We start from the raw sequence: 138,981 nt of genomic DNA on the forward strand, positions 1-138,981 counted from the left end.
GCTATTGGAGCTGAGTGGTATGCTGTGCGAATATAAGGTAACAGGTTCTATGCATAGATGAGGTAACAGGTTTGATTCCCAGTTCGGTGGTATTGCCTTTTGTCTTTTGCACTATGCAAGGTGTGGCAGAATTTACCATGTGATTTGACAGGGTTGTTACTTATTGCATTATAGATTTTACTGGACTTGTATTGAATAGATAGCATACCACATCAATGAAAATGAGCCCTATGAAGACAACCATTTTCACACTGGGTTTTATTTAGCACTGCATTGACTGCACTGCATTGACTTTGGAAATTTTTAAGAATTCAGTATGAATTTGTGTTTGCTTAAAAATGGAAGGAGCAATTATTTGTGGTCTATGAAGATCTAGCTGTGAACTTTCAGAGGATATGATATTGTTGTTTAGTTGATGAATTTTGCACAATCCTAATCAACCCAACGTACACTATGTATTTAAGGTGAACAAATGTTTCACAGTTGTCACCACCCCAATACCAGTATCAATGTTTGTGGTATAATATACACATTTTCTGAAACATGATGCACTGCAGTGTAGTGGCTAGCGCCGCTAGCTCCAGCACCAAAATAATTTCCACTTTTTGGCAACCCAGGGTACAACCTTTTTAAAAAAAAAATTATAATTCAACAAAATGGCAGATTTTCATTTGGTACCCCGGGATACCATTTACATGTATGTCATCATATGGAGGGGTGCCAGTATATCCGATTCTGAAAATTGATTGTTTGGTGTAGGCTACATTGTACCATAAGGTGATCATGATTTTGCTTTCTCTCTCTCCCCCCCCCCCCCCCCCTTCTCTTTCTCTCTCTTCTTTATAAAAATCAGTCACTGTGCATGGTAATTACAACAGAATAGGGCACCAAAATATTGACCATGCACTAGAGAGTTTGATTAAATGGACTTGGGGAGATAGCAGATTTTTGGCATGTTGGTGGGAGCAGTGCACCTTAAAGGGCCCCTGAAATCCAAATGTATGTTGATTTGTGTTGATTTATGATAACCTCAACATCATTTTTGCGATGAAACAAATATCTAGAAACATTCCATATATTTTTAACGATTTTTTCTTCTATTTTTCTTCAGATTACTTGGGAACGCCCACAAAAAATCCTTCCAAACCAATATTCCTCAGATGACCTCATCTGTCAATCATTGCTAAAGTACTGAAATGTGTAACAAAAGACATTGGAATGCACCTTCCCTCAATTCAGCATAACTTGCATGTTTCTGTGATATTAATGTGACTAACAAAAGACATGGCGAGGGAACATGCAAGTTATGCTGAGTGGAGGGGTAGGTGCATTCCAATGTCTTTTGTTAAACATTGAACAGTACTTTGCCAATGATTGATTTGGGCGTTTCCAAGTACAGGCGCGGTGGAGCACCCCAATTATCTCGCAGAAATCCATCGGCAGCCGAGCCTCATTTGCATAAAGTAAACAACATGTACTCGCGTAGTTGAGAAAAAGTAAACAACTTCTCAAGCTAATAACAATTTAAGGAAACCTATTTTCGGATTAAAATTGAGTTAGTTTGAATTTGAAAACATGTCCGAATATGCACATATAACATATTAAAGGATTTGACAATGATAAAATGTTAAATTTCAGCGAAAACCTGGCGAGCAAAATTACAAAAAATATGCCTCGAAAATCATCCTAAAATTCACGAAGTGTGATTGCGGAACCAAAGCGCCATTCGAACAAAGTACACCGAAATTTATTTATCTGCTTGCATTTTAAATGTCATACCGTAATATTCCCGGCCATGGTTGTGTCGGAAAAAAACAGAAGGTGATGTCAAAAATGACACGAACGCAAAGCGTACAGGTCGGTCCCATGTACATACATTTTGTATCAGATTATAATCGCGTGACTGTAGCGTTGCATGTCACAGCACACACAACGCTTTGCTGCATGCAGCGTGCGCAGCAACAGCTCAGCAGTCACCGCCGTACGTGCGACACTCAGCAAAATTAACTGCGTCACATGCAAACCAACAATGAGCACGAAATACTGAATCTCACGTACCACGCATGCCCAATATTACGGGAAAAGAAATGACGTCATTTTCAATTGTTCATTTTTCTATTTCAAACCCTGTAGAAACAAGTTGATTTCTCAAAAACTACAGGTGGAACCAAGCGAAAACTTTCACCATATATGGATTGAGGCCTGATAAACTTATGTTGCCAATTTCGGACACATTGGAGCCCGGCCATAGTCCAGTCGGAGAAAAACAGAGAGCATGTTTTGCGAGAGGTGATTTTCAAAACGCTTTAATATCTCAAGTTCTAGTGCAGCAAATTTCATAATTTTTTCATCAAAAGGAAGGTTTTTAAAAACTTAGATAGTGTGGGAAGTTTGAGTTTACTAGCGGCACGCATAGCGGCACAAGGAGAAGGTAAAGATTTGACTTTTTCATGCACACAGTTTCAGGCAGCCGTGGATGCCCGTTGGAAATTCAAATAGAACGGGGCGATAATGAGATGCAAATTGGGGTGCTCCACCGCGCCTGAGTAATCTGAAGAAAAATAGAAGAAAAAATCATTTAAAATATATGGAATGTTTCTAGATAATCGTTTTACCGCAAAAGGGATGTTGAGGGTATCATAAATCAACACGAATCAACATGCATTTGGATTTCAGGGGTCCTTTAATCAATGGATCATGCTGAACCATAGTGAACATGCACCTTCTACCAGTGTGCATGTGCACACTTATGTGTGGTTGTCAAAGTCAAGGTGACTGTAGAAGAGCTAGTGTTCATCTGATGTACAAGACATGTATGATGCCCTGATAATGCATGCTGATTGTTAATGGGGATGGTTGATTACAACTTCGCCGGTAGTATGGAATTTTTTGGGAAGCCCAATGCAACAGTTGTTGAGCTCACACAGGGAGCTGCTGTGATGGTGCTCTGCATTTGATATTCACCGATGGTGTGCTCTTGCCTGTGTGTTGTATTGCTAACACTGAGATTTAAATGCCTGTTGGTAATGTGAAGGGGTGTGCCATTTGTATGTCGTGGTGTGTGTGACACATGCATAGTGTAGCTGATCATCATTTTAAAGGAAGATGTGCGTAGAAAATTTGCTAGTCTTTCTTGAGTTGTGTAGTACTGCTGTACGTATGTCTTTTAATTCACTCTGAGTAAAGATAACAATACAACTGTCATTAACAGAGGCACGTGGTAACCAAGTAAAAGAAGCCCTTTATCCTTTAAATGATATAACAGAAAAGCAGGGCTGAACATTAGCGGTGGCCCAGGGCCACTAAAAATTTGTGTTTTGCCGCCAAATTTATACCTTTTAGTGGCCCAATCAGGCAACTGAGAACCAAATCAGATTGGTATATTAGCTTTTATTTTGTGCTCAGTACTGCATATGTTTTTCAGGCGTCTGACATTTCATATTTAAAGATTGTAGTGAAGTTAGTGTCGAGACCTGCAATAGGTGATTCTTCAAATTAGTGTCCTCTCGGTCCCCCATGGATATGTACAAGCTGTAAATTTAAACACTTGCATTTTGTTTGAAATGATCAGGCATTATATAAGAAAAGGCTATCCATTGCATTTTAGTTGCAAGTTGTCATCAATAATAATCTTATAGAACTTTTTTTTCACTTCCCCCAGTTTACGTGTCCAGGGGGAAATCTCAACTGTGTGTACAGACATTGTGTGATTGAAAATCACTTTCAGAAAGAATTCAGGATATGAAATTGCTTTCCATCTAATTTCCATGCAATATGAGCCAAATGGAAGCTATCTCTCAGGCAAATTTGCTATGAGCTCATGATGATTAAGCCTACTTTCTAAGGGCAACAAATATTTTGTAGACGAGTGTATGGACAAATAAATATTTTGTGCCTGCGCCTCCAATGTATTATAGACTCATGTAGTGATTGTCTACCTTTAGAAGCAAGTGAGGAGAACATGACTTGTCAAATGCTCCACCACCTGGTTGTAATCCATCAAAACATCCCCTATGATGGAGCAATGCACATTTTATGCCATCTGATAGCAAGCAGCTTGTAGTCAGTGCTGTGACAATATGAGTTGATAACCTGATACGTCAAAGATATTCCCTTCAGTGAGTGCTTTGTCCACACGTATATGAACCCTAATTCCCTCTGATTAGAGGAGCATTCCCCACAGGTACAGATAAAGGTTGCTCAATATCTCGGTGATCATATCTGACAGCTTCACGTACTGTCAAGCAAGGCCAGTGCTGCTGGCCCAAAGTTCACACAAAACGTCACATGCTAGCGCTGGGGTAGAAATCAGTTGAAGTTGTGAATAGTGCCAGTATACATGGTACTAGTATGTATATGGTAGATGAGACAATTGGTTCAGGTTATATATGGATTCATGTGTGATTATCTTTGCAGATGTTTGTTTTATAAAGCTCATTAAGCTTGCATTGATGTTTTCATGGCATACTAGATACAGTATGAGCTGTGTCAGCTGGTGAAAGAGTTAGAATGGTGTTGACCCAAGATGGCTTCCTTATATATCAGGCCCATCTTTGCCTAACACTGTTTCTAAAAAGATATTGTGGATGATATCAACATTATCATGTGTTTAAAAAGCATAGAGCAATAAGGTGCATAGAATCTTTTCAAAGAAAATGAGAACAGTTGTAGCAAATGTTTTCATCCATTTATGCCCGAATACCTTTCTTTCCTATTTCTTTGTGAAGATTTTTTTTTTTTTTTTTTGCCTGTGTATAAACTTCTCAATTTTAAATCAAATATGAAATAGGAAAATTATGGTATTTTAAGTTGCTACTGTTTTCATAAATCTGATGTTGTCTGCAATATGACTTAGTGTATTTACGTGTACTTTGTGCATGAAAGTGTGTGCTGTACAAATTGTATACACTGTTATTTTCATGAATTTTGCGAATCACTGTTGGACTATGAATTTAACAACACACAATAATATCTCAAACTGACAGCCTGTATTAGTGCACACTAATGATAGCCTTGGTGTCAAAATCGCAAAAACGTCATCTCGCGAAAATATCTGTGACCTCATTTGTGAAAAATTTTCTTGCGTGAAAACAATAGCTTATACTATAGTAGTAGGGCCTACTACACTTGTATATTATGTTTTGGTCAATTATCAAGCGAGTTCAACCCCCTTTCGTGTAAAATTCATCATTGCTGCGGTAGGTTCATAAAGCAATACATTTATGCCCAATAATTTGTTGTAAACAAAACACTTTCTTCATTGGTGTAAATTTCATTAAAAAAACAGAGTGAAGACTTTGCACAGGTCTGTGAAGACTTGTGAGGTGATAAAAGGTAACTGAATTTTCAACTAATATCACTGCTTCACAGAAGCATGTGACTTTCTAATTCCATAACTCCACATTTCATATCTGAATGAAAGGATGGTTGATTATCTTTAGTCAGTCATCATCTTTGCCCTGATGAGCAAGAATAAATTAATGCAATATGACGTTAGAATGAATGCATGAAGCACTGATGTGGCATTGGCGTGACCTTGTGATATTGGAGTACAATGGTCCCATGTGAGAGCGAGTGGTTTATCAGAGAGTCTCATGAAATGGATTGATTGATGAATTGAAGTAGGGAGTGAGCTGGTAAAGGTCCATCAAGGATTGTTGCTAAGGGTCAAAGTTTGGTACATGTAATGCTATTGCAATATCTTTAGCATATGATGGGTTCATTGCTGTGGCAGAAGGTGCTGTGATAAGATATAATACTGTTTTTATTCTATTCGTCTTCCATTCATCAAAGAAGTCAATCTTCAATTCATGGTTTGCGTTTGACTAAACCATGCAGTTTAATTCTCCTTGAAGTTCAGAGCCACTATGATCATTTGCAGTGTCTTCTAACTTACCATTGGCCTCATATTTGTAGGATAGATATGATTTTACTTTGCATGCAATCATACATTGCTCAGGCACGGAAAAATTACACAAAACTTAATAACCAGAGTACGTACTATCATGTAGGATGTTGTCACTATCATTATGACAAAAGTGTTCTTTGAACTTGTTTTCAGTCGCACTGCTCTTTGTTTATTTGGGTCTTGTTGATTTAATACTAGTATTTCGATCGGCATGAATGTGAACAAGACATCATTATATTCCAAGGAAACATACAGTATGATGCACAGAGACGAGAGTACAAGAATCTGAAGCAAACTAATCATGTTAATTCCTATTCAAAAACAAGAAGAAGTTCTAAGATCCTGGCATGTGACAATGTTGACTGCTAAAAAGCCTTGCACAGTATTTCTCTCGCTTGTACGATATGCCTTCTCATTGCCAACTGTCTCTCTCTTTCTTTCATTGTGATTGCAGACATCATGCCCCCTATACCAGAGGCTCTCCAGTTTGGGGAGCCAGTGCAGATCATCACAACCACTGATGACCATTCCTTTGAGCTGAACCAAGAGGCACTGGAGGCTCTCTTACTGGATGAGAGCGTGAGGGACAAGAAGGTCTGTGTGGTCTCAGTGGCCGGGGCCTTTCGCAAGGGAAAGTCCTTTCTCCTGGATTTCCTGCTGAGATACCTCAGGAAACAGGTAGGAAGATTCTACATTCAGTGCTATCCACATGGTTCTTTGGGGCAGAGATAAAGCTGTTTCCTGTCTCATTTCAAGTCACTTGAGTCAAAGACTCCATGAGCTATAGTGATCATTCATCAGCTGGCATCTTGGCTTGCTTAAATTAGACTGTTTACATTAACACATTGGTTTTTACCGTGTGAAAACACATGGTCAAATGTTCTACAGCTTGGCAGGTATTATCACTAGCGTGATATACAAATGGAATCCCTGTTCTTTTTAGGTTATAGTCTGCAAGAACGCTTTGAAATTGTGGTACTCAGGTGAGCACTAGACCCACTGAGCAATCTTAGGATTGTATGTTTTTGTGCATGATGTTCTCTATCAATCGCAGAGATGATATGTTTTACACAGTTTATTATGCTATCAAACACAGACACTTGTGTTCTCTGTGGGTAAATCGGGGATGGTGTTTAAACTGTACTCTATCCTCATTATGCGTATCACTCTTAAGAATAAATCTTACGGTGTACCTTTTAAAACCGTGCAAACAAGATCACTAAAGCTATGGACTCTTGTGCCCCTGTCTGGTTGGTGGCAATCTGCCTTTCCACACTGTTGCCCTTTTTAAACTTCTTAGTTAAAAAAAAAAAAAAAAAATCCTTCCAGAAAAACGGCCATACATTATTGAACAATTTGTAATTTCAAGCTTGTGCAAGCCTGATCTACCCCCCCCCCCCCATAAGAAGAAGAAGAAAGAAGAATGTTGAAGCTAATTATGCAAATATCTATAGAGCCTGGAATGGATACATAAAGTACTTTTGGATTGTGTCGCTTTTTGTATGTGGTCATGTGTAAGATTTAAACTGAGCAGCTGTAAAATATATCATGGTCATGGTCACATGAAAATTTAATTCATGTGATTTCTCATTATGGTCTATGATGATGATATAAATTTGGGTACACCTGCCTGTATATATTATTATTTCAACCATACACTGTTTAATTTTTGCAAATATACAGCTATAACCCATTTGGCTGCTTGCTTCTTGAGAGAATGACCTAAATTCTTTTTGTATGAATGTGATATTCTGTTATATGTCAAACCTTTTTAGGGTGCCACTGATTGGTTGGGTCAAGATGACCAGCCTCTGACAGGCTTCAGCTGGCGAGGCGGGTCAGAGAGGGAGACTACCGGCATCTGGGCATGGAGTAAGGTCTTCCTCTGCCCAGGCCCCAATGGGGAGGAGGTGAGATCCTAGCATGCTTGTTTTTCTGTCTTTTAGACCCCGTTTACAGTGCGGGGCCGGGCTCGGCCGAGCCTCGCAATTTTGTCCGTTTACACTGCTGGGCTCGGCCGCGCTTTTGATTCAAACCTTTCAATATTTTGTCGTAGTGGCGCTCTGCTTGTAAACAAACGCAATTTGGTATTGTCTGGTTTTCAGACCCTTTGCCAAATGAATTCCGTGGCGACAAAGTCGCCGTTCGGGCAAAGGCCTTTGCCGAAGGAAAAAATCCTTTGCAGGACAAAACCACCTTAAACTATACTAGTTTTCCACGTTGAGGGGGTTAATATCCTGAATAGCGAAAGATACAGGCAGAGGGTTTGGAAGCCAGACTAAAATTGTCCGCGCAATTGGCCGCGCATTTGGCCCAGTTTGCGTTTACACCAAGAAGAGGCCGGGCTCGGCCGCGGCCGAGCCGCGGGAGCCGCGGCCGAGACCACCTCCAGAGCGAGGCCAAATGCGAGGCCAATTTTGGCCTCGCATTTGGCCTTTTGCGCGTTTACACTGAAGTGGGGCCGAGCCTCGCACTGTAAACGGGGTCTTAGCTGTCAAACACTTGTCAGTGATGAATTATAATGACATTGAATCGTTCAAAGCACCATTGTGATGGTCGAGTGTGTTCATTTTTGACAAGTTACAAAGCACCGAGTGACATTTTGTTGAATATCAAAGGCAACATCAGTGAAACTAAAGCTCAATTTATGAACAAATTAAACAACACTTCTTTAGTAGTTGGAGAAAATGAGAATGAGACGATATAAGAATCATTAAAATGTCATTAAGAGGAAAAAAAGGTACCAGCAGTGAATATCAGTGCTTCAAAGTGAATGATGTTGCCATACCATCTCCATTCACAAGTGGGGAAATCTGAGATAAACTAAAGATTAGAGATCAATTTGTTGTCATTTTTATGCATGAACATTAAAGCTGTTTTGATCTTATTCAGCACAGTGTAGTACAATGCCATTCTGCAGTTGATACTTTGTAGAAATTGTGAGGCATGCCCCCCCCCCAAAAAAAAAAAGAAAAAGAAAAGAAGACTACCTCATCATATGTCCATCTCACCTTGACCTTCAGGTGGCAGTGGTCCTAATGGACACACAAGGTGCCTTTGACTCAGAGTCCACTGTCAGGGACTGTGCCACTGTATTTGCACTCAGCACGATGACTAGCTCTGTACAGGTATGTCCTAAACTTCTGCATAAAATTTGTGAATCTGTGCTGTCTCCAAGAGTCCATTTTATATATAAGTGTGAATGCTTCGCATAATGACCTGATAAGGGAATAGCAAAATTTCTGTAGGTTCTAATGAAAATGAAGATGTGTTTTACTGTATCCTCATACTCTTGGTTTAACAATGTAATGTTATTGATATAAAAACAAGTGTACAATGTGTACAATGCAACTGTTGACAAAATTGTAGCTGTAAATTAGTCAAGAACACACCTGGTCTAGATTGATGATTAAAAGATATAATTCTCTGTCTATTCTATTCCGTATCATTTTTCTCTGATCTCATCTGTGTGCCTTCTTGCTATGATCTCCACCAGACCTATAACTTAAGTCAGAACATTCAGGAGGATGACCTTCAGCACTTACAGCTCTTCACAGAGTATGGCAGACTAGCTATGGAGTCGGGCAATGGGGCTACACCATTCCAGGTAAAGATAAACTGAACAATACATTTTCTTATGGCCCAAATGATGACTACATTTTTCACACTGTATCAATTTTTTATTTTTTTTTTCCTGGTTAATTAAGGTAGCATATTCCTTTTTCAGTTGCATTATAACTTGCAATGTTATATTCCATCTACGAAGTCCTTAAAACTACAGAATTTTTTTCTACAGTCCATCAGGTAGAAAAATGTATGTCATTTGCATCATTTTCTCAAATTTTGCAGTTTATGACAGGATAATACTGCAGCAAAGGAACTTCCTGTGTCATTGTTTGAAAATTTTGAGAAAAGTAAACCTGAGTTAGGTTTGATGTGCACAATTGAAATGAACTGCATTCTGAATACTTGCAATGACAATTGTATGCCCATGTAGGTTCCATGAATTTTCAAAATTTTCAGGAGTAAGAGCTATTTAAAATATTTTGTGCTCTTAGTTTCACTTACAGTGTATGTATGGTAACAGGACCAAAAAAGAAAAAAAAAAGGGGGAGGGCACTGCCAATAAAATGCATTTTGGTTTTTTACACAGCTATCTCTTAGCTTGACTTCACAAGAAGGTAATGATAAAAATGTGCAAACTTTCCTGTGGGGCTATTACTATGGCAGTCTGATTTCATTCTTGGTATGGTGTTGTTCTCTGAAACTCCAGTAGTCTCCCTGTAATGGTACTCTCATGTTAACTGTAGAGAAGTCTATAAATATAATGACTTCTTAATTACAAACTCTGGTTGAGTAAAATGTGTTCTCCATAACCCTGTGCAGTTGATGTGAGAGTACTGTATACATGTGTTAATGTTTCCATGTTTCCAACCAATATACCAGTGCATGTACCCCACTTTACTTACCTTTGTCATCTATCCATATCTAAAAACTATAACCTTTCTTCTCTTGACCAACCTAAACTTTAGTCCTTGATGTTCCTGGTCAGAGACTGGAGCTACCCTTATGAATATGGCTTTGGGGAAGATGGAGGTTCAAAACTCCTGGACAAAAAACTACATGTGAGTAAAGTTGGTGTCAACAAAGTTACCTACACCTGATCCAGGTTAAAAGAGATAATTGAATACACTGAGTCTTTTAGACATTGGATGCAGGTGAACAGTCTGTACTGTCAGGATAAATTCCAGTGATCTTAGGAGTTTAAGGTTTGTGTGAAATGAAGACATTTGTGTCTTGGCATTGATTCCCTGTTACACTGTAACTTTAAAGTCATTCATTTATTTATGTGACTGTTTTTTTTTTTTTTTTAAGGCAGCATATTATATGTCAATATCAGTGAAATTACAAATTTGGTGATTTGTTCTGAAGCAAAATATTGTATTGTTGATTAAAGTTTTTAACCCTTTTTTTATTGATTTGCTAACAAAATCTTTGGAAGAAAGGTATTGTAGCTTATGTGTATTAGAGAATATCTAAACCGTTCAAAGTGAGGTGTTTAACCATGTAATTGTCCCCGCCGAACGAGTTCGAGCAGGGGACTATGAAACGGGCTCCGTACGTGTGTGTGTCCGTGTGTCCGTCCGTCCGTCCGTGTGTCCGTCCGTGTGTCCGTGTGTGCGTCCGTGTGTGATCAAAATCTTCAATTTGCTACTTCTCTGTCATTTATGAGCCAATTTTGATTCTGTTTGCTTTATATGATAGCACTACATGGGAGCTTTGAAACTTGTACACAGAATTTCAGTCGTGACCTTTGACCTTGACCTTTGACCTATATTGTACATTTTGCTACAAAATGCTACTCCTTCGCCATTTCTAACCCGATTTCGATTCCGTTTGCTTTATGTGATGGCACTAGGTGAGGGCTTCAAAACTTCTACACAGAATTTTGACCTTTGACTTCTTTGACCTTTGACCTTTGACCTTGATTTTTTTGACCTATATTGTACATTTTGCTACAAAATGCTACTCCTTCGCCATTTCTAACCCGATTTCGATTCCGTTTGCTTTATGTGATAGCACTAGGTGAGGACTTCAAAACTTCTACACAGAATTTTGACCTTTGACTTCTTTGACCTTTGACCTTGATTTTTGACCTATATTGTACATGTTGCTACGAAATGCTACTCCTTCGCCATTTTTAACCCGATTTCGATTCCGTTTGCTTTATATGATGGCACTAGTTGAGGGCTTCAAAACTTCTACACAGAATTTTGACCTTTGACTTCTTTGACCTTTGACCTTGATTTTTGACCTATATTGTGCATTTTGCTACAGAATGCTACTCCTTCGCCATTTCTAACCCGATTTCGATTCCGTTTGCTTTATGTGATAGCACTAGGTGAGGGCTTCAAAACTTCTACACAGAATTTTGACCTTTGTCTTCTTTGACCTTTGACCTTGATTTTTGACCTATTTTGTACATTGGCTACAAAATGCTACTCCTTCGCCATTTCTAACCCAATTTCGATTCCGTTTGCTTTATGTGATAGCACTAGGTGAGGGCTTCAAAACTTCTACACAGAATTTTGACCTTTGACTTCTTTGACCTTTGACCTTGATTTTTTACCTATATTGCACATTTTGTTACAAAATGCTACTTCCGGCGGGGACATATGTTACGCACCGCGTAATTTCTACTTTTCCTTGTTTTAACTAAGAAATGAGCCAGATGATCGATATGCATTGTTTGTTATTTTGTCACCCCAACGGCTTTCAGCAATCGGGCAACAGGCACAAGGAGCTGCAAGACGTGAGGCGACACATCTCCAGCTGTTTCAAGAGGCTGGGCTGCTTCCTCATGCCCCACCCTGGTCTGGCTGTAGCCACCAACCCCAAGTTTGATGGCCGATTAGCAGGTACACCTTTCTTCTCTTTTAGTCATGTTACTTACTTCAACCTTTGTGTGTATTGTGATTTGCAACTTGCTGTCATAATCAAAATTGGGTATTTGGGGTTTGGTTTATTTGGGTTTTTTTTTATCATTTCAGGATTGACTTTTCTTATTTTGTAAGTCATGTCTGTAATTTCAATTTCTTGTTTTGTTTTGTTGTTGTTTGTTTTTTTGTTTTTTAATTCAGTAATGATTCTGGGTATACATTTTTGTAACGGTCATTGCAAGCTAGGGGTTTTTTCCCCCTGCACTTGAAGGGGAAAATCTGATTAGTGAAATAGTTCATAAACTTTATACACAGATTCAGGGAAGAATAGTGAATGAAATAAGCTATTCCATATTCTTTCAACAACTTGTTTAAGACATTGAAGGCTACATGCCATTGTGAACAATCATTCTTCAGAAGCAATGAGCTGTCAGCCAAATTACCATGTCTCCTTTCATTGACCTTCGTGAAACGATGTGTGCTTATTCTTTGCCCTGAGTCTGTGTGGGTAATGCACAGAGGTCTTTTCCTGAGATTAGATATCAACTTTTTGGGCTCAGTGAGAATATGATGTACAGTCAACCTTGCTTAAGTTGACCTGGCATAAGTCGAGTAATCGCCTTAGTCGAAGGTCTGTTCAAGTCCTCTTCTCTTTATACTTATTGATTTTAATCCCTCATAAGTCAGATTTTCTCTGAAGTCCAAGCTATTTCTTCAGTCCAAATAGATTCGACTTTAGGCAAGGTTGACTGTATGTCTACTGCCTTCACATTACCACTTATACAATATATTGATTGGCAAAAGTACCATGAAAACAGAAAGGCCCTGAAGGAAAGATATCTTAATGTGATTTTTGTTTTAATTGCTTCATAATATCAAATGTATTCCTTCCTCTTTCAGATATCAGTCCAGAATTCAAGGAACAACTGCATGGACTTGCTCCCCTCCTTCTCTCCCCTGAAAATCTCATCGTCAAGGAGATTAATGGTACTAAGGTAACCTGCCGGGCACTTGTAGAATACTTCAAGGTGAGACACTACTCTTTCATCATAAAATGATATGATGTACAATGTTGTACAGACAAAGCCATCTTTACCAACAACAAAAAAGTCCCCCAAAAAACAGAACAAAACAAAGGGAAGAAAAAACATCAAACATAGAATGTAGCTTTTATATTCCCCCAGCTCTTTTGGGAGCACTTTGGTGAAGTGTATGAGGCTGTGGAATTGTAGCTAGGTGGTCTAGGGTTCAAATCTAGCCAGATGTGTTTGTCTTTGGACAAAGTGTTCGGCCCAAACTGTCCCTTTTCATCCAGATGTGTAAAGGGGTTCATGGTAATGCAGGGGTACCGTGGTAATGATAATAGAAGTGCCACACTGATGAGACTCCATGGGTATATAAGACAATATCGCTATTTGATGAACAGCCTAGCATTACTGTCTTCATTACTTTGCATGAAGGAACAAGAATACAAAAAGAGATAGTAGAAAGACCAAGAGAAATGTCTTGCATTGTTTAGAGAAAGCGGTCATTTAGCGTTGAGAAATAACAAAACAAAACAAATATTGTAATTCAGTGGCAGAAGCAGTGTGGAATGGTCGCTGAATCAATATGCAGATCAATAAGCTGTATTTTACTTTTCTAAAGTTATGTATATTAAGCTTAAATGATTGAATTTTGTTGCAGTGATCCATGATGACAGTTGAATTCTACGCCTCTTTGCCATTCTTTGGAGGTTAATGAGTTAGGTCATGTAATGTGTTTCATTTAAAGTATGGTGAACGAGAAGAAAGGGACGATGTTCATAAACAAGATAATTTATACATTTCTGGAAAGCTTAAGTCTCTAGGAATATGAATAATTAACTTTCAGCAGGTAAAAATGTCTCTGGAACGATGGAGAGAATGGTGTTTTGAGCTTTTTAGAACATCTGAACCCGATCTGACGGCGAAATTTTGGTGACCAAAATTATGACATCACAAAATTAATGAATCAGCCCTGCGCTGATGCACTGTGCTACGCACCCCATCTACAGAGTGGGTTCAGTATATGGAAGGCCGTTGCGGACATAAGTCATTTGGGGCATACGTATGGAAACGGGCATACGTGTGCAACTGCTATTAGCAAACGTTTGCTAATTGACCAATCAGCGAGTGTTTTTTTGCAAACGCTTGCACGGTGCGATAACATACGTTTGCAAGTTTTTTTGTTAGCAAACGTATGCCGTTTTTATACGTATGCGCAGAATGCCAGTGAATTGATTTTCAAGGCAACCAATGAAGTTAGCTGTAAGAACCAGCTGATCAGCTCAATACGGCTCAGTATGGCCAATAAAACTCAAGTGGAAAAGAATTGCGGTAAGTGCAAAAGTTTCCCCAAAAAATATCTTCAGCTCATTTAAGAAGGCAGATTTAACCATGTTCCAGCTGAGGAACTAACAAGGTACGTTGTGAGATTTCTACGATACGTACACTTAGTACCTCCTTGCTCAGATCGGGCGTGTGTACCTACCGTGCACACTATATACACACACGCAACATATACAAATGCACACGCAACATGCACACGTATACAAATGGATATTAAGCAAAGTACCTGATTGGTCGATCAATTGCATACATATGCGCAGTAAATTAACATATGTATGGAATTAGGCATACATATAATAGATAACATGCAAACATTTGCTATACGCCGTAGAAATTTTGCCAAACAACACTCGCTGATTGGTCACTTAGCAAGCGTTTGCTAAAGGCAGTTGCATACATATGCCCGTTTCCGTACGTATGCCCCAAACGAATCATATCTGCCATGGCCTTCCATATCCATTACCTCTCCCTCACTTCTTCTACCTCCCCGACTTTGCCACTGTCACTATCAGTGTCATTGTCACTGTCATCACTCAATTCACTCTCGATGTCAAACTCAAAGTCTTTCCATACAATATAAGGTAAAAATTGGAAGTTTTAATGTCTCAGCCGAGAAAGCAGATGCGACTAGAGACAGGCCAAATATTGCATCCGCTCACCAAGAAATATGTGCTTTATGAATGGCGGCCTCCATGTCCCGCTGCACTCGTAAAGGGTGTTGTTCATTTCATGATGTCATATTTTAGGGCTCGAAAAAGATGGCTGTTCTGGAGCAAAAATCTGTGAAATCGATTGATATTAATGTCTCATTCACCATACTTTAAATGGCACTGCGTGTGTAACATTTTTCTTGTTTTTGATGGGATGACATGTAGGAGATATCTTACAATGTATTACTTATCTTCTTGATCCTTCAAGTCTTACATCAACATCTACAAAGGTGATGAACTTCCCGAGCCAAAAACCATGCTGCAGGTAACTCAAGGTTCTCTAGTGGATGATTGGCAAAATGAATGAATTAATGTTTTAGTAATTTGACCTCCATTTTGTGGGGATTCAGATGTTTGTGTTAAAGAGCTTAGCAAATTACTTTAAGAATTAATGGCATCAAGGGCAATGTGATTAGGAATATTTTAGAAATTATCCAAGCAGAATGTCCAATATAATTACCAATATTGTTATGCATTTTTTAACATGTTTATATAGAGTAAAATGGTAAAATTCTTTGATGATAAGTGTGAAAGCTAAAACTGGTGAAATATCAGTAGTCTGTTGTAGTGACATTATAGATCTATAATATGATTTTTTTTTTAAACAGCTTATTACCTTCTACAACCTTATGTCAGATATGCAGAATAATTGAATTGAATTGAATTGAATTGCTTTATTGTCCATTAAGGAAATTCTCTTTTCACTGGTTTTTTTTTTGCATGTAGTCCACATAGTGAACAAGACAAAAAATTACAATTACATATTATTACAAATTGACAAATTCATCATAGTTCAAAGGTACATATTGCATAACATATAATTCTGCTTGCCCAATGTATACATAAGGATAGCATATGAAATAGACCAAGTATGGATAATATACAACTGTCTTGTAAATCAATTTTGGCCAAAAAGTTCTGTATCATATAAGTCATAAAAAGAAAACTTTCAATAATTGCTCATATAATGTTTTCGTTTAAAGAAAAAAGAAAAAATATGTGATGTGATGATGATTCACATGCAAGTGATGATGCACATGTGATGATTCACATGCAAGTGTGCTATAAGCACAATGTACACCCTTTTTAAACAACCTGCCATGAAACTAGGACTGGACCATAAGACTTATGCTTTTCTTCATGTCTTATCTCACTGTTCAGAGAGTCCCCCTATGTATGAAGCAGGTTAACACCATGTGTGTGATGATATCCCAGCAAGTATTGTGTCTGTCTGTCTGTCTGTCTGTCTGTCTGTCTGTCTGTCTGTCTGTCTGTCTGTCTGTCTGTCTGTCTGTCTGTGAGTGACAGAAATAGGTGTCAAGTCAAAAGTCTCCAATGTTTGTATCATCTCAATCCATGTTTCTCTCCCAGGCAACAGCAGAAGCCAACAATCTGGCTGCTGTGGCAAGTGCCAAGGACAAATATATCAAGGACATGGAACAGGTGAGTGCCATATAGAGCCTGAGTGATTGCTGTCTCTCATTCTTGTCAGCTGTTGTTTGCTGCTAACTTCAAGAGTTGGCCACCAGTGCAGTAAATAACTCTCTTTGACATGTCTTCTGTCGTTAGAAGACTCTTGATGATCTGAGAGGTGTGCGCATGTGTTAAAAGTTAAAAAAGAAAGAAAGAAATGTAATCATACATTAGTGCCTCTACAACATCAAAGTATTGAAGCTTGAATAATGCATTGCAGAACATCATCTATATTTGATATGTAAACATTTGTTTTCTTTTAATTAGGGCCATGCTTAAGTTTATCTCTGCTAGGAAGGTATGTAAGGAGCTCAGTTTGAAGTAGTAACTGTATACCTTGTGTTTGTATAACCTTTTTGTTGGATAAAAATGAAAGCATGTTTGAATTGAATTGAACTGAATTGAAAGTTGTGTGTATCTCTAATTGTCTCTTTTTTTTTTTCCAGGAGGGGGAGAGGATTTGGTCTCAGATGACTTAACAAAGCAAAATCCAAGAAGAAAGTTATGAGATGGGGTTAGTTTCAGTAGAAAGAGATGATATATGAAATGTGTGTTAAAGTATGTAAATGTTTCATGATATGGCTGCTTTGCTCACTGGATCCCTTCATCCGATTTGCTTTCTCCTTCCTATGCAGGTATGTGGGGGCGACAAGCCGTATGTAGGCCCAGACGAGCTTGAGAAGCGACACATGCAGATCCGGGAGGCAGCCATCTCCCAATTCAAGGAGGTGCGCAAGATGGGTGGCAGCGAGTACAGCCAGAGCTATGAGGACCAGCTGCTGGCCGAGCTGGAGGAGTCCTATGAGCAGTACATCAAACACAATGACAGTAAGAACCTCTTCAACGTTGCCCGCACCCCCATCACCCTGGTAACCACCATACTCACCATGTACATCCTCTCCGGTATCTTCGGTCTGGTCGGCATCTACTCCCTCTCCAACTTTGCCAACATGATGCTGGGACTGGCCATTGTGCTCCTCTGTGTCTGGAGCTACGTGCGCTACAGCGGCAAGTGGGTGGAGGTGGGCACGTGGATAGACACCGGTACAGAGTTCATCTGGATTCATGTGAGTGTCTCATGTTTGACAGTCAGTACGAGTACATCTTTGTTCTGAATAGTTTTGTCTTTTTGTACTGAAATCAATAGAGTGTATGTTTGAAACTCCCATGTGCAATAAATCCCACCTTCAAATATAAAGGAAGGGGGATTAAGGGTTAGTACCGTACTATCCATCCCTCACGACATGACACTGGGTCCCTTGATTCCCAATGCAAGTGTTTTAGTGATGTCCACTATCTGTATTGAAGATTTTTCTCTGAAAGGATATTGCAGATGTGTGTTTTTATAGTCATCACTTTGTTAATGAAAGCAACATATCACAAGCATCAGTGGAATTATCTGCATCTTACGCTAAAAGGAGCACTTGCATCAGTTTGTGAGTAGTGATTTTATCTGTATGGTCTGCAGCCTCAATTCACATTTTCTCGAGTGAGATGATAATTTTGTGTACTACCAATACTCGGTATCGCAATGCGCAAGAAATCTTCTGTGCACACTAAAAAGCCCTGTCACAGATGCACTGTAAGATTCCTTGGTGCCATTGTCACTTCCAGTTATCTCGCACATGTCTTAGTTTCCATGCAATTCAATGCAATTTTCGTCTGCTTTTCTTTCGTTGCTGCTTTTTTCTTTGCTAAGAATTCAACTAAAAAGAGTTTAAAATGTCAAAACTTTACTGATTTGTGGTCACTGGAGTCATGGCTCACTTTTGCAAGGCTTTAGTGTGGTGGTCACATGATGGAAAGCGAAGAAGTCTTCGACATAAAATACCTCAGGATAAAAACGAAACGTGACCTGAGTGCATATGCAGCCAAAACCGGGGCAAGTTTGTTCCCCGAGTTATCCCATAATGCATCTAAAATGCCGCTCTGTGCATTGCACCTAGGTATTGGCGATACCGAGAATTGTTTGTCCGTCAACTATGTAATGCTTCACAGAGAGGTGACGTTTTCTTCCCTTTCTTCTTGTTTCCCCCAGGTGTATGGACCCATGTACAAATCCATCACCAAGGGTCCATCGGAAAGGAGACAGGATGGCAAGAAAGAGAAATAACTGTACAGGGATGTACACAGTTTGTGCTTAGGACAATGATTAAGAGACACGCTTTTCATCTTGGGATACTGTTGATGACGGTGGAATGAATGACCCTGAACCCCAGTTGAGTGAGACCATCAAAATAATGACTGGATTCAGAATTAAGCTCGCATTTGAAGAAATGGACTTGCTGTTTTCTAATCACTGAAAAATTTGATGGCCTGTCCTTGTGGTTGGTATAGAGTCAATAAAATCAGAAGAAATGATTTATTTGACTCTTGATGGGCAATGAAAATATGTATTTAGTACCAAGACTTGGCATGTATAAAAAGTATGTGTGCAAGAACATTTTATCAGCCAATAAGACTTGTTTTGTGTTGCCAGTTATGATCACAGGAACTTTCTGGTGTACCCAGGGGGTTATGAATGCGTTTGTCTTTTCTTTGTTAATGTGTATTTTGTGTTTTGTAATGTTCATTTTTTTCTGAATTGCAATATACATTATTGTCTGTGTGAGGGGAAAGGAAGAGTAGAAGCACAATGTTATCAGCACTGCAAACACTGAAATCGGCAATGTGGCTGTCTGTTGCTTTGTATGTGAAGTACTGCAGTGTATTTTCATTGGTTTGTGACCCTTTTTCTGCTCCATTCGTTCAGTTGATTTTATTCAGTGGTTGATTCACATAGGTTATATTCTTTGCTTCTTTTTGTTTTCGTTTTGTTTTTCAATATGCAAAGTACAGGTAGTATGTGCCTTCCCTGTCTGTTATTTTTCTGGTCCTAGACACTTCCTGTAAATGCAGAGTATTTTGAATGTTATGCCCTATAAACTTTACAGCACCTAGATATTTCTCTGTGATCTTATATGTCATGTCATACAGTAATCAAGCTTTGGTGAAAAGGTTCATATATGTTTTCTAGGAAAATATCTCTTCACAATAGAGATACTGTGGGATGTAGCATTTAAGTGTCATTGAGCAAATCCTCATGCATGTACATCATATTGCTTTTTGTTAGAGTGCTGACAAATTCTTGTTCATGCATGCAGAGTATGTTTAGCCACAAATGTATAATCATGTTGTACTAATTTGGGATCTCTTGTTAGTGGTGATTGAAGTACTGTGGGGAAGTCGTAACTCTAGAACAGTTCTAACTGCACACACAGCCTCCTGGTCATAAAGATAAACAGTTATCATTGAATAGACTAATAGAGAGTCAATTGCTTTATTCAGCCTTGATGTCATGTACAGTGAATTGTATGTAACGTTCAATGATTTGAGAAAAATGAATAGTCAAGTTCGGTTTCCCTGTTTGTGTCAGGGTAAAATGGAATGAAAATCCTAACTGCTTGTCCAGTGATAAACACAATCTTTCATCCATTTTCATGTTTTCTCTCTTTCTTGCTCCTCTTAACAAAATGTGCAATAATTTTATGAGGGCATGAAGTAACCAGCATGTGGCTGTGTGACATGTGCATTTTTAAGGTCTACTCTCTTTAATATCACTCTCCTATCATCTCAGTATCCACCAAATTAATTTGCAGATAATCATGGGGGGGGGGGGGGGTAATGGTGGTGAGATGTCCACTCAAACTGCCCTCACAATTGACTCAGAGAAAGTTGGATTCTTTTGTTTTTAAATCATCTCTTGATTGCAAATCAATCTGTCATCATCTCGGAGCTTAAGATGATTAGATCCACCATATTAGGAAAGTGGCAAGTCTTGACCATGCTGTGCATGTAGTAATATGCTTTGCACTGATAATGACCAGTGTAATATGTTTTTTGTTTTGTTTTGTTTTTTCAATTATTATCTCTTGAGAACTTCCATGGGTTTTGCAGTAGAGGCTGCTGTCTGTTATGATATGAACACTTTGCATCAAGTGCTGGTAGGAATATGAGAATATTGCATTTTCTTTGTTGTAGACTAAAGTGTGAATGTGACATGGCATCACACAAGGTAATTTTCACAGTAGCACTAGCAGTGGAAGTGTTACTATCTCTGAACACATTTTGTATGAAAATATGTCATGGGGAGTTAGTCGTATGTGCAAATTTCATTCCGATAACATTGTGTAAAATTTTTTGTCTTCGACTTGCTAATAGTCTTTGAAGGACTGGTGAGCTTCACACACGTTGAATTATGGCTGGTAAGGTTGTGTGTTTGAAAGAGTACCTGTGGTTACACTTGTTCACTGCAGGTCTTGAAATCGAGTTTTAGAAACAACGGCCAATCTTGGGCTGTAGAGACGAATGTCACAGTCGCTCGTGTTTGCTCTGCCTCCAGAACTGGAACTTACAGCAAGATGAAGTCATTCAGATATTTTACTGCCTGTTGGATTAGTACATGTTCCATTCACCCTTTGTAGTCACACTTCTGACAAGAATCTTTGGCTTGTGTCAAACAACTTTATAGACTCATTGAAAGATTCTACCTGGAATCCATAATTTGCTTGTGAATCATAATACTTATGTTCGTTGCATATCCAATTAGGCCACATATTACTCAAGAGACAACCCATTATTCATGTACTGATTTTACTGTATATCATTTTGTATAGGTGAAAGCTTGGAGCCATCCTCTTGTGGGGCTTAGGCTGTTGCTGCGCCATGGAAAATGAAAGCTTTATGCTACTATTTATGTACATACGTGCAAATGTATGCCACAGTGTGAATATTGGTATGTCATTGTTTGATATTCTGAATATGCTGCATGTATTCAGTGTGTGTAAAGTGTTGAATGCTCTCGTAATATATGGATTAGACAACTCCACTCAGGTCACTTGATAGGTTGCGTCATCATCATGAAAAAAAAAAAGAGAAAATAATCTCTTAATTCTTGTAGTTTAGTCTGCTGATTGAATGGTGAGGTTCTCACTTTCCATTTTATGGACACACCATAAATGTTACTGATTTTGTAGTCTTACCCTTCCAGACCTCTAGCTAGTATTTATCACGGCAATGAATCGTCTTGAGTTAAGGATTCCGTGTGCAGACTATCTAAACTCAACCCAGTTTTCAGGTGGCAGTCATAAAGGTGTGATATAAAGTTTGCTGCTGTGATGCCCCTATGTTCAGACTATTATCCTTATGTTCATTATGAAAGTTGAATTTTTTTGCTGAATTTATTTGTCACTGTTGGTTGAGTAAGATTCATCTTGCATATACATGTATTTCATTTCACAACTGTCCACATGGAACTAGTGATGGTACCAATGCACATGGTCAGAATTAAGCGAAGAAAACATTTGAGCATGTCCATGTGGCATCATAAGCAAAGGGGATGAAAATTTCAACACCACAAAATGATGGTATGTTATGTTTTACTATGTTATCATGTGTATGGTAATAGCAGACTATTGGGAGGTGTAGGAAAATGTGCTATATTACAGTTGCACCCAATACCTCAGCCAAATCATGGGTGTAGTCTCCATCTGAGGGTTGGTGTTGTTGTTTTTTAAACAGTAGACAGTTGATCCAAGCATTATGTCCCATATGTCAGCCTAGCAAATGCTTTAAAGGAATACAGTACTGTTTTCAAATTACAGTTAATTGTAATCACTAGCAGACAAAAGGGACTGTATTGCACACACACTGTACATACATTGCGTTAAGACCTGTAATGGTGTTTGTGTGTGTTTGTGTACATGTGCACCTGTATTCATAGCATCGATAGGCCACTTTCAATACCCAACTACTTGATTCGAATGTTCAAACCTAGATTGGGAATTATACAGTAGGTGTTGCAAAGTAGTATTGTCACATGACATTGTATTAGTCTATGTGAGTTGTTTACAAATTGTTGTTTTGCAGCAGAAATCAGATTAACAAGCATTTTGACAGATAGGGATAGAGATTTCAGCAGCTTTCCTGGGCAGGCTTCAAGAGTTTGTATGTCTGTCTTACTGACTTAACTTGCCACTACTTCCTGCATGTTTGCTTGTTCATTTTTTTTTTAAAATCAGTGTTTTTGTTCTTGCCCTGTCTTCTGGTTGTGTGTGATCTTGCAGAGCTGTAAACCAGAAAGAGGATCATTTCATTGGTATTGAAATGGTATTATTTTGTAGATGATGACTAGCTTAGGATGTAACATACAGATTAGTCCATGTGGAGGGTTTGAAATGCTATCTTGGGAAGTTATCAGTACCGAGATGAAATCCAGGTACATATAAGTTCCCCCAAATAGCATTTAAAACCTTGAGGGTGGAACATTTCATGTGTGCCCAACAAGAGAAGTTACATGTGGTGGTATACTGTACAAGTGGATAGTAAGAAGAATTTCGCGTGTTTTTAATTCTGCGGAATCAAGACATCAACTACTGGAACATATGGCAAACAAAAATATTCGCGTGCTTTTATTTTCACGCTAGTTCTGGGTTGCGCGAAATGCGTGAACATTCAACACCGCGAAAATTTCCACTATTACAGTAGGGTTTTGCCAGAGTACTTTGAGAACACATTATTTCCAGCTTGAGTTTTCGGTGGTGGCTTGATTTGGGGTACAACAACAAAATCCCATAATACATTGACAGGGCAGCTTTTGTACCCCGTGTGAGATGCATATCAAGTTTAATGATGCATACATCGCATTTTTGTACAAAGTCAACTTTGTCAGTTTCTCAGTTTACTTTTAGAATAGAATGAAGAATTTATTCCTTTGATTGCAAAGAAAAGTACCCTGTTGTTTGGTATCATTTGCCATGACGGAATCTTACAGAAAGATTTGCCTTTGGAAGAACATAACACATGGCCCACTATTGTGAGGTCATGATCACCAATAACTGACCGATATTTGACAAACTCATATAACCATGTGATGATTCCCAAATACACAGATGTGTAGCATCCTATCCCTCAAACACCAGGAGACATCATTAATTCTTTGTATTGAAATCATCTGTGAAAGTTGATGTGTTTTTTATGGCAGAAATCTGCCTATGCATATTTGCAGCTCAAAAGAATGGGTTGAATGTCACATTACTGGTATATTTAATGTACAGTATCATTCTTTGTGTTTGAAGTGCACATGAACTTTATTTCACGCCGTCTAAACTTGATAGCTATCCGTATTCCCTTTTCACTTCTCCTGTCTTGTGTTCTTCAGAATTATTGAGCCCCAATACAGAGGATATATGAGGCATTGGTGTGGCTGACGTAAGATACTTATATGGTAATCATTATTCAGTGGAAGTTTGAGCATTTATACCAATTGATTTGAAGAAATGTGTATGCTCAGAGCTAAGTTCAAAGTGTGCAGGTGCATTTACACTTGTTGCTACTATTTAAAAAAAAAAGAGAAAAGCAAAATAGACACAAGCTTGCAAGTCCAAGTAAAATAGTGTGCTGATCGATTAGTGAGTGTGCATTGTCTTTTGACAGATACATTTGTAATGAATCAATATGTATCTGATTTCCTGTCATGCTTGTTTACTATTCCTTTGAATATTGACTTCGTAGAAGAATGTGGAATAAACCCTTGGTATGTTTCTTGCAAACAGAAATACTCATTGTTATAAAAACAACATTCCAAAGGGAACAGATTGTAGTATTTGTAAATATCCTGATATTAAATGTTTATGAAATTTCTAGTATGACTGTAGCATGGCATTTCATAGCCAACTTAAGGTTCCTGTATGATGGATTCTGACATAAAAGATGTCATTTTAGATAAAGAGCAGTGTCAGTTTTTTGCCAGTTCTCTGGCACTTTTTGGCAGAATACCATACATCGAGAAAATGTTGACAGTCATGACACCCAAGAAAGTTGAGTGTTTTCACAAGGAATGTTACGTCAATTTGAAAATGATGATCCTGCCATGAAAGATGAAACAATGTTGTTTCTATAGTATGTTGATCGTGTGACATGTTCTGTATATCCATGGTGTGGAGGTTCTTCAAAAGCTTCAATGTCATTGAGAAAAAAAAAATCATTCTTATAGTTTAGTTAATGGCGTATTCAGGTCCAGATGTTTGAGGTCTTCAAGGTTATGTGGGCTCTCACTCAAGGTGGTTCAAGATGATGACGCAAAACTTCAACCAGTGTAAGAATACAACTCTCCAGAGAGGACTTAGCAAGTGACAGCAAACTTCGAGTTTAAAACAAACTGTAGGAAACACTGAAAATCTCCAGAATCCAATGCTGTTTTGTTTTTCTCAGTCCCCCCCCCCCCCAATGCATTGTTGTGTCATGCATTGAAGAGAAACATGCTAAAAATACACTACATTCCCTTCACAAATTGAAAGTTAGGTATGGTGTTGATGGTGATCCCATCTTATTAATCGCTGCAGCAGTTTGATGTGTTGGTTGATGGTATCCTCCCCCCCCCCCATATCCTCTTTCTCCCCTCCTCAACCCCCTCCCCTCCCCTCCCCTCCCCCTCCCTAATCTGTTACTATACCATCATTACTTCGCTCTACCCTCAGCCATGTGCTATGTGGTGTATGTGAACATGTAAGTGCATTCAAAGATTGTTTTTGTTATGCTTTCAGTATCATTGACAGATGTATTAAGATTTAATACAATTAATAAATATGGAAATGATGACATACTGGTATGTTGTCTTGATTTGTTTACTTGTGTGTAGTATGCTAATGTATGTGTGAGCAACTTGTGGTGAACTGTTAATCTTTACTAGAAAGTGTAGTATGGTTTGTAATTCTGTGGCACTACTTTGTCCATGTTCGTAACTGAATTGTTGTTGCAAGAATTGTGTGCTTCTTGATTTAACATCATACATGACTACACTTTGGAGACATTTGCAAGGAGCTAGATGTAATGCCGGATTGCAATTAGCGTGGGTACAGGTAGAACTTGGTAACGATGCCAAGTATTAGCTTGCACTTTCTTAAGGTATCTTAGCATGTCGAAGTTGACATCTACAGGGATGTAAGAATTCCGAGTTAAATCTGATTTCTTTTTACTCTGCCCCAAATCCACTATTCAGACTTTGGGGCGATTTGAATGGATTAAAATGTTCATAGTTATTGTACTAAAGACTTTCATTTTGTGTAAGTTTCATATTTTTTAGTTTCTTTTTTTTTTTTTGTTGCAAGAACTGTCTCACCCCTGTATCTACTATGATGTTGATTCATTGTACACTCAGCAAAAAAGGAAGTGAATACTTTTTCAAGTTTATATTTCTCACAGAATATTCAGCTAAAGTTAATGTATTATATATATATGTATATATATATATATATATATATATATATATATATATATATATATATATATATAAAAAGAGGAAATTTTACACTTGAGTGAACACCTTTTTCTTTCTCTTCCAAGGCACGACAGTAACAATTGCAAAAATGAACAAGTTGTCATTCATGCGTACGTACTCTTCCATATAAGACTAAGAACAAAAGACAAATTTAGCACAATTAGAAACGTGAATTAAGTTACAAAAATAAACCTATGATCTTTATAAAATCTTTGAAGCCTAAAATGTCAATGAAGGCTAAAATAATGGAGAAAATGAAGAACTTGTGTCAAATCCAAATTCAAATAAAGAGAAGAAGCAATATGAATAAAAATGGTAGAAATTTATTTTTTTTTTTCAAGTTTTTCAAATTAGGAATATTCTAAATAATATTTGGTTCTCAGATTTATCTCACGAATTCTTAAATTACTAAAAAAGAATGAAATAAAGAAATTTTGTTTCTTTACTCATCTTTGTGCCATTAATCCCTATGTCGTTTGAAGTTTGAGTTGACAGAATATTCTTATGTTCCCCTTTAATTTTGCACTTTGTTTTTGTTTGAGGTTATAAAGAGACAGAAAACTTGTGTTTGCTATTTCATTCATGTCCCTCATTGTGTTAAACTGTTTTTGTTGTCATTTTTATCTTGAATGACATTGGCAAATGAAAGACAACATGCCAAATTTCGCAATTTTTACTTTTGTGCCTAGGAGGGCAAAAACAAATGTGTTCACTCACGCGTAAAGTTTCCATTTGTGTTACCCTACTAGCTTGATAGCCAATTAAATTGCCTTTAATACGGTATAAAATACAGCGATTTTCATCAAAATCTTCTATGAAAAATAGGAACTCTGATTTTTTTTTTCTGAGTGTAATTTCATGCATGGTTATATATATGGTTTTGAGGTTTCTTGCATATTTGTAAGTGATTGCACTTGTTCCAGTTACGGAGAAATAGTGTTCTTAGAATACAAAAGCAGTAATATTTGATCTCTTGACACAAATGTCGAGTTTGATCTTTCCAATGCAGTTAGGTAACTAAGATTTGTTTTTCTTTTGTTTTTCTTTTTTAAGGGAGGGGTTCAGAATTGGAGTAGCCAGTCTTTCTACGAACCCCGCCAAGGGTAGGCCTACGCTCTGGGAGGAGTATATTTTAAAACGTAAAAATCAATCAATATGTCACCTTTCATAATTTGTTTTGACGTATATATTAACCATGAATAAACGTTTCTTATCTTCTTCTTGCCTATTACTAACCTATTATCTATACCACGTTCAACATCGCCCTTAGTGTTTCAGAGATGTAACCACCTCTCTCAGGTTAATCACTTTCTGGTACTCAGTGAATGAATGTGAAAGAGTGCAAGAGACCTCAGTCGAATTCATGGCCGTATACGCAGAAATATCATTCTTCACGTGAGGGTGCAAGAATGTGTTCAATATAAAGGGGGTACATGCAAGCGAAGAGAGTATGTATTAATGGCGTATTTTCTTTACCACACAAGGGATCTTTTGCATTAAAATAGAAGTGAAATTCAACGATCCGGTGCAAACTTTGAATTTGGTGGAATATTAGGGAAATCTTCAATCAAAAATACATGTACTGTAGTAAGACAAACAGACAAAATGTTGTCATTTTGCGGTGTGATTTTCTTATTCATACTTCCAAACTTATTTGAAAATGTGAGCACATCGACCTGACGGGGATGAGTGGAGGTTGGAAAGGGGGTTACCCTCTCCTAGTGTATTCTTATGGCAGAGTACATTGGACAATTTTCAATCAAAAAAGTAAGACAATGTTACCCAAAACGTAAATTCTGTAATTATTGCGTGATTTTATCATTTACTATACTGAGTAATCGAATTATTGATAAACAGTTCGTTATTCATTTAAAGGGCAGGAGTCCCAAACAACCCGAATTCTATAATTGTTGCGTGATTTTGTCATTTACTGATCAAATTATTTGAAAATTTCAAATTCAAACGCAGCGACAGAGCATATGGGCAGGATATGGGAGGGTTCTACCCCTCCCACATGAGAGGGGGGGGGGGGGGCTTTACTTTGGAACCAATTATGATAATTTCCCCATCTTATTCTCCCAATTCTCCAAGAAAACAAAACCAACGAAGTACAGGACACAATCTGGCATTAAAGGCCTACTTGCATCCGTTGAGAACTATGTCCCCCATCCCTCAATTGCTGCAAATCTTGATTTCAGTATGATCACTCGGGTAGGCCTTTTAATTTACAAGATGAATACATACAACGGTGAAACACTTGACCCCTTAGCTTACATGGGCTCATCCGAGATAATGATTGGCTAGGGAGCGGCATGTTCACCCTCATGTGCTCTATAGAAAAGCAATCCAGGGCCCCGTTTTATCAAAAGATAAAATCGATTGTAAATTTCCTTACCACACAGGCTGCCATAGACTTATGATTGAAATCAACTATATAATCAATTATAACTCTTCATAAAGCACGAGACCCAGGTGTCTATCTGGAAAGGGCCGATGCTTTAATATATTATGCATGCTTCCAAGAAAACAAAACAAAACACAACAAAACAAAGCAAAACAAAAATAAAAACAAACAAACAAACAAACAAACAAACAAAAAACAAAACAGAGCGTATCGATTGCCTCGGAAAGGCAGTATATCACAATGAGGACATTATCGTGAAATTGTATTTGGTGAACAACTTTTGATTTGCTATATAGTTTATTTGGAAGTCTTCATAACTAATGTGGCATATCACTTTGCCTATATACAGTAATACATAGGCCTATATATTTTGTGCCCAATTTCTTCGCTTTCCCGACAACGTATAGTGACATAGTGTGTATTTTTGACAACGTTATTTAGAGCCATTTTTCATTATTATTATTATCTACATATAGTATTTCATGCATAATAGGGTATATCATAATACACAACTGTATTTTCAAGTGTAGAGCCTATTGAACTAGTGCTTCAGGGAAGCTTCAATGCCAATTATGGAGTCATATGATTTCAAAGCTGATCTTATATTAAGCAAGCACAGCCGTTATAAAGTTGAATTTTTAATCAAAAATCTTTATTTGGTCTGTCAGTTACTCTTGAAAGGAGAATCAACATTCGGCACAAACGTATACTACATGTATTCATATTGACCGCAGTGTTCGAACTCTGGTCAAGTGCAAGTGTAGGCGCCTGAATACACATGCAAAGCTCAGAACACGGGTGAAGAGTACTCATGCACGCCATCAAAGCCAGGCTAAAGTCCACGCATTAAAAGGAAGCAAACACAGGAGAGCATCATGTTCTGCTGCTAGTGTGTCGAATGAAAGAGTGTACGAGACTCCATATAACTCACTACCAAGGAGGTAGAATAGCGAGGCGAGCGTTTTAATTGTAGCTCTCTATCACTACACAGAGGAAGCATCCTCAAAAACATCCATCCGTTAAGAGTCAAACTTCGTGAGATCGTCGCGGAGGAACGAGAAATGTCGTCCAGTAATTCAGGCCCTGAAGGGGCCAAGGTTATCCTGTGGTGTGTCCCGAGGGCCATTTCAACTGCTTTAACAAAATGCCTGTGCGCTATCCAGGACATGGAGGTCCACTTCGAGCCTTACATTTACTGCTACGTTGCGGCCAGGGCGTACAAAGGGTCATGTGGTGATGATCTCCCGATGACGTATGAAGGAAACGAAGAGGCGGTGGGAAAGGCAGCCGATCTTGTGGGTGCTGAAGCACACACAAGACTTGATCCGAAACGCCTTGCGTGAGTTCTACAATTTAATCTATATTAATTGCTTCATTTGTAAGAAATCTTTGAAAGTCATATAAAACGTTCATACGTTTGCGAATGCAGATGGTAAAAGTATGAATATTATAAAACATCGTTATATCGCCAATCAGAGATATACTACTTCGCCCTACATAAAAAACTCTTTGCCTTTGAAAGTGGTGTCTAGAAGACATCAGAATAGGACCATTCTTTGAATTTCAAGCAACAGTGACAGAATTGACGAAAGACTTTAATATGTAATTACCAATTAATTGCGATCAAGAGCGTTAAGTTAAGAATAGAAAATGACAACTCTGCTAAACGCAATTCAGTTTACCGATATTTTGCCTCACACCTTACGTCATTCGTTAGATGTGTATACAGGGATATACAGCAATGAACTTGAACTCGTTTTTCATTTTATTATTTTTTTTTAATCAAACTGAGCCTCTACCGCGTTTCCTGTAAATACATGACAAAATCATAATCCTCGATGATCCTCGATCAAGGAACGTTTTTGTACGTACGTGAGGTCGAGGAGATCCTGTGTGGGATCAATGACAACCTCCCCTCCGCGAACGTTGTGGCAGAAGGATATGCATGTGGTATTAAAGGGTGTGTACAGTTCTGGTCGAGGTGAAGATTTAGCTTTTAACATTTTGTGAGATATTCAGAAACCACTCTATGAGATGTCAAAGAGCATGCAGTTCTAAGGGGTATCAAAAGTTTATTCGATGAAAATCGGTTTTGAAATGGCTTAGATATCCAAAAACAAGGTGAAACAAAGAGATACTAATAAAGTTGGGGCATGTCGCCTTTTATTATTATAACTTTTTTAGATATCTCAGCCATTTGAAAACCAATTTTCATAAAATAAACGTTGAACCCTTCTTGAAATTACATGCTCTTTGATATTTCATAAGAGGCTTTTCATTATCTCACTTAGGAATGTTCAAAACATGAACCCCTACCTCAACCACTACTGTACAGTCCCTTTAACAATGATAATGATATTGTAGTTATACTTGCATAGCGCACAGTGTCGCCTTCTATTCGATATGGTTATCGCCTGGCGCTTCGCAAAACAAAATACTAAAAAGCTTCAAAACTCAAAGGCATCGAGGTTTTCTCCACAGGTTTATGGATACAATTTTTGAAGTATCAAATCACGTTATATTAACTCACGAGGAGTGATAACGTTAAGCAGTGAAAGACAATATGACTACTGTATATAGACTGTCATGATCGAACATAATAATATGGATATTATTGACGAGTAGTATTCGCTATCAGAATTAAAGATGTATCATTTTACCAGGACAGGAGTGCACGAAAGGGTTATTATACGGTATACGACATATGTTAAACTTTGGTGTGTTTTCACGTTATATTTTTTCAAATATATATTATATATATTAACGATCACGTTTTGAATCCGATCTTAATTGATAATCTTTAAATTTATTCTAATATCAAATTCGGGTTAAGACCGCGTGACAGAATTGAAGAGAAGTCAGAAAATAAGAACCTGCTCTAGTCTTCGATGAAATTAGTACTGATCGCATGATAATACCTACTCATTTTTTTTTTTGTAGGTTGCGTTGTAATGCAAATTAATCTTTCAATAATATTTGCAGTTTGCATGATAGCTTCATCACCATCATGAACACAATATCAATAAAACAGGTTACGACCGATACGAACCAAACACAAAACCCAAAACTTTAATTTGTTAAGGTGGTATATAGTCACTATACATGCAGTCAGATTATGACCATGATAAGAGTGAACACGCTATAGCAACAACAACAACAACAAAATCTGCATGAGAGCATTATGTCGCACCCCCCCCCCCAAATGCTCAAGTACTTCCATCGTCAGCCACAGACTCGAGAAACTCGAGCAGATAGGTCGAACGTCTTCGAACGGGTGCACGTCACGAGACCGACACCCACGAGTCACACAGCTCACAAGTCATACAGCCCACGAGTTCGACACTTAGTAAATAAAACCAACGAATTCGACATCAGGTGAAATAAGCCCACTAGTTATACAGCCCATGAGTTCGACACTATGCAGAAAAGGCTCACTAGACCGACACTATACGCAAACAAAACCCACGAGACCGACATTACGCTTAAAGGCTCACGAGACCGAAACTAAGGAAAAGAGGCTCACGAGACCGACACTAGGCAGTAGGCAAAGAAGGCCCACGAGACCGACAGGACGAACAGCACCACCTAGAGATCAATTAGTTGTATAGGGTGTCCAGAGTAATGGAATAAGGAAGATATGAGAGATGTAAAACGAGAGTTGCTAGGGTGTTACAGCGTCAGTTGCCCCCGATCCCTCACCCCCTAAAATGTTCAAGATCTTTAATTGTGTTTGCGTGTGTGAGTGTTTGTGAAAAAAAAAAACAAGAAGGAAAAGGGAAAAACTTACTTCCTGTCCATCTTCGAGCTGGAAATTTGGAAAGCCTATTACAAATAGCATAATGGCATTATCAGAAATCTAAAATTATACCATACATCTTTCTTGTCCCCTTTTATTTATTTATTTTTGGGGGGTCCCATGAAAAGTACAATTTTATTTTGAAAAAAACCCAAAAAACAATCGGTAACAATGTCGCTCTCCGTAGCGTAACAGAACTGCCCCCCCCCCCCAAAAAAAAAAGCCACTCGTGTAAAAATACACACTTGATGTTGTTGACATGTAGATGACGCTGTTCAATTAGTTACAATCTCTCGCTCGATAGCGTGACGAGATTGCACCTGCCAGTATAGTATTTCCTCCTTTATGGAACACCCTGTACAGGTACGTACTTGTAATTGACATGTAGATGGCACTGATCATCCTGTCGGTCTCGTGAGCCTTCTTTGCCTAGTGTTGGTCTCGTAGGCTTTCTTTGCCTAATGTCGGTCTCGTGAGCCTCCTTTGCCTATTGTCGGTCTCGTGGGCTTTCTTTGCCTAGTGTCGGTCTCGTGAGCTTTTTTTTTTTTTTTTTTTTTTTGGCGTAATGTCGGTCTCGTGGGCTTTATTTGCGTAGTGTCGGTCTCTTGAGCCCTTTCTGCGTAGTGTCGAACTGCATGGGCTGTATTACCCGTGAGCCGTATAACTCGTGGGCTGTATGACTCATGGACCTATTTTTATGTTGGTCTCGTGGACCGTATATGACTCATGGGTGTTGGTCTCGTGGGATGACCCCCTTCGAACAGCCTCACGAGATATATATCTAGCAGCAAGCCCCACTCACTTCTTCATGGAGAACAATAACAGCCCCCGACAGTGTGGAGATTCTGAGATACAGACTAGAAGTATAAGATACACCTTTCTCTCTTTTTTTTTTTTTTTTTTTTTTGAAAACTGCATTACATAATCATATGTACCATTTTTTGTTGTAGATATGCATCGATAAAGAAAGAGCTTGAGAGTGCGACCGGTAAATACGTGTTCGTCAAAGACATGGGTGTAGGAATGGGTAGCGGCCACACTTTCCAGTACCTGCCCAGCGGCTTTAAGCACACCTTTCTCATTCGCCATCCGGTCCGCTGTATCAACTCAGGGAGAAAAGCTACGTTTTCGCTGTTTTCTCAGCTTGGTCTACTCCAGGGCGAAGCTGCTAACGAAGCAACATACGACATCGAACGAGACGACAAGTACCTCCCACCAGGCTGCTATTTCAAGGAGCTCTATGATGTCTGGAAATACGTCCGCGAAAACATCGACGACGACCCGATCGTGATCGATGCCGACGATCTCTTGGCGAAGCCTGGTGAAGTCTTGAAAGCCTATTGCGCAGCGGTGGGGTTCCCCTACAGCGAGTCACTCCTTCAGTGGGATGCTTCCACAGAATCTCTAAGATCCTGGAAAGCTGCTGGGGATAATGTTGTATTGGATCTTGTCAATTTTTATGGGACGGCAATGAGGAGCAGCAAATTTCTGCCTCCGAGCAAGTATCCCGATAGATTGACTCCTGACGTCATACGATGTTCGGAAAGGGTTATGAAGTATTATGAGGAGATGTACAACAGTAGAATTAAGGTGTAATCCTAGAATTAAACATATTTCAAAGACTTTTATGGCAAATCTAAAAAGACAAATCTTTGCAATGATTCAAATTCTTGGAAATTGTGAATTTACCAACACTGTTATAATCAATTTGATGTATTTTAAGATAAGGAAACCGTATGAATTTGTGGCCAGTGAAGAGAAATACATAATGCATAAGCAATAACAATTGAGATTTATTTGCCAAGGCAGAATGAGGATGCTGCTGTCAATGTTTTAGTTCAGTTACGCAGTATATTTTGTACGTAACAAACATAAGTAATACAGAAACTTGGGTTGGTGCCATTAAGAAATTGTAATCATCAATAAATGATATCTTAATACATTTTTTCCAATCTACAAAATACGCGTAGTATCCATTTATCATGCCGAATTTTCTCATGATTTCTGAGTGTCTTGATATCAGTAGGAAAAGTCTACTTTATTGTAGACCTATCACATTCCTTTCATCAAGAATGCTGCACCAAACGGAATGTGCACCACTCATCTCTATAGTTACATGTATATATATATATATATATATATATAATATATATACATAAATAATATATATGTATATATATATATATATATATATATATATATACATATATATATATCAGTGATCGATCTGTACATCAATATGTACATATAGTGATGTATTATCAGTGATCTCGACAGTTGGACGTAAGTCAAGGACGTGTTAGTCCTTTTGGTGTTTGATTACATGACGAATCACTGGTGATATGAGTGGTTAGTTGCTCGTTTGTTCTTGCTTATTAGCGTTTGTCTCTTCTTGTTGTTATTATATTTTGAGAAGGAATCAACAATGCACGCGTTTCAGCCGCTTCTCATTTTCTTTCTTTCATTCACTGTGCATATAGCTTCATTATAAATCACTTCCCCTCCATTTATTTTAGTTGGTCTGACGCACGATTTTTTTTTCTTTTATAGTTTATTACGTACCTGTTTTATGAGAACGCGTTGTATTCTAATCTTTGCAAAGGAGTTTTTTATAAGCATTTGTTTCTTAAAATCTTTTCATATCATTTTGTATTTGATTATGCATAGTCTAATTTCCACTGATTATGAACACACAAAACAAGAGATAACCCAATTTTGCATGGGTACAGGCACAGTGTCAGCACAACATTACCATCAACGTCACGGCTTAAATTGGTTCTATTTAGTAGAGTAAAATAGATACCACATGCCGCTGACCATCGGAGGCTCATCTGATCCCAAAGTGCTACAATTTCGGCCTTCCGACGAGTTCCGATGAAATCTGACCCGACAAGCTCCAGAGACTGGCATCAAGGCTCACCGAGGGCGATACCAATGACTCGACACTTCTCGGACTGATACTGACTGGTGACTTAAGACTGGAAATGGCGTTTCGGATGCCGCGAACTATATAAGCCCTGAGCTTATACCCCCATCATATTCCACAGAGATTTTTCTCATCGGTCACTCGTCGGAAGCAAAGTTTCATAAGTTGCTTCCGACCACCCATCGCAGTGTATCGGATATCGATCGCAGTCTGTTGAATCCAACTTGTGTTAGTCGACTATCAGGTCAGTGTTAGACATGTCGCGCGTGATCCTCATCGGACGATCTTGCTTCATTGGATCATCGCCCGACATGTCTGACTCTGACCTGATAGTCTACCAAGCGAATCAGGATATACGTCAGACTGTGTTCCAGTACACTTCAGTTAGTGGCCAGAGAGAAAAAAAAAATGTTCTGTGGAATGAGGTTATTAGTTCCTATATTGAACAATCTTGCCTCATCGGATCAAGCACGACATGCCTGACACTGACATGCAGTTGGCCAACACGAGTCGGATTCATCGGACCACCATCCGATACACTTTGATGGATGGCCGGAAACAACAACAAGAACAAGAACAACAACAACAACAACAACAACTTTCCCTACGACGAGTGTTCGATGAGGAAAAAAAAAAATCTCTGCGGAACGGGAATATAAAATTGGTATAGGTTTGAATGAGTTTGCACCTTAAATAAGAAAGTTGAGGAATTGATAGTTTTACCTGTTTTGGCAGACTATTGGAGTTAATGATGACGTCACTTCACAAATCTCCTATGCATTGACCATGATGTAGATTGCCTTCTGCCACTTTCCATTTAATACCGGGTATAGATAATCGCATCTCTCTTTATTTACATGATGAAATCAATACAAATACGTTGCATCCTTTGCACTTATAATCAATGTATAGTCAATACTCATACAATAACGTACATAGAAAAGACGATTTTTTGGGTTGATAGGGGTTATAGTGGCTTCACTTTTGTGTACAAACGGGATGGACATTTTTGGGGTGATGACATGATCACTTCTTCCGGTTTGCAGGTGTGTCATGGTTGCGGCCGATATTACTATTCCGCCGGCGGAAACATCTCAAACCTCTAAATTCCATAACCGTTGTAATTTCACATCCGATTTTATTGAACATGACCATGACGTGGTACATGTATTGGAGTTTAGATGTATAAACCAAGATTGATAAGATATTATTATTATTATTATTATTATTATTATTATTATTATTATTATTATTATTATTATTATTATTATTATTATTATTATTATTATTATTATTATTATTATTATTATCATTATTATTATGATCATTATTGTTATTATTATTATTATTATCATCATCATTATCATCACCACCATCATAATCATTAAGTATTGTTATCATCATTATAAATTCTTTTGCAATGTCCTAGTCTGCCAAGGCAGCAAATAATTAGTTATGTGCCTGCAACCCATAGACCTATGATTGTCATTCACCATATGTCAGTCGTTTTTGTGTTTTATTGTTTTGTGGGTCCGTGCGTGTGTGCGTGTGTGTGTGTGTGTGTGTGTGTGTGTGTGTGTGTGTGTGTGTGTGTGTGTGTGTGTGTGTGTGTGTGTGTGTGTTTGAACACTGCACCGAAAGAAGTGAAGTAGGTTCTTTTCAATGCGAAGGGTATTCTCTCCTACACACAGGACTGAGGGCTTTCATTGAGTCTCCACAGATATGATTTTTTTTTCCGACAGGCCATGAACTTCACCTTCATCGATGGTTACAACGGAACTTGTTCCTTTGGGTTTGCAACTGCTGTAAAAATAAGTTTCACTTCATGAAAATGTGTCTAAATGCATCAAGGGTTATATATTATACAGATGCCATACTATTCAAATTAGTGAAATTCTTCCGTCGAACGTCGAACCGTCGAACTGATTGACAAATTGCCCTACATCGACGTAAATAAGCACTGAATTGATCAGTGTTTTTTAGTAGTAGCCATGATAAAAAATCATGGGCGTACATAATCGAGCAGGATTCGAACCTACGACCTCCTGATCACCGGACAGGTGTCATCTCCACTAGACCACCGAGCTTTCGCCCGACAGCAAGTGTTGGTTCTAATCCTTATAGCATGCAGCGGGTACTGTTTTTTATTATTCAAATTAGTGAAATTCTTCCGTCGAGATGCTTTTTCATTGCAACTGATTGACAAATTGCCCTACATCGACGTAAATAAGCATTGAATTGATCAGTGTTTTTTAGTAGTAGCCATGATAAAAAATCATGGGCGTACATAATCGAGCAGGATTCGAACCTACGACCTCCTGATCACCGGACAGGTGTCATCTCCACTAGACCACCGAGCTTTCGCCCGACAGCAAGTGTTGGTTCTAATCCTTATAGCATGCAGCGGGTACTGTTTTTTTATTATTCAAATTAGTGAAATTCTTCCGTCGAGATGCTTTTTCATTGCAACTGATTGACAAATTGCCCTACATCGACGTAAATAAGCATTGAATTGATCAGTGTTTTTTAGTAGTAGCCATGATAAAAAATCATGGGCGTACATAATCGAGCAGGATTCGAACCTACGACCTCCTGATCACCGGACAGGTGTCATCTCCACTAGACCACCGAGCTTTCGCCCGACAGCAAGTGTTGGTTCTAATCCTTATAGCATGCAGCGGGTACTGTTTTTTTATTATTCAAATTAGTGAAATTCTTCCGTCGAGATGCTTTTTCATTGCAACTGATTGACAAATTGCCCTACATCGACGTAAATAAGCATTGAATTGATCAGTGTTTTTTAGTAGTAGCCATGATAAAAAATCATGGGCGTACATAATCGAGCAGGATTCGAACCTACGACCTCCTGATCACCGGACAGGTGTCATCTCCACTAGACCACCGAGCTTTCGCCCGACAGCAAGTGTTGGTTCTAATCCTTATAGCATGCAGCGGGTACTGTTTTTTTATTATTCAAATTAGTGAAATTCTTCCGTCGAGATGCTTTTTCATTGCAACTCATTGACAAATTGCCCTACATCGACGTAAATAAGCCTGAATTGATCAGTGTTTTTTAGTAGTAGCCATGATAAAAAATCATGGGCGTACATAATCGAGCAGGATTCGAACCTACGACCTCCTGATCACCGGACAGGTGTCATCTCCACTAGACCACCGAGCTTTCGCCCGACAGCAAGTGTTGGTTCTAATCCTTATAGCATGCAGCGGGTACTGTTTTTTTATTATTCAAATTAGTGAAATTCTTCCGTCGAGATGCTTTTTCATTGCAACTCATTGACAAATTGCCCTACATCGACGTAAATAAGCCTGAATTGATCAGTGTTTTTTAGTAGTAGCCATGATAAAAAATCATGGGCGTACATAATCGAGCAGGATTCGAACCTACGACCTCCTGATCACCGGACAGGTGTCATCTCCACTAGACCACCGAGCTTTCGCCCGACAGCAAGTGTTGGTTCTAATCCTTATAGCATGCAGCGGGTACTGTTTTTTTATTATTCAAATTAGTGAAATTCTTCCGTCGAGATGCTTTTTCATTGCAACTCATTGACAAATTGCCCTACATCGACGTAAATAAGCCTGAATTGATCAGTGTTTTTTAGTAGTAGCCATGATAAAAAATCATGGGCGTACATAATCGAGCAGGATTCGAACCTACGACCTCCTGATCACCGGACAGGTGTCATCTCCACTAGACCACCGAGCTTTCGCCCGACAGCAAGTGTTGGTTCTAATCCTTATAGCATGCAGCGGGTACTGTTTTTTTATTATTCAAATTAGTGAAATTCTTCCGTCGAGATGCTTTTTCATTGCAGCTCATTGACAAATTGCCCTACATCGACGTAAATAAGCCTGAATTGATCAGTGTTTTTTAGTAGTAGCCATGATAAAAAATCATGGGCGTACATACTCGAGCAGGATTCGAACCTACGACCTCCTGATCACCGGACAGGTGTCATCTCCACTAGACCACCGAGCTTTCGCCCGACAGCAAGTGTTGGTTCTAATCCTTATAGCATGCAGCGGGTACTGTTTTTTTATTATTCAAATTAGTGAAATTCTTCCGTCGAGATGCTTTTTCATTGCAACTCATTGACAAATTGCCCTACATCGACGTAAATAAGCCTGAATTGATCAGTGTTTTTTAGTAGTAGCCATGATAAAAAATCATGGGCGTACATACTCGAGCAGGATTCGAACCTACGACCTCCTGATCACCGGACAGGCGTCATCTCCACTAGACCACCGAGCTTTCGCCCGACAGCAAGTGTTGGTGAAAGCTCGGTGGTCTAGTGGAGATGACGTCTGTCCGGTGATCAGGAGGTCGTAGGTTCGAATCCTGCTCGAGTATGTACGCCCATGATTTTTTATCATGGCTACTACTAAAAAACACTGATCAATTCAATGCTTATTTACGTCGATGCCATACTATTGTATCACAACAGCCCTTAAATAATAGCGCATTGACTACACTGGTATTAAATCTCGATCATAAGACAAATGAAGCACTCATCTCATTTTGTATAGGCATCGTGTAAAATAGGCCTACATCTTAATTGCGTTCATTTTGTAGATTGATCTCTTGTATCGGTTGTCACAGTCACACATGGTATCCAATGGAAACCGTGGTATATTCTGCATCATATTCTTTATTGCACGTGTAATTTCAAATCTATAATTCATGGAAAATGTTACAATAAATGAGGTGGAATATCTTGGAATTTGAATACCATGTCTCGTGCTTTGTCATGCTGTAGATGAAAAATCATAAACAGGAATGCCTTGTAACACATCCTGTTGTTATATGGACCAATCAAAATTGAAGAGATTTATTCCTGCATCTTTGAATACTACTTGTGAATTTACATGCCAGTAAAATTCTGTATTTTATGAGTTTAGCATCGTCATACAAGTATGTTGTTCTCCCTCAGGTGAAGAACTTTGTTCTAAAACTGGATTATCCTAAAATATTTTTTCTTTCTAAATCATCATCTTTCAGTTTCTTATTGTTCAATATCTCTTTTTCCAAGATAATTTCTCATTTCCCCCAGTTTTTGTTTTATTTCATCCAACTTACATAATTAATAAGTTTGGTTGTTGTTGTTGTTTTTTCAATTTGAATATTCACAACAGAAAGTAACTTACACATTCCATTCATCACACAAAGTAAGAAGAATGTATCATTAACCAAGAGCCAGAGTGTCCAAGTCATCAAGGCGCAGATTTATTTCCATTCACAGCAATATACAATAGTCCTCTGATCATTTTACAATACTAAAAAAAGGATCAATTCACTATAAAAATGAGTACAGTGTATAAAAGTTATAAAAGGTGAAAGACAAGTCAAGGTCAGCCATTAGCATAGTTTATAGCAAGGTGATGATATAAGAGGATTATAAATTAATTTCAATGCCAGTACAGCAAGGTGTTTTATCAAATACATATTCATCACAGATTTTCTGAGGCACCAATTTGGTACTACATGTAGTAGCTCTGTAGACAATATATGTATGTATGTACCTGCACCTCATAGTCATGCTTAAACTTTTCTTTGAATTGTACCGATAGTATCAGTAAATTAGAATACTAAAGTAGAGCAATAATGGTATCAGCAAATCAGAATTGATCAAATGTAACATTCATTCTATTCATAGTCTTTAAGCCAAACCAATCTCTAGTCTTGCTCAACCATTTTACTGAAAATTCTTGATCATCTACAACTTAAAGTACCTGCTAATACCATAGTACATAGGTCTCTCATTTACATTATTCAGATTCTAATTTGAAAGAACATTTGAAAAATGAATCATAAAGTTATTTCATTTTAGACATGATAGCTCTGACAGATTCTGAACATTGAGCCAAGGACTTCAAATTATGATTATGCAATTGCAAGTAATTTACATATTTCAGGATTTTTTTCTTTGGAAATTGTCATCAGATCTGTACACACCAATCTTCACACTCTAAACCATGTTCTATACATAGATCAGTCTATTAGAAAGAACTCTACTCATAATCATTCAGACTTAATGTATATTGACAACAAAAAGGATAATTCTTATCATACATATAAATTCATTAGCATCTACTGCACACATGAATATGGCATAAATTAAATCACAAGGCTGTCATATCTTCATAAACATTCTAAGATATATATTGTTCATGTTGCTAACGAACAGTATGCTCTGTAGATTCAACCTCATCTTCATAGTTACCATTCATTAATACATTGTATGAACAAATGGACACTGATCAAGAGCCTCTTTACTTCATGCTTATGTCATACCTGCAACCCTGAAATTCAATACTTAGGAATAAATGGGAGAAAATACAGGAAAAAACAGGAATTTTAATTTATCTCCAATTCATCACTATTATTACATGTACATGTTTGTAATAACAGGAATACAGGGTTGGGTAAATATTCTTCTTCCTTCGACAAAAAGAAGAAGAAATGTTTGTATTAGACAGGAATAGTTGACAGGTGTGTTATGCGTCATGTTAATATGAGTACCTCCAAGCAGACAAGTTGAATACAGACATAATTAGCATCACTGGTATAACGGGTCCACATTGTGAATATAGCTCTTGTCACAACACTGAGGGGAAGAAACAAAACCAACAAGCTAAATGAAAATGGCCATGGCATGTTGTACAAATACTACACTTGACTTCACCAGTTTGCAATTAAAGTAATAAAATATTCATTATTCTTCAATTTAATGACAAGACTTCTATACAACAGTCTAGACATGTTGTTCTCATGTCCTTCATAGAATCCCCTGCATTGGAAATTCACTTGAAGACTTGACTGACATGGTGTTCCTTCAGGTACAAATCTCCACATTTTTGGATTTGCTATGCCTTTTGCTGATACATGTATATATCTGACGAGCTTTGGGAGCTTCCAGGATAGCAAATGAGAACACGAGAAAATTATACTATTTATGACTATTTTGAGCAGAATCACAAAATCCCTTAGGACCAAGAACCCTTTAATTCACAATGAAGACCACATTCTACAACATTCAAAATATGTACAAAATGGGTACATTATTTCTCAATGTGTGTAGTGCTCATCTTTGTTTATCTTAACAATAGCATGTGTCAGTTCTAAGTATACTGACTGTTGGTTTATAAAGCACTTTAATGCTGCTTTCATTTATTTTCCCCACTTGCGTAATTGATGTTCTGTGTCAAGATGACTTTGAATCGCTGTACACAATGTACATTGTCACTTAAAGTAGTAATCGTACTGCATGTACAAATACAGTTTTGAAACCTTTACAAGTCTATCAAGGTATGCAATTCAACATAATGATAACGTAAGAGCAAATGTTTGCATAGGGTGTTACCCTGTTTTCAGCCAATGGAAAGTACTGCACGTATGTGATATATTCCCTTGAATGATATGATAAAATGCTCCCTTGGCTTGCTTAGATGTCTACCATTAGAGGTGTACATTACTCACAGATCTTAATAGCAGCAGATAACTGATGACATGGTTGATGGTTGATGATTATGAGTATTCAGGACATATTACTCATATTGTTATTGTCAGAAAGTTAAGACAAGTCAGATCAAGAACCATTACATAACATTTTAAGCCTAAGTATGAAATGATGGAGCTGGTAACACATGATGGAGCTGGTAACACATAGGTAACTTTGATACTCTACAACCATGACAAGAGTTGGTCACATGTTGAACAAATAGTTATTACTTCAACGTATTCCTCCTCACAAAGTGATAATATGAAGACAAAACATTTGCACAGTGGGTTAAGAAATTTATCTCCATCTTGGCAACCAAAACACCTGGTTTTAAAAGCCAACCATTTCAAAATATTACAATTACAGTCATCTTACATTTCTGCTGCAAAAGTCCTTATGTGAACATATTAGATGGCATGCAACTGGCTCTAGTCCATACATTTAGGGACCTTGCACAAGTCAAACCCTCCATGGGTAGCTACAAGCAATATATTAGCCGGCATATACACTGCAACTACTATACGATATGAGCAGTTACAACAAACACACTTTTAGGGGAATATCACGCGTCTACAATCTACTTTCAATCATATGATATGAGGAGGCAAAACACACATTCATGACTGCACTTCACAACATGTTTCACACAATTACAATGTACAAAACATTTCATAAGAAAATACATCAAAATCTGCATGTTGGTTGAACAACTAAGACATTAATATTGCATTCCAAAACATGATCTCATTAACTAATAGAGAAACACCTAACACACAAGATCCTAACATGGCTAAGTGGCACATTCCTCTTTCACATGGTGCATCTCATCATCTTGACTTCTTCCACAGCTCCTGATCCACATTACATGCCGTGATATGAGTTTACAGTTCACTTGTATTGCAAGGACACACATTCCATCTGAAGTTCATTCATTCTTAATTCCTTCTCTTTTCTAACCTACCAGCAGTTATCAATCTAACATTCTCTAACCTTTAAAACTGATTGTTCTTGTGGGGCAAAGCAAGTTGTCTGACATAACAGGTATTCTTGTAAAGCGTCATACAGAGATAACAGTAGTAAACATGGCACTGAAAATCTAGGCAAACTCAAATAAAACAAAAATAGACCATTTTGAATAGTAACATATATTAATTCACATGTTATCACGCTGACTATAGGGTCTAATCAAGATCATTTTCTTTCCTGAATATACTTGCCATTTGCTTTGGTACATAAGAAAACCGAAAATATCATTTTCCTGCATTCACATAAAGTAATTGATTACCTGTCTGGAAATATGTGAAAAGTAGGTAGGTTTTCAATATGTCATCAACTGTTTTCAGAATATACTGCTGAGTTAATCTATTCATATTTTTGTTCAGATATTTTTAGGACACCATATCAGCTGTCTCATCAGCATCCAAAACTGTAACAATACCTTTCAACAGTAGTTTAAAAGTCTTTTTTTTTTTTTCAGAAAGGTAATGTTTTAGCATTACCGCCTTTACCCAAGGCACATTAATCTTCAGCAAAATTGTCCTTGAAATAATTGCAAAGATTTTTATCATTCCAGAAACAGTGCAAAGAAATATGAGGTTTTTTTGCTTTAGATACTCAACTACAAATAACATTCAGAGTGCATGAGTTTGTAATCACAATGCAATTGATCGCTGCTGGCCTGTGACATTACACAGAGATTGTTTTTGACTAATACTTTTATGCCATGGGCAATATCAATCCTACTGCTATGAGGTTCCAAGTTTGCCCCTGTATGCATAGCGACTGCCTCTCCTGGGCTTAATTTGTTCCACAAGCTGATGCTTGTTGGTGCTAGGAAGCTAGTAGAGCAGGAAAACTGCCGGATGGTATGCTCTTCACAGCTGGGCACAGGATCATAAATGTGTGTCAGTGAACATGGTTTGCTCCTTGGTGTAGCTGTAGGGCTGACTCGCATGTGTCATGGCATCATCGTCATACTGTGGATAATAGAAAAAGATTTTGACAAAAAGGTGTTATAAAATAATCTGGGTCTTATCTTTTCACTTCAGTCTTTTTACTTTACTTTCCATTGGGAAGTAGATACAGGTTATTGTTTGGCTCTACTGACCTATCTTACATCTCTCAGATGACTCATACTTCAGCTGCATTTAGTCAGTTAAACAGCATGGAGGCAAAAAACACATTGAAGATTGCAAAATTTTAAATAAAGCAAGACAGTAAATTGTGCTAAATGATTTGAATGTTCAGTAGTGAACGCCATGTTTACATGGCAGCCATACTTACTGTTGAATAAAGGCTATTCAATTGTCCTCCTCAAATTCACCACCGAAGTTTCTTTTAAATGGAAGCTGTGGGTGTCCCCTTTTGTACCATACATGGCTTGTTTCTTATCAGTCTGTTTCACATACCCTTTTCTTTAAAAAGAGAGATTTTGCCCGTGGATTTGAGCAGAGTAATCAATTAGTATTAATACAAAGGTTAGTGTGGCTTCACCTCACAGTATGTAGATTCACTTTGCTCTGGGATACACTTCACATTATTTACCTTAACACGCCTCTCTTGGGGGAGATTTCAAAGCAAAAAACAAAAAACTAAAACTAAAACAAAAACAAAAACCATGCAAATGATAAAAAGACCATCACACACCTTGCCTTGAATTGACAGGAATATGTTTTTGCTTCTATTAGATTTAACCAAACCCCTTTTTCTGTATCTCTTCTTCAACCAAGTTAACTTGACTGTCTAGATCCATTTCAAGTATCTTCAATTCAATAAGTATACACCGATAGCAATGAGGAAGGGTAGGCTGTGCCTGCAGCTTACCATACTGACCAAGCCTGAGTCCATCTTGGGAGGCAAGGGGGATGGGTTGTCCCAGGCAGCAACCCCTTCCTCCTCATCCAGGTACTTCAGGGAGTTCTTCTCCATGATCTCTGATGTGCGGCTGGTGGGGCGGGGTGGGGAGGGTGCGGGGAAGCTGGGGTTGTAATAGGTGTTGTGCAGACTGTGCATGCTAGACTGGCGGCTGATTGCCTGGGGAATGGGATCCTGTGCACATGAAGAAGAAGGGGGAGAGATTGGGAGGCAGGGGATAGAGATGGAAAAGAAATATGGAAGTCAGTCAGCACATTAAAGAAACTGAATGTATATAATTTCAATGATATCCTTACCACAGGTATCATCATACATGAAAGGCACAGACCCCACATAAAATGGCTACATTCTACTAATGAGACTGAATTCTACAATATGAATCCAATAACTCAATACCCCCCCCCCCCCAATTCCAATAACACCCTCCTGGTTCTCCGCCAAAGATATGAAAAATACCTTATTTAGATTTCTGTTTTTTAGGCACACTGACACTCACCAGAATGCTCTCAGACTCTGGGTAGCGGGGCAGCATGGAGGAGAAGGTAAAGTTGTGGGCCTTCCTCTGGCGAGGTGGTAGGGGCTGTCTCTCCCTGGCGTATGGCTTGCGGGTACCCGACCGGCTGAGGAGGACGGCGATGATAACGAAGATGATGACCACTCCCACCAGGACCATGATGGCAATGAACCAAACAGAGGAGTACCAAGGAGTCTGCTGGGTGGGGAGCTGGCCTCCTGTGGCTGGAGGGACAGTTACAGGCACAACATATTTAGCCTATGCATACTGGTTGCACACGAGAAGCAAGTGACTGGAATGAACCACGAGGGACTGGTATTCTTTGCCCATTTCTAGTAGGCGTGTCATGGGGACCACTTCGTCAAGCTTGTATTCGGCTCTTTGTGAGAAACTCTGGACTAAGAGTTTGGCTCACAGACAACGCTCCTCATCAAAAGGTCCTTTCGGAACTCTTAAGAGGAACTTACATGGGTGAGCACAGCATTTGTCAATTGAGTAAACTTGTCTTCCTCGAAGGATTCAGCATAAATCATCATACTGCTTCAACACATAGTGGGACTTGAACTACTTGCACAATGTACAGCTCAAGAAGTTCACATTGCACATACAGATGCAAAGAAAAGTGGTCAATTATTAACAATATGAATATGAGACACACACATCCATCCACAAAGGCATGTTGACACACACACACACAAAAAGACCCACCCACACATGTATGCATACACTCAAATAAGTGTCAATGATTGAAAACTTAGAGCTATCTCCATCATTAACATATAATCTTATGAAGTTTGATAATAAGGATAAACACATAAATGAAAAATGAACAAACCATGCTGAAAATTGTAAATATGCAAGATTTCGCTTTTTGCAATAAATATACTCCAGAAGGAGAAGTGGATTTCCTATTGACAATGACAAGCATTACTTACTTGGCGGCTGATAGATGACTGTTGGGTAGGAGACACTTCCTGTTGAGGTCACACAGGTCACTGTGAATTCATACTCTGCAAAAGACATTGAACAATGAAAGATACATGATACAAACTTCTTGCTAGGTCAAGTTGAAATCATGAATTAAAAGGAACTCATCTGATGCATACTAATTGATATTAAGATCATCCTAAAACACTAGACACTGAGCAAAAAGTGATCTCTTTTTGCATCCTCTTAAAAAAAAAACATCACACACACAAGAAGAAAAAGAAAAAGAAAAACATACCAATTATGTAGACGAGTTGAATTGTCCCACTTTTTGTAGTCTTAGGTAAAAGATCATGCTTTTCACACTGGATCACAAATTTGCTGATTTTCCCGTATTGATTGTGATCTGTTTTTGTGAGTAATAACTTTTTTCTCTTCCCTGTTATTTAGTGTGATACTCGTGAAGAGCTCAGTCAGTAAACGAAAAGTGGTATGAGTCAAATTAGAGATTGAGCATTCTGAAAGAAGACGGGTGTATTATTTTCCACCCACTCACCCATATCTTTGAGGGGTCTGGTGACTGTGGTTGCTATCCCACTGTAGACAGTGTCACCATTCTCCACCAGGATGTACTCCCGCAGCATGCTGTTGAGGACAAAGCTCTGTGCCCAGCCCACTGTGATCAGACTGTTGTTGGTGTTACTTGTGATGGATGGCTTGATGCCAGACACATACACTGGTACTGTGGGGAGAAGGTACCAAGGTATGAACATATGTGAGTCATTCTTCAAGATTATCAGTGGAAAGAAGGCTAGGAGATGGCAGTAGTACACACTCTCTCTCACAAAGTAGTGGTAATCACGGGAGTAATCCCCATCAGTGTGTTCTTATTCCTCTGTGCTACAGTAAAAACTAGAGAAGCACTCTGAGAGCGCAGACCTCCACCACGCAGCTAATTTCCACCAATGATCTTGTTCTTCCATAGAGATCACGGATATTCACCCATATATATACATGCTGAAAAGTGCCCGATTTCCCAATATAGAAGCATTTGTTACATTGTAAACCCTCAGCTGCGCGGTGCGCCTTGCCCTAGCAGAAACTAGAGCACGCACTTTAGTGCACACATGAAAACTTCAAAAATGTGCAGCTTGACCTCCCAAGTTCATTGACCCTACCTGCCAAAGTATCAAAAATCTTTCATAAAATCCATAAAAATTCCCATATCACTATCAAAATTTAACCATCTGATTCTTGTGTCATTCTCAACCTTTCCTGTAAGTTTCATCCAAATCCTTTTACAACTTTTTGAGTTATTTTGCACAGGGACAAACAAACAAACAAACCAACGGTAATGAAAACATAACCTCCCTTGGCGGAGGTAATAAAGAAACAATGAAACTACTGCTTGTCAAGTTTTTGGTAAACAAACCCTCCAATTAGTCTGACTTGCATCAAATTGACATTATGCTACTGCTCTGTTTATCCCGTTCTCTTTAGGCTAAATATACTTACAAGCTGGCTGTGTGTTCTCCTGCGTGGAAGATGACTGCACCTCTCCAATGTTATTGTAAGCAACCACAGCAAAGTCATATCTGGTGTATGGAGTGAGGCCAGTGGCATTGTGAGACAGGGAGAGGTCCTTGGGGATTGCATCGTACTCTGCTGTAGGGCAGGTCTGCTCAAACGGCTGTGTGGTGAGGGGACATCCCAGCCGGATCAGCAGATCAAACCTGGAAGCAAGCAGACATGGATTTCACTAATGAAGCCATCAGAGCTTGACAGATACATACATAAATACATACATTTATATACAATGGACTCCTGTTATAACGAAGACCTAAGGATAGGCAGTTTTCTTTCATTATATCAAAATTTCGTTATAACCAAACAAATTAACAATAAAAATAATAGGGCGGATAATGTTGGGGCCAGAATTTTTACTTCATTGTAACCAGAATTTCGTCATAAAGATGTTTGTTATAATGGTGCACTGTACTTACTTAAATTGGCCTACATATTGCATACATATTATAAAAGAATGATAGCAGAGACACTTGTACACTATCAAAGCCTTTGTTCACTCTGTACAATAAAAACAGTTAACAGAGTAACAGTTGTATGTCATGAAGCAATTGCAAAAAGAAAAATCATATTACGCACCATTCAACACAGCATACAAATGTATCAAGTTTTCGTGATCATAAATGTACCTTGGCATAAATCACTAAGAATCACCACTACATTGATCAATCAATTCCTGAGTTAGCTCACCTTGTTATGATGCCATTGGTGTTTGTAGGGTAGTCCCAGCTCAGGTAGATCCATGTCTTATCTGTCTGCAGCACTGTGGGTGGCGCGAGACCACTTGGGTCCATCTGGAGCGTTGTCACAACAACAGACTCACTGGTTGTGCATCCTCCAGAGGTGCAAGCCTCGACGGAGTAGGAGTACGTTGTGAACGGCATCAAATCTCTGTCATCGTAGCTTGTCTGAGTTGACTGTATAAGCTACAGGATATCAAGTCAATGATAGTAGAATGACTATCAAATGCACAAACTAATCCTTTTACAATTCTGAAGTAAATGAATTTTCTGATCAATGTTTTTGTAATATTCAAGGTGTATGGAATGTGTATTTATCTGAATTTGAGATAACCCACATACAATTGCTTGAAGACATCTTAAAGGTAGGGGATACCTTTTACAGACCTCCCAAAATGCAGCAAAACATTAAATATGAACCTCAGGGGACTTGCTGAGGCCACTGCTTAGAAATTTGGAAGTCAACAGTTATCTAAAATTTTAATAATGCACAAAACTCAACTACTTAGTAGTTCTGTGTGTCAGCCACACTTAAGCCTTTTTGTTGCATTCTGCTGTATTTGTGATCTATAAACACAAATCTAAAAGTACAAGAGCTGACGTAATAACATATAGAGTGTGTGGCAAGAATGTATATAGAAATGTTTGTAAGTGTTGATGAACTTTCTTCAAAAAATATACATGATGGACACACATGCAGTACATGGGTCTGCAAAGGTAGCCTAGTAATGTACTGGAAGTTACGGTGAGCCCCGAAAACAATTCAATTCAATATCTAACGGTCAAAAAAATGTACTAAATGTTACCTTCCACTTATGGGAGTTTCTAAAATGATACTCTCTTCAACATACCACTGTATTTATACAACTCTTCATTTAAGGCGTGCAAATGGGATTCCCTGCCTTTAAAGCATGACATCATCAAGAAGGCAAACACATTCAACTTGAGATAAGGAGTTCAGAAAGGCAAAGGGCAGATGATTATTCGAACAAATCAATCCAAACACACGAGGTGCTTGAGAGGCTTCTTGAATCCGACATTATATCTGGAACGATTAAGTTTGTCATGATGTTTGCATATCATTTGCTGCACAAGACACAGTGCTGTCTCAAATCCTACATGACTTGTGACTTCATATACCTATACTGCACTTTATATACTAGTCAGGCGTAAGAACAAGCACCACCCAGCTAAAATCACCTACATTAGTCTACATCTACACTCATACAAAAGTTCACATGACCACTCTCATTACCTCTGTGTTGTTCCTCCTTATGATGTATCTTTGTATCAGTCCATTGGGTTGGCTTGGTTCTCGTATGGTGAGAGCCAGACTGGTGGCTTCCACTTCGGTCACAAGTGGTGGCAGCAGCCCCTAGAGGTGCATCATATTGCAAGTCCATTATCAGCAAGTGTTATAATGAATATACGCATGGGAGCAGATGGATGTGTATGCTGCTCACATTGTGTCTTGCTAATATGCTCTTCTCAGGAAGGTAATATTCCATCTCAATTTAGTTGTAGTACTCTCCTTTAATATTTACATATATTTGATTTGGTCACACAAAATGACTGGTCTTGCCATAAATTGTTGTCGAGGTTTTTATGACTGCTATCAATGTCATCCTGCGTTTAAAGTGAAATGTTCTCATTAAGAATTCTTTCATCAAATCATTCTTGAAAAGTTTCAGAAAGGTAATATATGCATTCTTTATCACAATTACTTGCTAATTCAGCAAAAACATTTCAACATATTTCAACTATTTATAATGATGTATAAATGATAAATTGGTCTGCATCGGCATGCAAAAAATGTCATACCTCTGGTGGAGCTTCCAGCATTCTGACTGATGCCCAAGGACTTGGAGTCTCCCCAATGGAGTTAAAGGACACCACCAAGTACTCGTATGTCTCGTCTGGTACCAGAGTGGGGTCCATATCCACATACGACCTGAGTGTTGTGTTGAGGAGCATAATGGGCACTGAACGAGCACCAGTCAAGCGATCAACACTCCGGCGGTACAGCTCATATCCTAAGATGATTCCATTTGTGTTCTCCGGTGCATTCCACACTGCCCTGATGCCACTTGCAACACCAAGGTTGTCAGCCAAGGGTTCCAGAGAAGGCGCAACCTGACCACTGGGAGCATGTTCTAGGGTTCTGGCCTCTACACTGTCGCTGAGAGCGCAGCCTGAAGTTGTACAGGCCTCGATACGAAACTCGTAAATGGTGTAGAAATCCAAGTTGCGGACATCAAAACTGAGCAGTCTCCCAGAGTACACTACAGAGTTATCCACAAGGAGGGTGTAGTTCTGGATCTCTCCATTTGGAAATGCAGGCGGCTGCCAGATGGCACGGATGACTTGAGATGACAGAGCAGTGACAGTGGGAGGGCTTAGACCAGCGGGTGAGGACGAGGAAGTTGTGATGACTGCTGCATCACTGATGGCACGGCCAACACTGTTGAATGCTGTGATGACATAGGAATACTGCTGGCCTGGTGTCAAGCCAAGCCCTCCATCTCCGAAGTCTTGGTAACGCTGAGCATCCCCGTCGTAGACCAACTTGCCATCTCGACGCAGCTCAAATCGGGTGATGAGCCCATTTGGCTGTTGAGGTTCCATCCAGCTGGCTTCAATGGCTGTGGCGCTAAGTACCCTCAGCGACGGAGGATTCATTCCAATTGGTGCTGCTTCAAATGGACGTGCCAGGGCATCCGGGCTGTTTGTGCAACCTCCTGAGGTACATGCTTCCAATATAAAGGCATACTCCTGGAACGGTGTTAAACCACTGATAGTTGTAGTAAGTCCTAAGCCACTATAGCGGACTTCGTCATCCACTTTCAAACGGTACTGGACAATCTCTCCACTTGTAATAGATGGAGATGTCCAGTTGACCATTATCTGGGTAGAACTAATTGGGAATGGTCTTGGTGGGTCAACACTGATGGGGGCAGTCTCCAGAGTACGTATGTGTGTTGCCTGACTCGTGGTACAGCCGCCCTGAGTGCAGACGCTGATGGTGTATGAATACACAGTGTATGCCTGAAGATTAGAATCGGTAAATTGGAATCCAAAGTCTGGCGCAAAACTGAAGGGCGCACTATTATTCCTCTGGAGGCGATAAGCGGTGATTATGCCATTACTTTCAGCTGGAGCACTCCATCCTACGAGAAGGGAACCTGGAGTATTGAGTATGTGGCTGACAGCGGGAGGTGCCACACCAACTGGAGCAGCTTGGTCTGTCTCCACCTGCACCCAGTCACTGTTCACTGACCCCTGGGAATTTATGGCCTCAATACGGTATTCATAAATCTGGAATGGCTGCAAAGAACTGTCTACAAAGGTGTAGTCTTCTGCAGTTGTATCATACTCAGAGTGGATGATGACAGTGACAGTGAAGGCACTGTCCTCTGTAGTCCTCCTTCTCCTGCCAGAGGTAGTGGGCCTTGCTGATCTCCTTACAACATCATACTGAGTTATAACACCGTTAGGCGTTACAGGTGGCTTCCAATTCAAAACAACAGCAGTAGAGTTGACAAATCCTAGAGTTGGGGCTGGTTGATTTGCAGGAGCTATCTCAGCTGTTCTCACAGTTTGAGGACTGCCCCTCCCACACCCGACATTGGTGCATGCCTCAAGAACCACCACATACTCTGTGTATGGGGTCAATCTCCGGAAGAGGAACTCCCTGGTAAGACCTGTGTAGATAGGTGTGATAAGGTACTCATCTTCATAGATGTGGTAGTTGATAATGTCTCCATTTGGTTGACCCGGCTCATCCCATCTCAAGAGCAAGGCTAATCCATCTGGTTGCTGCTCCACATTGAAAAGACCTACGTCTCCAGGAACACCCTCTAGCGTGGTGACTTGTGCCCAGGGTCCATTGGTCTCTCCTGCACTATTAATAGCTACGATTCTTACTTGGTAGGCTGTGAATGGCATAAGACCAAAGAAGGTTGTTTGCAGGACAGTTCCTCCAACTGTGGCAGCCGCAACAACAGGTGGTGTAGCTGTTGGGTCATTCAGTCTCTCCTGATACTCTATACGGTAGTATACGATGATACCATTGGGTGAGGTGGGTGATATCCATGTGGCTTCCACAGCATAGGGACTGACTGCCACAAGGGAAGGTGCAGATACTCCTATGGGTAGAGACTCCTGGGTCCTGACGGGTGCCCAAACACTGTCTGTTACTCCTTGCGAATTCTCCGCGCGCACTCTGTACTCATAGAGAGTGAAGGCAGTGAGATCACCGCCTGCATTTACAAAGCTCCTCTCCGACTCTGACTGCGTCAAGAACACCAGGTTCTCACGTGTCGTTCCAAACTGTCGGCGATACACAAGGTACCGCTGAATGACCCCATTGGGCTTTGCCGGAGGGTCCCATGTCACTGTGACCACACTAGGGCCGGTGGATACCAGTGTTGGTGGGGGCTGTTCCTCTGGCGCAGCTTCAAATGTTCTGGCATATGTCCTTGGACCCACTCCACATCCCCCATCATTGCATGCCTGGACCCTCATGTCATACAGAGTGTACGGTGTCAGACTGTCAACAACCACCCTGGTATTGCCTGGGGACACCAATCTTGTGCTTTCATCCAACGTTCCACTCATCACTACAATTCCATACTGTCTGATGATACCATTGGGAATGGTGGGTTCCATCCATGCTGCTTCCATTGTTGTTGCGCTGAGGACAGTCAGTGTGGGTGCTGGGATACCCTCTGGGGTACTGGTAGGTGTCTGGGCAACATGCACAGAGCTGTTAGCCCCACCTGCTATAGTATTGGCTGCCACAACATACTCATATCTCGTGTTGGGTGTAAGTCCACTGTCTACATAGGTCAGAACTGAATTATTTCCAGTGTACACCATGTCACCATTGCGGTAAAGTTGGTATGATGTTATAATGCCATTTGGCCGAGATGGCTCAAACCAGTAGAGTTCAATGACTGTAGAGCTCACTACCACATGAGTGGGTGATGCCAAACCTACATACACAAAAAAAACAAAACAAAACAAAAATAAAAACAAAACCACGAACAAAAATCTTCAGCAAATACATACAGAGCTTTGCAGTAGCAGAGGTAGCTTGGCAAATACCTCTCCATTGAAAAAAAAAAAAAAAGTTTTATTCTTGCAATTTGAGCAATTTGAGTTGTGACCTATAAGGACTTGACTCCAAGAACCCTTGAACCAAACCAAACAAACTGAACATCCTCTTTAAATACACAAAAGCCTTGTCATCAACCATAAGTCAGCTCTAACGATTTCAACTCATTTCCCATGTGTTTCAAAGCACCACTTCAGCGTTTCATGTCATAAGGTGCTGGCTCTTCAGAAAATAAAACAAAGTGAAATAAAGGACACAAAAACACAATAATTGAAGCCATACTGAAAGAAAAATAATATGTGGTATGGGGTAAAAAATGTATGCCTTTTGTCTACTTTATATCACCTCTGTATCACTCTAATATTGTAAAATAGTTTAAATCCTTCAACATATGATTAATTTGTCTTATACAAACAGTGTTTAAGTCACTGCTTCCCTCGAGTAGGTAGAGGTTGACAGTGACTAAAAGCTCTAGGTGCTAAAGGGTTAAGAGGATTCCTACCTTCAGGAGGGGCCTGCAGAGTAACAGCTGAAGCAGCATCACTGTCTGCACAACCTGCTGATGTACACGCCCTCAGTGCGTACTCATACAGGGTGAAAGGGTCCAGACCTGAAGCAGATCCAAAGAGATATCATTTACATTAGATTTGATGTTAGACTGGATTATCTCAGAGTATATATTTGTAATTATGCCAAGCAATGTATTGCACTGAACTTTGAGCATCTAGGTATGGCTGATACACTTTAATATGCTAGGTATCATTGATATAATGGGTATTATACATACATATAAGATAGCAGCTAGATCAATATGTGTTTCAACATGCCATGAATTCAACTTCATGACCATGTGAACCATTACATTTGAAGCACAGCAAGTAACATTTTGCAATGACACATTCCCAGTCGGAGGGAATAGAAAAAATTGAACAAAGAAATCAAGATCAGATGTGTCTGTGATACAAATCAAGCACGCTTATACATGTACATGGAGATTTTCAACTAACTTACATTCTTCCAATTTCTTATACATTTCTTTTTTACTTTGGCTTTTATTGAGTTTTAATTGTTTTCACTCTGACAATTTACAGTTGTTGAAATGAAAAAGTAGAAAATACTTTAAATAGCACAATGACTATGAATTCTGAATTGTGTCTGAAAGAATACATGCATTAACCAAAAAAAAAAAAGATAAATAAATTAGTGACTATGTCTCTCCTTGTAGTTGGTAAATACAGCTGGACCAACCATATCCATACAACACTTATCCATAACAAAAGTTAAAATGAACACAACCACACTGGCCACTGACTGGTAGAAACAGCCAGAAAAAGTTCTTGATGGTGTATACAGCAGTCTGGTAGGGTCCTTTATGCTTAACTTATCCATCTTGCCACCGAATTATAGTTTTCCGAAATCTTTAAAGCTTTGCTGTTTAACCCTTAGCGGATGGACTGATTTTGCTACAGCACACATTTTCCATAGAAACCTGCCCGAGAATACTCAGGACTAGGGACTAGTCTTCAACGGGTTGAAACTAGTCTGACCAACCTGTGTGAGTGAACTGGAAGATGTCGGGGCCACCCTGGTAGATGGGTGCAGCCACACCCGTCTGCAGGATGCTGTACTCCTGAATGACACCATTTGTGAGACCAGGCACCTGCCATGTGATGCGGATGCTGTCAGAGCTGATCGCCATGGGAATGGGATCAAAGAGGTTCTCAGGGGCCGCCTGAAGAGTAGCAGCTACCACCTGCAGGGATGAAGCAATTAAACAGGTTAGATACAGGGATGTAAAGTCATTGACAGGCACACACATCTTTAATACTTGGGAATACTGATTCAGCAACCTTTGGTAAACCCACGTACAGTGCAGTCTGGGAAACAAAATTGCCATTACAATACTTACAGAAATACACATGTACCTTGGGCATACTTTTCTTATTTTGAAAGCAAACAAAGAAGTATGAAGAAAATTAAAGAAAATAGATTCATCTTCATTTTGGATTCAAATCCTGTTACAGTGAACGACGACAACAAATACAATTGATATAATCAATTGCTGTATTGTTGGTAAATACTTTATCTGTTCTGTTAGTTTCTGATACCCTTTTCTGTTTTGGAGGGGTGCGATCTGAATAAAATGTGATATTCCTGTGTGAACTCAATAAAGTTGAAATGATTGTATCAATGAGAAATAAGCTAGGGATTTCAGTTTTGCAGTCAGTAGAGAGTCTTGCTTCTCTGCATATTTTGCTAATATATCAAATATTATAAAGAGGTATGAAGGGGTTAAAGGTACTAGCCCACATTTGCAAACCCACGAAAATCAAAACTGCATAAAACAGGTCCAATATGACTTCAAGTACATATTATAACAGTAACATACCTCACCTGTTGCTCTTTATCTATACTATTCGATAAAAGAGAGAAAATTATCGTTTTAAAATCAATTTTCAAACCGGGTCAACCCGACCCAAAATCAAATTTCGAGCGCGGGCTAGCTACGCACATTAACTTACACATGTATCGCATGCATGTAGTACGTGCGTGGACCGGAGCTAGCGAGCGTTTTTATACGCACGCATACGGTGCATTTTCATTTATTTTTATGAAAGTAATGGACTAATTGGAACGAAATTTTGCACAGGTGTTACTGCAATCATACCCAAACTCCATGCTAACTATGAGACCAATTGCTGCAGGTTTACAAATGTGGGCTAATACCTTTAAGGATTACCACCAAGACGAAAGGTCCAGTCCTCCTAAAGGGCTTCAAAAACAGTAGCTACCACATTTTCATATAAGTTATTTTTTACACAGCCACAAAGGAAGAAATTTAACATTCATTTGCAAGCAATCAGTGTACAAGTTCCCCTGCCCTCCCACCAAAAGGGCTGTGTGTGAAAGATGTTCTTACCGGCTGGCTGAAGGCACATCCCACCCTAGTGCAAGCCCCTAGAGTATAGGTGTAGTGCTGGTAGGGCTGGATGCCTGTGCTGTCACTGTGGGTTGTGTCCGTTCCACGGTAGATCTCAATATCTCCTCGGGTCAAGGTGTATGTCACAATTATCCCTTTTCATGTTAGAAAGGAACATGAAAAATCAGCTTTGTGAGGATTCTAAACATGCTTTCAACAGTTTATGCCAATAATGGTATCTGGCAGGAAATCTTGAATGTGACCAACTACATAATAACGATAATTAAAACTCTACAGAGAGAAAATGTTCATCACACACACAGGAAAAATTCTTGATGTAAGTAGTACACAGAACACAGTTCAGCAATTCCTTACAGTTCTTACCAAATCACAATATACTAAAAGTCATGGAATGGTAACATGTATACAGAGGATAGAAAGTTTCAATTCAACTGCTTGAAAATGTTGAATTGAATATGAAGTGAGACAAAAACACTTTATGACACCAATTCATTGAGTTCATTCATTATTTTCTTGACAGATAAAGCGATCTCCACAGAGAGCAGAAAGCATGTGGCTTCAGTGCTTTGGATTGCAGCTGGACTGCTGCCTTACCATTGGGCTGTAGAGGAGGCTGCCAGGTCAGCTCTATGGTGTCCAGTACGCCCATAGCCACTGACCAGACAGGGGTACGCACCCCAGCTGGTATGTCTTCATCCGTGGTGGCATTTGAAAGACCGCTGTTGGAACTGCCTGCAGCGTTGAAAGCTGATACAAGGTACTCATAGCGGGTGTATGGCGACAAGCCTTGATCTGTGGGGTGGGGATGAGAATTAACGATCGACTCACAAATTATTCACAGACCATTTTTACTGGTGTCATCTGGTGTTCAACACCCTATTTGCTCACGGTGTCAAAACAATGTCATTCAGACTAGGTGCATGATGAGGAATTCAAGAATGCATCAGAACTAAAGCTAATTAAGTTTGGCACCAAGTCTAACTGTGCGCAGGTGCAGATCACCTGTACCTGCAGGCAACTACAATCATTCTCAGAAAGCACTAGGTGTTGTACATCCATATTTGGCTCCATGAGAAAAAGATAACAATAAATCTCATTTCATCTTTCAATGTCTTCAGAAGTATGAAACACAAATTTAACCCTAAAAAGATTGGGCTATTTTGATGCCTCGTAGGACTGGCATTGAAAATTTTTTCTTATGTATCTTATTGTTTTTAAAATTTCTTATGTATTTCTTTGTTTTCGACTTTTAGTTTTTCATTGCTTTTTTTTTTTCAAAGGAAATCATCGGCCATATTATTCCAATCATAAACAACATGAAATTAATTGATTTTGATCAGTAAAAGTAAAAATAATGAAACATCTATGAATTTTGGTCAGAAACAGAATTTGCATTGGATTTGTACATGAAATCACGTTGTTGAAAAATGTCGGGTCTGACATGCACTTACAAAATATTGCGTAACTTCAGAACCGCATACCTGGGCGTCGCGAATTTGGTCTCAAAAGTTGCGCAAGACTTAAAAGAAAAAAGTCCTAAAACGTCGCGGTGTGAGATTTTTACGTTACAGATTTATCGTGAAAAATGTCGAGGGGGGGCCCAAAGCCCCCCCCCCCCAGTCTTTTTAGGGTTAAAGAGAAAACATAGAAACACTACAAGGATTTGAGATGACCAGCAACAAAAAGATTATGACTGTAGTAATTTATTTGTATCACACTGGAAATTTAGGCTTTATCAAAGTTTGTTAAAATATATTCAAGCAAGTGCAGGCACATTCTACAAATAGAAACTTATTCATCACCTTGGGATACATCTGTACCAGTCCTGAGCTCCAAATCTAACTGGGTCCAACAGTAATGTAGACCAATCATATAAGTATTTGCGATGAGTATATACACTATACATTCTTTGGCGAGCACTCACCAAGGTATGTGTACACATTTGGTCCTGATGTGTACAGTGAGACCAGGGCTGATGGACAGAGGACCTCTCCACTGCCCGTTGGCCCTGCCCCTCCTGGAGTGGTCACAACATACGTGGAATCCACCGAGTGGCAAGTGTGGGTGTTGGTATCAAAGTCACATCTGATTAACAAAACCGAGAGGTGGTGGTTGTTAGAAGGTTGAACCATCATATCATGTATGTGGTTAATTCTACCAAAATATAATCACCAGCATCCTAACAATCACTTGCAACTTTTAACCTTTGGTGAATATAAATCACAATAACCAGTAATTGATGTATTGCAACTATCATTCATCCACTACAATCGTCCCATTTTTGTCATCATTGTCATTTTATTGTTGTCATCTTAATCATGATCATCTCTATTTTCATCATGGTGGCCATCTGACCATCAAGGTTTAACAAAAGGGTTCCTAAGAATAAAGATTGTAAGTTTTGAGATTGGATGGGTCACCAAAAAGAAAAGTCTCAAAAAATTGAGACTTCTGTTAATGGGTAAATTGAAAAAACTCTAATCTGTAATGCCCCAAGAAATAAGCTGAGAATGAAAGAATTGACACAATGACAATAGAAAATATAAGAGTCAACAAAACTGAGACTTAACCTCTTAACAACCATTGGGCCACAACTGTCCTCATGAACAATTACATTCTTCACCTCAGCATGCAACACAAAGTGGTTGTAGTACTTCTGCATCTATAGCAGGGGATCATTAAAGTCATACAGATTGGGGCCTTCAAAGTCCCATCTAAGCCCCCATGGGGGCCACCTTTGTATCTCCTAATCTAAAGTATGATTCCTAGCACATTTGGTGAAACTCTTATCATGCATTTTTACGGTTGTTGGGGTCTATCTCAACTTGACATCAAACGAGGTGCCCAATTGGGCCACCACTGCCACTTTCATGAAAAATTTCGTTATTGATACTACTCAAACTGTGACCATGGTTTTCACGAAGACAAACATATTATAAAATTTACGGACAAAAAGTGATGGCAAGAGCTCACTTAAGCCCTTAGTTCAGATTATACTTTTAACTAACAAATGCTAAATGACTTTGGCAATGCCTAACCTGTCACAGTATGCTGACACTGCTAAACTGATTGGGCAGACCGTCCCTATCCCACAATTGCCCTGTGCTGCAGAGCTCCGATCTGCACACACTCTAGAACCAGGGTTGTAGCCAACTGTGTTGCAGCAGGCCTGTGAGGGTGCTATTCGCTGTGCACCACAACACTGGTCATTGGCTGTTTGCTTGGCACTGGGCGACTCATAGAGGTAAGTCTGAAAGAGTGGGGAAAATATGAAAAGATCACTTAAAATGTATATATTACATTCTTTTCTTCCAGTTGATCAAATCATCAAAAGAGCACAACATCATTTCATTAAAGTATGATAAACACGAGCCTACATTTTCATAATTACACCATTTCCAGAAAGGAAGCAAAACAATTAATAAATACCTAACAACATCAGATACTTCCCAGTTTCCAATATGTCTATTCTGATTCATGTATACACAATCAGAGGAATAGTAGCACACATATATTTGATGTACATTTCACAAAATACAAAGTTGTCCTACATTGGCCAGGAAATAGAAAGCAAACAAGATTTTAGAAAAGTGAGAGAATGCATAAAGATACAATGGATAATTTCAAGGTTTCTCCATCAACTATAAATAAAGTCTTATTTAGACCAACTAACCTCTGCAACTCCACTTTCACTGGTGCAACACAGTGCTATTGAAGAGTTGACATATTCCGTCCCACAGCAGACATTGCCCCCTACAGCATCATAGGCCAGGCCTAGGTCTCCCTCTGAACAGCAAATCTGAGCTGCAGGAACTATTCTGTCTCCGCAACACTGGCCATTCATGGCATCAGCAAACTGACCTGCATTAGAAAATAATGAGGGAAAAGTCAGCAAAATAAAGCAAAAGGCATACGTTCTTCATATTTGTCACTAATGAAAAGGATGAAAAATAACATTTTACACACTTCACTGCTATCAAGATACGTGGTCCACAGGCACACAAATTCACAAACTTCTGTTTGAACTCCAGAGGAAACAATACATCACAGGGAAATATTTTGGAAGCATGATGAGGGTGCATGGAAAAACTATTGTCCACTGTCTCCCACAAGTTAATGAACAAATTGACTACAATGCTTACATGCTTCAGTCACTGGAGAGACATAAAAGTTTACATTATTACCCTTATGACCTAGGAATATGTATTATTGCATAAATTGAATGTAAATTATACTTTGACTTTAGACATGAAAACTGTATTGTTACAATCTTATATTGTCTACGCAGAACAAGCAGTTCTTCCCCATACAAATAGATATGCATGCAAACATCTTTCATCTTTTCAGTTCAGTTCAATTTTCAGTTCAAAACAATAGAATAAGTTGCTTTCATTTCAGCTTCAGGTAAAATTTGAAAAGCATATAACTATCCTAAAGAAAACTGCACAGTGACTATATGTTACAGATGTGAGTGAGAGATAATAATGAAATAAATCTACATGAAGTGCAGGGAGATATATGTGATTGGCTAGACTGGAAACAGAAAAGAAGTTATGTAAACACATGTACATATCAGACTGAAAGAGCTTCAAATAAAATCGATGTAATGCTCAGTTATACATGAAACGTTAGTCATAAATTATGGTACAATGTGCTGCCAACTAAATGTAATCCTGCACAAACACAAATAGCACAGATTTAGACCGACAGCCACCACAGATGAGAAGGGAGAGACAACAAGAATATATAATGACAGTGAAGTGGGGCAGATAACCCAATAACCCCCAGAAACAGACGCATGAAAAGCTGAGAACAGGGCAAGAACTTTGCAGAGTTTGAATTCAATTCATTGATGCGAGTTGCCAATCATCACATTGAATCAGTATTTGTGCTTTTCTAAATCCAGGAAATGGACACAGTTGTTTAAAAAAAGGCACTGCTTTGCCAGTAAGCAATGAGATTCTGGTGACTTCTCAGGACAGGCTGGTCTCAATGGAATACAGGTGTACTGGTAAGTCTCACTTTCAAACAGTAGTGCATGGACAGTCTGTGAAAGACAAGTGAGAATTTCCCAAGAAGTCACCAGAAGAAGCCAACCGACAAACCATAGCTACCAAACAAATAAGTGAGTCCAGTTTTGCTACATAGAAAACACAAATGATTTGAACTTAATGGTTAGTGCCTTCTGGTTCTCACCAGACAACATACTTATCATGAGATTGAAGTGAAAGAACAGGAGAAGTGAGTTTGTTATAAAAATGACACACCCAAAGATAACCACGTGGAGTGAGGAAATAGAAGCCATGGCAAACAACAAGACAGGTGCTCTGAGATGTTTTTATGTCAAAGTGAGAACACTAGCAACATAATCACAACATGAGTTGTCATTGCCTAGGGTGATGTGCATGTGTGTTTGCAGTTATGCTCTATGTGTAAAACAAAAACCAAATATATATGCATACATTCATAGATGATATGCAAAACGAAGAGTCATTGGTCATATCATGCCCATTGGCACTGTTGCTATAATTTGTTTGTGTTGTTGGTATTTGAGTTGGTGTGTGTGTGTGTGGGGGGGGGGGGTGGTGATGCTGTTGGAAATTTGAGACGTATTTGGCAGTAAACAATTTAAAACATAAATCTGCTGCAATGACACTCAGAACCTCAGCAACAGCATTAAGATCATGACATATGTGCTTTTGAGACTCTGTGTGCTCTCTCTCTCTCTGGCAAAACAGAAATACATACAATGTACATACACAGCTGTCATATTGCTATCACACCACCACTAAGAGTAGCGCAAGAGCATAGATTCCACCAAGTTTGCACAGATTCACAACATATCTAGATCTCAAATAGCAACATACAAATTGTAGGCTGTATTTTACCTTGCACTATGCTCCCTGTGGAGAGATACAGTAATTAGAAGAGAAAGGAAATTGACCATGGTTATGGTTAGGGAGAAAGACAAAGTGCAGTTACCATGACCCTCAAGTTCTAAAGAAGAGTGCAAGTATGTGGATTAATGATAATATAAAATGTCAGGATGACCCAGACTGGTGTTAGAGTTGACAAGTTTGGTTGTCATTTACCCTCATACGGGAGGAAGGCATTCTGGCAGCACAGCCCCTGACTTCTGTCATAAAATTCTCCTGGAAAGTGAAAGGTTGTCAGTCAGTTCAGTACACCTGTGTACATATCACTATCAAGATGTCTACATACAATGGTCCTTAACATCTGTTGTAAAACTATGTATCATTCAAGTCCAAACCATACCATTGCAAAACATCACAGATTACACAAACTTCAAACAATGGCCAAATTTCATGTCAGCCATTTTGTCATAAATCAGTTCAAATTTAACTCACATGACTTAATCAATCAATGTTTCTACAGAATCAATCATACACATGTCAGTTTGTACTAAATGGGGACATACACCTAAAAACTAAGTCACATCTTTCTGGTATTTTAAGCCTGTGCGTTGCTACAATTAAGTAACCATTTTGACAAATTACAGAGTCACACCGTATCACAAGTGGAATGCATAACATACTATTAAAATCGCTTACACAATATTTCCTTCAGGTAAACAGCGCACATGGAAGGCTGTAGTGCCATAAACTTCATTCAAGCAATGTACAAGAAATGATGCACATTACATTTACTATCTTTTACTGTATTTTTTACAGTCTTACCAGCACAGCATATTTGAGGCCCACGGGAATCATAGGGCACTCCAGCACAGCATGCATCTCCTGCTCCAATGGCCACACGATTCTCGTCCGGGTCGGGGCAACAGATCTGACCAGGAAGCACTCGCACGTACTGGTCATTACAGCACTGGTAGTCAACTACCTGGGTATGGAACTGACCGCCACAGCAGACAAATGGTACGGAAGAGTTTGCCGGGGATGGGAGGTAGTTGGTATCACAACACTGGTAGCTGGGCTGGTAGTCATGTAGAACACCTCCACAGCACTCCTATTGGCAAAGAGGGGAATGGGAAGAATTGCATCATTTGCAATACAGGGTTTCCCCTATTTACAAATCACCATGGCAATGAGACAGAGAAACACTCAATGGAATGGACACAATGACTCATTATCCAGAGGATAGTGAATGTGTGGTCATGACATGGCATTATTGACATCCAAGTCAGATACAGAATGGTCTGTTCTGTACTGAAGGATTGATTAACACAAACCATGAACACAAAATTAATGTCAAATCAGATTAGAGTTTTCAAAGCCAATCAAATCAACAAAGTAAATGATAACTTTTAAGATTGCTATTCCATAGTCCATATTGCCATCCATTACTACTTGGAGTGCTTACATAGTCATAACAACTGTACACCAAAGAAACTACCACTGTCATATCCAATCATTGAATTTAACCATTTGTTCATAAGAATCATGGATATTCTATTCAAACTTCCACTTGATAAATCCTACCTCTTTTTTAGTTTTGTTTTGTTTGGTTGTTTGTTTGGTTTTTTTTTTACATTTTGGCATGTTACAGGGATCACCTCTGCATGATGCAGGATTATAACTTCACAACTTCAATGAAAACCAGCAATGAAAGCTGTACTGACATTGTCTGTGTGAAAGACTGGGTGGGTATGTCTCACCTGTGAACCTGAATAACACCGTCCTCCACATACATTCTCTGATCGTCGGCACTCCAAGTAGCCACAGCTGGGCTGCCCCGCCTCAACAGAATCTCTCACTCTGACAGATGAACATAATATATAATGAGATGACAAACTGGACCATAAAATGAAAATTACTTCACAAAGACAATACACCTGGCCCCACTTCATAAAAGATGTTACGATGGCAAGTCTTGCTAGAATGGCAACTTCACGTAGCAACAGCCAATCAGAAAGCTGGATTCTTGTAGTTACCATGACATTTGCACTCCAGCAAGAGTTGATATCATCACATCTCTCTATGAAATGGGACCCTGGTATGCCTCCATCAGATTCTTCCGACTGTCATTGGATAACTGACAACTGGAGTGTTTCAGATGATACTCCATTTCATCATCAAGAAGGTAAACGGCAGTGATTTTTGACTGATGATATTAACAATGACTCATTGAGCTGCAAATGCTTTACAGCAAGAAACAGAGAAAAGAGAGTGGACATGGGGAAGAAAGCAGTATTGAGGAGACAGGACGTTAAGAATGTCAAAAGTTTGAGAGATCTGTAATATTTTGAAAGATAACATGACAGGCCAGAAGAAAGAGTTGTAACAGGACTATTTTCCCCGGAAATGATGCATTTCTACCATAGACAATTATTGAAAAGAAAGAATAACTGTAGTTTAACAGAGGTTTTTTTGTTTGTTTTGTTTTTGTTTTGTTTGTTTTTTTAACTCTCTGTGAATAAGATACTTGATCTGTATTATTATGAACACCACATGAAAAAAAAAAAGAAGGAAGTTGCCTGGGATTTGAAGACATGTCATCTACTGCTATTCCATATCATCTACAGCTATCCAACAGCACATACTGTTATATATCACCTAAAGTAGAAGGTGACATGGGTTCAAATCCAAGGCTACACTGTAGTTACTTATTTTTCCTTGGTGTTCATAAATACAGGCTGAGCATACAATCTTGTTCATGGAGAGTACAATCTCTCTGCAAACACAAATTCTCTTCAGTTCCAGCTCTATTAATCGCACATATCTAGGTACAAGATGCTGACATCATGAAACATTTTTTACTGCAGAACTGCAAATTTAGTTTTTGAAGATGGTTAGGATACAAGTGCTGAGGTGTTGCTTACGTATTGGCACAAGGCTGATACTCGCGTCGCTGCACTTCATAGCCAAGGATGATTCCATTTGGAGAAGCAGGAATGGCCCAGGAGATCTCCATGGCTCTGGGACCAAGCACTCGTAGGTTGGGGGCAGACACGCCCGCCGGAGGAATTTCGAGTGTAGTTGCAACTGTGGCATTACTGAGCAAACAGGCATACACAGTGCATACCTCCACCTGGATAGGGGACGAAGAAAAAAATAATGTAACACAATTTGTGCACACACACTCACACACAATATTAGACTTGCACTGCCTCATATGAACACAGACTTTAATACCATACATTGTAAATACACACAAATAGATTCACCAACAAAACGGAAGTAAACAAGTTTGCAATTAAAATGCAATAAAGTCATCATCTTTCATTACAGTGAGGAATACGGGGTTCCACTGCATGAAAATGTGTAATCTATGATTTATATTACCAGCAATAACCAATAGCATCTCTCATAATTCCTGATTGTACATCACACTGGTCTACATAATAATTCTGTATTACTTTTTCCTTCCAAGGCAAGCTAAGCGCGCATTTTTTCTTAATTTGGACTCTACGATCAAGTACAACGATATAGCGATACAACGATTTCTGCCTATGAATTACATGATAACACATGTTTAGCCAACTTGAATGACGATGATGATGATGTGATAATAATAACAGTAACGATGATACTGATTATGATGATAATAATAACAGCAACACCATTTCACACTTAGAAACTGACCTGTATGGAGTAGATGGTGTAAGGGGAGAGGTTGGCCAGAATAAATGATAATTGAGACTGGTCCACAGTACCGCGGACTACTCCATCCAGATAGATGCTGTACTGGGTGATGTCTCCATTGGACTGTGATGGTTCAAGCCACATCACATTCACTGCGGAGGGACTGAGCACACTAATGAGTGGGGCTGCAAAACCTTCGGGGGCTGTTGTGAGAGGAGGCAAGGTGACAAAGAGTAGGGTTATGAGGGACCATACTGATGAGATACTCACTTCTATCGTTTAAGTACTCATGGCACCTTTTAAATTTCAGGTCACCAAACAATACTTGTTTTGCACTTTTTCATGTAGAATTTCTTCATGATAAGCTTATCCAAATTAGGATGCTTGTGACAAGATCATCACACAGGTCACTTAAAATGAGACAGAAATTTTGGTTCATCCAAAAGATTCACTGCTCCCAATCCTTTTTATTCTCTTTCTGACATACACACAACAAAAAATCCAAAAATGTGATGCCATGTACTATGACAGTCTGTAAAAAGTTTTATTTTTATAATTCCAATAAATGATGTCTATGCAACATGGACACAGATATGGTAAATCAGATCACCACTGGTACTAAAGTTGCATCAACATGATGAAAAAGACATGTTTATAGAGCAGATGATAATAATCATCAAGTGAAGAGTATTCAACATAAAATCTTGACGTTTGAATTGAAAATATGGAAAATCTAACCTAACTTCACACAAGAAAATAACCATTCAACATCATTGACAGTACTCATAAGAGCTTATCAATGATCTTCTTCTCCATGCATGGTTTTGAATAGTGGAGAGTCATTTCTTGTTGGTGCTTTGTCTGTTGTTATCATTCTGCATTTCTAGAAGGGGCAGGGAATTGGGCTGAAGCCCCCCAAAACAATGTCGGACAATCTGGCATAATGATAAGTAAATCTTTCCCATCAGCACATATCAGATTCTCACCTCCGTCCAGGGTCTGTGCCACAGCGGGCAGACTGGTGGCATTGAATGCTCCATTGTAAATGATGAGACGGAATGTATACTCTGTGTTGGGCATCAGGGATTCAAGCAGTGCCCCTTGCACTCCAGGGTCATAGGTCAAGTCATACTGACCGATGGATGAACTGACCTGGACAAAGTAGTTCACCACTGCCCCCTGAAGGTCCATAACAGCTGAAAATAAGAAGTCACAAAATAGTAGAGATGAGGGATCAAAGGCAAGAGTATTAGTCATAGTCTTCCTTCAAACAGTATTTTTTTTTTTGAAAAGGAAGGAATGGAGAAGAAATGCACACACATAAGGTGTGGTGTGATTCAGTTCATCACAAATGATGTTGGTATACGGTACAGCTGTGGAATCCTATTTTCTTTGCTCAATTTTTCACTACAGTTTGATTTTCACAAATTTCATGAATTACTGCGGGACTGCAAATCTAACGGACATAAACATCGCCATGCACTAGGGTAATAAGTGCACTTAAGATAGCCTCAGTGTCAAGTCGCAAAAACAACATCTTGCAAAAATGTTTGCGACCTTCTCATTCACGAACATACCTGTACATGAAAGCCAGCGATTACAAGTGGTATGAACATAATTCCTCACATTACTGGAAACAGTACCATATAGAAAGAGATTCCTTTTACAAATAGCTGAATTTCCAGTATGAATGATTTTTCTGCAAGACACTTTGCGAAAGGAAGGGAAGTGGACTCACAAGGTGTAGTCCAGTTCAGCATCACAGAGATATGGTCAACAGCCATAGCTGTGATGCTTCCCACTGCTCGTGGTTGACCGGCTAAGGTCGTGACCTCATCGGAGGGTTCAGAGGTCACAGAGCCGATGCTGTTGTAGGTGGTCACCCGGTAGATGTAAGTGGTAAAAGTTGTGAGGCCATAGTCCTGGAAGTCTGTCGTATCACCCGTGTTGACCAACTCCCAGAAATTCAAGCCTTGGATTGGACCTGTCATGACACAAAACAGCAATAAACACTGTCATTACATCAGACGTGTAGACTGTCACTGGGGGAAGAACAGGAGTGAAGGTGGAGTCTTGGATATATGTCAGAAACCCTTTCACTTTTACATGTGAACTAATGAAAGGGTCCTCACTGAAATGTACAGATTACCAGAATGATAACAAATGCCTAGTCAAGAAGACTTTTCCTCGGTGCAAATGATTTTAAAACATGATAGTGATTTTAGTCTGGATAATTTCAAGAAAACGTTTGGAGTTTCTTCAGATAAATTCTTATCTTTTTTTTTTTTTGTCGTTAAAATATTTAATTTCTATATGTACATTTAAAAACATTAGACCCAATTTTGAATTTTTTAAGTTACATTTGAAAATTAAGAAAGAAACAGAGTATCATGTGGCAAAGAAACGAGGTAAACTTCATCTTCACTTTAAGAAATGGAAATTTGAGTTGTAAAACCCAGTAGATGTTTAACATAGACTGCATTTGTTAGGGTAGAACCTTCAAGATGTTATACTGGTGACTACCACAATAATTTGTGTATTGATCAAAATGATACTGCGTTTTTATGTCTTATTGATGATCTTATTTTCATTTTTATTTTTTGTTCCATATGTTCATAATTATTGTGTAATTTGTATTGTTTGTAATCAAGAAAATCAATAAAACATACAAATACAAAAAAAAAAGACTTTTCCTCGGTGTTAGGAGTTTGCAAGTTTTAGTTACACCTACAGTACAAATGTGCTGCATGAGTTGTACAAATGAAACAAAACTGCATCTTCAATTAGATGCTGAACAGAAAGCAATATGACAGAATGCATTCAAAGTTTAGAGACAATGTGAAATTACAAGATATATATGAGTGCAGAAAATCTAGAGTTAATGCATATAGACCTAATCTTGTTAATAAATGCTGCACTGCCATCTTGCAAAGACAGTCACCCACCTGTACTGAGTGGCTGTCGCAGTTTCTGTCTGTGAAGCTCGTAACGGACATTGGGCCCATTGGGCCTTGATGGCGGGGACCAGATGACTGAAATGTAGGTCTGGGTGATTGCACTCCCATGAGGTGGGGATTGGCCAGATGGCAGGGTGGGGTCAGTTTGGACAGGGGTGGGGGTGCTCTGTGAACAGCCTCCAGCTGTACATGCCTCGATGGTCACTGGCGAAGGAAGAGGAGAATTGTGTGTTAAAATGGAAGTATGGATGCTCATGTTGGCAAACAGCACTAGCACAGACACAGATACACACCTAAAGCACAAAAGCAGGTTTCTGTCATATCAAAAGCGAGAACTGGGTATTCATGAAAAGTCTACGAAAATGTTGCAGACATAGGACAGTGGCATACACAATAAGCCATGCTGAAGCAATATCCAGACATCAAACCTAACTCAGCCACCAAACCTAACTCAGCCACCAGACCTGGTATAATTAATTCCTGGGTGAAGCAAACTTTACTGATACATTTGAAAGATAACAGTCATACAATTAGCCTTGATATCAAAGTGCCAAGTAATGGCTTGACCTCACTGAAACTTTTAACATTCTTCTCATGCAGTTGTTCTGTTGAAGTTTGTGTTTCTACTTAAAAGAAAGCAGTGTCTCCTAATTGTTTGCTTTACACTTAAAAAAACAAAAAAACATGTTCACTGAGCTTGCATAAGAGATAATAAATCAGCTCATCATGAAGACTAGAGAAGCTTTATTCACCAGAGTAATCAGTGAAAGGGATGAGGTTGTAGACTGTGTAGGAAGTGACATTGGTCTGTTCCAGATAGATCCTTGGATCTGGCATCCTGATTGTGTAGCTCAGGATCTCTCCATTGCTTTGGGTTGGTTCATCCCACGAAACATCCACCGAGTCGGGGCCCAGGACGGTCACTGTTGGGGCACGTACACCGCCAGGAGCTATGGAAGAATTCAAGCAGTCATCAGTTTTCTCCAATTAGGCATGATGTAATTACATAACTCTTGACACTGACAGACAATCACAATACAAGCTATTTTTTTTTTCGGACATTATGCCCTTAGAGTCTAAAGCATGCTGGTGTATCATACTTAATGTCCATTTCTATTTACTTGTGATGTGATGTTGGCTTTCTTTTTAGACCATTTATTCTGTAGGGCTAGCCTTTAGCACTGAAAAAAAAAAATGCTACAGAATGAAAGCTGCTTTGATACTTCTGCTCAATAACATTACTGCATCAGGATGCACTTGTTTGGATCTCCAACAGCTTCAGGCAAAATATTTTCATGATGCAGCTTAACTACAGAACCTTGGGTTTAAAAAGAAACTGTGTTCATTAAATAAGAATTGTCCGACAATTTTGTGAAATATTTGTGACCAGTTTATTAGATTTCACAGTCATACATATAGTATTAGTGATGTAATTAAATAAAAAAAAAAAAGCATCCTTACACATTTCAATCAATTCACCTGGTCAAAGTCTTATCTTGGCAAAGGTTGTTCCACGTAAAGAGGAGGTGCGTATCGATTAATGCAGTATCATACAAAATACTGCGACTGAACTTTACGTATTTATAATTTATCTTGTTTGCTTTCACTGAAGGAAAGTCATCACACATTCCCTGGCTGACCAATATCATGTCACGGTCACTTACGGGCCTCCTTGGTGACCACAGTAGTCCAAGGACCAGCAGAGCTCCCGGCACTGTTTGACACCCTGACCCTGTACTCAAAGGCTGTGAAGGGTGTGATGGAAGGAGACTGGTCTAGGTATGATCTCTGGGCTCCAGCACCCACTGTTGTTACCGTGGAGACAGCAGTGAAACCAAGATGGCGGCGCTCCAGCTGGTATGAGATGAGGATGCCGTTAGGAGAGGATGGTGTCCCCCATGAGATGAGCACTGAGGTGGGAGTGGGTGACGTCAGTGTAGGGGCTGGTTGTCCACTTGGTGCTGTGGGGAGAAAATATGTATTGTTCACATAGTAATCAGCCTTTTCTCTACATGAATAGCTTGGTTACTAACCCTACCTGTGCTTTATTCACAAATTGGCTGATCCACTGGCTTGTTTCAATTGCCAATCAGTACTGAAGCCAACCACCAGTTAACAAGGATTATGTAATCCCCCTCAGCTCTATTGTATTGTCTTGGCATTTCTGAGAGACGGTGGAATTGTCAGGATGACTGGACTGTTTGGGGATGGGGGATTAACCAAATGGCCAATAGGTACACTGCTTGGCTGGGTTAAAAATGAGTGCACAGGGATACACAATGGGTCAGTGTTTATACATGTACTTTATAGTGAATATGAAATTCACACATAAAGCCTTCATGGAGAGATTGGGTTGAAATTGGGTTTAGATTGGGTGAAAAGTTCTGACTTGAAAACATATGATGAAGTTTTCAGAGAACAAGGAGTTCCAGTATCTTATTACTTCAGTAACACATCTGTGCTTATACAGTATTTGAAGAGGTACAGATTTCACATATGGGGTCGTTCCATAAAAGATGTTCATAATCCTTTCAGTTTAAATACTTGCAGTTACCATAGCAACAACTACAATGCTTGCAAATGATTTCCTGGTTTCTGCCAGGGTTACAAAAATTACTGTATATCTATCAGATGATAACTGCACATTAAGAAACAGGCACCTGGCTGCTTACATCATGTTAATGGTATACCATACAACAATATAATATTGAGTGATTTACAACTCTGGACAATTTTCCATGTTCCCAATACCCGCCTAAAAATGTATGGGGATAGAGCCTTCTCTTCTGTTGCGCCACATTTGCGGAACTCTCTACCAGTCCAGCTTCAGAATTGCAACAGCCTCAATATACCTTCAAGTCTGAACTGAAGACTTATCTTTTCTAGCAACTTTGTGAATGATGTGTGACACTTTGTCGGAGCTGGGTGCCTTTGAATGTTTCTACAGATAACTGGGGCTATAAAAATGCTGTTTCATCATCATCATCATCATCATCATCATCATCATCATCATCACCATCATCACCATCATCACCATCATCACCATCATCACCATCATCACCATCATCACCATCATCATCATCATCATCATCATCATCATCATCATCATCATCATCATCATCATCATTATCATATCATTTCTGTATCATTCACAAATGCAGCAATACCCCCCCCCCCCCCCTTTGGCTTTCAACATTACAGTCAGCCTGTGTAGATTTAAGGATTGAAATGCTAAGGGGAATAAAAAAAAAAAAAATCTTATTGCCATCACAAAAGGTAAAAGGGGAGCTTGATTATTGATGTGAAGGAACTCAACGTATTGATATGGAGGAGACAGGGTGACAATCCCCTGCTACTTATGCCTATATGAAAGGTTTCATACAACCAGTCACTTACCGGCCTGAGGTGTGGTGTATGTGATGGAGTTGGGACTGGTAGAGCAACCAGCAGAATTGCACATTTGGACACGGAACACAAAGTCGCTAAAGGGGATCAGATCATCAGCCCTGTACTGGGTAGCGTTACCGGGCAACTGATATGGCAAAGAAAACAATCAGAATCTCAATTTACATCCAACAAGATGAAAATTGTCATGAATCCATGAATAATATTTAAAAGTGATCATGTTTTGTATTCAGAAATCTGCTGCAATATAGTCATGGTACCAAAAATGATGTCAGAGACAATGTTGACACTGATTAATGTAACACTGCTGATGACTGCACCAAGGTGAATATCATGTAAACAACGACAATGATGACAAAAAATTTCAACTAAGCTTCTAGATAATTGGAGTAGAATTTCCCCAAATGAGACACAACAGGACAAACTACAGGGGCCGTATTCTGAGAGCTAATTAAGTGTCTGATTAGCACTTAATTACCGAATTGGTATTCTGAGAGCATGATTAAGTAGGGGATATATTAACTACCATAGCAACAAGCATTTTGGCGGGAAGGACTTACGCGTTTGCGCGTATCAATGCGCGTGCACCTCTGAGAGGACTTAATCACAGAGTTAATTACGAATCGGTATTCTGAGGGTGTAATTAAGTATGAAAGTTAATGGAAAACTTAATGATACCAAAGAGTGTCATTAACTACTCCGATATCACGCATTACATCGTGTTTTTTCTGCCACAACGATGCTTACCGTCTTCGGTAACCGAGGAGCGGTTGAATCTTGTTATCATGGTACCCGTAGAATTCAGAGAAAAAAAGAAATATAGCCGATCTTCGAGGAATTTTGTCATTTTATGTGAGCAAAGAGGTTGAGATCTTCGCGTGCGTAGGTGAGGGGTTGTAATCAAATACCAGAGTGTGCGCACGGAGCTCTTGGGTTGTAATTACAGGGGGCGTGCAGGAGTGCGCATTGAGGGCATATTTGCGCGTGTAATCATCATTTTGGTTTCTAACAACGCGTCTGATTGGATGGAATGACAATTAGATGGGAGGGACCTAAGATAATTACAGGGGACTTAATCATACCTTAATTACGTCCTCAGAATACCGATTTTGCCCATGATTAAGGGCCTATTAACTTCACGACTTAATCACGAAGTTAATTACAGACTTAATTACGACCTCAGAATACCACCCCAGATATCTTGAAATACATAGAATTCTAACAAATACATCATATATGTATGTTGACAATGCTTATGGATGTAGTGCTCCTGTACTTGGTATAAGTCATTAATTCTTGGTTAACAGAATGATGGTAAGCTTGTTTGTAGTGAAACCATCTGGTCAAAAAGACAAATACAGACAACCAAGCTGTAAAAGCTGTGATTGCTTGTGAAAAAGAGAGTATACATGGACTAGTGACAATTGAAAATAAATATAAAATAAAGGAAAAGAGATATATAAAACTGACAAAAGACGTCAAAATATAAAGCCAAAATAATAAGGAGAGCATAAGACTTACTGAGACTTTCAAGGCATCGTTCTGGAATAAAGTGATTGAAGTGATGACACCATTGGGTCTATCTGGGAATTCCCAGGTGATGGTTGCAGAGTACGCACTCACATCAGTTGCCATAGGTGGGTCTATGGGGCCAGGAACTAGAGAAAGATAAAAACAAACATGCGTAAATATAAGATATATCAAACAGTCTTTGTTGCTCAATATCACAGCATCTTTTTTCTCTAGTTTTTGCCGCTACTTTGAACAAACACAGAGAAGCTAAGACATAGCTTTACACCCAAAACGTTGTAAAAAAAAAAGAAGAAGTAGACATTAATTCTAAACACTACACATACCATTCTATTTATAGAATTACACACAAAAATATAAACACTGTTATATGTGAGGCCAATGGCTAGTATCTGACTGTAAACATCACAGTGGCACAATTGCAACTCACCATCCTCTCTGGTGAAAATGGCTGCCCATTCACTTTCCGTCTGCCCAGCGCTGTTGTATGCGATGAGCTTGAATTCATACTCTGTGTATGCCAAGAGGCCTGTGAGTGTATAGCTGGTCACACGTACTGGGTTGGCAAATACACTGCAGAACAAGACAAGAAACAAAACATAATTCATCTTCAAAATAACATCAAAGAGATGAAACAATGGCATCATGCTATATGTAGCTTTGGTGTCTGCAACATGCAGTATGAGCATATCACACAGCTTGAATGAATTTCACCACACAAGTTGTAAGGATACTTAGTATGAAAGTTCTGCCAATGTCTGATTCATCCACATTTTGGCTCAATGTAAGTCACTTGATGTACGCTTTACTCTACCTATGTCCAAGCCAAAATATCATACCTCATATGTTTCACACACTGACTAAATCTCTAGCACATTTGTGGGACTAAGCTAAATCACTAACTGAAGATAGCATCCACACATCACCTTCTCACCAAAACTTTGCATGTGTTTTACGACAACAGATGAGGTGATAGCATAATTCACACCTGATGGTGCGCATGAGGGCAATTACAATTAGAGTAAAGATTAGGGTAAGGATTAGGTTTAGGGTTAGAGTTTGGGTTAGGGTTAGGATTAGGTTTAGGATTAGGATTAGGGTTAGGGTCAGGGGAAGGGTCTGGGGTAATTGTCCTTGAACTCTGATGGTATGGAAACAATATGAGTGGAGCACGGAAGGCCCAGACTCACTCTATCTGATTTCCGGGTTGAGAGGCAAGCCAGTATCTCAGCTGGAAGGATGCATCACCAGGAGCATTATTCCTTGCTGGCTCCATCCATGATGCCTGGATGGATGTGGGACTGGTGGCAGTCAGTGTCGGAGGGAACACACCGTCAGGACCTTTCAGAGGAACAAACAACAGAGAATGGTTGAGAAAAGCCACTGTGAGGTCCATTCAATATCTACATCCCATCTTCAACCATTGGGTGGCTGTAATATTCCCTTAATCTCTTTACATTCCTCCTGATCTAGGTACAAAAACGGGAATGAGGGTTGCCATGTTCTTATACTAGGTTGGAAACCTTGGTTTCAGACCATTAATATTTTCATCCTGTTTTCCCCCTTTTCAATATGATTTACTCTACCGTGATATATCAAACTAGAGTATCATTCTCCTAAGATATTCTCACATACACTTTGTAGTCATGATGTTGAATATAACTTGCCACTTCACAAGGTTTTGTGACATCAAACAATAATCATAAAAAGGTAGAGAAAAGTGAATGAATAGGAGAACTGAATTTGCACAAACTTGATTCTCTGCTCTTCCCCTCCCCCCCCCATTAAAAAAAAAAATCAAATGACTATGATGTAACAGTTTTAACCAAAAACATCAGCACATGAAAATTTACATATTACAATCTTGAAAACATATACAGATGCCAACTGTCATTTGCCAAGAGAAGAGAAAACAAAAATGTGTGGAAAGCCTGTAGATAGAGGAGTATCACATTTCATTCTGAGCTTGGAAAACCACAGCCAAGAGCGGGAGAAAGACTTACAGAAAGCAGTATGGACGAATGTGCGACTTACTTCCTTGTGGCATGGTCACCCTCCTCTCACTGCTGAGAATGCTGCCCTTGCTATTGTAGGCCCGAACCTGAATGCTGTAAGCAGAGAATGGGATCAGGCCTGATATCTCCACTATCTCATTGGCTGTGGTGCCGTTGTGCAGCGCCCTTGTCTCTGTGACGGTCTGATAGTTTCTTGCTTCTGATGTGTAAGAGATGAAACGTATACGCACAATGTTCAGACAATCATACCTCCTTAAGCATACAACATACAAGTGTTGCCAAAGTGTATCTGTCTTTGTGGCTCTGGGCTCAACTGCGCAAAGATGGATACTAGTTAACAGATCTCCCTCTACAATCTAATGTTGAACATAGGCTTTAACAGTCACTAAATACTATCTTATCTTTGTTATAGTTCCTTCCAGCAATGACATCACAAAATTGACAGTTTTGAACTGTGATAAAATATCCACAGCAGCTTCCTCCCTCATGATTTGAACATAGACGGTATGGGAGAGAAAAGGGAAGAAAAATCAAAATTTTTTCATCACACTTGAAAATTTAGAGTACTGCAAGATATTCAAAAGATAACCAACTTGGGTCATACAGCAAAACAAATTTCACAATGGCAATAGAGGATCATATGAACCAGACATGAAAACAAGAATAGAGTTCATCAACTATATGTAATACAACATACATTGTACTTTTCTAAGAAAACTTGACCATTACTTTTCATTACAGAGATCAGAGACACAAAATGAGGATAAGTAGGATTTTCTTTCGTTCCCTGCCATCCATGGAACTCGGGCCTCACCTGGGGCTACATAGAAGAGACCAGTGAACAGGACCTCGTAGACAAGGAGACCATTGGGCTGGGCCGGGGACGTCCATGTGGCCCTGACACTCCGTGCGCTCATGGTGAAGACTGTCAGATCAATGCTCCCCTCGGGCGGGGCTTCCTGGGTGCGGCCAGAGGCCTCGGGGCCAAAGGCACACCCTTTGGAGGTACAGGCTTCCACCCGGAAGACATGGAGGCTCCATGGCGACAGGTTGGAGACGGTGTACTCCATGTCAGTGGAGTTCTGAACCACGATGCCATTTTGCACCACAGCATAGCTGAGAATAACGCCTGTGTCGTGGGGAGAGGCACACAAAGGTATGTCAAACAGTAACTGAAATATGGTGCACTATAACATAGCTCAAACAGTCCTAGTTCAATATATATGTCACAAAATTCATGAGGATTGGAGATGGGCACAAATGCGACAAATGGTCCGTGCACTCAGAGACAAAAACAATGTATGTCAACTTTCGTATACATTTTACTGCATGTATCTCTTCATCACTTAGACTCACTTAAAAGCAATATGTAAAATATGATATCCAAATGTTGTCAATTTGATCACGAAATTCCAGATGAACAAAGATGATTTGAAGCTTTCTTTTTAAAAACATATTTGTGACAGTGTGTTTAGCTGTCATAATTGCATTGGGCTTTTGTACAGCATACATACCATTCGGCTGTGATGGCTGTGTCCATGTGACTACCAGCTCATATGGGCTAGTGGCTGTTATGGTTGGTGCTGGCACTCCATCTGGAATACTTTCTTCAGTCCTGACACTGCTCTGTGTGCTGATTGTGCAACCACCTCCAGTACATGCCTTGGGGGGGGGGGGGGGTTGATGGAAGCAATTTAATTAGTTTACCCAGTACAGGGCACACATTTCTCAAGCTATATATACAATGCTTATAGCCTGTGGATATCCTTGACAAGATTTTGCTAATGAACCATACTCTAAATAATACCTAACATAGTATACAGGCTGATATATGAACCAACATTCTACAACTACATATAAATACATCAGCAAATTACTGGTTTCATTTGCCTTTGCTTGGCATTTTCTACTTATTTACCTGGTGATGCTGTCTGGATTTTGCTGTCTCAGTGTCTGTAAATAACATCGACTGAATTCCACGTATCCTCATTCCACTATTCTGAAGAAAAGATCCTCTGGGTACTCTAATTCATATATTTCTATGCCCTGTGTCTTCAGCAATTTTGATGCATTTGGATATACCTTTACATCCGCACACACACACAAAAAGCAAGTACTCTGAAGAACTGTTGTTCACACATATCCAATCCTGACTTACACATCAAGGAATATCCACAAAGAAAGAGAAGCGATCTGAAGAACTGTTTCATTCTTATCAAATCCTGACTTAGACATCCAAGAATATCCATGCACTCTGCATGTCCACAGAAGTGCTTTATCAAGAGGCTCAGAGTAAATATACATTTTAACTACACTTTGGATGAAACTCACTGAATTCAATCCACACGTTCTTTATTCTATTGATTATTCTACAGATCTCTGTTACCATGACCTACTTCTACTGCTATGTAGTACACAGTCCCTGGAGTCAGGTCATTGATGACAAAATCAGTGAACAGGTCTGAGGTGTTGAAGACAGCTTCTCCTACAACACCACTGAGGGGAGAGGAGTAGAGTACATATCGCTGTAGGATGCCATTGGGCTGGGTGGGAGCCGTCCAGCGGACTTCAATGGACCTGGGCCCACGGGGGAACAGAGTTGGTGGGTCCACGGAGGTCGGAGGAAGCTGTGAGGTTGTGATGGTGGCTGCTAAACTGTTGGTGCAGCCAACCTGAGTGCAAGCTGACAGTGGGAGGAAAGACAAGTTTAGTGATATTTACAGTTATCAGTCATGATCTGTGCCATGATTTCTATCATTGCAGTGTGTCAGTTGGCATGGTAATTCAATGGTGTATATGGTCAGTTTTACATTCTTTATCAACTTACTTATGGTTTCTAAAATTCATCATGTTTAGAAGGACAAATACGAGATGCTGTGATACCACATATCTCTGTTATGTGAAAGACGATCTCTTGTAATACCAGAGGTGTACAAGTCAAAATCTATACAAGACCTGGCCAGAAGCCAAGTCTATGGCAGGTGTTTCAAATTCTGTCTAATTCATTTAGGTTCTGTTGAATCAAAATGCCTCAAAATGCACTCACACAATGTACTAGTGTATGGTTCATGTAGGGAGATTTTTGGCAGTTCAAATGTCATAACGATCACGTACAACACATCTGACAGAATGATAAAGCAATCTCTAGTTCTGTGGACATTACTCTGTGCTTATGATTTCTCTTGAAGTAGTAGGAACCATGCACACTCCTCATCATGCAAAGTCTACATATTAATGATATCACTCTTTAGAATGAAATCACGGAGTGCAAACAACAAAGAGGAAACACACATTGTGATGACACTTAGGTAACACTGAGAAGAAACCTAATACAATGTAAATGTACCTGTAACAATGAGCGTGTATGGACTGAAGACACTCAAGCCTGTAACGGTGTAATTGCGAGCTAACCCTGTGTAGACACTAACACCATTGAGTAACAGGGTGTATGAGGTGATAAGGCCATTGGGTCTGTCTGGGAGGTCCCATCCCACCGTGATGCTGCGAGCTGTCTTCGACAAGGCCTCTGGTGCATTGACTCCAGAGGGTGCTATTAGGATTGAGAAATGCAGTACCTCTTTGTTATCAGGAAAATAGGAGTAATAGAACCCTACCACACTGTGACAAACTGCTGATAAGTCAGAATAATAATAATAAAAAAACAACAACATCAAACTATGACTTTATCATCATCATCAAATTTTGATCAGAGTTTGTCCCCGATAACAGGGGTGGCTAAATTTACCTCACTCTAACATCAATTGTTCTTGCACCTTCTCTACACTTTGCCCAATTTGGGGCATCCTCTTTCCTCAAACAAGCCTTCCCATGCTCCTCCTCTATCTGTCTTTTCCTCGTCTCCTTTGGTCAATGACTTCATATCTGGTCAGTTTCCCTATTTGTTGGCATTTACTATACATACAAAACGCTGCATCACTTTGGTGATCTCTTGCTTTTGTTCCCTAGTTGTAATAGCTTGTGCCCGCATGAGCAATGAAAATCAAAAGTTTTCAGGAATGAACACCACGTTAGGCCTTTCCATAGCTCTGTCGGTAAGAGTACCAGTGTAGCAATCCAAGGGTGTTGGATTCAAATTCCAGTGGAATTCCACTGTTTTGCTCATTTAAATCCATATCATAAATTTCTGTTCAGTTTCCATATTTGTCTGCATTTATCATAGGGTTACATCTGAATATTTATCTGTTTTCTGACACCAGTCACTACTTATGCTTCACGTTTCACAAGAAGTTGTCCCACCCCTTACTATTCATCACACCCTTCATGTCATTGACATGTTTGCTGGGAGTAGAGACTATACCTTCTTCCCGTGTCCTCACAGCTACTGCTGAACTCTCGGTGCAACCACCCGCTGTACATGCTGTCAATGTCACCTCATAGTTTGTGAATGGTATCACATCAGTGATGTTCCCTGGTAAGAGAAAAAAAGTATGCTCCATATAAAATTACAGTGGAGACAATTCTTCAAACAGACAGTTCTTGGTAGAGTCACTATCTTGTTAGTAATTCTGAGAAATTTCCACATAAAACATCTTTAGGTGACTATGCCTCTTGCTATGACACAGTTTGCTGAAGAACTTTTGTTAAATGCTTTTCAGCAACAATATTCATGTTGTCTGTTATGAGAGAATTTCAGAATTGAACACAAACTTCATTGTAACAGTCTTCTGTACACATGAAAATGTGGTTCCTTAAAACTGCAAGCCACATTTTGAAAAAATGTTGTTTGAAACTGTACATACTGTATATGCAGAGAAATAATGATCAGTAATGCACTTTAAAGGGGTCATCGTATAGTTTTGGTTGAGACCTAACTTCAGGTTTCTAAAAGTGTCTGGGGAGATAATGAGAAAACTCTTCTGAAATATAAAAGAGCATGTAATTCCAAGAGGAATTCAATGTTTACTTGATGAAAATTGGTTTGGAAATGGCTGAGATATCCAAAAAAGAGCGATCCTACTAAAAGGTGGGACTCACCTTTTATTACGATTGCTTTGTTATGCTTTGTTTTTGGATGTTTCAGCCATTCCAAAACCGATTTTCACCTAATAAACTGTGAATTCCTCATAGAATGGTATGCTCTACATTATTTCATAAGTGCTTTCTTGGCATCTTACAAAAAGTTAATAGCCCAATCCTCATCACCACCAATACTTTACCAGTCCTTTAATTGTGGTCATAGCTAACATGACGCTGTACAGGAGGCAAAGTGTATGAGAAGCAGCAGTGCCTTACCAGTGTTTTCACTGAGTAAGGTGTCGGTGTAGATGCCCTGGACTGGGTCTAACTCAGGCAAATCCAGGTTGTAAGCTGAGAGAATATACTGTGAGAGGAGACCAGTGTTTCCTGTGGGTCTCTGCCACTGGAGCTGGAGGATGTAGCCAGTGATGGAGACTGGGTCAATGGGGGGACTCACTCCGGTAGGAGCTGATAGATTGGAGAAATACAGCATCAAGAACATAGTTAAAGGCACTGTTTACCATTGGGAGCAGTGATTTAAAAATATTCAGATTATTACATTTGATACATATGCATAGGACAGTTATATCACAAAACATCCTACCATATAAAAATTTTGCAATGAAAATCCTAAAATATATGGAGATATCTCCTTTTTTTTCTCAATAAACCATAACTGTAAATGGTTTATTCTAGAAACAATTTCATTATAACTATTGTTCACATTTTGTTTATTTTACAACTGATTACACTGATTAACATTTTTACATAGGTTGCTTCTATCAATATCTCACATTTAAGAATTATTTTGAAGTAGTAAAGCTGGGTTTTTGTCTCATCTGCAAATGGTAAATACTGCCTTTTAGAATGGCAAGATGGACTACTGGGTAATCAAATGCTACGAAGAAGCTGACAGAGCTTTGAAGACATATGCTACATGGCCCCTCAGTAGGCGTGTTTCACATGCCCATGGGCACACCCTCTGGGTTGCCTTGATTGTCTAAGACCATCTGCATTTGAATAGGGATTAAGAAATTCTCCAAATCCCTCCTGGCTTTCACACTGCATTGGTCACATTGTTACACCTGAGTGGGTTGTCTAATTGGCAATAAGGCTAAGGAGGTGATTTATTCTATTCTGCACAAAGTCACAGGTAAGTGCATGATGGGCACGTCAGGGGTTAACCAGCATAGAGACAATTAAGTGATTGGTGGTCTGCTTGACCTTATGACCTTTTGGAGTACTGCAAAACTAAAGAATGTAAAAGGCATGAATTTCAAAGCTTTTGAACTTGCCAGAATGGCTTCCTGTGAACAACAAAAGCTAAACATTTCTCCTCACCTCAGAATAGATATTGATGCATTTTGTCCACTTCTTGGGGACATGTTGCAATTCCTTGCTGTTTCACACCATCTTTGTGCAAAAATATGTTGTTCCTGGAACACACATACTACATATTCAAAACACTTTCATAATAAATCAAGTTTGGTCACTCGAATAAATCAAACATGAGCATCCTCAGAAATCAATATGAGTCACCAATTGATTTACACTTTCCTTGCTGCACGGTATGATATTTAATCACAATTCTAGTTGTGTAGTGTATTAGAGAATTTTTCTGCTTGCTTGCTTCTGATCTATGTTGTTTGTTTTACCTCCTTCTCTGGTCCTCCCAGCAGCCCATGTGCTGTCTGTTGAGCCGGCCACATTACTGGCTGTAACTTGGTAGAGGTATTCTAGAAATAAAGGCAATCATTCACATTACAAGCAGCATACAGGCATACAAGCAACAATGTTCCATTGGATTACTAGCTGTCCTCCCAGCACAACGCATATGAATCCCAACAAGCATCACTGCCTGATCCTAATGAAAGATTCATTCATACCATTCATTTTGAAATTAAACATTACTCTAATTGTCACATTCCTTTGCATCAGCCACATTAAGCTGAAAGTATCTGCACTGCTATGACAGCATGCAGAAAAAACACCAGAAAATGGACAGTTGTTGTCCATTCCCCCCCCCCCCCCACCCCCGCCACGTAACTTGCAATCATATTAGCCATTGGGTTCCAACTGACTCTAACAAGCATTGTGAATGTTACATCCATGTGCTGATATACACTGTGCATATGAGAGTAATCCTAATTTACAAGTTATACAAATTTCCATGTACTTTCATCTGTGAATTGCATTTGGTGTTACCACAGCACATATACAGTCCACACTGCTCAAAGACCTTACCGGTATTTACATTAAATATGAGAACATCTTATGATCAGAATGGTAGACACACCCCTCCTTTGCATCACATCAGAGTCTTATATAAGACTTTCTAGAACATTGTTTCTTTTTTCTTTTTCATCATAAGATACTCATACAAACACAACAAAACCTTTATAAGATAAACTTGGGGCTGAAAACAAGCACATAATTTAGATAACCTTAATTCCCTGAATAAATATGATGTAGTTTGAGAGACACTTTCACATCTAAATAGGTACAGAATCACATTTCTACATGGGTAGACTTCCTACCCTGTCTGAATACAACTTGCAGTCTCCTCTCAACTCTCGTTTATTGTGAAGGTGTTCTGTAGTGTCTTACCAGCAGCCTCCCATCTCTGATCTGCTAGCCTCAGAATACAATACAATACACTTGCTGAATAGTAATAACATATTCTGAAGGCAAAAACATATCCCAGTTGGCTTTTGTTGTTGCTGTTGTTTTTTAAGGAACATGGTATATGCAAATGTACAAAGTATGCATGATTAATTTTCAAAAGAAAAAATATATTTTTGTTTTAAAATCATACTTTATCTTCTAGACGAACACAAAACATACTCCAATTGCTATCTTACCAGTAAAGACACTCAGGCCAGTATCCAGCAAGCGTCTGCTACTTCCACTGTAAACATTGGTGGCCTGAGGCTCAGAGCACTGACCACCTGTGGCGGACACAGGGGGGCAGCCATCAAGGTAAACATTGAGGAGAATCCTCACATCACGGGTCAGATCCACAGCAGACGCAGCGATTGACAAGCCTCGCATGCAGCCCCCAAAACCTGTCAGAGAAAAACATTAAGAGATTGTGAATGAATGCACACGTGCCAATAAAAAAAAAAATGATAATAATAATTATATGGCATAAGACCTGTAAAAAGTAATAATGGCAGCATCTGTAGTGACTGCAAGTGTAATGTGCACAGCAGTTGGAGTTTGATACAATCATGGCATTTGGTAAATCATTCACTGAGAACTTTAGAATGGAGTCTTGTAAGTTTCTGTGCCATGATTATCAGGAGGGTGACAAGGATTTCCCACATATGATAGTATTAACACAGTACGGGGATATCCATCTAAGCCTCTTCAATATCAGAACTGCTCTTTGAAGGAGGCTTGTCTTCATTATCATCCCAGCATCACTAGTTACCTACTCACATGCCAGATTGACAGAAGGACAGTGACCACAGTGCCGATTCTCCTTGCCCTCCCCCTTAATTAGTGTGGGTGTGGCTCCCAACTACTCAGAAGTGTACAGTGATATTCACAAACAAATATAATGTCTTTACAAATTTTGTGGAAAATGATGTGCATTATGAGGCTTACACACTCAGTTTTCATCGTTTGATTGTTTAATACAGAGAAATGTGGAACACAGTCCTTCAAAGTGTTCAACAAGCAAACTATGTTGTGAAACTCTATCACATCTCACCTGGGGAGTTGAGGCCACTTGCTGCCATCAGCTCCTCTGCCTCCGTTTCCATGGCAACCCCACCCAAGTAGAGTGGGGATGTGAGGGAGAGGGAGGCTGTGGGAAGCACAAGCCCAGACGAAGCTCCTCCATCAACAGACACAGAAAGCTGGTTGGCCACCTTGGTAAGTGTGACTGTCTTCCACAGGCCATCACACAGAGGATTCCCAGCCACGGTTAGGGAGGACAAGGGGGCAGAACCAGTTGATATGTGCACCTGGGGACAAGGCAAGACAACTTACATCATCAGGGCTCACTCTACACACATCTTGTTTGAATGCCTTTTGCAAATTCATTTCAACAGCCATTCATATCATGTTGCCACTTTCTCTGAAAAGAAAGGTAGTATTCCTTGCCCTCATAAAATTTAATCTGCATACAGCAAGTGGTATCATTGTATCTACCTCTAAGTTTATTGATGTTGTTGTAATGACATCTGCTCATGCTTATATCCATTTTTCTTGATCCACTCAGGTAGCTCCATTCACCCCTAGAGTTGAGCCAATTATCTTCAATAGCAACATCATTCTATGTTGCTCAACTGGAATAGTACAGTACACCAATAGAACAGGCTCTTATCTCATGGGTAGATGAAACAATATCAAACTTGACTCCTGACTCTACCATGCCAACACTAATCTTCATGACCTACACACACAGTGATCACAAAGTAAGGGATTCTATGACAGAGGAGCACGGATCATTCTTGGAACCACACACTGAGTGATAAAAAACAACAGCTACAATGAAATTCCCTATACACTGTTTTGCCCAGGATGGAGTTACACATCTATTTCACATTCAAAGTTAAAAGCCACAGTGCACGGTTGGAAGTGTACTAATAAGGAACTCAAGATTAATTGTAGCATCAGCCCATAAAGTGAACCTGATTACAATTGTAATATTTCCATCACTTCTTTCCCTTAGCTCTATGAACAGTGAACATTATATTTATTCAACCTCAACAAAATTGCTAACTAGCACTCTGTGTAATTGTAAAACAAGCAAGAAATGCCCTTATGGAATAGAGTAATGTCTGTGAATTGATACATCTGCATGTTTCTTACCTCAAGGTTTCCAGCATTCAATCGGACCAAGAGAAACCTTCCAGCCTCATGATAGGCAAAGAGTATCAATCCTGACTGCTGGTCTGTTCGCACATCAAGTGAAATCAGGAAATTGCTTCCGCCGGAGAAAGTTCCTTCAGCAAGTCCAAGGTGACCTGTGCCATGTATGATTGCAGAAAGTTATGACAGTTGCAGCAACAATGAGAAAGACAGTAACAACTTACTTGCTTACAATGTTAAGCACAGGTAAAACGGCAACTTCCATTACAATGGCATGAAGTGTGCAATTACGACTCCTTCATTGCATTTGCAGTACACGTTTATTCACTGATTTCTATATGTATTATGTAAAACTCATGAAGTATCGTAGTGTGTCTGTACTGTAGGCAGACATTTCAAGAGCTAGCTAAGAGCATTGTCTGCAATGTATATTGACTCTCAACCTCATACTTTCCTTGGCTCATTTTTATTCATTCCATTCATGATAACCTGAGTATGTATTAAGAAGGCATACACACAACAAAATGTTTCATGTCCCAGTAGTAGTAAATCATCTGTCAGTGCTTACCTTGGCCAAGGAAATGGACACCCCTATCTAGCTCAGTGGGGCAGCCCTGCCAGTCACCAGGAACTTGTGTTCTCTCTGTGGCAGTGGAATAGTCCAAGTCCACCCACACAGGGGTGGGTACATGCACCCTCTCTATCATGATGTTCCTCAGGCAACCAACAAAATTTGACTGAATGATGGCAAGGTCACCAGTATCCGACCTACGAAGATCGAAGTTCACAGGCAAGCCACCAACGTATACACCTGTGGTTCCTCCAATAATGGTAGAAGCAGTGGGTGCTGTGACAGTGCCTGTAAGTCAACAAACAGAGCATTCACTCCAAATGCAAGTCACAACTGAAGATTGTGTTGATTGTCACCAAAGTAATAAAGTCTTTGCTAACAGTTTGAATATTAGTTTTCTGATGGAGGGTTAAGTATTGTCAATTAAACATAAGTAAATTGTTGAAATGTTGACTTACAGATTGTTTTCACATATGATGATACACTATGAGTTATTTGCAGATACATCATATGCTATGATATCAACACTCTAAGCATGTTTGCTGATGTTAACACTTCATTTCAACAAGAATTGCAATATTGCACTTGCTTTAAAGCAAAAAAAGTGCATAAATTACAGAGCATTTTGTGCAAAGACAAACCCTACATAATATATCATATTAGGATACAAAGTTCTCAGCATGTCAAACTGCCACTACCAGTTCCAATGGGTCATCAAACACAATCATAAGGCACATATTAGAATGCTTAGTAGTTCTTACGAGAGAATATAATACACCTAACTTTTTGTAACTTAAAACCATCAGATACATTGCCTTCTTGCCATTCAGAATACAGCCAATACCGCTCATCGTCCAAAGCTATTTGCTCACCAGATTAAGCATCATCTTCAAGCGACATTGTTGGAAATCACAGTTAAGTATGAAATCATCATCAATGGGCATAGAACATTACCCATAGACCCACCTGTGTACAAGTCATCGACCACAATGCTGCCGACATTACCAGCCCTGGCAACGGTCACTTTGTGCCACAAACCATCATCATAGGTGCGGCCTCCATCATTGGTAGGCGTGGCTCCTGCTACCCCATCCTGGGGGTCAAAGATGAACCAGGGGCGCCCCTCCCTAAGCTGAATAGCAATCATCTCTTCCTGCTCTCCATCCGAGGCAGCGAAGAGAAGGAGGGCAGATACTGGGGCTGGAGCACTGCTTGGACGGGTCACCCTGAATTCAAGCTCAATACCTACAAATATCAGAAGATGCATGAAAACATTTTATGGACAGCTTCAGTAATTATGAAATGTATGTTGTCGAAACAAAATAGGGACATATATCATAAGTTTCCCAATCATGAAGTTAAAGGAACTTTTGTTCCAGCAAACTTCCAAGAAGTACTAGTGAATGCAAATCAAAGAGAAAACTTTCAAAAAAAGAAGGATATATGTCTATATGCTATAAGAGACTGTATTTCGATATATAAGATGTACCACACAAAACCACTTGATGTACCAGTACCCTGGACCATTATACATCATGAAATGGAACAAGAATCCCTTTTATCAGGATTGGCTGATATAGGGACAAAACTGATCAATGGCTTTGAACATAACAAGGATTAATGTCAGATACACCATGACATCAATAAAATTCTCTGAGCAGGAGGACATGAAGAAAACTCTAACAGAGAGACCGCACAAATTATCACTGGCTAAGAGTTGACATACCAGTGTAGGCTGAAAAGGGCAGGATGTTTCCTGGAAACAGGTAGTACCCCCCTCCAGTAAATCTGGCACCCCTCTCCACTCTGGGCGGAGAGGAACTGAGTGCAGCCACTGTGCGTTGGACTTGGTAGGATGGGTCAGGTCCATTCTGCAACATGGGGGGTTGCCAGGTCACCAGCATGGTGGACGAATTGAATCCATCAACGAGGGGTGGTCCTTGTTCAGCAGGCACTGAGCAGAATCACACACAGTATAACAAAGCTTGAAATCACTCACTTTGTGTGAATAGGCTATACCTCTCCTCATAAGCTCAAACACATTATTTGCCATCAATGTAAATAACCACAAACATGCTTTAAATCTGCCAACAACTGCAAAGCTACTGTACATAAAATCACATAAATAACATATTATTCTATCTACATTCAGTATGCATTCATAAGTGACATTGATGTATGCCATGGAAATAAATGATTCCTTTGACATTACATTATTATATCAACCAATATCTGGAAAATATAGAAGGGAGATTATTTGTGTCACACAATGAACAGGGACACATTTCAGTGCTTCCATTCTCAAGGAATTTCTAACTAATCCTGCCCCAGCATTTACGCAACACAATTACCACTGAAAACCAGAATAAATGTCTGGGGTCAACATCTCTAGTTGACCACTGACCTGATGGCAATGTTCGTCCACCTCCTCTCTCACTCAGCACACAGGAGATGCTGTTACAAGCTTCTACTGCAAATTCATGCAGCGAGTATGGTTGGAGACCACCAAGAACAAATGATCTGGTGTCCCCACCTCCAAAATAGATCAGCTGAAAGACAAAAGAAAAAATACAGAAAGGTTAAACAATACAAATCATCTGCAAACTGGAAGAATTATCAAGAAAGAGTTGGAGTTGGGTATTGAGTAGTCTAGCAAAAGAAAAAAAAAATCTAGGCTCTAAGAAGAGAGAGTTAACAAGAAAGAGTATCCTACTTGATCTGCAAAAGACATTATGTCAATCAGTGACTGAGTACCTGCCGGATTTCAGGAGGAGCAAAAGGGTCATTGGATGAGATGAATTTGTAGAGACTGTAGGTGACCACCACTCCTCTGATCTCACTCTCGTCTGGTTGAGGCCAAGTGATGTTAAGGTCGCTGCTGGATAGACCAACTGCTGACGGTGCTGGAGTGGACAGAGGAGCTAGAGGATGGCAGAAAAAAAAAAGAGAGAGAGCCAAGATTATACATTATTTCCAGTCTCCTAGACTAGAACAACCAGGTCAGGTGAAGATGCAAAATATGACCATTTGATTTGCTTATGAGTTCATACTTAGCATACTTCATGTACTGAAAAAAAAAAGAAAGAAAATGAAATACAAGCAACATTATTCTGTTTTTCTAGCTATAATAACACCTCTCTGCTTTACATAGATGTTAATATCTACCTCTCACAGTTTAACAATAGGCTTTGTCCAAGCCAAGTATCATAATGAATTGCTTCTGTAACCTTGTAGGGGGAAAAGAAATACCAAATGAGGACAAAAATTTGATTGTTTTTCTTTCTTTGTCCACTCCTTCAAACATAAAAAAAAAAGACATATTTTCATGGTTACATGATCCTAAGTCTGCAGCACAGAAGGTCTTACCAGCTTCCCCAGTCCTCACAGTGGTCCAGTCACTCTGGCCAGTGCCGGCCATATTGCGGGCCGTCACTCGGTACTGGTAGCGGGTGAAGGGGTCCAGCCCTGTGTGGGTGAAGTTGGTGTCAGGAGGCTGGGCGGGATACTCAAGGGGTGTTAGCACCGGTCTTGGGTTGTACCACCCGGCAGGATTGAAGATTCTGGTTTCTTCAGGGTTGGAGATGCCACGGGAGTCAGGATAACCACGGTAGAAGAGCTCGTAATGGGTGATGATGCCTAGTAAAAGGGAAATTTAAACAGAAAATCCATGATTGCAAATAGATGAAGATGTGCAATTTAACCTCCAGCAAACACTTCACTTCTGTTGAAAAACAAAGAGCACATTCTTGTCTTCTTTTATTTCTTGGTGAAAGCCTAGCTATCATTTATTCTTCTAAATGAATACCAAACATGCAGTTGAGTCAGAGTTAAACTCTAATCTATTGTAATGACCTCTAGAGGAAACAATCAAATGCATATAAGCACACCTGGGATACTTTTATTCAATTTCTTTCATTAGAAATTCTACCTTGTTAATACGCCAACATGTGCATCAGTATGCTTTCATTAAACAACTATCTAAGCTCATCCCTCATACCATTAGCTTCTGTTGGATGATTCCACTTGATGAAGACACTGCTATCTGAGATGGCTGTTGCATTTGGTGCCCCTACTCCCTCTGGGGCAGCCATAGGGGTGTAGGCTAGTGATGGTCTTCCCTGGCCGCATGACCCAGGGGTGCACACCGTCAGGTAGAAGGTGTAGTTGGTGAACGGTATGAGGTCTGTGGCCCTGTAGCTGGTGGCCAGTCCACTGTAGTGCTGAGTAGGAGGATCTGGCTTGCTTGGAGTGACCGAGGTCAGGATAAACTGGGTCACCACTGCAGAGATGTCTAGTATATTGAGGAAAGAGTAGATATTAAGATGCCTTTTTTGATACTATTTTGTGTATTAGCTAAATGTGATGGCTTGCAATCAGCAAAGAGAACAAGCTTTTCTAATATTTGACCACACTAATCCTTCAACACAGTCACTCAAATAATTGATCTACACAGCAATTTTGGCAATTTTGCAAGTCAACCACTATTCACAAAATTAACAACTTCAAATGATAATGCCACATGTAGCAGCATTGCAATGCATATTGTCTCTTGAATATGGATGATACCTATCCTCATTCAATTTCTACAGTTCTTGACTGTGAATGCAACCACTGGTCAAATAACTGTCTTCAACTTTGTGATGAGCAAAATATATGGCATATACAGTAATTTGTTTCTTGAGCTAATTTTGTCAAGAGTTAAAATGTGACCGAAGCCTTGACCCCCTAACTTTCATCAAGTCTTTTAATAGCCAAATCTTCGACCAAATCTGTGCCTGGTACCATTTCAACCACACATCAAGAACAACATCAGATATCCCTCATTCTGTTTTCGTCCACGTGCTGCAATTTAAAAATTTGTAATGACTTCTGACTTTAACCTTATTTTCCACACAGATTTTATCAGGAGAGTACCTTACCATACTGCACCCTTGTATCAAATTTAACAAAATGTTGCCCAAGTTTTTTTTTTTTATGCTGTCTAGTTAAAAAAAAATATCCAAATGGAGAGAGGGATGAACGAATCCAGTTCAAAACAAGTGAAAATATTGACACTGTGCATCAGTTTTCTCTTTCAACAACTTGGTAGGAAAGCATGGCTTTGGGCACTCACCATCTGGTCTTGACCACAGGAAGTCTGCTGACCGGGCCTGCACATTGCTGATAATCAGAACGTCAAATCCAGCCGGGATGGCATCAGGTGTCTCAGCAATGATGGTAGGGCTGGTGGCCCTGCCTGCCTCATTGACTGACTGGACATAATAACTGTAAGTCGTGAATGGTGACAGATTCTGGTCTTCAAACTGCTGAATGCCTGCAAGTATATGGGGAAAACAGAATATTCCATACCTAATAAATGATCACAGCAACTTGATTTTGACAATATGGAGACTCACATGCACAAATTTCCTCTCAAAAATATCATCAAAATATTGGTAAAATAATCACTTGCCAAGTAAAAGGGAAGCATTTCTTTCAAAACTTTTTAACTTGTCCTCTACTGGTTTTGATACCTTTGCGGTTTCAATCACATATACTGCACTGACATCCAACTTCAATTAATGATGCCACACATAAGTCACAGTATGTTTGCATGTGATGAGATTGCAAAGCGCTAAAAAAAAGTTTTTCATGATCTTTTTTTTACTTTACAGAATAATGGGATTTATAGAACTGATAACATCGTTATAGATCATACTGTACATTAACTGGCATACTCCAGTAATTGGCTTTATATGTCACAAAAAAAAAAAGTTACAATTACAGGCACATTTCATGTTTGTTACAAATTACATATTGTAGTTGTTGCACTGGCAATTTTATTCATTCGTCTTTTCATTATACCTCCGTGAGATCTCTGGAAGTGTACAATGAGCCCCTATTCCCCTAACCATTCAAAGCAGCAAGTTTAGCAGGGTTTATTATCACCAGACAAAAAGGAAGCTGGATTGAGTGCCATACCAAGAGGGTTGGCTGCTGTGCCATTGTAGACCAAGGTGTTGTTGCGGTACAGCAGGTAGGAAACGATGTTACCGTTGGGTTCATCGGGCGGTCCCCACGTCAGGAGGAGAGTAAAGGGGTTGACGGCCTGCCAGACAGGAGGTGGTTGCTGGGCAGGGGCTGTGGTGGGTGTTCAAATGACAACACAAATCATTGCCATGAAAGTTTCTCTACAAAGTTTGCAATAACATACTTATTTCATCAATAAATGGAACAAGAAAATGCCCTTGAGAAAATGGGAGGATTGAGGCAATGGAAGAAAAGTTTGTACCCAGCACACTGTATTCTGAGGACACTGTATGCCACATAAATGTTGGACACAATTTTGCAGATTACAAGCAACATCTTTTCACATGGCACCAAGCAGAATGTCCGAGAAAAACAAGTGCATCATGCCAACATAATCACATCATTAAAGCAATGCAATAGGCAGATACTTTTTACGATGTAAAATCAAGGATAAATGGTCATGATTCAATAAAGAATGCCAATAATTTAGGGTGTATTTTGTGACAAGGTAGGCACAAAAATAAATCTTTTTAATTAAATCAAAGATAACAGGTTGTGAGGCATGACAAAATGAAGACAGACAAGTTAATCCTTGGAGTGAATGAGATGTGTAGGGCGGGGGGATGACTTACTCATGGAACAGCCCTGAGGATTGGACGCCCGGAGGTTGCTGGAACCTGCACGACACGTATCACACCGCCGACCCGTCACCAGATCTTTGCACTCACACTGTCCAGTGTTGGCATCACAGGTTGTGTTCAGACTCCCACGTGGGTCACAGTCACATGATTCACACCTGGCAGAATCAAAAATGGAAGATGAACCTTGTCACTGATATTGATAGTCTTTGCAAACTGAATCAACACACATTCATTTCTTCACTCTCTGACACATTATTATACACAAGCTTTGCTGGCACAAATGTTGGAAGCTTTGCAAAATGAATGGATAACTCACCTTCCAGTGTTGGGGTCAAAGTTGAAGTATCCAGTCAGACAGCTGTTGCATCTCCTCCCAGTGACACCCGAGTCTCCAGACCGACACTGGCACTGACCAGTGACCCCATCACACACAGAGTTGGGTTCTGTGCCCAGCGGCTGGCAGTCACATGGCAAGCACCCACGGCCACCCGCTGGAGCCAAATAGAAGCCTGCAGAGGAAGCAACACGTGGAGGCAAATGATTCACAGATGAAATCACATAATCTTTGTGAGATAATGATTACTGAATTAGGTTAAAAAGTTTAATTGAGATTTAATGAAATATGGAAGGGTAACCCTGTCTGGTGTCATTATGGCATAATCAAACTGTTGTATATAAACAGAAAAAAAGCACTTCTATCTGTAGCGATTCTAATGAAAACAGAGTACTTTATGACATAAGCGATGTAACAACCCTCCAAATGGCTGACAAGTATGTATCTATATGCGTAAGAAATGATTTGTTGTGTGCCGGGCAGAAGGGCCTTGGCATAATGTTAATGTTACCCTGCTAGGGCCCTTCTGCCATGCACATGCTGAATACATAATATATCTACACTCAAACTTGCAGTTATTAGGAATCATGAGGCTATCTTCCGAGATAAACATCAAAAAAGAAGAAGTGGAGTCTTATTGGAGTCTTACCTCCTGCACACATATCACACTGCCTTCCGATCCTGTTTGTCAGGCAGGAGCACTGGCCTGAGTTCTGGTCACACACCAGCACTGCTCCGTTGGCTCCCAGCTGGGTTCCCGTTGCATCGCAACCGCATGAGGTGCACCCATCCGCGTTGGCTGCACTTAGATTGAAAGTGTTTGGGGCACAGGAGTTGCAGGTCTGCCCCACTACATTGGCCTTGCACTCACACTGGCCAGTGACGGTGTCGCAAGTCCGGGAGCCGTTGATCGTCCCAGGGGTGTTGCAGGAGCAAGGGGTACAACCCTGGACACTGGACGATTGGAGGTTGTAGGTCTCTGGTGCACACTGATCACATCGCAATCCCTACCAAACAAAAATAAATAAGCATACATGTAAATCAAATCAACAGAGAAGACAGTTTGCTGTAGGAAGAAAGTGTTGAGATATTCAAACTTTAGAAGACAGGTATCAAATAGAATTCTTCTGAACATTGAAACCTCTTTAATAAAACGGATATACTAGTACACACTGTCAATATACTACTGAATATTCATGCATTATCAAATCTGAGGAGCATATGTGTTTGAAATTGAACAGTTACTGAATGAAAGCCTTTGCTTATTATCTAAAATGTATTCACTTGTTACACAGGTCTTTTTGCAACTTTTGAATGAAAAAAAAAAACTAATGCATGATAGATTTGATCAACCCCAAATTTGAGGCACATTTGCAGGACTACAATGATCTTATTTTGTTTGTGTTGGAAAGGTTTTCCATCCATTGCTGATATCATTTGGCATTCTGCAGTTTTATCATGTGCAAGACCCTCTGACTAACCTACATGCATGTCATGATTATATTACTTGGGGCAGATTATGATAGGAGACCATTAGAGAAACTGCCTGACTGACGTATCATTTTTGTTATTTTCTTTTCTGTCAAGATAGATCAGGCAATACCACTATATTGTGCTTCTATCACATCAGCATTCACTGTAATCATATATGAACATTTCATTACATTCATGTTGGTTGGCAGACTGTACTCAATGAAACTGCAGTAATGTGTGATTTAGTGAAAAAAGTATTTTGTACAGTGCTTTGTATTGTCCATAAAACACACCTAAATTCCCCATGGTCATGAAGTGGGCTGTGCAAAAATGAGCTTCTGCCATTCATCCTTATAATAAAAATTATTATCATGATTATTCCATTATCATCTTTATCATTACCATTAGCAGTGTTGTTGTCAATATCAAGCACAATCATCATCATCGTCATCATTGTCATCATCGTCATCATCGTCATCGTCATCATCGTCATCACAATCATCACTATATGGGTATGAACTGCATGCACCAACCTGTACATTAGCCTTGCAGACACACTGCCCAGTCTCCTTATCACAGGCTGTACCAGGCTCAGTGCCTGCCTCTTCACAGTCACACTGGGAGCAGCCATTAGGCCCCAGGCCGTAGAACCCGTCCCTACACTCATCACAGGTCCTGCCCTCAGTGGAGGGCCTGCATTGGCACTGACCACCCTCAGGGTTGCAGAAGACACTGGCTGAGCCAAACGCATTGCAGCCACAGGGCTGGCAGCCAAGGAGGTTGGAGGCAGCCAGGTTGTAGAATCCATAGTTGCAACGATCACATTTGTCACCTGCAGTGAAAAAGACAGTGTATCACACATAGTCTCCACTACCTTTTTTTTCCCCTAAGGCCTGCTGCTCAGAACTGCTTAAAATGCTCCTTTTTAAATCCTCCCTTCTTTCAGATTAACTTGGTAGTTCCATTGCACATTTCAAGTCTGTGTAAAAGATTTGCTAAATCAATCTCCATTACCAATCATCATTTTTATGTCATTTCTGATGCATTTGTAACAAGCCATTTAAAGATTTAACTTTCCAGCATGGTATTAACAGTACATTGCTGTGTGTTCCTGATGAATTCTTCTTGGTCCAGACTCTGAATTCAGTTTGCTAATGTTAATCTTTGCTTACTTTTAGCATGATCATGTTCATTAGTTCCGAGACTAAAAACGTGAACTTTCTTAAAACTCACACCACCACTATGAAGTAATTGGTATCTCACCTATGACATTTGCTTTGCAGGTGCAAAGACCGGTTTCTTGGTGGCACGTAATGTCTCCGTTCACTGTGCCTGCCTGGTCACACTCACACGGCTCACAGCCATTAGGGTTTGTTGCCTGGAGGTTGAAGTAGCCAGCCTGGCAGGTATCACAGGTCCTGCCCGTTGTGAAGGGCTTGCAGTCACAAGTACCATTCACCTGTACATGGCACAGCATTGACATGGTGACCATTGGTATGACACAGCATCAACAACTCACAACAATTCAATGCTTTGGATTCTGAAGTGTAGTTAATTGATTTAACAGGCAACTGACTGGTTCAAAAAATACTGCTCTTTCCTTTCTCTCAACTCATCCCTTTTCTGGAAAATACTTTATGAAGATACTAATCAGGGCTCGACCTTAACTTTTTTTCTAGGAAGCCAGTCGGGCTCCTCAGGGACCTTTTTAGGGAGCCAAATTGAGTTTTAGAGAGCCACGTTTCCCTCAGTCACAATCAGCAGTAGAGGTCTATTACATGTACATGTATTAACCTGGTGGAGAAGATTTCGTTTAGATATAACATGCATTTCTCCAGACACAAGCCGGAGATACCTGGTTCTTAGTATCTAACGGGTTTTAGCACAGTCACAGTGTGTGTGTGTGTGTGTGTGTGTGTGTGTGTGTGTGCCTGTGACTGCCGTGCACCTGCGTGTGTGTGTGTAGGTGTTTTGTGTGGTCCCTCTCCCATTCCCTTGTGTAATTTCTTACCCTGGTCTGTTCATAATTATTGTCTTTCTTTATCGGTTCTTCTTTTTTTAGCTGCAAGGTGTGGGTTAGAAACAATTATGTAACGCCACATGTTGATTGATCAGCAGAGCTGCCAACCTTTGGAAGCACAAATCCGTACTCAGCAGCTCCAAAATCCGTATTTTCCACCAGAATCTGTATTTTTTCCATCTGATCTCCCTCTTTTTTGCCATTTTGAATTAAACTTGTCGACTTATAAGGCCTACAAGCTCTTTAACATAACATTACGACACATGCCGAAGTATCGAGCTGGTCACTAGCACGATAAAGAATCCAAACTACGCAATGTTCAGCGTTGATTGATTGCTTTCTCTCAATGCATGTGTACAAGACTACAAGTGCATGTATGTACCTCCAGAAACTTGCTGGGCTGGTTATGGAAGCTTCCACTATCTAGCAGGGAAGGGGGATGCTTTCATCTTCTCAAGAAAGCTTCTGTGTGAGTGAATGCAAAACTCTGTTCTGTGTTTCCAACTATTGTTTACTATAAAACATAATCATGCGCTGTTTTCAGGCTTTTTTAATTTTACTGGATTTTAAACATCAGTATTTTCCGAAAGTACCGGTATTCCAATTTCTTTTACCCTGACTGGAATCGGAAAGTCTGCTATAACGATGATCGCAAAATGCCGCGCTGTGTGTGGTTGCGCCAATGTGCAAACACGTGGTTGTACTTTCAAGTTTAAAGGAATGCGCCATGTGCTCCTGCCTGTAAGAGGTTACTGCAAGTTCGATGGATCGAATGTGCCATAGTAGCTGAGCTGATGGCTTGTTTACGGTATTTAACATGCAGTTTACATTCGATACGAAGAAGTCATTACGTCTTTCACGAGGAAAAACATACAAAACAAACAAAAAAACACCTACGAACGAATGTTGATAGCCGAAACTTTGAAAAGTAATAAGCAGTTATGATGAGCATGAACTGAAATTAATTGTCATGATTTTGCTGTCTAACCATGTGATGACTGCATCTCATTGGACCTACTTCATGGTGAATTTGTCTGGGCATACGAGACCTTTTAAGTATTTCTGTGATTGCCTTTTTAATTGACTGATTAATCGATCCTTTTTTATTGTTCAGGGAACATAAGATATTCGATTAAGTACACCATATTCGACTGATGTTTCCTGCTATGCGCCAAAAGAAAGGCTATAAAATTGTAGAATCACGGTATCTTTGCAATGATTCCTTTAATTCAACTGAGCTGGTTCTTCTCGAGATCGATATTTTCAGGATATTTTACACGCTGTTTATTCCAGTGCGCGCATTCTTTCGTCTGGCACGCACCTGGGTGTGGCACCTGCTTTTGTGGAAATTTCCACAAGGGGAGAAGGGTGGGTGTCAAGTTTCTTCGAGCCGAAGAGACTGCGCGCACGTATTCAGTATTTCACAATCTCTTCGCTCTGATTTATTGTAATTCATGACATGCTTTCTCCTTATTCTGTGCTGATATTGAACATTTAGATTTAACTTTACGAAGGTTGGTAGATCGTGGATCTTTTTGTTGTGAGGTGTATGTAATTTCTTTTTTTATCATTCTTTGGAGGGGAAAGAAGAGTAAGGGGGAAGAAGAATAAGAGGGAAAGTGAAATAAAACGAACGGCACGTACGCTTAGCATTTGCAGTAAGCCGTCTTTTTATACCAGCGTAGTTTTCATCATCACCATCAGACATCACTCAGATCATTTTAGCCTTTTCCCATCAACATTAAGAAACACGCACAGTCCCTCGAGATAAAAACCGAGGAAAATTAACAAATACAAAGTATCAACACCTCCCAACAACACAAATATTTAGAAAAGACAACACACGTCGCTTCGATTCGAAAAAGTATTGCAGCAAAGCGGAGAAATCGCTGTTAAAGTGATATAAAATGGAAGAAATCGTACCAAACGAGGTGTGAGAAACGACAGAAATAGAACGATAAGTTTAGTAGCAGGATTAGGCCCTAGCAAAAGTTTGCAGCACCGAAAGCTACGCGAAAATTAATACACATTGGAAACTCTGTATTGCGACGAGATCCTTGGGATCGTCAATAAACGATACAAAACAAAGGAAATTAATTCATTTTGACCGGAAAATAGTTTGTTATAAGTATTCTGTTACATGAGATCTCCTTTAATAGGCCTAGAACTACATCGAGTTTCCACGATACTCGGGAAAGAAAGTTCGAACGCTTTTCACCTGCACATTTACTGCAGTGCTCATCAATACACGAACAGAAACTCACCTCTTCCTTGCAGAAAAATGATGCAATAACGTTACAAAACACACACACAACATTCTAAAAATCATTTCGTACTTGGGAGGCAAGGGAAAAGCGAAAGAAGTAGAGAAAAAGAAGCAGACATTGCACAACGGAGTGCTTCTACCCCGACTCAGAACGAAATAGGGTACTGTTTATAGTGGCAGCTGGCTACAGTGTGTGATAGCTAAGCTACTATACTCACGCTCCCCAGCCGGCCACAATGGGGATACCACGGCGATCGATGTAAACATCCACGGTCCGTAGGCGACAGGGATTCAGGCGCGCGAAGTTCCATTCGGCGTACACAGTACGCAAGCAGCGAATTGCATGTGCGCACACTACTAGTATTCTATAATAGAAGATAGGAACACGTACACACACACGTCGGGTACACACAGACACACACACATGCGGGCAACGTGGGCCGGCTGGAGTGTGTAGTCTATTGCAATTGCAGGGATAATAACTTCGAGCGTCAGGGCTCGCTGCGCGCGCCGGGGCCGCTCGCGCTCGTTAATAGTGTGATTGAGTACATAAACTATGATTCTGTCTTGAAACGTGAGGCTATACGGCAAAAAAACTTAAGGAGCCAGCCGGGCTTTTTTCATACATTTCTGGGGAGCCCGTAGCGATTCTGGGGAGCCAATGGTCCCCGGGCTCCCGCTAAGGTCGAGCCCTGCTAATCTTGATACAAAACTCCTTTAACAGAAGCAAATTCTGCTTTGTGCCTAGTAGCACTGATATACACAATCCCACATCTCTTATCTGCATGATGATTACTTGTCTCGGAGAGTATTGCACTATTTCCATACATGATGTATCACAGTATAGATCATCTGTGGAATGCACAAAGGATTTTTCTTTTTCATTTTAGGGGCACAAAACAACGAATAAGTTTGGTTCTCACCCTGGTACAAATGGGGTTTCCAGCCACAGTGCCATTGGTGAAGCAGTTGCACAGGTTGCACACATTTGGTGAGTTGAGAGGAGTCCCATCTGTGCGGAAGTAACCCTCTACACACTCCTCACAGTTCCTGCCTTCTGTATTATCCCGACAATCCACACACAGCCCTCCACCTCCCCTACAGAAGAAAAAGCAGACATAGATATATATAAATAGAGATAGAAAGGGAGAGATGGATAGGGAGATATCATTGAAAGATAGATACATAAATAGAAGAGAGACAGATGGATGGATGGAAAGATACATGAAAAGGGTGACACACAATGATTTTCAAATTCTGCCAAGAGCAGATGTAACATATGAAAATTAATACAGCATATATGCCTCATACACTCTATTCTGGCTTTCTCCTCCCCCATCCGAGAAGAAAAACGATATACATTAGCACTTAAAGGGGATGGCTAGTAACTGATCAGTGGGAATCAGTGGGAATGCTGGGGGATGATTGTTCCAATCCTTGTGGGATTCATTTAGGAGTACATTATATATCCATTGTTGTGTGAAAATCACTTGCTTCAGAATGGTCTCATATTCAAGTAATGTCCAGTTTAATGTTTCCAGGTTAGCATGCCTGTACTATCTGTGTAACATCTTTACCCTCTAACATCTTTACCTGTGTACATTTTCTGTATTCATGCTCTACCTGTCTATTTCCAACGTATACAAAAACAAAAATTATCACTTAGTTTATTATCATTTTCAGGGGAGGAGATACATGAGCAAAGGACCACTTTACAGGATTTTGCAAGGGATCCATACTAATGTCTGGATCATGGATTTATAGAAGGCTTTTTAATTATCATATGACTAATGACAAGTGTGAACTGATAAATATAGTGTTGAAATGCATAACTTGAATTTGGCCTAAGTTCTTGGGGCTCTCTGGAATAGAATTGCTTTCCAAAAGACATGAGAATAGATTTACTGCCAGCACTGGAGAAAGTTATTGGGCATTTCAGTTATTTAATAAGAATAAACAAACAAACAAACAAACAAACAAACAGAGAAACAAACAAATAAAACCCCATGACCTGTGTACCTGAAGTGATCACTGGGAAAAGGATCGAGTGATGCATTGTAGACACAGCTCAAGGCGTGGTCATTGCACTGGCAGGGCTTACAATTGTAGGCATTGACCTGATCACCATGGCGGAATGGTTTGTCATTGTACAGTGGCAGGCACTGATCACACTGTTGAAAGATAAACATGAGAGAAACATTGATTAATCAGTGAGTGATAAAAGTACATGCAGGATAGTGAGAATAATAATCATGAACACACAACTAAGATGAAAATCTTTCCCCTGTTTCTCTGTCTCTTTCCCCATTCTCTTTTTCTTTTATATTTTGTTGTTGTTGTCAATCTAAATTATTGAGATAGTAGGAATGAATTTTTGAGGTGCACATTTCTCAAAGTTCATATTTCTATGTTTTCGCTGCATGTTGAATCGCAATGTTTCCTCGTTCTTGTCCAAGCATAGGGAGTTTAACTCGAACGCTTGTGGTTGGAAAGATGATCTATACTGTAAAGTACCTGGTGTGTTTTAACCACCACCTGTCCAGAGACTAGAAGAAAGGAGAACTGGGCATACTTTGCTTTTGATTTGGAATCCAAACACAATACAAAAATGGGACCTGTATACTGTGTACAATACACTGATGTGCATTATAGTTTGTGAGAAATTGTTGCGCACTCTTGGTGTCATGTGTAGAAAGTAATTAAAGTTGCAAATAATTAAGCTATACTTCATCCACCGAGTACACTGCTGATATGATATGTAAAACGAATCATTTGTAAATTTTACTCACATGAACTCCCACGGTGTAGCTGGAAGTGAGACAGTTGCATGTGTAGGTGTCAGAGCTGATATCACATGTATCAGCATGCCCACTGCAGTCACATCTGGAAAGGGAAAATATACAGCATATGAGACACTACATGTAGGGCTAGCGGAACCGGTACATAGGAATACATAGGGTGTCACCATTTTGGGCCCCCCCCCCCCCCCCCAAAAAAAAAAAAAAAAAAAAAAAAAACTTTTTTTGCCCCTGAAGTGGCACAAGAAAAAAAAAATAGAATGAAACCTTTGAGCGCGGTAAGGCCTTTGTTTTTGAGCTGAAGACCTTTTTATTCATTTTTTTTTTTTTGCTTGCTTTATTTGCTGGCCGTGACATGTACATCTCACTGAAAAAATTATGTACTTATGGACGTATACATTACAATCAATTCTTGTGTTGATCTGTGTATAAAATGTGACAGAATATCATGTAAACTCCACATACCTTCCTCTTAATTCTATCCAACCTCACTCCATGCAGTGCTCCATTCCTTAATTCATTCACTTCCTCATTTCTCAAGTTCTAAGTCCTCCTGCCCTATATCAGGGCTGCACACTAACCCATTTTTTCTGCCGGTCCAACCTGTCTCTGTCGGACCGGTAAATGCCCCGTTTTACCATTTTTTACCGGTCCGAACAGAAAATTTACCGGTCAACAACGACAACCTAAAAAAAATTAAATGACTTGCAAACTTATTTTTCTTGTTTTTTATGGACGTACCCCCTTACCCATGTACATTCTACAGATTAATATTTTCTTTAAACTTGCATTATTTATTGCACAAGAAATCTATAAAAAAAAAAATAGGAAAAAATAGAATGTTTGTTTTTTGATTACAGTGTAAAATGAAAATGAACAAAATCAGATTGTATCAAATGCGTTTGTGACTTTTTCTAAACATCGGCGCACGAACTTGCTGCGTAACCTGCTCTTGGTGGTCAGTTGGATTGCGACGATTTAATGAATTATTTTAGCTGTGATATTTTCTGATGCATGCGCTTCAAGGGGTTCTTTATTTTTCTCCCGATAATCTATTCGCATTGTGCATGCGTTCTTGAAAGGTACACGACATGCAGGGCCGAATTCGCAATCCTTTTTGCGCCCATTTCCACCTCAAATATTAGCGGGATTGTGACGATTTCATAAATTACTTCGGCTGTAATATTTTCACATGCAAGCGCCAAAAGAGGTTGAAAGTGTGTCCTTTATTTTTCCCGATAAACTCTTCGAATTTCATAAGTGCGTTCTTAAAAAAAGATGCACCACATGGCCGAATTCATGATACTTTTTTGCGCCTATTTCTATACCTCAAATATCAGCGGGATTGTGACGATTTCATAAATTACTTCGGCTGTAATCTTTTATGATGCAAGCGCCAAAAGAGGTTGAAAATGTGTCCTTTATTTTTCCCGATAAACTCTTCGAATTTCGTAAGTGCGTTCTTAAAAAGATGCACCACATGGCCGTTCATGATACTTTTGCGCCTATTTCTACCTCAAATATCAGCGGAATTGTGGCGATTTCATGAATTACTTCGGATGTAACTTTTTGTGATGCACGCACCGGCGAGAATGGTTGAAAATGCGTTCTTTATTTTTCTCCCCATAATCTCTTCGCATTCCGTACATGCGTTCTTGAAAGGTATACGACACGGCAGAATTCACGATCCTTTTTGCGCCTATTTCTACCTAAAAATAATCAGCGGGATTGCGACGATTTCATGAATTACTTCGGCTGTAATCTTTTATGATGCAAGCGCCAAAAGAGGTTGAAAATGTGTCCTTTATTTTTCCCGATAAACTCTTCGAATTTCGTAAGTGCGTTCTTAAAAAGATGCACCACATGGCCGAATTCATGATACTTTTTACGCCTATTTCTACCTCAAATATCAGCGGAATTGTGGAGATTTCATGAATTACTTCGGATGTAACTTTTTGTGATGCACGCACCAGCGAGAATGGTTGAAAATGCGTTCTTTATTTTTCTCCCCATAATCTCTTCGCATTCCGTACATGCGTTCTTGAAAGGTATACGACACGGCAGAATTCACGATCCTTTTTGCGCCTATTTCTACCTAAAATATCAGCGGGATTGCGGTGATTTTATGAATAACTTCGGCTGTAATCTTTTATGATAACGCGCCAAAGTGGGTTGAAAATGTGTCCTTTATTTTTCCCGGATAAACTCTTCGCATTTCGTAAATGCGTGCTTAAAAGATATACGACACGGCCAAAAATCATGATTCTTTTCGCGCCTATTGTTTCCTCAAACTTCAACGGGATTGCGATGATTTCATGAATTATTATTCGGCTGTAATCTTTATGATGCACGGGCCAAAAGGGATTGAAAATGTGTCCTGTATTTTTCTCCCAATAATCTCTTCGCATTTCGTACATGCGTATACGACACGGCTAAATTCACGATCCTTTTATCGCCTATTTCTACATTAAATATCAGCCGAATTGTGGCACTTTCATGAATTACTTCTGATGTAATCTTTTGTGATGCACGCACCAGCTAGAATGGTTGAAAATGCGTTCTTTATTTTTCTCCCCATATAATTTCTTCGCATTCCGTACATGCGTTCTTGAACGGTATAGGCCTATACGACACGGCCGAATTCACGATCCTTTTTGCGTCTATTTCTACGTGAAATATCAGCGGGATTGCGATGATTTCATGTATGACTTCGGATGCAATCTTTTATGATACACGCGCCAAAAGGGGTTGAAAATGTGTCCTTTATTTTTCCCCGATAAACTCTTCGCATTTCGTAAATGCGTTCTTAAAAGATACACGACACGGCCAAAAAATCATGATTCTTTTGCGCCTATCGTTTCCTCAAACTTCAACGGGATTGCGATGATTTTATGAATTATTATTCGGCTCTAATCTCTATGATGCACGGGCCAAAAGGGTTTGAAAATGTATCCTGTATTTTTCACCCAATAATCACTTCGCATTGCGTACATGCCTATACGTCACGGCCGAATTCACGATCCTTTTAGCGCCTATTTCTACATCAAATGTCAGCGGAATTGCGATATGTCATTAATTATTTCGGCTGAAATCTTTTATGATACATTCACCAGAACGGTTGAAAATGCGTTCTTTATTTTTCTCCCGATAGTATTTTCGTTGCATTTGTGCATGCGTTTTCAAAATTATACATTGCATGCAGGGCCGAATTCGATATTCTTTTTGCGCCTATTATTGTTTACTCAAATTCCAACGGGATTGCGAAATTTTCATGAATTACCATTCGGCTGTAATCTATATGATGCAAGCGCCAAAAGGGGCGAAAATGTGTCCTTTATTTTTCTCCCGCTAATCTTTTCCCATTTCGTATATGCGTTCTTAAAAGGTATACGACACGGCCGAATTCACGATCCTTTTTGCGCCTATTTCTACGTCAAATATCAGCGGGATTGTGGCGATTTCATAAATTACTTCAGATGTAATGTTTTATGATGCACGCACCAGAAGGGTAAAATGTGTTTTTTATTTTTCTCCCGATAATCTCGTCGCATTTGTGCATGCGTTTTTGATAACCAACACGGCATGCAGGACTGAATTCAAGATCCTTTTTGCGCCTATTATTTCCTCAAATTTCAACGGGATTGCGTTGATTTCATGAATTGTTATTCGGCTGTAATCATTTACGGTATGATGCACTCACCAAAATGTGTCCTTTATTTTTCATTTTTTTTTCTCCCCAATAATCTCTTCGCATTTCGTACATAAGCCTTTGAAAAATACGACGCGGCCGGTCGTATTCATGATCTTTTTTGGGACGATTTCTACCTCAAATATGTAAGCGGGACTGCCATGATTTCATGATTTTTTTCCTCCCTAGTATTATCTATTCACATTTTGTGCATGCGTTCTTAAAAAGTACACGGAAGAGCCGATTTCGTGATCCTTTCTGCGCCTATCTTCATTATGAGACCATTCTGAGCGAATGAAAATATTCATTTGTGAAATGACTGTGTAAAATGAAAATGAACGCAATCAGATCCATTTACTGTATCGCTGAATATCGAATGTGTTTTTACTTTTTCTAAAAATCGACACAAGTAAATTAGTTCTAACATAAATGCCACGCTGCTGCGAAGCCGGGATCGGATCGATCTTGCGTTAAAAAATCATGAGTAAAATGACCCAGAAATGCGTGCGCTTCTATCAATGCTTCTTGTCTGGCATGACCGCCGATCGCAAGCAAACGAAAAGCAGTTACACTGTACATGCTCTGCATGTATTGCATTGCATGGCAGTGCGTGAGCAGCGCCAATAATGCGCAAGCGAGGGCGAATAACTGGTCGACTGCTAGTGCTCAAAACTAATGTATGTTTACTGTACAAAGTTCACCGGTAGACATAAACGAAAACTTGTGTAAAACTTGTTGAACAGTGCGATATCTTGCATTCCCTGTTTCTCCCTGATCGGGGCTGCTCTTTTTCTTTCAACTGACCCCACCAATGCTTTTTTTTACTGGTCATGTCGGACCGGTAACTTGTGGATTTCCTGAAAAGTTACCGGTCCGACAGTGACTTTTACCGGTCTTTGACCGTCGGACCGGCGCCAGTGTGCAGCCCTGCCTATATGTCCATTCCCCAGTCCTCCATCTCCATTTGTTCTTCCCTCATTCTTCAAGCCCTACTTGTCCATCCCTCAGTCCTCAAGTCCCCATCTGTCCATCCCTCAGTCCTCAAGTCCCCATTTGTCCATCCCTCAGTCCTCAAGTCCCCATTTGTCCATCCCTCAGTCCTAAGTCCCCATTTGTCCATCCCTTAGTCTTTTTGTCCCCATCTCTCAGTCCTCAAGTCCCCATTTGTCCATCCCTCAGTCCTCAAGTCCCCATCTGTCCATCCCTCAGTCCTCAAGTCCCCATTTGTCCATCCCTCAGTCTTTTTGTCCCCATTTGTCCATCCCTCAGTCCTCCAGCCATTGAATACCTGTCCATCCATCTCTCCTCCAGCCCCCATTCTTCCAGCCAGTCCTCTTGCCACCATTTGTCCATCCCCAATTCTGCCATCATCTCTAATACTCCGACCTTAATTCTTTCATTCCTGTATCCCTGCACTTGTCATTCTTCCATCTCTCCATTCTTTCATCCTCAATCCTTCAATCCCTTCATTTCCCAACCATCACTATTCCATCTCCTGTATCCTTAATCAAGTCATATTCATCATGGTGCTTACCTTGCACTGACTGTCAGCTCCTCTATACCATAGTACCTGTGCCTCTGACTGGTGACGTGGTAGTGACCTTCCATTACCAAACGGACCCTGCTTGCCCTGACAAACTCCAGCAGGGCTGGGGTGTTGTAGAAATCATTATAGCCAGGGCGAGCAGCCGGTTCGGGAGCAAGCAGCTGGAATGTGATGTTGCCCTTTGAATAGGGTACATCACTAAAGGGGGAAGTGTGGGAGGGGAGACAGGTGACAATAGTATGATGAACATTATGATGAACAAACTGAAAATGGATGTAAACCAGCAAACATAGAGTTTCTGATATCAATATCTGCCATTCATTTCTCATTCTGTGAAGTTCAGTGAGAGAGTATTACAATTCAACAGGGCACTATCCAAACTTTATTATCCAACTTTTCGGGAGTGGTTTTGCTCAAGACAAATGGATCACAGCAAGACTTACATGTAATCTGGACAGACTTTGTTTTCAAACGTACAGCTGTACTTCCATTTTGCCATAATATTGAAGTTGACAAGCACAATTCACCAAATGTCTAATAATGATGAAGCCATTACTGGTAGTTCATTTATGTTGTTAACATACAAATTCCCAGACAAACAAGTTGTAAGTCACAAATAGTGATACAATTAACACACCTATATCTTACAATGATATGACTAGATAAACATAGTGGGGTTTCATGCACTTATTATGATTAGTTCTCTGTATCTTTAATCTTGTGCTATGTTGTGCTGCATTGCAGGTTGTCGTTTATATGAGCATTATGTTAACTGTGAAATCACAAACCTTGGGAACTGGATGCAGTTGACAGAGGTGGGCGTGTCCAGTGTGCCATTATTGGCCAATCCAAAGGCAGCTTGGCAGTCCTGGGCATAGTACTGCCACACCTCCCAGGAGGCGGAGCCACTGCGCTGATGTAAAATGGTCAGGGAAGTGGGCTGAGGACTGTAGAACTGCAGCACAACGTAAAACACCTGAACATGCCACAGATAAAATAAAAAAGAGAGCAGAATAGAGAGAGAGAGAGAGATTAGTATTCTCCATGACATAAACAGATGTGCTACTGGTCCATACCCATGCTGATTCACCCAACATTAGCTTGAAGAATTCCAAATTACATATAGTGAATTATGCTCATGAAGAAGGTCGGGGAAGAATGTATGAAAAAAAGCGGGTGGAATACAATTGTACTTCCATGTGAACCATTCATCATGTACCTGGTTCCAGTGGTCTATGCAGTAAACCAATCAACACTTAACAAATGACTCCAAGACTTTAGGAGTAGAAATTGACACTGAGAATTATACATTGCAACTGCAATTCATAATGTTCGGAACAATTGCGTTCTCTATCTGGTATGTGTTTATTTGTTGTTTGCCATTTTCGTCTCTGTTGTCATTTTTGTACATGTGTATATATAGTACCTATCTTTTCATTTTCTTGAAGCGCCATGAACACTGAAAGGTGGACCTGTGCGCTATACAAGTAGCCACTATTATTATCATTATTATCACTATGAAGAAGAAACAAAAGACAATACCTGATACTCCCTACTGCCAAGGGTGATGTCGATTGTGATGTTATTAGTCAGTGTCGAGACCCAGTAACTGCCCAGGTCACCATCATTGGCAAACTGGAGAGGGTGAGCGTCTTGGTTGATGCGGCTGATCTGGTCTGGGCTAGTGTCCGGCTCACCATTCTTCAGGCAATAGCTGCAGGGGGTCAGACAGTAAGTAATGTGTATGAAGATAATAAAAACAATATCAACGATGCTGCTGCTGCTGCTGCTGTATTGGTACTTTGCACTAATAATCAATATGATGATAATGATATTCATGATCACATATCAATTAAATTTTAGTGATTCTTTATGCTTTCTGCTTGAAAAAAATTTCTTTGCTAGTTAAAAGAAGCATTTGACACTGAAAGGAAAAAAAGAAGACCGTTGGAAAGCAGGTCAAGGGTCAGCAGTTAGGACATGTTACCTTTCTTTTAATGGGTTGACTCGGGGATGACTGTCTGGGCACCTGCACTCAGACTGGGCGTGAACAGGAGGAAAGACCCCAGTGGCAAGCTCCACAATCTCTCTGTTGGTTAGCGTCTCCTGGTAGAAGTAAAGATCCTGGAGGCGACCCACAAACTGGTTGGAGCCTGGCAACATGAAAACATGTGATGGTTTCTATGGTGACAGTCAATGTTCACTATACCATAGAGTCTAGTATTAGGAAGTATGTACTGGAAAAAGCAGTGTGCCACGGGTGTTACGTGATAAAATCCACTGCATGATTGCGCTGGCAAAATGAGCTGAATCCCATCAGGCAATTAGGACACAGTTAGTTGACAATGCAACCCAGTATCGCCTGCACACACATTTGTACATTCATGTATTCATGCCATGCTCTGGAGGTAGGCATTGTTCAGTGGGATCAAGGTACATATCTGTGATGGCAGTTTATTGAGAGTCTGCTGACTAGGTGTCTGAAAAGGGTTTCATATTTTTCAGCCAGTTGGCTTGAAATCAATTTACAGAATGATGTTAGTAATACTGGGAAGTGAAAAAAAGGGAATTCATTAAGATTGATATATTATATACTGTATATTTACCTGTAATTCTCTGACCCACTCTAGTCTGTGCACCACTTTCATCAAGGATTTGTCCCAGGAGATTCTGGGTCTCAAAGGGGGTCCCATCTATCTCCAAACCATTGATGAAGAAACTGGCCTTGGTTCCAAACACCTGTCGTAATAAATGTCACATCAGCCAATACGTTACTATACATGTATATTGTAGACATAAAATGTACAGAGTACAATGTACTTTCCCTAAAGTTGCCATTTGACATGAGAAAAAAGGGCTGAAGCTAAGGGCCCTATTGACAAAATTTTATTCCACTGGCTTGTTTTCATTGCATGAGTGGTACAAATATTGCACGCACATGCTACACAGGAGTGTTCTGAGTTTTGTGGTTGGGAAACATTGTAGGTCTACGTACTTTTATTTGGAAAGTCAGGAGTATGCCAATACACTAGTGTGTCATTCTACAGCACATCAATATACACCTCTGACCTGCTACAACAGCTGCTGCCCATTTCAAAAAGAAGAAGAAAACACAAAAAGTATGGCCATCGGTACATAAGACCTTTTCCCTATAATTGAAATTTGCTCAATATTTGCAGTGATTTGCAGCTGTTGCCAGATAAGGCACTCTGTCCAAACACAGTCATAGACAAGTGCTCAGCTGTTGCTGTTGTTTTTTTTTCCCTAAACGCCTGTATGTATACCAACACAGCAAATACAATCTGTACTGTGATGTATCTACATAAAGGTGAAAGGAAATATATTACATTGCAGATGGAGTAACAACTGAGCAGTATAAAGTGTACGGTTGTAAGTGTAAGGATGATGTGAATATACATGTAAACACCAAAACACATCATTATCTCTGATGCTAACTATTGGGTATTCTTCACTAAATGTTTATCCTAAAGTTAAAGCATTTGAAGAGCAATTGTTTTAACAAGCAGAAACGAGGAAACAAAAAGTTAACAACTTAATGGAGTTTAATGACTTTTACCTCTGCATAACAAATACAACTGTACAACATATAGTCAAAACATTTTTAAATATTTGTTTTCATCTTAAGTAAGGGAAAATTTCATTCTGCCTTACTTTCATATGTATAACATTTTTCTTTAATAGAATACTTTTCTTCCTAATGATGAGGAATTAAAGAGCAATCAGTCTGTGGGCTTATACAAGTAGTAAAAATAAGACATGCTGCCTGTAAATCTGTCGTTCATGGGCATTGACATTCATAAATATTGTATAAACACACGGGCAGGTAAATTGTATGTTTGTCCCATGTATTGTACTGTTGCAAATTATTGACTAGAAGTCTGAATGCTGATCAAGTTATCATCATGAATTTTAACTCACAGATCAGGCCCACGTGCTCAGCATTGAGATGTAATAATTACTGACACACTCCTTTCCATAAGTACTGTTTTGAAGTTTGCTTTTGGCTAGCTTTGAGGTAAGAGTTGCTACAGATGATAATTATGACAGATAAATGAGTACATTGTACATACACATGTACTGTAAATGAAATTCTGATACAAAGATCTGTTCTTTGAAGCTGCTCTCTCACAGCACTGACTGCAAAACTTGCTTTTTTAGCTGATCAGTGCTACAGTATTTCACTAGTAAGCTTGTCACTAGTCAAGTATGAGAAATAAAACTTTACATACAATGGTTGTACTACGATACATAATCACAAATGTGTTTTTTTCAAAGACAAAAGTAAAAGCTTCACTGTGAAGACAGAATGCAGTTTGTTCAGAGTGATATAGATATTGTGCAAATTAAGGAAAATGTCAAAATTGCTCAACAAATACCTGCACTGCGAGATGTTGCCACTGGCTGACTGGAAGACTGGTTAGAATTTGAATGAACTTTGTTCCATCTGCAGTTCTATAGTCAAATGTAATCCCAAATGAAGATACCTCGATGGCGTAGATAATGTCATTACTCGATGTTCTTCTCTCAATGATTGTTCTGGTGGAAGAGAAGAGGGGGGAAAATAAATCAACCAATACTGGTTTATTTCATAAATATAGTTCCTCAGTTTTCCATAAAAAGTAAGACTACTACTGTACACATATGTACACTCACTGACTTAATGGCCATTAGAAGTGAGAGCCTGTTGAATGATAATTTTAATACTAGTAGATCTATGCATATCTTTGATACTACAAAAAATGTACACTTGATACAATTGTACATGATGTTCAGCTGTACACACGCCACAAATATGATGGTTACCTACAAATCTACAATGTCTGTATACAGTATACAGTATAATCAGCACTGATTGACCTTCTGAACTACAGCTTGATTAATCATTCAACATTAATGAGCTCTTTTACACTGAGTATGTTTGTGAATAAAAGCAATAAGACAAAGTATACTGTACACACTTGATTCCATTAAAAGTTACACTGTACATACACATGAAAGTCTTGTTACAGTGTACTTTGTGTACAAAAATGTTCCCCTTCTTCATATGGCACAATGTGCCTAGTTGATACCGTTTACTCACTACATGTACTGCTAGTCACCTGGGGCACTTGGTAAAATTGTTACATGTATGTTATATTTTATTGCTACATAAATGTAACAGACTGTTAAACCATGGAGCTCCATGGTTAAACCAGAGTGCAAAATTTAATGTTGAACACTTGCACGGAAAAGTTTCAAAAGGCATAATTCTACAGACATAATTACTTTCCATTTACTAGAATGATTGCAATGTACAATGTACAGTACAGCTGTACATGGTATGTAACATAAACTCATAGGGGAATAAACCTTTCACTTGTTTCACTGACAAGCCTGAATGCATGTGCTGTAAGCAGATACATGTAGATTGAATGATTTTGTCATCACCCATTCTATCCACAAAAAAAAAAAAACCCCACAATGGTAGCTGGTAAAATCTTGACAAGTCTTCTAAACCAATATTATTTGGACTCCCTCAGAGCTTCCATGGTCCACTGAATGGTTGAAAAAGATGAAGCATTGATTTATAAGATATACAATGTATATAATGTGCAATAACATCATGAATCTCTCAACGCTGCAAAACCTTCCAAAAGAATTACAAAGTTGTGTGAAACATACAATACACATACGGACAGAACATTTGAGAAGGTTTATTCAAACAAGGATATCCACTACATCATCAATTTTGCTTTCAAGATAAACAATATCTGACAATTTGTAAATTTCTGCTCCTGAAATGAGTGATTCTGTCAAAGCAAACTGTGCAATGGAGAGAGCCCAATAAATTTGTTCCCATATGATCGTCAGCTGTAAAATCTTGAGTATTGACAAATTTATCCTTGACTGAAGTTTGAAAATTCTTTCCTCCCACACAGTGTCACAAGTTTTTACAAGTAAGAAACTGCACTTTCGGGTTTTATGATATTTACCAAATATTTCAAACAATGTACATGTAGTAACAGATTTATAATTTATCAGGAATATGGATAAGACATCATCAATCATAAAATCTGTACACCCAAAATAGGCAGAATAGATAAAAAGACATAACAATTAGTTAAGGGTTCATCTCAAACTGTGTAAATGTTTGTAGTCTACACAAAGAATTTGTATGGCATTTAAGAAATTACAGCACGCATGAATATTTGTACATGATGTTGGCACCCTTGCCTGTCCCTAGGAAGTATTTTTTGAACAGATAATACAGTGTGGTTCTGACACAGTCTTGATGAATTTAAAAATTGGCATCAACTCTAAAACTGACAAGAGACAGATAAGGGGTGGGGGAGGTAAAGCAATGGACTCATTCATACTACATTGTACATAAGTCTTGAAAGTTGATTTTTTTTTTTTTCAATTTAATGAATCCAATATTTATCAAATTTGTTCTATAAATATGCCTTAAGCATCTTGAATGATATGTCAATATATGGTACCGACCATTTTTAACAATAAATTGTGCAGACTATCCAACACTACTGACTTTCAAATGTGAATGAGGCCTTCACCCAGCTCTCTTACATTCTGCTTTGTTCTGTTAGGTTTGTTTGTTTTGTTGAATTACATGTATGTGATCAAGAATGCATGTGCTGAGATTAACCCATCAGCCATATTTGTAGAACATTACTAAGAATATACTTCTTTCTTTCTCTCTCTCATATGAATATATGCAGTGTCTGCTCCAGCAAAAAAAAAAAAAAAGTAAACACTTTTTCAAGTTTACATTTCTCATAGAATATTCAGCTAAAAGCTAATGTACTATATACCATATGAAATGTAATTAAATTGGTTATCAACCTGGTACATGTAGATCAATTAAAGGGATCGTATAGTTTTGGCTGAGACCTAGTTTCAGGTTTCTAACATTTTTTTGGTGAGATAATGAGAAACCTCTCCGTATATGAAAGAGCATGTAATTCTATGAGGAATTCAACCTTTATTTGATGAAAATTGGTTTTGAAATGGCTGAGATATTCAAAAGAGCGATTCTGATAAAGTGTGGGACCCACACTTTATTACGATCGCTTTGCTTTACTTTGTTTTTGGATGTTTCAGTCATTCCAAACCTGATTTTCATCAAATAAACTTTGAATTCCTCATAAAATGGTATGCTCTGTACTATTATATCATAAGTGTTTTCTTGGTATCTCACAAAAAGATAAAAGCCCAATTCTCATCTCCACCAAAACTGTACTATCCCTTTAAAAGGGAAACTTTATGCATTTTTGAACACCTTTGTTTTTCTCTTCAAAGGCACAAAGTAAATATTGCAAAAAAAATGAACAAGATGTAATTCATGAATACACTAAGTGTTCTTCCATGTAACAATAAGAATCTAGACAAATTGAACACAATAAAAAAACATGATTTATGATGCAACAATAAACCTATGATCTCTATGATATCTCCGAAGCTCAAAGGATCAATTTAAAGGCTAAAAATAATAGAGGAAAAAGAAGAATCTTCTGTCAAATCCAAATTCAAATGAAATGAGAGAAGCAATTTTATAAACAAAATGGTAGGAATTTGAATTGATTTCTCAAATTGGAAAATTGTACATATTTGCTTCTTAAATTCTCATGAATTCTTAAATTACCAAATTCGAAGACTGAAATACAGATATAATTTTGCCCATTAAATCATCTTTGTGCCCTTACTCCCTACATGTATGTCCTTTGAAGTTTGAGTTCACAGAAAATTCTTATTTTCGTTCTTTAGTTTCCCACTTTGATTTTGTTTGAGGTTTAAAGAGATAAAGAGAATGAAAACTTATTTTTGCTATTTTATTCATGTCTCTCATTGTGTAAAACTGTTTTTTTTTGTTGTTATCATTGTTATCTTGAAAGATATTTTTTGGGGGCAATTTTTACTTTTGTGCCTTGTAATAAGATGAAAAAGAATGTGCTCACCCATGCATTTAAGTTTCCTTTTATATTGACCTACTAGGTTGATAGCCAAATGAATTACAGTGTACCTTTAATATGGTATATAATACATTGATTTTCAATTTCATCAAAATCTTCCATGAAAAATATGACTTCAAAGAAAGTGTTGACTTTCTTTTTCTTTTCTTTCTTTTTTTTTTTTTTTTTTGCCTAGTGTAAAGTACTTTGTGCATGGCCATACGCAATGTATTTGGATATTCAAGGATATTTTCATCTACAAGTACATATGTATAGTACAAACTAAAATGTACAAGTGATACAACATGTAATATTGAAAGTGCAGACAGACAGGCAAAAGTTTGAGAAAAATCATACAGGTATCAGCTTGTAGACACTAAACAATGTGAATAAAATCTTCTTACTTTGTTCCTACTGAGTACAACGGTGTATACAAAAACAATAAAGGAAGTACACCCATGATTTTTATCATGGCTACTACTAAAACACTGATCAATTCAGTGCTTATTTACGTCGATGTGTAGGGCAATTTGTCAATCAGTTGCAATGAAAACACCTCGATGGAAGAATTTCATGAATTTGAAAAAAAAAGTACCAGTACTTCACTCTTCTTGTAACGACTATTTCATGCTCTGTTTCAAAAAGTCACACAGATTTCCCCAAGCTGCATCTCACCTCTCTCTGCAGGCATGTGCCAGAGGCAAAAGTGATTTTGTTGGAAATGGCAGTGTAGTGTTTCAGATGCTATCTTATCATGAAGCGGATCATTAAGTACAAAATAAACAGAACACAGTACTATAGTACTTAATCAGAGAGGGATCTCTATCCTGACAGACATGTACCAAGATAGTCAGTAAGATGCTCAGTGATAATTCCTACTAATTTCATCTGGAAAACATCAATTTTCCTGCAACAGGTCAACAACCATGAACTCCACAACAATATCTCCAGTCACAGAAACTGAACATTTGTTAACTTGACATACGTACAGTTGTACTCCCCATCAGTCAACTGAGAAGTGCGAGTGAATAAACCTTGACATGTTTGTGTGAGACAGATGTCTGCAAAAGCAAGCTGGAACCTTTTTTCTTTTTTTTTTTTTTACTTATAATTATTTCTGACTACGGGTTGGAAGAAGTGGTTAAGAGCTATTCCTTTACTCTCTGTCTTGGGATGAGGATTCAGAATTTGAACTAAAGTCTAATTTGAATGTGCACAGCAAGTTCAAATTTACAGCACTGCAGTTGGTGGAACACTGTCGTTGCTGAGTGAAGTAGTCTAAAACAAAAGAGGAAATATGGTTTGGTTTAAAATTCTCTAGAATTTTTGCTATACTGTCCCATGAAATGAAGAGCAATCGATCAATTTTTCATCTAGCTGTACTAACTATACACAGCCCAGTCGCTGTACGTAGATACGTCGCACAGCATAGTAACAGCGTCTGGTCGGGCTACTAGCTGTACATGCATGTACAATGTACATCTACAGACCTGTACATTTTGTACAGTGTATTTAGAATTGCAGGGGGGCTGGGGGGGGGGGGGGGAATCAGATAAAAGGGGATTTGCATAAAATGTATACCAGTATATGCAGGGTTCGAAATTGGCGATGGTCCGCTGGCCATTGGCCACCCAAAATCATGTCGGACTAGCTAAAAATCATAAAATTCTGAAGTTACTAGTCCGTCTGGCTAGCCAAAATATTGCTTCAGTATCAAAATTGATTCTAAGTAGTCCGCCTAGCTAGTTAAAAAAAAAGTTAAGTGCGACCCCTGATATGTCAAGTGCTCTTTCATTATAATGCCAGAATATTGAAAATATTTTCAATTCTCTTCATATTTTCTTGATGAATATTAGGATATCACAAATTGCTGGTAACTACAGGAGAGATTCCTGTGTAAAAGCCACATATGTTAACATCCCTCAGTATGGACTCTCTTTACCACCGATGCCTCCTTTTAAAGGAAGTGCGAGATACATGTAGGATGTTTTTCAAAATCCATCACCAGTTCATTCAGATTAGCACGCCCAGTCAGATCAGCGTCATCAACAGTGCTCAACCATCCCCAATGATCAGAATATGCCTGGCACACTGCAGAGTAAACTGCTACTAGTACTAATACTATACTGTACATCATGTTCCGAAGAATCATTTCCATTTGAAATACTCTCCCAAACTTAGCAATAGCTTCAACTTCAGTGGCTAAATTCCAGGGAGCATGTCATTCGAGACATATTGCTGCCTCCCCCAACACAGAAGTTGTTGTACACAAGAGATGGACACACATACAACCAGTACATCACCTGAACACCGTATGATGAACAATGTAGCAAACTATGAAAAGGGGTATCAGTCCATCAATGATGCCACCACATGAATCAGTCACTACATTGCCCTGCTCAGAGTACCAGTAAATGTACAGTAGCACCCGACACAGCTCACAACCATCTCCAGGACAGCATGCCATCTTAGTATGCTTTTTGAGAGAGTCAGTTATGTACATCCATGTAAACTTCCAAGTGTACATGTACATTGTACATGTAGTTCAAGGCTCATGTTTCAACAATGATGGCACATGGTTGGGATTCATAACAACAATATCAAATTATTCCTTTAGGCTTCTCAATGACTTGTCTAATTTATCTCAAATTTCATGACATTGGTGTGAATTTCATGGTGGTTGAGTATTATTTCTGCAATCACTTTATACACATAGATTTGGGGTAAATTCCTCTCAGTCTCAAATGCAGTGCCTTTTCGCCTTTCAACTGAGCACACAGTTTGAGGTACACATACAGATTTAATTTTCAGGAAGAATTCAAATCAAAGTTTATGAGTCTGACATCCAAGCTGGGATCAGAGTGTAACGTTAAAGCAAGGAGGTTTGCTGTAATTATTCAAATAGTTGTCACTTTTACATTGATGTACAAAAGAATTCCACAGGTGCATCTGTGCCTTTGGTGACGGGGTTTGATGCCGCCGTCTTGCTGAGCAATCTGAAGATTCATTTTGAACGTTAACTTAATGTTGGCTATATTTTGCTTGTTTATTAAATGAAACAAAATCTCACTTAATGATAGAGCTCATTAAACAAAGGTCAATTCCTTCAAGAAATATGTGCAAAAGTGTAAATCAGAGCTGTATCATGTGAAAGTGTTTAAAACTGTACCCTCCCGGAAAGCCGTTTTTTATTTTTCCACTGATTTCCTCCAAATAAAACTGATATGGAATAATGTTCGAATATAATTCTATATTAATAGATATATCAAATTAGTGGCCGGGCACGGCCAGTCGAGTAATTTTCATTTTCATTTCATCATTTTTTGCGCAATTTCTATTCGCGCATCCCCATGTCTTTACCATTAACATTATATTCCACCTATCTTTTATTAAAGTACATGTAGGGATGGCGAAAAGTAATAACCATCACAAAGATATATTTTCGTTAGAAAGTGGCTGATGATTATGCAATGAGACATGAGTCAATTGTCTTCCTATCTGCGCGGCAGATCCAGTTTGCCACATGCTTCAAATACTTTTGAGTGGCAACATCGAACATGACTTCAAAGGAAATATGACAGTTGTGACTCCATTCTCTTGAACCTCCTTGGTTAGAGTAAAAGAGCGTGTGTAGCCTCAATGAACTGAAGCACAATTGAGAAAATGTTGGTGGAGTAGGCCTACAGTAGTTAATTCTGAGTATACCGATGGAACAGAAACAGAATGCTTTTAGTTTAATATGATCTAAAATAATGTAATGTCTCAGTCTTTCTATTTCTTTTATTCCGATGAACATCTTGGATTCTTACCCGTCAGTGGTACCGTCCAATCTAAACCAAACTGCTACGGTAAATCTCCCATCATTCCCAACAGTCGGTACAGCTGGCGAAGAGAAGCAATCTGGACTGTTCCTAAAAATGAAAGATGGATCATTTGCTGCGGAGTTCGGTCTTGTGCTCGCAAAATCCTGGGTGATACACACACCAGCACTCAATAGTTCGGATGGTGATGGTAAACTAGTTCTACTTGGGCAGGCCTGGTTACATATCGCTATGGCACAAGATGTGACAGAAGAAGAAATTGTCGAACTACGACAGAAAGCACTCCGTAACAGATCACCAGAGGAATGATCATAACCGCAAGTTCCTACCACCGGAATTGTGGATATTGGCCGGCTTTCAGCGGCGTTGAACAACTCGGGAAAAGACCCGTCTGCAACTACACTCACGACGACTGCAGCAGCAACAATCAACGTCCGTACTAAAGAAGACACTCTGAACAAATTCATGGTGCTTTCGAAGGACACTTCGGTATACGATAGTGTTTAAATATTCTAAAGACTGTTTTTCCGCTATATCGACGACATCTTAGACATCTGCTGGTTGAAAAGTGCAGAATTCTTCCAAGTTCATCCGGCCGCGTCGCTTGTCGCCATGTCAAATTTTCGTAACAAGGGACGCCACAGCAGAGCGTCCGTTACCGTTCATACCGTACAGTACTACCGTAGGCCGTACCGCACGCATCGCACACTCACTCCGCACGCATTTCATTACAGAAACTCGGAATACGGAGTGTTATGAGTCATGCATGCATTGGCTGGGTGGTGTAATGTGACACCACCCACGATCGTTATTCGTTCAAAACAACGCAGTGTCGATGAATGGGAGAGAGACAGGGAAAGAGTAGGGGAGGGAGGGATGGGGGTGGGGTGGTGTTGCGAACACCAGTGAGCTTCCATCGTTTTGTTCTCTTTTTTTTTTTTCTTATGTGTCTCTGTGAAACGTGACTGTTATAATGCGCTTGGCAATCATGACCAGCATACTACGAATTAAAGAATTCAGAAAAACACGTTGGGCATTATAACAATTACATTTTCATTTACGTTGGACTTATACTGTTAGTTTACCATTGGGAGTAGTGATTTAAAAAATGTTCGATTTATCACATTCGATGCACATAATGTGTAGGTCAGTTGTATCATCCTACCATTACAAATTTTGCAATAAAGCCTAAAATATACGGAGATATCACCATTTTTCTCACTAAGCCATAACTGTAGTTATGGCTTACTATTGTTCACATTTTGTATATTTAACAATGTATTTAAAGGGACTGTACAGTACTGGTTATAGAGATTCAGGTTTATAACATTCTTAAGTCAGATAATGAGAAACCTCTTATGAAATATGAAAGAGCATGTAATTTTAAGAAGGATTCAACGTTTATTTGATGAAAATTGGTTTTCAAATGGCTGAGATATCAAAAAAAAAGGTGATAATTATAGGATCTCTTTGTTTCACCTTGATTTTGGATATCTCAGCCATTTCAAAACCGATTTTCATCAAATAAACTTTTGATACCCCTTAGAATTGAATGCTCTTTGACATCTCAGAGTGGTTTCTGAATATCTCGCAAAACGTTAAAGGTAGGGAATCCCATTTGCACGCCTTAAATGAAGAGTTGTATAAATACAGTGGTATGTTGAAGAGAATATCATTTTAGAAACTCCCATAAAGTATTGAAAGTGGAAGGTAACATTTAGTACATTTTTTTGATGGTTAGATTTTGAATTGAATTGTTTTCGGGGCTCACCGTAAATTCCAGTACATTACTAGGCTACCTTTGCAGACCCATATACTGCATGTGTGTCCATCACGTATATTTTGTGAAGAAAGTTCATCAACACTTACAAACATTTCTATATACATTCTTACCACACACTCTATATGTTATTACATCAGCTCTTGTACTTTTAGATTTGTGTTTATAGATCACAAATACAGAAGAATGCAACAAAAAGGCTTAAGTGTGGCTGACACACAGAACTACTGAGTAATTGAGTTTTGTGCATTATTCAAATTTTAGATAACTGTTGACTTCCAAATTTCTAAGCAGTGGCCTAAGCAAGTCCCCTGAGGTTCATATTTAATGTTTTGCTGCATTTTGGGAGGTCTGTAAAAGGTATCCCCTACCTTTAAAAGCTAAATCCTCACCTCAACCAGAACTGTACAGTCCCTTTAACATTGATTGTAATGATTAACATTTTTACACCGGTTGTTTCTATCCCTAACTTATATTTTCGAACTATTTTGAAGCACTAACGCTGGGTTTTTGTTTCATCTGCAAATTGTAAACAATGCCTTTAATTACATATTAGTTTAAGGTGTTTTTTTTTTTTATTGATCATCAGAATATATCTATCATTAATCTTTTTATTCCCTTAAGTATTTTTATTTTTACACATTCCCATTTTTACTCCTTGTCTATGCTGTATTTTGTCTGCTCATTTTAATCTTTGTATGGCCGATGCTATCATACAATATGCGCACCTAGTGCCACAGTATAATATCACGAGTTCCAGACACGAGGGTGTTAAATTTAGGAAATCGGACGAAGTTTCTTGTTACAGGGCGGAAATTTATCAGATTACAATGTATAAGATGTTTGGAAATTTCCGATTACCTAAATTAACGTTCATATACTATAGCATGGACCCTATAACACAAGTGAAATTGCCAGTGGTCGGAATCTGCACTTGAGATTTTCCGATGGCTCGTTCAGTCCAAGCAATCTTCACAGCGAAACACTGAAGACATTTCTTTCACAATTTATTCTGCATGTGCTTTTCATAATGTGCAGGTAAATTGTATAAATATTTTAAGATTTTGCATACCATGTGAAAACATACAAAGTTTGATAGAGAGGAAAGTATTAGAATTAACAGTAAATCGTATCATTTTTTTTTCTCAATTTTGATTACAGAAAATAATTCCACTTCAGTCATTGAGCGTTAATGATATTTCATTTATTTTCGTTCTTCATGTTTCCAATAGTCTGCAATCAAACTTCGTTATCGACTTAAATTGATCCTGGTTTTTTTTTTTTTTTTTTTTTTTTTTTTTTGGGGGGGGGGGGGCGTATGTTGCTGCACGTTTTTTTCCCGTTCCCTTGAAAATGTATTTTTACACGTGATGCCGATCTATAAAAGAAACTCAATGGAAATTTGACATGCAATATATTTTTGTTTGTTTGCATGGAATGTGGAAAAAAAGAGACAACAATAACATCCTTGGAAAATGTACTGCACTTCCGGTCTCGTATATACCAATACGTTTGTAAAATAAGATGTCAACTTTCTTGGCATCGCAGGTATCATAACAAAGATTTGTGATCCTCATCAATCAACCTTCTGGATGAAGATCCAGAAGGCAAGGCACGGTTAAAAAAAAAGTACAATCTAAATTTATTTTGTTTGCATTAGAATCTCAGACAAAAGATAATAAACAACGGATCTCTCGCCGGAGGAACATGATATTTGTCACTGCGATGTAGGTGACGATGTTGACGATCATGATAAGTCATCACGCATACACGTTCTCTTGCCGCCCCCCCCCCCCCCCACACACACACATGCACTAACACCATACATTAATACACACACGCACATTCCCTGAATGAAAACGCAAAACATGACTCGTGAAGGTGGAACTAATAACGTCATGCACTGGATCATCGACTTCTGTAGGCTTATCACCAAAAGTGTTATGATGATGTTCAATACGGAAGCTTGTAAGCACCACCGAGAAGATAAGATAATTCTTCGGGGATCGCCTTCTCAACTTCTCAGGTCCAAGAAGGCGAGTTATGAGCCTCTTCTGGCCTTTTCGAGTCAAAAGAAGGGGAGAACGCGAGTTGTAAGGTTTCGTCTTCTCGACTTAGAGGGCGAAAAGGCGCAAAGACGAGATCCGACATCTCGTCTTTTCGCCTTTTCGGGTCCGAAAAATCAAGATGGCGAGATATAATAGGCCTATACTAGTAGTTTGATCACAAATCTCGTCTTCCTGTGTTCTCGGACCCAAGAAGTCGAGAAGACAAGATCTGCTGTCAGGTCTTCTCTCCTTTTCGGACCCGATATAAGGTCAAGAACTGGAGAATTAAGGCGAGGATGCTCGTCTTCCCGGTGGCAATTCAAAGCCTCCGTATGATATTGATGGCAGAAGTAAAACAATGCACACAAATCCATTACACCCCCACACCCCCCCCCCCCCACACACACACACACACACAATCGTACACATATACAGACATAGCCCATCGGTGGCGGATCCAGGAGGGAGCGCACCGGGCGCCCCCCCCCCCCCCCTATATAATATTGCTAAAATAAATAAAATAAAGAATAAAAAAGGCCGCGTGCGCCCCCCCCCCCCCTTCCGGAATTCCTGGATCTGCCCATACCCCAAAAATAAATGAATAAATAAATTTTAAAGAATAGCACGCATATTGTGATTGGTGAGTTTATATCACAATATGAGGTTCACTGTTTCGCATATATTATACTAATAGTGCAAGGCAATGCACTATAATTATCTGCATGACTTTATTTTTTTTTTTTCACAGGGAATTGAATTGGAAGAGTTCAATATGGGAACTCTGCTATGATTTTGCAACCGATAGTCGTTGTTGGTTTGATTAGTCGGCAGTCAAAAGCACAGTGGCTATATCGTAATTAACTCAGTTATGTTATATAATAAGCACTTTGTTAGGCCCTATACTCTTGCTATAAGGTTGTTAAATTGCTTGTCTAATATACTTGGGTAATGTGTTCAGTATAGTACTGTATGTGTTAGAGTTTATTATAGCCTACATCTTTGATAATCTCCATACCAGTTTACCTTTGTCTTTATTAATCTATAATTGGTTTATCTCTTCACTTCTCTAGAAGTAGGAACCTTATACAGTGTAACTGTGATTTTACCTGTGGTAGAGAATTTGATTGATGCCGTCCCAGAGACTTTTCCATTTTCAAGGTACGGTTTCAAGAAAGTAGCGTGCAGTACCATAATACGTTTGTGGCTGATTTATGAGTTTTGCGTGTTTGACTAGTATTTTCAGTTTCTTAGGACATATTGTATATACAAATATGCTATTTTCACAGTATAGAATTCGTTTGCGCACAATACTAATCGTAAGTTAGTTGGTACATTTTTTTTTCATTTAAACGGTTGGTTAAAGTAGGTTGATGACACTGACATGGTATTAGGCCTAATAAGTCATGGGGTTAAGAGAATACTATGTCCCATGGGCGTAAACTTTTTTTCCCCTTTTGTCTGAGAGTATGTGGTAAAACTAAAATCCTTCACCGAATAAATTCTTTACAAAACAAATCTATCAGTCAGTATTTTGTGCAGATGAAACAGATGGGACGCAAGAGGGGAACTTTGACTTAATGTCTGAAGAAATAAATCAACATGATATGGAAGAACGCCACATTTTAGAGTTCCTCTCAGAGACTGAATTCTCTAAAAGATCTGCTGAGATTTCCCTAAGATACGAATTGGATGATTGCCATCTTTCACATGGAATTCAGATGCAATGCTTTTGACGACAAATATGTCTACAATTGTTATGTAACTTCCTTGAAACCCCTTCCCCATCATAATTCTTAGAGTGAGAGAATTCTCTCAATGCCAATGTTTACAAGCGATATGGAGCAAGATGACATTAATAGGCCATACTTATATTGACAAATTGACCTTTCATTCGAGATGAAAAAAGTGCGTCCTATCACGTACTGTCATACATCGTTCATTCCAATTTACGTGGACTCGGCTGTCCATCAATACGTGCGTGTCTTCAAAGGGCAGTCATGCGATCATGATGGGTGGTAGATCATTTTAATGACTGTGCTTGAGCTGTTATTGCACGTGGCACACGTGATCTAACGAGGCTTCTTTCCTCCATTGTGACGTCTGCTTATTGGTGCCCTGCGACTCCTGAAGCAATAGCTCACAATTATCATAAACATCTTTTGACAGCCATGTTTCCCCTCTCGGTACGAATTGACAGGCAGAAAGTTTATTCGAAGAAATACGGCTCTAAACTGAAAGTTTGTTTGTGAAACACTTCGGAAAAGCACATAACAGTTGACGATTTCGCAATTATTACCTGGACACACTACTGAGCACCATGCACGTAGACATCGCTTCATAGATTTCGGCAACATTCCCCATTGTATGATTATAACGATATGGCTGTTCAATTGTTAACTTTGAATGACAAGATTTTATTAAACATTATTTTTATTGCACATAGGTGAGAATATGAAATTAGATTTAATAATGATTCTCAGGTTGTTTTACAAGCAGGTGTATTTATGAGGGTTGCAGTACGTTTTCTCCTCACCATCAGGACGCATGCATGACGAACTTTGAATGTATTCTTACATTCTAAGCGATCGTTCTCATAATCAGTCTCAGCTGAATGCTTTGATCACTGAATACAATAACATATCATGGTGAAATACATGTACCATCAGTAAACGTATACCACTCGATCGCTAAAGACGTGATTCTTCCAGGTCGTTGACCCAGAGCTGGATTTTTCACTCATATATAATTACAGTCACGTATTCGAGAACATTAGATATAGCCCTGGTTATGAATGACGCTGGGGAGAGAAAAAAACGAAACAATTGTGGCTCTTCTGATGTAGGCCTATTACACGTCTCTCATCCATCTTCTACATTTGATATTATACATTTATCCTTCGATTTCGTACCGAAAAAAAAAATCTTTGGTTAATGTTCATGTCAGTTTTGTGTATTTGATAAAATACATCTGTAGTTTTGCACAAAGTTCATTCAGGTTTAGATAGTCATTGAGCAAACATCACGGTTATTAACAATTCAAATTAATCAATAACTGTCAGTGACCACATAACAGCATGCAAAAGCTTTCGCCTTTTTGCTTTCAGTTTCGTCAAAGTTTCATTCAAAATGTCTTGTATTTATAAGCTGTATAGCCTATTGTTATACACGAGCGTGCATCCCCTCTTAGTCAACCACGCAAAAAGCAGTACATTGACTACGATATAATATTTCAAGCAAGCAGAGTATTGCGTACGTATTGCATATTATAATATTATTATCATCATACACACTCTGATACCGACAATGCAACTGTTTGTGGAGAAGTTAATGCATGCGATTAACCCTGTTATGACTATCGGCAATCTGTTTGTATGTATTCTAATGTCAACAGTATATTTCCAGGTGTTGGTCCCGAGACGGCTAAACCTATAGAGGTATTCAAAGTAAAGCGTGTAACAACTGCAGAGACGCCATAAGATGTACTAATGCATGACCGGCGCCACGTTTTCAAAAGTGGTGCCACTTGTCTTCTGAGTTTCATTAGCTAACAAGCGAAAAAAAAAAAAAGCCTTCCCGCCCTCACACTTCAAGGTTTCTATCTATTTCTTTCTATAGTGCCACTTACGCACTTCTGGGTAAGTGGTGACACCTTGTAATATGTATTCCTTTGTATGGTGCGAAAATCAAAAGTGGGGGGCCCGAGCCCCCCCCCCCCCCCCCCCACCCTTCCGCCGGAACGGATGACACGTGCAATCAAGGTGGACTCAATACATTCACAGGAATTGTAAAATATAAGGCACGAAAGTTTATTTCATACTTGACTCATGAAAAGTTTGAGTCTAATGCTACGTACGAGACAGATTGCAATGACGATGTGAAATGGGAACAAAATATTTACATGACATCAAAATTAAAACAAAAACGAATGAAAATGGAATACATGTATGCGAAGACATGATTATCATGTTGATGAATTCACGATTGTCGACATAGATTACAAATTTGTCACACTGCATAATTGATATGACTTTTGAAACCTTATAGACTTTTGAACAAATCACATGTGTGAGTTAAAATGCTATTGGCCAATGTTATTATAATACACTTCACCATGTAATGAAATATTTACAATACATGCTAGATAACTAAACATTCAATAAGGAATATACTCTTGTTCGATTGTTACCGCTTTTCTGTATTCTGCATCTCGTCCTATTACAGTGTACCATAAATTATCAGTACCAATTACATTATCATTACCACTAAGTCTATCATTTCAGCTGTAAGTATAAATCATTTACTACGTACATAATACTAAATGTATTATGATAAAGCAGGGAGGTGAGTTCACCTCCATGGTTAAAGCTCTCATAAAGTGCGGAACAGTTCAAATAGTTCTGATTACACAGCAGGCAAACACATATGCCATGGCACAAAAGGTGTACTCTAATACAAAAATGGATTTGTGCGTGTGAAAGTGAGCATGTACATTATTACATACTATAGAGGCAGACATTACAGTAATATATACATATGAATCTCCAACACAAAAGAGGTATATTAATCATAATACTGATGTTAAAAACCGATGAAGATGCACAGAAGATCTCCTTGTGTACATGATAATATCCCATGCAACACTTTGCTGAAATGCATCAAACACAATACTAGTATACGAGCATCTATAGATATATTGCACATGTTGTGTATATACATGTGTGTGTACCAGTAGATAGAGAGAGAAGAGATAAAATAATATTGAAACCTCACAAGGCTTAATATCTAAAAGTGAGTTAGACTCCATACATCCAGATACGTGTATTTGCATTCTTGTCGGTATATCTGCCTGCTATGGTGAAGAAATACGGTTCTCTTTGGATGCTGTGATGTTGCGGCTCGCCAGAAATCCCTCTCGACTGTTCACGTTTGTGTAGAGGTACGGGAACTCCTATTGACAATGAGGATTGTAGCATCAATGAAATGAAATTATAGTAATGAAAATGATAATATTGAAGATCTATACAGACGCAATCATGTCCGTCACGTTCTGGCACATGCACGTTCAAACAACCCCTTAACCTCCTTAACCTGACTGCTAAATTACTGTATTAAAGAAATCTTCGGCATAGTTTCCTGAAAAAGAAAATTTCCACATAACCGAGCAAAATACAGTATCTGCTAAAAGCACGCAAACTACGTGTATTGTATGTTGTTTATTGAATACTCGCAAGCAGGAAAGCTCTGATAAATGGAACGCCGTCTTATTAATTTCGTTGAGTATAAAGTTGTCTATACTTTCATGCCTAATTTTGAAAACACATTAAAACACAGTTAAGGATCTGGTGACAGTTCGTTGCTCGAAAGGTTCGTCATTCCCACGTCTCCCAATTCTGAATGTTCACCATTCCCATAGGATACGTTATTCTGAAGGTTCGTTCATCCGAAAATGTTTTTGGTAAGCGACCCGCATTAAACGGAGCACATTTCTTCTGTTTTTCCTTGTCGATAGCTCTCGGAAAAGACTTCCATATAACAATATTTCGCTGCTAATACCTGTTAGTTATAAGCGAATTTTGTATAATAGACATGAATAACGGTAATTTTGGGACTTGAAGTTTTACTTCATTATAACGAAATTTCGTCATAACCCTGTTCGTTGTAATGGGAGTGCAATGTAAATCAATTCAATCAGCGAAGTATGCTTCATACAATGAAGAGTATAAACTAAATTACATGTACAATATATGTATCAAGGGACCCGAGTAAAGCTAAAGAATTATGTCGAAGAAATTTGTTTTGAAGTTGGCCTTTAACTTTTTATTTCATCTCCGAGAAGGGAGATTCTACTTGAACATTGAGAATGGTCGGCGTTCGAAATGAACAAGCACAAACACGGAATCAGTCTTATAAAATAGATTTCAAATCACGGAATTAGTCTTATAAAATAGATTTCGGCAATGAACAGTATAGTGTGAATCCATTTTTAAAACCTACAGGTGTGGTATATACCCAAACCTCTTCATATGATATCACCTCACATAATGTACACCATAGATTTATTGACCATAGCGTTACCTATGCTGCGAGTTATTAACAAATGCAAGAAGATATAGATCATACCACACTGAAGCGGATGAATTACATCGCCGAAACTTATCAACAGCTATAAAGCCAGATAGCAATAAACCAGAAGTAAATACGGACAAATCAAACAATGATGTAAAATGAACACATTACAGATGAATAAAAAAAGGAAGAAAAATTACGGTAGAGGGACAATCCAGCTCTTCTCCAGGGACGTATGTAGTTGATTTAGATCCCACGGGCTGAAACTGGAGAGATGGACAGCAACATGAATTCGCTGTATCGTTTATGAAATTGAATTCATTAAACATTTCCGTAAATGACAAGGAAAAAAAGAGTTATTATGAATGAGAACTTCAAACATTATTGCTCTGAATAAAGTGTGCGTCACATTAATGTTTGGATATCACATACAAAATGACCAATAAAAACAAAGTGAATATCATAATACCCTTTAAGATATGGATGTCGGAAAGCAGTTAGCAAACATTTTCTGCCTGACGTTTTCTCATCTATCTTATGCTTATCTGTATTATTGTTAACAGGAAAGTACACACTGTTCATACAAAGCAAGACCACCTGGTTATGGTCTGAAGTTCTACATAAGCTCAAAATACAAGGGAGTTCATTGATAGCAAGCTTTGATGTAAGCATCACCCTCTCGAAAAAAAAAATCAAAAAGTCATATCGCCCAAGGTCTACGGCTGAAAATTGATATGGACCAGATCACTCAAACACTACTTAAAGAGGAAATCCACCCCAAAATTAGTATAAAAGAAAGATGAAAAGAAATCCATATAACAGAAATTAAGTTGTATGATGTGTAATGTCCGTCTGCTTGGGTCCACTTGAGAATACACAATGTTATTTTGAATGAAGATGTAATATATATCAATGCATAGTTTGGAATTTTTAGGCGGTTAGGCTATTTTGTCCATCGGAAATGTACACATTTCTTGCCGATTACAAGGCGTCACTTGTAATGAATGAAAAAAAAAAGAAGAAAATATTGTATTTCAATCGTAATGTATGCTTACTAGTGTATTCCAATTGGCCGTGGCTTGAGCTGCTTGTCCCTTTCGGCTGAAGTGGAAACAGTCCGGAGAGAAATAAGTCCTGTCCGAGCTCCCATCCTGTCAAATAGCCGAAAAGGAGATCATGTAGAAAGAAATACAAGTAATGTCGTAAAAATATTTAATGTACACCAAGAAATCGAAGAATCCGAGGCTGTCGTTAGTGACTATTCCACCATTTTTAACAGAATGTCAATGTTATGAGCTCAATTTCCTCTTTTTTTTTTCTTTCTTTCTTTTTTTGCGTTGTTGATGAGGGAGTTGACGAAGTAGATTTAATGATGTTGCTTTCGTTTTGGATATACAATGTAATTGCAGGTTACTATCTGCCATCTGATAAGATAGAGATGGCCGATCATGCGCAGGCAGAACTGGGAGAAAATCAGGCACAGGCTATATAGACACCTATGTTATTATGGCAAACGGTATGCACTGGCGCAAAGCCAGACCCGACGCTCGCCATACACCAATGTTTCGCTTCATGTAAACGTGTCACGAGAGAATGTTGATGCTAACTACACACGGTGGTACTGAGAACGAACAGACTAGTAGATGTCTTTCATATAACAGCGCGAGGAAAGAGGAGAGGGTGGGAAGGATAGGAAAAAAAAAAAACCACACCGAGTACCCGTTACGATTCGTGCGTTTTTGAAGGGCAATGAGGCTATTCAAACATAATATGAAACGCACACTAATCCAAAAGTCATGATGAGTGTTGACAGCTGGTGATCCCCGTCACCACTCTATGTATAATGATTGAAGATGATTAAAGAAGAGACTTTTGTTGATTTAATTTTCTAATATCTAAGGACCAAAACAGAAAAAAAAATACAACACTCATCAGGTCTTATACCTTGGTACAGATAACGCATAAACATATCGCGTTTTCTTTTGTTTTTGTTTCCTTTTTTTCTAGAACTACTATTCCAACAATTTGGGAAAAGAATCGTGTATTTTATATGTATTTACATGTATATATATATATATATATATATATATATATATATACATATATATCAGTAGCCCTCATCACCATACAGTGATATTCTGACTGCTCTTGGCTGAACGTGGAAACGTTCGGGTTTGTTTTGCTGGAAGCAGGTAACGAGACACATATAGCAAGTCAACATGTCGTCGGGTTTCAGCCGACGATGTTTCCTTACGGGCAGCTGGGGCAGTTTGGAATCCTCCAGGAACGGCTGGTACACTACCGTGAAATCGTCTTTGTCGTCGAATTTCCCACTCTCGACACTCTTCCGTAACACACTCTAGACAACATGCAAGATATCACAAATCATGAAAATTTACGTTAATTTAACAGTTGTTGAGAGGAATTGATGCAAGAGGTATAATGCAACTAGTCATAGCAATCGCGGTTAATATTGTGCTTTATTTCGCGGCACGTCTTAGTGAAGAAGTGCTCACAAGAAATCAAACTTTTCCAATCCCTCCCCCCCCCCCCCCAACAAAGAGGTCAAGACCGAATGTCGTACTGTAGGGGACCTTGTACTAATAAGTACAAATCTCGACAATCATATACCTACTGGTCATCCAGTTACGAAGAATGTGATGCGTCTTGATTTTACTGTAATTACACTGTAATAACAAAATTAGCAACCATGACTCGGAAAACGCGAGATGGAATGTTAATGTCAGCTTCTAGAATTTGCGGCTTATGGAACTTATTGATATGGCCCATGATATTGTCTGACATTAAAAGTTTTCATAACAACTATTCGTATACAGCATTTCTTTTCAAAACCAAGACAACATAATTATTGACAAGGCTGGATAGTAACTTGCAACTTACAAATCAAATTTCAATCTCCTTGTAATTGTGTTTTTCATTTTTGTTTGTTTGTTTGTTTGTTTTTTACATCGTAATTCCCACGCGCGGCGTCCGTTTGACTGTCACAATGACAATGATGCAGTATACGATCTTACTGCGCTATTTTATGAACGTTACCACAAAATATACCTGATACTCTCTAGCCTTCATGCGGAGCTGCTCCCGAGCAATTTTACCGCCCAGAACACAGGGACATAAAAACCTGTAATGGTGTAGGTTAAAAGGAGAACACACGATTGTGCAATCAAATAATTAAAACGATGGATGGATGGATGAAAACAATAGCATGAACATGGCGTCTGATGTTTCAAATTGCGACTCAATGCAAATTACCTTCTTTGACAGATTCATGTGTTATACGATTGTACTACATTGTATTCAGATATTAAGTTGAATATAAATTTAATGCTTACAAGCGTGGATTTGCACGATTAGACAGTCTTATGTCTTGTTTTATTTTGCTTGCAGCCCATCGATCAATCATATAAATGCTTCAGATCCCATATCCATGCAAAAGAGAAACCTAATACAGTGTACCATCATAGTACATTGTAATCTTTAATGATTGAAAGAGCGGAAGGTCAACAACGTTCATTGGTCCATTGATATTCAAATACAAATAATTATGTAGGAGCAATACTCACGCGATTTCTGAGTCACATGTCACAGGTCCAAAATTTTGGGCAATTAGCTGCACTTGCATAATGCCTAAAACATTCACGAAAGTACGGGGGCTCTGAAAGTACAAAAGTAAAGGATGCGATTGAGAAACAATACAATGGTAGTTCGAATACGATAACTCTGTCGTAAAGGGGACTAATTGCTCATCAACATTGATGGTGTCAAAAAAAAAAATGTGATCTATGATTTCAAATGAAAGGAGAAAGGAAATTGATATATTTTGCCGATTTCATAATCATCACAATTACTTATCATCTTCAATATGAGATCTAATGCATTATACACGATAGACATCTTTGTCCCGATTTACCAGGACTGATTTAGAAATATCGCTTTATCGATTTATTCTAAAATCTGAATGGTTGATCTGATTTCGATTCATGTCATCGTCCTATGAATTTCACTTGACAAAGAGTTTGTAAGCGGGTTTGCTATATCGACCAACTGCTTTGAAGTTACTATGGCAACACACTCCATGTCCCCTAGCATCATGGGGGTGGATTCATTACCTCATCATGGAGATATGTCAGCGCCTCCTCGATGTACGCGAGGTAGTCCTCGGGTGACGTCCGGACGTCCAGGCAGCCACCGCACAGGTCGTTCCCACCGATGAACAGCGTGACGAATTTCCAGTTGTTGTCGAAATCGATTGCCGGGTCATCCCTCATCTTTTTCACAAGCGTTTTAGCCTGGCCTAGCATATCTCTGCAAGAATACCCAAATGCAACAGCAAAACACTAATGGCAGCAATAATCATGACAATGATGGCAATTGAAATGACATCATTGACATCAAAGGAAACAAATAACAGCTAATGCAACTGTACAATGTAAAAACTTAAATGGTACATCAACAGTTTGAATGTTGTCACTTCTCTACATGTTAAATTTTGCACTGAAAATTTTGAACTACATTTCAGAAATGGTAAATTCAACATTTTGAGTGTTAAATTTAACATTTACAAAAAGGTTGGAGGAGTGACAAAATTTAAAATGTTGATTTACCTTTTGATTTTTTAGAGTGTTGTTAGCTGTTACTACAATAATGATAATGACGGTGCTGACAGTCGCAGTCGCAGCTACAATGTAGGCTACCTGCAAGGGATACGTCGTGATGCGATAGATGAACCTGATAATTACACAAACACAATAATGATAATATTCCATAATTTAGATATTATCATCTTTTTGAATTATCACAAAAATCACACGACCCAGGTGCTATAACCCCTTCACTTTCCATCAATCCCTCGGGCAGCCGTCTTGAAGAGTGTGGAGATGGCAACTCACTCAGCGTACGATCCACTGATGGCGACATTCAGTTTTTTGCTGGCCGGACTCGTGAATACGGTAGCTTTACCGGTAGAGAATCCGTAGAGTCCAGGGTTATATTTACGGAAGATATCTATGATGTGACAAAAAAAAAAATGTTTGACGAAAGTTTGACAAAATCAGAATTATGGAATTCGTTAAGGAGAGATTATGTTCTAGTTTACTACTTTCAAAAATTGGTAAATATGCAACGAAGCTAATGATGTTGCGCTATGAACAGGAAATATCAAGGCCAAGGTTTACTGCACCAAATTTGCCCAGGATATTGGGGAAGGGAGGAGCCGAATGCTGATGGATCAACATAGTGACGTAAGTTGCAGTGATCAAAATCTTCTAATCGTAAAAAGGGGCACGCGAATCTAGAATGTGAAAATGGCCGATAGAATGGCGCGCTGATTATGAGCATACTGGGAGAAGACTGTCTACTCTTGATCTTCATGCATTGCAATCTGTGCAGTTGCTTCGTGCATGAATAAACAATTACTAAACTAAAACGTTGTGCTACTGATACATACGACCTTTTCGTTGTAATGGGTTGTCTACACATCGGTTCGAGAATTGGTATAATACATAAAGCATCATGAGTCTATGAAGCCAAGCAACTACTCACTTGGAAGGGTCAGCACACTTTTCAGCGTTCTGTCTCCACCGGCACTAGGCAAAGGAAAACAAGCAATATTATCACCATTATTTTGTCAAATTTTCAGTTGTGTTGATTAAAACTTAAAATCAGTCCCAAAATCAGCAATTAACAGATAACGACAGTAAGATGAACTCAAAACTCTGAGCATAATTAGAAGAACGTGACGAAAAATAACTTCCACGCCCAGATCACAACCACTAGTTAGTTACATCAGAAGTGCATGTCTAATAATTGGTCTGTTTTTCCCCCGTATCAATGAACTAAAAAGGGTTACTCTCCCTAACTTTCCTCTGACGAAGGTGAGAGTTATGACGTCAGACTTTTCCGAGGAGAGAATTTTCCTACCTGGCCGAGAGACCGGGGTATTCAAACATGACGGGAAAGAAACGAGAGGTTCCTGCTGCATACGCCGCCTGAATAACAAACAAACAAACAAACAAACAATTCATTGTTACTGTATGTTCATTGTAAACATTCACTGTAGGCATGGAAGATAATTCTATGTATTAACAACAACTAGAGAACAGATTCTATGAAATGTAACTGGAATCCCCTGAATTTCTGTCTACTGATGATTTCTGGCAAATAAGTCCTTCTCATAACTTTGAATAGATAAAAGCTTGTCTCTTTCTGTTTTAAACAATATTAGAAATAAATATTGACATAATTATAGAAGCCCGCGTGTTCTACACTTTTTCGATGTCCATAAGATATCATTGCACATGGCTTTCTGAAGATATAATTAGATATGAATTTTTGTATACTTTTTTGTGCTTGGATATTCATTCAATAATGTTCCTCTAAACATATCCCTGAAGTGATCAAAATTTTGATTCAAAAAATTACTCAGCTGCTTCAATATAAAGAACCGACTTTGTCTATTTGTATATAAATATGGTGCTTCATAGATATTTGAACAGATAACAATGGGAACATTATTGTATAGGCCTATATACATACAATGTAGATATTACAAAATCACGATTTTCACTATACACGACTGTACTTACTGTCAACGAGTCACCCAACGCCCCAATAACGTTGATGTCTCCAGGTCGAAGTAAGTGAACTACAGAAGAGTTATTGAAAGTCAAACATTGAATAGTAAAGAAACTTTGCCCCTGTAAATTCATGTAAAAACTCCGAGTTATAGGTGAGACTGATATGATAGAAAATTGACGTCAGTACCAAGATGAGTGAATGTTGCACTCGAACACCTACGCAACGACAACTCACTCGATTACAATAGATAATGGCGCACAGGTTGGAAATTGATAAACAGAAAATACATCTAAATAAATATTTTGAGTCTTGACCGATTTCTACCTCGCGTGAGAGCATTGTGAACAGGGCCAATGGGAACAGGTGTTCAAATCCTGCCCGGTGATCATTTATCATATTGGACCGCAGTCTTGTTGTGATTACTCTTTGATACTGGACCCACTTTTGTCCCTTTAATTCTAGGGTAAAGCTGTGTATTTGGCAATGCTCGGGTACTAATAATGACATGGACCTCTGTAAGAAAGTGCTTACACTGTTGAAGAGGCTACCTTACATGGGTGAAAGTAAAACCATATCAACTTCAAAACAAACCAATGACACAGACTAACGAAAATTGTCAAAAGAATCATAGACATCATAACAACGACACACAAGTAAGAAGTACGCAACTGACAATAGGTCCAAGCCATCTGTCGTCTTGATAAACAGGCAATAAAAATCAATATCCGCTGGCATGCGCCCAAGGATAGCGTTCTTCCGAGGGTTCATTAATCTGAAAATGAAATAAGGTTCGCTAATCCAAAAATGAAATAAACGGTTGGTAATTCCAAAATCTCGTCAGTACGCCCACGCACTTTTTTGGTTTCATTTTCGGATTAACGAACTTCTAAAATAACGAACCTTATCTAATTTTCCGATTAACAAAACTTCTGAATAATGACCCTTGTATTTCGTTTTTGGATATCGAAACTTAGGAATAACGCCACATGGATGTTCACATCACCAAACCCTATTTCATTTTCGGATTAACGAACATCAGCTCTATGTATACGAAGTTTGTGTGTTTGGGAACAACAGACCTTCGGAATAGCGATCATATCCCCTTTCAGATTTATGAACCTTCGGATTAACGAACATCGTCCCTTGATGCAACCGAATTACTTATATCCATTTAAAATCATGTAAAGCCGTCTGATAGAGAGATAAGTCTGACTTCACTTGAGTCAGCCACCCTCTATGGGCGATATGATCAGTCACCATCATGTGTGTGTGTGTGTGTGTGTGTTTGTGTGTGTGTGTGTGTGTGTGTGTGTGTGTGTGTGTGTGTGTGTGTGTGTGTGTGTGTGTGTGTGTGTGTGTATGTGTGGAGGTGGTGGTCATTGTTCTCATTTCATGAGATGTATAGTTATTTACCTGACTTTGGCACAGTTGGTGAGACTGAAGGTGGACAAAAAAAGTCGGCGCCGACCTGCGAATACATAACATAAAGGCATTAATAGTCAAGTATCACATAGTAATCTATCATATTAAAATAAGCACGTGTTTTTCTTCGTAATTCCAGTTAACGTGTTTGTTCTTTTTGTGGGGGTGCTATAATAGATAACCGAGCTTTGATTTAAATTGATATGATTGTAATATGCCTTAAATTCTATATTGAAACTGTGGCTTTATCAGAAGCCTCAATATTGAATCGTCTACATTCTAATATCATTTCCTGTTTGTCTTCATTTTGGACAAAACCTTACTGGCGCATTTTATTTGGCTTCACAAAATACAACCCTACGAAACACGGTAGAACGAATACTGCGATATTTTCCGACACCGTGAAGGACTTATACTCACCATGGGCTGCGGACGAAAAGCGCTCATCTCAGCTGTCAGGTTTGGGTGTTTCTCAACCACTTTGGCCAAGTTTGCATAAACATTCTCTGCAAGATTAAGCAAGGGATAAATTTGACAGAAAAATCAATTCCCTGTTCTAATGACGCAATTAAAATGAGTGGAGGCTTCGTCCTGCCCTGTAAATTTCTTGGCAAAGATCTAATCAGATGGTTAAATTTCATATTCTGCGACGCAGTGACATCCCAAGACGAATTTACCATAGTTGATTATTATACATGTATCTCTCTGCGAGCACGAGCATTATTTTTTGTAGAAAGGCTGATCATTCGGTGTTATGTGACGTTTAGCCACCTCACACGCATGCACAGTCACGATATGCACCAACACCAATAAGGTTATAATTCTTTCCACTTCTTTTCCACATCCCTGGCCAAACACAAACGCAGTTAATGAAGGATGTCTGTCTACATAAATGCTCCATTTTAGCGATGGAACTTGTCACGTGTTTACTACTCGTTATTGTGATTGCAGTAGTTTTGTAAGTTCACCCACTCAGGGAGGTGAGACCACCTCCCTGGTTTACTGAAGTTATTGTATGGACACATGGAACAGGAAATTACTATTGAATGAACACATTCCATTATGATTTTCTTCACACATCGCCCTGCTTCAATCCCGCTAGGTTTAAGAAA

General features: G+C 39.1%; 4 protein-coding genes across 4 annotated transcripts; 2 read left to right on the forward strand and 2 right to left on the reverse strand.

Moving 5' to 3' along the window:
- The first annotated feature begins 2,849 nt into the window (after nt 1-2,849).
- Nucleotides 2,850-20,581, forward strand: LOC140235777 (atlastin-2-like). Its single transcript, XM_072315787.1, has 12 exons — nt 2,850-2,969; nt 6,363-6,586; nt 7,684-7,818; nt 8,932-9,036; nt 9,405-9,515; nt 10,441-10,533; nt 12,189-12,327; nt 13,249-13,376; nt 15,636-15,692; nt 16,799-16,870; nt 17,536-17,967; nt 18,939-20,581. The coding sequence occupies exons 2-12, from the start codon at nt 6,368-6,370 to the stop codon at nt 19,011-19,013; spliced, it is 1,566 nt and encodes a 521-aa protein (XP_072171888.1). The 5' UTR covers nt 2,850-2,969; nt 6,363-6,367; the 3' UTR covers nt 19,014-20,581.
- Nucleotides 20,582-29,681: 9,100 nt separating this feature from the next.
- LOC140230033 (uncharacterized) lies at nt 29,682-34,012 on the forward strand. The gene is made up of 2 exons (XM_072310240.1): nt 29,682-29,959; nt 33,367-34,012. Exons 1-2 carry the CDS (start codon nt 29,682-29,684, stop codon nt 34,010-34,012), a joined length of 924 nt encoding a protein of 307 aa, XP_072166341.1.
- A 10,323-nt stretch (nt 34,013-44,335) lies between these two features.
- LOC140233556 (usherin-like) lies at nt 44,336-120,424 on the reverse strand. Its single transcript, XM_072313695.1, has 65 exons — nt 119,946-120,424; nt 112,567-112,726; nt 110,776-110,908; nt 110,157-110,322; nt 109,712-109,883; nt 108,958-109,145; nt 108,158-108,367; nt 102,927-103,020; nt 102,157-102,308; nt 101,061-101,235; nt 97,115-97,310; nt 96,385-96,683; nt 95,028-95,385; nt 94,361-94,553; nt 94,036-94,199; nt 93,356-93,514; nt 92,508-92,708; nt 91,392-91,685; nt 90,761-91,030; nt 90,149-90,315; nt 89,799-89,943; nt 89,121-89,348; nt 88,349-88,639; nt 87,392-87,670; nt 86,824-86,978; nt 85,718-85,973; nt 84,864-85,067; nt 83,658-83,738; nt 82,279-82,470; nt 81,344-81,454; nt 80,372-80,575; nt 79,422-79,708; nt 78,540-78,687; nt 77,840-78,154; nt 77,045-77,224; nt 76,201-76,351; nt 75,441-75,583; nt 75,002-75,138; nt 73,472-73,607; nt 71,740-72,036; nt 70,828-71,025; nt 70,064-70,279; nt 68,857-69,102; nt 68,105-68,314; nt 67,119-67,321; nt 66,356-66,564; nt 65,192-65,285; nt 64,257-64,542; nt 63,651-63,710; nt 61,232-61,419; nt 60,597-60,808; nt 59,483-59,643; nt 58,153-58,350; nt 57,538-57,692; nt 56,169-56,370; nt 55,120-55,227; nt 51,323-54,495; nt 50,757-50,876; nt 49,452-49,687; nt 48,693-48,910; nt 47,734-47,919; nt 47,186-47,260; nt 46,233-46,474; nt 45,686-45,910; nt 44,336-44,838 (listed from the first exon to the last, which is right to left on the reverse strand). Exons 1-65 carry the CDS (start codon nt 120,422-120,424, stop codon nt 44,755-44,757), a joined length of 15,675 nt encoding a protein of 5,224 aa, XP_072169796.1. The 3' UTR covers nt 44,336-44,754.
- Nucleotides 120,425-128,633: 8,209 nt separating this feature from the next.
- LOC140230044 (phospholipase B1, membrane-associated-like) lies at nt 128,634-138,316 on the reverse strand. Its single transcript, XM_072310252.1, has 13 exons — nt 138,290-138,316; nt 137,861-137,915; nt 136,456-136,514; nt 135,791-135,858; nt 135,413-135,456; nt 134,761-134,875; nt 133,981-134,176; nt 133,435-133,526; nt 132,920-132,992; nt 132,105-132,209; nt 130,906-131,001; nt 130,051-130,116; nt 128,634-128,732 (listed from the first exon to the last, which is right to left on the reverse strand). Exons 1-13 carry the CDS (start codon nt 138,314-138,316, stop codon nt 128,634-128,636), a joined length of 1,095 nt encoding a protein of 364 aa, XP_072166353.1.
- Between the last annotated feature and the right edge of the window lie 665 nt (nt 138,317-138,981).

Source organism: Diadema setosum, chromosome 1, assembly GCF_964275005.1.
Source record: "Diadema setosum chromosome 1, eeDiaSeto1, whole genome shotgun sequence".
NCBI classification, from domain to species: domain Eukaryota; kingdom Metazoa; phylum Echinodermata; class Echinoidea; order Diadematoida; family Diadematidae; genus Diadema; species Diadema setosum.

Bases quoted from the DNA above. Each gene is read 5' to 3' on its own strand.
- LOC140233556 (XM_072313695.1), bottom strand. From the start codon at position 120,424: ATGAATTTGTTCAGAGTGTCTTCTTTAGTACGGACGTTGATTGTTGCT. The intron at 81,455-82,278 runs GTAAGGCACTGC...TTCTCTTACCAG, and splicing joins CTTACTCAGTGAAAACACTG to GGAACATCACTGATGTGATA. The intron at 55,228-56,168 runs GTTGGTCAGACT...GATCTGCTTCAG, and splicing joins CTTCCAGTTCACTCACACAG to GTCTGGACCCTTTCACCCTG.
- LOC140230044 (XM_072310252.1), bottom strand. From the start codon at position 138,316: ATGAGCGCTTTTCGTCCGCAGCCCATG. The intron at 136,515-137,860 runs GTAAATAACTAT...ACTCTTCTGTAG, and splicing joins ACCAACTGTGCCAAAGTCAG to TTCACTTACTTCGACCTGGA. The intron at 132,210-132,919 runs GTATATTTTGTG...CATGTTGTCTAG, and splicing joins TGAAGGCTAGAGAGTATCAG to AGTGTGTTACGGAAGAGTGT.
- LOC140235777 (XM_072315787.1), top strand. From the start codon at position 6,368: ATGCCCCCTATACCAGAGGCTCTCCAGTTTGGGGAGCCAGTGCAGATC. The intron at 10,534-12,188 runs GTGAGTAAAGTT...AACGGCTTTCAG, and splicing joins TCCTGGACAAAAAACTACAT to CAATCGGGCAACAGGCACAA. The intron at 13,377-15,635 runs GTGAGACACTAC...TGATCCTTCAAG, and splicing joins CACTTGTAGAATACTTCAAG to TCTTACATCAACATCTACAA.
- LOC140230033 (XM_072310240.1), top strand. From the start codon at position 29,682: ATGTCGTCCAGTAATTCAGGCCCTGAAGGGGCCAAGGTTATCCTGTGG. The intron at 29,960-33,366 runs GTGAGTTCTACA...TTTTTGTTGTAG, and splicing joins CTTGATCCGAAACGCCTTGC to ATATGCATCGATAAAGAAAG.